The sequence below is a fragment of the Diceros bicornis genome, chromosome 5 (genome assembly GCF_020826845.1).
Source record: "Diceros bicornis minor isolate mBicDic1 chromosome 5, mDicBic1.mat.cur, whole genome shotgun sequence".
NCBI classification, from domain to species: Eukaryota; Metazoa; Chordata; class Mammalia; order Perissodactyla; family Rhinocerotidae; genus Diceros; species Diceros bicornis.
The window spans coordinates 94,506,819-94,649,081 of record NC_080744.1 but is presented as its reverse complement, the minus strand read 5'-3'; the positions used below and the strand labels follow the sequence as shown (position 1 = coordinate 94,649,081).

At 43.9% G+C, this 142,263-nt stretch overlaps 5 protein-coding genes, 2 long non-coding RNA genes and 1 pseudogene across 10 annotated transcripts; 3 read left to right on the top strand and 5 right to left on the bottom strand.

Moving 5' to 3' along the window:
* The first annotated feature begins 15,133 nt into the window (after positions 1 to 15,133).
* On the top strand, positions 15,134 to 61,852 carry SEC11A (SEC11 homolog A, signal peptidase complex subunit). Its single transcript, XM_058542517.1, has 6 exons — positions 15,134 to 15,466; positions 41,130 to 41,239; positions 47,598 to 47,747; positions 54,581 to 54,700; positions 61,052 to 61,109; positions 61,318 to 61,852. Exons 1-6 carry the CDS (start codon positions 15,416 to 15,418, stop codon positions 61,366 to 61,368), a joined length of 540 nt encoding a protein of 179 aa, XP_058398500.1. The 5' UTR covers positions 15,134 to 15,415; the 3' UTR covers positions 61,369 to 61,852.
* A 5,796-nt stretch (positions 61,853 to 67,648) lies between these two features.
* Positions 67,649 to 74,389, top strand: NMB (neuromedin B). Of its 2 annotated transcripts, none has more exons than XM_058542514.1 (3): positions 67,649 to 71,555; positions 72,200 to 72,372; positions 74,114 to 74,389. In XM_058542514.1, exons 1-3 carry the CDS (start codon positions 71,399 to 71,401, stop codon positions 74,276 to 74,278), a joined length of 495 nt encoding a protein of 164 aa, XP_058398497.1. In that variant the 5' UTR covers positions 67,649 to 71,398; the 3' UTR covers positions 74,279 to 74,389. The 2 variants fall into 2 exon arrangements, with proteins under 2 accessions (XP_058398497.1, XP_058398498.1); XM_058542515.1 differs by having other exon boundaries at positions 74,109 to 74,218.
* Positions 74,390 to 75,269: 880 nt separating this feature from the next.
* On the top strand, positions 75,270 to 87,302 carry WDR73 (WD repeat domain 73). 2 transcript variants are annotated; one of them, XM_058542513.1, is made up of 8 exons: positions 75,270 to 75,347; positions 75,872 to 75,939; positions 76,257 to 76,345; positions 77,826 to 77,914; positions 78,521 to 78,585; positions 84,423 to 84,587; positions 84,942 to 85,307; positions 86,382 to 87,302. In XM_058542513.1, the coding sequence occupies exons 1-8, from the start codon at positions 75,307 to 75,309 to the stop codon at positions 86,615 to 86,617; spliced, it is 1,119 nt and encodes a 372-aa protein (XP_058398496.1). In that variant the 5' UTR covers positions 75,270 to 75,306; the 3' UTR covers positions 86,618 to 87,302. The 2 variants fall into 2 exon arrangements, with proteins under 2 accessions (XP_058398496.1, XP_058398495.1); XM_058542512.1 differs by lacking the exon at positions 75,270 to 75,347 and adding an exon at positions 75,354 to 75,760.
* Positions 87,303 to 99,059: 11,757 nt separating this feature from the next.
* Positions 99,060 to 101,669, bottom strand: LOC131406484 (zinc finger protein 239-like; annotated as a pseudogene).
* Positions 101,670 to 102,207: 538 nt separating this feature from the next.
* Positions 102,208 to 103,981, bottom strand: LOC131406485 (zinc finger and SCAN domain-containing protein 20-like; the record flags this gene model as incomplete). Its single annotated transcript, XM_058542511.1, has 1 exon — positions 102,208 to 103,981. A coding segment is annotated over one exon (663 nt), but the record flags the coding sequence as incomplete, so codon positions are not given.
* An 81-nt stretch (positions 103,982 to 104,062) lies between these two features.
* Positions 104,063 to 105,895, bottom strand: LOC131406487 (uncharacterized). Its single transcript, XR_009220148.1, has 2 exons — positions 105,858 to 105,895; positions 104,063 to 105,073 (listed from the first exon to the last, which is right to left on the bottom strand). It is a non-coding gene; the product is annotated as an uncharacterized LOC131406487 (long non-coding RNA).
* LOC131406486 (uncharacterized) lies at positions 105,894 to 109,683 on the bottom strand. The gene is made up of 4 exons (XR_009220147.1): positions 108,359 to 109,683; positions 107,607 to 107,691; positions 106,891 to 106,967; positions 105,894 to 105,965 (listed from the first exon to the last, which is right to left on the bottom strand). It is a non-coding gene; the product is annotated as an uncharacterized LOC131406486 (long non-coding RNA).
* Positions 109,684 to 114,617: 4,934 nt separating this feature from the next.
* ZSCAN2 (zinc finger and SCAN domain containing 2) lies at positions 114,618 to 139,183 on the bottom strand. 2 transcript variants are annotated; one of them, XM_058542509.1, is made up of 4 exons: positions 139,094 to 139,183; positions 136,974 to 137,485; positions 130,610 to 130,690; positions 114,618 to 121,469 (listed from the first exon to the last, which is right to left on the bottom strand). In XM_058542509.1, exons 2-4 carry the CDS (start codon positions 137,377 to 137,379, stop codon positions 120,028 to 120,030), a joined length of 1,929 nt encoding a protein of 642 aa, XP_058398492.1. In that variant the 5' UTR covers positions 137,380 to 137,485; positions 139,094 to 139,183; the 3' UTR covers positions 114,618 to 120,027. The 2 variants fall into 2 exon arrangements, with proteins under 2 accessions (XP_058398492.1, XP_058398493.1); XM_058542510.1 differs by lacking the exon at positions 130,610 to 130,690 and having other exon boundaries at positions 114,619 to 121,469.
* Between the last annotated feature and the right edge of the window lie 3,080 nt (positions 139,184 to 142,263).

The following is a 142,263-nucleotide window of genomic DNA, read 5'->3' as shown; positions in this document are numbered from 1 at the left end:
GAGGAATAGGGCCCCCAAAAGGCAGCAAGGGTATGATGGAAGCATAATACGGTAATAAACAGCTCCTGTGAGCCAGGGGTTTTTTATAATTCTTTGTTGTCCCCAATTTACAGAGGAGGAAACTGAGGCTCAGAGAAGTTAAGTCACTTACCCAAAATCACACTGCTAGAACATGGCAGAGCCGGGATTTAAACCCAGGTCACATGACTCCAAAACACCACTGCTTGCCCACTCTTCTACCACAGACAAACAGGACAATTGACACTGCTGAGGAGGAGCAATACTTCTGTTGGCACTGAGGGGAGGAAAGAAGAGCTGGAAGAGACTTATGTGCTTATGATTTGTGTTTATTTAAAATTATTCTCCTTCCCACTCACGTATATAAGCATATGGACTTTTAAAGTTGGTGTGATTGAGAAAGCCTCACTTTACACAGAAGAAAATTCAGGCCAGAGAACTGAGCTGACCTTTCTGTAGTGACAGAATTAATTGGACATGGCTGAGAAAGTTACAGCTGAAGACTTAGGACAATTGTGTGGCCAATTGGTTCACCCAATCCTCCACCCAAATGATTGCTTCATGGGAGACAATCTTGCTTTAATTCAAAGGAATGGAGGGGGAAACAGTTTGCACATACTGATAAGTTGTTTATTACAAGTATCACCTTGAGGCATTTGTGACGTATATCTCATCTATCAATATTTTCTGATAGATGACTTCCAAATATCTACCTAAAGAACAGATCTCATTTCTTTTTTTTTTTGGTGAGGAAGATTGGCCATGGGCTAACATCTGTTGCGAATCTTCCTGTTTTTCCCTGAGGAAGACTGTCCCTGAGCTAATATCTGTGCCAATCTTCCTCTATTTTTTGTATGTGGGACACCGCCACAGCATGGCTTGATGAGTGGCGTAGGTCTACACCAGGGATCCGAACCCAAGAACCCTGGGCCACCGAAGCAGAGCATGTGAACTTAACCACTATGCTACCGGGCTGGCCCAAAGAATGAAGTTGTTTGGTTTTGGGGTTTTTTTCTGGTGAGGAAGATCCACTCTGAGCTAACATCTGTTACCAATCTTCCTCTTTTTTTGCTTGAGGAAGATTTGCCCTGAGCTAACATCTGTGGCAATATTCCTCTATTTTGTACATGGGTCACCACCACAGCATCGCTTGACAAGTGGGGTAGGTCTGCACCGGGGATCCGAACCTGTGAACTCAGGCCACTGAAGTGGAGCACGCCGGGCTTAACCACTACGCCACGGCCTGGCCCCCAGATCTCATTTCTTTTTGCCAAACTCTCACATGCAATGAACACAGAGAAAACCAAAACCAAACCATAGGCCAAAGGGAACTGTGGAGTGTTATGGTCAGGTCACAGGCTAGGGCCAGAGACACAAACTGAGAGCTGTGGTGAGCCAATTGGGCAAACCAGACCCAAAGTTAGGACACAGGGGACAGACCTGGTTGCCACACCAAAGTCCCAGCCCCAGAGGTCACACCAAAGGCAGTGGAGAAAATGCCAGGGTTCAAGGACATTTAGTAGACCAGGAAAGAACTGAAAAAGCAGATCTCAGCAGAAAGGAGTTAGCCACCTGGCCTGCCTTGCAAATTAACCTCTACAGGCCCACAAATGCAATTTTGAATTATCTAGTAGCCACGACAAAAACAGGGAAAAGAAACGGGGTGAAATTAAATTTAATATAATTTATTTAACTCAATATATCAAAAGTATTCTCGTTTCAACTTATAATCAAAATGACCGATAGTTTACAGTCCTTTCTTCACACTAAGTCTTCAAGGTTTCGGGTGCACTTTATCCCTATAGCACATCTCGATTTGGATTAGCCCCATTGCAAGTGCTCAGTGGCCCATGTGGCTAGTGGCTCTTGTGTCAGACAGCACAGGCTGACAGAAACCATACTTAACATCTTGGCATTAAAGTATTTTGTTTGTATTTTTTTCTCTTTTCTTTCTTTCAAAATGTGTTAAACTGGGTAGGGCTGGATTTTGAAGGAAGTGGGAGAAAATGCTCATATTCTGAGAGTCTCTGGTTTGAAATTTTAGATGTTTCAGGTACAGGTTTCCCGTCTGATTTTCTTTCTATCCCTGAGAGGTGGCTCTTTTTTTTTTTTTTTTTTAGCCCCACAGTGCACAGAATCCCTAGGGAAGATAAAAGGGCAGGACAATGTGATGCAGGTGCCTGCTATCAAACCTTCATTCCTTCTATTCATTCGTTCATTTTTTTTCTCTTAACAGTAGGCACTAACCATCAACTCTGGGTCAGGACTGTGCCTAGGGCTAGCTTTACAGGCATATTCCCAGGCTTGTGAAACCTACAATTTAGCAGAAAAGCCAGACAAACAATTACAATAAAATGTACTGAGTGTTGTGATAGGGGAAATATGAGGGGCTGAGTGGCTACCTAGGAGAATAATTTAACCCATTTTGAGAGATAAGAGAAGGCTTGGGGGTGCAGGAGGGGAAGGCAGATTGTATAAAGAATGGCTAAGCAAAAGGGAGAAGAGAGGGCTGAAAAATGCTCGAGGCAGAAGGAGCAGCTGAAGGGAAGGCCCAGAAGCCTTCTGTGGAACTGAGAGAGGTTCAGTGCGGCTGGGGCCCCCAGGGTGCGAGGCAAGGCTGGGAGCAGGCACCATTCTCTGGGCAGCCTATTTAACAGTGGGAGTTGGAAGGCAGGATGTTGACAAATCTGGAATAGGCAGGCCCGGCACAGGAAGTGCTCCACCCCAAAAGTATTCCTTCACCAGTTCAGTTCAAGTTCACTCGTTGCAGACTCAAATCGTTAACAAGCTGTTTACAAAAGCAAGAAAGTCTCATATAGTAACTATTCTTTTTTCAGATTATGTCAGGCCTTGAAGCTTTATTTTTGATTCAGAAAATTGAACATGATTGAAGTTTCATGTAATAAAGGACATATAAAAGTACATATGAAATACAGGAGTGGAACTAATGAAAGGGTGTGAATTCTGCCCAGGGAAGGCCAGGGCGGGCTTCACACAGCAGATGACACTTAACAGCATCTGGAAGAAGTAGGAGTTTGTCAGGCTTCCAAATGGAAGGACATTCTGATAATAATATTAATTATTATTATTAAAAATACAATAACATTTGTATTATTAAAAATATAAATACAAAATTATTTGTAACATTACTGTCAGGCACTATTCTAGTGGTTCACATTCTTAGCTCATTTTACCTTCACAAAAACCCCTAGATGCCACAATCCCTGTTTATAGACAAAGAAACAGAGGCAGAGAGAGATGAAGTAACTTGTCTAGAGTCACATAGTTTGTAAGGAGTAAAGCGGTTTGGCTCCAGAGCTCCCTTCATGAACCCCTCTGTCACATCCCTGGGCTGTAGGTGTTTGCATATACCTGGATTGTAGGGTGAGAGGTTGGCAGGGAATGTCAGAGATCAGACTGATGAGGGAAGCCATGGCCAAATCATACAGTTTCAGCACCAGCACCTTTGAAGACAGGCTCATAGTAGCCTTTAGGTGAATGTTTCTTGTTTCTTGAGTGCATATATAAATGATTGCTAATGATCATATCTTTGAATGTGGTTGCACTAAGAGAACATTATATTCAAATCCAGATTTACACAGGCCACGTTTCCAGCGGTGATTCACTGCCTCGACAGATTCCCATAGGATCCCTTAAGCTTATCAAGAGGAGCCAATCCCCTGTCACTAGCTGTAGAATGCAAATGCTGAAAAGGCAACTCATCGGAAGACTGAGGAGGAGTAAGCCTGAGTTAGAGAGGTGGGACTAAGGTTGCCCCCACTCTTGGCCCTTCACCTGCAGGACCACTACATTCACAGCAGGGGCTCTCTCCTCTCTAAGACCTTATACAACAAGCAGCAAGGCCCCTTTCTTCTTTTAGTCAAAGCAGAATGGCCAAACAGGAAATGGGTGCTCCCCCCCTCCCCACATATACACACATACCAACCCAGAAGGCTGGCGCTTCCTTCTCCCAACTGCCCCTGCAGCTGTTCAGGACTTTTAAACGAGAGCTCTGCAAAAATCTTCCAGGGAGACTTGAATGACTCGAGCAATCTCTCTGCACAGAAAGCACCTTTGATTTTTGGGAATGAGATTTCTTGCTAACACTCCATGTTATACAGAGCTGCTGCATCTTTTAAAACCAAGGTCTCTGATGTCCATAGCCATTGGGTTGGTAGGCAGAAAGTCCTGTCTCCACAGCCCCTGACCTGACCTGGGGGAGGCTGGGTGGATGGGTCCTCCCAGCAAACCCACATAGATCCTCTTGGGAGATGGCACCAGAGAAGAGCTAGACTTCCAGTGTGGCCTGTGCATTGGCCTGCCCTGATATGCCTGGGCCACTTCCTTTCCCAGCAGGGTCGTAAGGGCACCTTCTCCTTCTACCCACCATTTGCTTCATTAGGAAGGTCAAGGAAAAACTGGGATCACACTTATTTTGAATAGAGCTTTTTTAAATGGAGTCAACTTTGCTTCTGCTGGTAGACACCCTTGATTTGTACAGAGGTGATTAACCAGAGTTCAACTATAATGACAGACTTTCTTAGCCCCGAGCATTTGGGCATCAGTTTGAACCCACTTCTTGTTTTGAATAATTATTCACATTCATTGTCCACTTAACCATTTGTCATCCATTGTGCCGAAAGCTTTATTAACATGTACTATTTTACTTAATCTTCAAATAATGAAAATGATTTTTTATTCCACTTTACACACCAGAAAACTGAGGATAAAAAAAGAGTTAACTAATTGACCCAAGATCAGGCAGCCAGTGAGTGGTTAATTTGTGATTCAAAGCCAAGTGGGTCTGACTTAACCTCTATAATAAGGTGCTTCCTTCAGGTGTGCAAGCAGGCTATCTATGAAGGAAAATACCAGACATGCCATTGTGGTTGATGGGGTCCAAATGACTTATGTGTTGGGAAGATTGGCAGCCCATTTTCCAAACGTGGAAAATTTAATTCCTTAGGCTTTACATCTTTACGTAGTCTGAATCACCTGTCCTAAATATCTGAATTATTTTCACAAGAGGCACTGTGTCTACCCCAGCACTGCAGGGAAACCTCATTAAGCCTTTCCAGATCCTCCCAGTTTACATTAATCTCTCCAGGTGCTATTCCATCCTAATGGATTCTTTTCATTCCAGTTATTTCCTGCTCAGTCTGTCTTTTCCTCAAGACTATAAGCTCCCAGGAAGGAAGCCTGGGTGTTAGCCATCTCCCCACACCTAACCCCATTTCTAATCTGTGCTTGACATTATGCTTCCTCTTTTACAATGCAAAGCTTCCCAGCTTTGTAGCCCAGCTTCCCTCAGAAGTCTCCTTTGACTGAGGCCGAGCCTGAAAGATTCTTTCTCTTCTCTGAGTTTCTATAGCATGTATAGGCTAGCAGTTATACCTTAACTTGTTTCCTTTCATAAAGATACCTTTTTTTCCTGCTGCAAATGATACCAAAAGCTCTTCAAGGACTAGGGCTATATCTTCTGCTTTTTACCTTGATAAATCCTCTTCCAGCCTTGAGCCTTGAGCACACACTGTGGGCTGCCATCCCCATTGATCCCAGCGAAGATAATCCTATCCTTACAGTCTTGCTTGATCCATCTGTCTCTGGGAGTGCTGGGCCTCCTGGGCTTCAAGACCTCCATTCATTCATTTGACAACATTTTTTTTGTGTGTGTGAGGAAGATCAGCCCTGAGATAACATGCATGCCAATCCTCCTCTTTTTGCTGAGGAAGACTGGCCCTGAGCTAATATCCATGCCAATCTTCCTCCACTTTATGTGGGACGCTGCCACAGCATGGCCTGACAAGCGGTGCGTCTGTGCACGCCCAAGATCTGAACCCGGGCTGCCAGCAGCGGAGTGTGCGCACTTAACTGCTATGCCACGGGGCCGGCCCCCATGACAACATTTTTTGAGTGTTTATTTCATGTGAGATGCTGGGGGTAAAAAGATAAGAAGGCCCTTGCCCCAGGAAATTCAGAGTCTGGTAGAGCAACAGATATATAATTAGATGACTAGTATGCAGATAGGTACAGTGAAGGCTTCCCAGAGGAAGTGATGCATGAGCTAAATTTGAAAGGCAAAGAGGAATAAAAAGTGTTGGAGTGAGATGGAGGGAAGGAAGCAGCTTACACAAAGTGAGAGTATGCAGCCTTCAGGGAACTACAGACTCTCAAACATGAAAAGAGTGAGACCAGTCAGAGAGGCAGGCAGGGGCCAGATCACAAAGTTCCTTTGGTAGCAGGCTAAGGAATTTGACCTTATCCTGAAACTCAGGAGGATCTACTGAAAGATTTTATGCAAAGAAGAAATATCATCAAGTTTATAGTTTGAATGGATCACTCTGGCTGCAGTGTGGAGAACAGATTGAAGTGAGGCAAGACTGCAGGCTGAAAGACTGGTTAGGAGTTCATTGCAATAATCAGGATAAATGATAGTAGCATAAACCAAGGTAGTGACAGTGGGGATGGAGAAAGTGGATGAATAAGAGAGATATTAAGAAAGTAGAATAATAAGACTCGATGACTAATTGGATTTGGGAGGTGAGGGAGTGGGAAGAATCAAGGAGGACAATCAGATTTCTTACTTTTGTGGTTGGGTGGTGTCTTTCATGGAGATTTGGAACATAAGAGGAAGAAGAGGTCTTTTACAGGGAATAGTGAGGATGGGGAGATGTGACATTTGGGACATAGTGAGTTTGAGGTGTCTGTTGGACATCCAAGTGGAGATGTCCAGAGGCAGTTTATATAAAGGTGTGACATCCAGGAGGAGATCAGAGCTATAGATATTGGAGGATTGAATGCATAGAGAAAGTAGTTGAAGTCATGAGAACAGATAAGATCACCCAGAGGCAGTGTAGAGTGAGAAGACAGGGCAGGATTTCACCATTTAAGGAGTAGGCTAAACAGTCCATGATGGAGATTGGCAATGACAAGCCAGAGAGGTAGGAGGCAAACTGGAAAATGTCCTAATGGACCCAAAGGATTTCAAGTGGCTATTCTATGACTTTCAGCCATGGGATGGGGGCAGAAACCAGCTTTCAGTGAATTGAGGAAAGACGTAGATGATGGTGAAATGGATATGTATATTTGTTGAAATTCATCAAGCTATATACATATTATGCATTTTACAATATGTAAATTTTACCTCAATAAAGCACTCAGTATAAAAATTTTATAAGAAATACTTGAACATGCTCATATGCTGGGAAAAGAGAAAGTCAAGGGAAGAAATTGAGGGAGAGAGGGAATGATTAAGAGGAAAAGTTTCTGAGGAGGTGGGAGAAATAACCTTCGGGCAGGCAGAAGGATTAGCTTTAGATAGGAGGAGGAATGCCTCTTTCACTGACAGGAAGAAAAAAGGAGGAAGAAATGATTATGGAAGCAGATAAGTTGGGTAGAGAGAAGGTAGAAAGTTAAGTTTCTCTTTAATACTTTCTTTTCCCCATGAAACTGGACTCCAGATGTGGTGGTTTTAAAAATATGTCTATAATATGTCTTTGCTACTCCTCCCTTCAAAAGGTGGAACTTAATTCTCCTCCCTTTGGACTCACTTCTAATGAATAGAATATGGAGGAAATGATGATATGTCACTTCAGAGATTAGGCTATAAAAAAGACTGCAACTTGTAACCAACTACCCTGGTTTACCTGGGACTGAGGGATTTTCTGGGACGCAGAAATTTCAGTGCAAAAACCAGGAAAGTTCTGGGAAAATCAGGATGAGTTGTTCATCCTAGTCTTGGGCTGGTTCTTTCTCTCTTGGATAATTCACGCTGATGGAAGCTAGCTGCCATGTTGAAAGCTGCCATAAAGAGAGGCCCACAAAGCAAGAAACTGAGGAAGACCTGTGGTCAATAGCCAACTAGGAAATGAGGCTTCAATCCAACAGTCTAGGAATAATTGAAACCTACCAACAACCACATGAGTGGGGCTTGGAAGTAGATCCTCCCTCAGTAAAGCCTTCAGATGAGACTGCAGCCCTTCTGGAAAGCTTCACTATAACTTCATGAGAGACCTTGAGCATGAACCACTCAGCTATGCTGGCCCCAAATTTCTGACCCACAGAAACTGTCAGATAATGTTTGTTGTTTTAAGTGGCTACGTTTTGGGGTAATTTGTTATGGAGAAACAGATACCTAACTCATCAGATCAATTAAAATGAGCAGAAAGTGGTGAAATGGGATTTTAGGGCATAGCATGGTTGGATGACTTTCTCTAACAGCTCTAGACAACTCCAGACAATGTGTTCGTCCACTTTGTATGCCATTGATATTATGCAGTGTCCAACAGTATCTTTTTTTTAATGATACCTTTATTATTTTATTTTATTTTTTTTGTGTGAGGAAGATTAGCCCTGAGCTAACATCCAATGCCAATCCTCCTCTTTTTGCTGAGGAAGATTGGCCCTGGGCTAACATCTGTGCCCATCTTCCTCTACTTTATATGGGACCCTGCCACAGCACGGCTTGACAAGCAGTGCATCAGTGCGCACCCAGGATCTGAACCTGCGAACCCCAGGCCACCAAAGCTGAGCGCGTGCACTTAACCGCTACACCACTGGGCCAGCACCTATTTTATTTTTTTTATTATGTTTTTTTTGCTGAGGAAGATTAGCCCTGACCTAACATCTGTGCCAGTCTTCCTCTATTTTGTATGTGGGTTGCCGCCACAGCATGGCTGACGAGTGGTGTAGGTCCGCACTCAGGATCCGAACCTGCGAACCCAGACCCCAAAGCAGAGTACACCAAACTTAACCACTATACCACGGGGCTGGCCCCCTAACAATATCTTTTGATAAAAGAATTTTGCCAAAAGCTTATTTAGCTTTCTTACTGAGCATATCATTAACATGACTGATTTTAAAAGCTTATTGGCAAGAGTGTGACCCGTCAGTGTTTTGGCTACAAAAGTGCAACTTTTAAGCTTGCCTTTATAGAAATCACGAACAAAATGAAAATATAACCCACCCGCTGGGAAGAAATATTTACAAATCATATATCCGACAAGGGGTTAATCTCCAAAATATATAAAGAACACATACAACTCAACAACAAAAAGACAAACAAACCAGTCAAAAAATGGGCAGAGGATATGAACAGACATTTTTCCAAAGAAGATATACAGAAAGCCAACAGGCATATGAAAAGATGTTCAACATCACTAATCATCAGGGAAATGCAAATCAAAACTACAATGAGATATCACCTCACACGTGTGAGAATGACTATAATTAACAAGACGAGAAATAATAAGTGTTGGAGAGGATGTGGAGAAAAGGGAACCCTCATACACTGCTGGTGGGAATGCAAACTGGTGCAGCCACTATGGAAAACAGTATGGAGATTTCTAAAAAAATTAAAAATAGAAATACCACACGATCCAACTATCCCACTACTGGGTATTTACCCAAAGAACATGAAATCAACAATACAAAGAGATCTATGCACCCCTGCGTTCATTGCAGCATTATTCACAATAGCCAAGATGTGGAAGCGACCCACGTGCCCATCAACTGATGAATGGATAAAGAAGATGTGGTATACACACATACCACATTGAATACTACTCAGCCATGAAAGAAGACAAAATCGTCCCATTTGCAACAACATGGATGGAATTTGAGGGTATTAGGTTAAGCAAAATGAGCCAGACAGCGAAAGACAAACACCACATGATTTCACTCACATGTGGAACATAAACAAACACATGGACAAAGAGAATGTATTAGTGGTTACCAGAGGGCAAGGGGGTTGGGGGTGGGCGAAAGGGGTAAAGGGGCACATATATATGGTGATGGATAAAAATTAGACTATTGGTGGTGAGGATGATGCAGTCTATACAGAAACTGATAAATAATAATGTACACCTGAAATTTCACAATGTTATAAACCATTATGACCTCAATAAAATAATTGGAAAATAAAAAAAGGATGCCTTTATAGTTTTGATCAATTCTCTTATCTTTAGGGAGAAATTTTATCAATGTTATATTAGGAAGCATTGTTTTATGGGTTTTTCTTCCTTTAGAAAAAATTTTTTTGATTATCAGATTGGCCACTGAGCTTTAAAAAATGGCACTAGGCCCGGCCCCGTGGCTTAGCGGTTAAGTGCCCGCGCTCCGCTGCTGGCGGCCCGGGTTCGGATCCCGGGCGCGCACCGACGCACCGCTTCTCTGGCCATGCTGGGGCCGTGTCCCACATACGGCAACTAGAAGGATGTGCAGCTATGATATACAACTGTCTACTGAGGCTTTGGGGGAAAAAAAATAAATAAAAATTAAAAAAAATAATAATAAAATAAATAAATAAAAAATGGCACTAAAGCTTCATTGGCTTTATGCCACTATTTGACCAAGTGTCATAACATAATGTACTGAGAACCAGGGGCAAATCGATTACATGTTTAATAAAACATACCTCTTAGAGGCTCAGTGTATTTCTTATTAGCACTTTCTTTCTTTCTTTTTTTTTTTTTGTGAGGAAGGTCAGCCCTGAGCTAACATCTATTGCCAATCCTCCTCCTTTTTTACCCTTTTTCTCCCCAAAGCCCCAGTAGATAGTTGTACTTCATAGTTGCACATCCTTCTAGTCGCTGTATGTGGGACGCCGCCTCAGCATGGCAGGACAAGTGGTGCGTCGGTGGGATCCGAACACGGGCCACCAACAGTGGAGCGCGAGCACTTAACCGCTAAGCCACGGGGCCAGCCCCAGCACTTTTCTTTTTCAGCTGCTCATCATAATTCATCATACTTGTGGATTATCCAGCCCCAGCACAGTCAGATTTATCTTACATATTTATTTGCACTGGATTCCTGGTCAACGTTTCACTTACAATTTTTTTTCTGAGTTTGAAAGTATTCAGCATCCTGATTTAATTAACTCTCAACTAACTAATTTGAATTACTGATCTATTTTTGTGAACTGAAAATAAAACGTAACACAATGAAATTTCAAATTTAACACATAAACAATAACATGTATTATGAAACCATACATTAACTACATCCTATTAACTGAACATTAGCTGCGACAAACTAGAGTCAACACAACCTAAACTTTAAGAGCAAAAAGACTATTGAGAGTGTAACATGATTTCTGAGAAAATCATAATTAATCTGACACAAAATCTGTGAAATGGATGTAAATAAAGCTTCTCATTCCTCTAAAATAACCTATGGACAACTTGATAGATCACTGGTCCGGGGACCATGTGTTGGAAGAACGCTGACAGACTGGGAGAAAATTGCAGAGTTATGTGACTAGTGGACTCATTGAAGTGGAAAAGAGTAAATGGATGAAAGGAGAGCAAAAACTGAAAGGAAATGTATAGTGTGAGCCCATTTATGTAAAAAAGTGAGTGTAAATTTTAAGTACATAGGAAAATAAGCACTAGAAGGAAAAACTGTTAATAGTGGTGATCAGTCTAGAAAGGGGAGAGACTAGGAGACCAAAGAGAGCCTTCATGTTCTACTCTATAAATGGCCTATCTTTTTTATTTTATTTTATTATTATTTTTTATTTATTTATTTATTTTTTCCCCCAAAGTCCCAGTAGATAGTTGTATGTCATAGTTGCACATCCTTCTAGTTGCTGTATGTGGGTCGCAGCCTCACCATGGCCGGAGAAGCGGTGCGTCGGTGCGCTCCCGGGATCCGAACAGGGCGGCCAGCAGCAGAGCGCGCGCACTTAACCGCTAAGCCACGGGGCCGGCCCAATCTTTTTTATTTTAAATTGTGGTCAAATACACATAATATAAAATTCACCATCTTAACTATTTTTAAGTGAAGAGTTCTGTAGTGCTAAGTATATTCACATTGTTGTGCAACCAGTCTCCAGAAATTTTTCATCTTGAAAAATTGAAACTCTATACCCATTAAATACCTCCCCATTTCCTCCTCTCCCTAATCCATAGTAACCACTGTTCTACTTTCTGTCTCTAAGAATTTCACCACTCTAGGTAACTTTTGTACCTGGAATCATACAATATTTGTCCTTTTGTATCTGGCTTACTTCACTTAACATAATGTCTTCAAGGTTTATCCATGTTGTAACATGTATCAGAATTTCATTCCTTTTTAAGGCTGAATAATATTCGATAGTATGTTTATACGACATTTTGTTTATTTATTCACCCATTGATGGACACTTGAGTTGCTTCCACCTTTTGGGTATTGTGAATAATGCTACTATGAAGACGGGTGTACCAATACCTCTTCAATACCCTGCTTTGAATTCTTTGGGGTATATACCCGGAAGTGGAATGGCTGGATTGCCTGTCTTGTTATAATCTTTTATAATGAGAATGTACTCACGGATTATTTCTATAATTTAAAACATACAGAGAAGTGAAAAAGAAGTAACCATCAGAAAGTGGGTTATGGGAGCATAAGGTTTCAGACGCAGAGCAGTAGCTGAATGTGTCCACGAGTGCAAACTGTGTGTATCCAACAAATGACATTTCAGGCTTGCTCGAGTTTCCTCAGCGGCAAGAGAGCACCTGCAGACCCAACTAGCGCAGTTCCTTAAGGTATGGGCAAGGTTGGAAAAGCAAACTGGATGAATCAAATACCTTTCCAGTTTCCTGCCTCTGTATCTTTATTGCTGCTATTCCCTCCACTGGGTATATCCTTTTTGCCTACCAACTTTACCCACATATCAAATAAATTTTACCCATATCTTAAATGTTCTCTCCCTTCTGAGGCTCCTTTTAAGCTCCCCAACTAAATTGACTTTTCCTACATCTGAAGCCCCACAGGACTTTTTGCCTCTCTTAGAGCTCTTTACTTCACAACAACACAAAAGTGGACTGAGGTTGATACCCATTTAAATGGTTGCTGACCCTCACCTTTAGATTTGGATTCAACATTAACAAACACAGGCCAGGGCTCTATTAGCCAGAATTAATTAATTAATTAATTTTTGTGAGAAAGATCGGCCCTGAGCTAACATCTGCCACTCCTCGTTTTGCTGAGGAAGACTGGCCCTGGGCTAACATCCATGCCCCTCTTCCTCCACTTTATATGGGATGCTGCCACAGCACGGCTTGACAAGCAGTGCGTGGGTGCGCGCCCAGGATCCCAACGGGCGAACCCCAGGCTGCCGCAGTGGATCGTGCACACTTAACCGCTGTGCCACCAGGCCGGCCCCATATTAGCCAGAATTTAGATTAGAACTCATATTTAACATTTACTAACAAATACTCATTGAGTCTGGCACTGTTATGAGAGCTGGGGTAGACGAGTGGATAAGACAAGTTCCCTGCCCCCACAGAGTTTGTCTTTTCCTCCACAGGCCTTCCTAATTTGGAGGAATCAGGAATTCATTTTTCAACTCCATAAGTATGGGATGCCTAGGGGCAGCAGTTGGAGATGACACATACACAAACATACTTTAAATTCACAATATTTATTGGGTGCCTAATACGTGCCAGGTTGTGTATTTGCCACCTGGAATTTAACAATGACGTCAGTGGTTCTTTTTTCTTTCTTTCTTTTTTTAATAATTTATTTTTTCCCCCAAAGCCCCAGTAGATAGTTGTATGTCACAGATGCACATCCTTCTAGTTGCTGTACATGGGGCACGGCCTCAGCATGACCGGAGAAGTGGTGCCTCGCTGTGCGCCGGGATCCCAACCCACGCTGCCAGCAGCGGAGCATGCGCACTTAACCGCTAAGCCACGGGGCCGGCCAATGGTTCTTTTTTCTTTCTTTTTCATAACAGCTTTATTGTGTTATAATTCACATACCATACAGTTCACTAATTTAAAGTGTACAATTCAATGGTTTTTAGTATATTCACAAAGTTGTACAATTATCACAATTAATTTTAGAACATTTTCAACACCCCAAAAAGAAAACCCATACCCATTAATCACTCCTCATTTCTCCCAACTCTCCCAGCCCTAGGCAACCACTGCTGTCTGTCTCTATGGATTTGCCTATTCTGGACGTTTTACGTAAATGAAATCATACAATACGTGGTCTTTTGTGATTGGCTTCCTTCGCTAAGCCTAATGTTTTCAAGGTTTATCCCTGTTGTAGTAGTTATTGCCAAATAATACTTCATTGTATGGACATTTTGCTTATCCCTTCATCAATTGATGAACATTTTTATTTGGTTGTTTGCTTAACTTTTTGGTTATTATGAATAATGCTGCCATGAACATTCATGGACAAGTTATTGTGTGGACATATGTTTTCACTTTTCTTGGCTATATACCTAAGAGTGGAATTGCTGATTAATATGGTTAATATAGTAATTCTGTATTTAACCTTTTGAGGAACTGCTGGTCTATTTTCCAAAGTGGCTGCGCCATTTTACATTCCCACCAGCAGTATATGAGGGTTCCATCCTCCCCCAAATTTATTATCTTTTTTATTATAGACATCCTCCAATATATTTAACTTTTTTACTTTGAAGTAATTTTCGATTTAAAGAATTGCAAAGCAAGTAGAAGGTTCCAGTGTATCTTTCACTCTGCTTCCCCTAATGTGAGATAATCAATATACTGAAAAAGACAATAACAAGAGACCAGCTCTGGTCCTTCTTATCAGGAGCTTCGGCCAGTCAAAGCAAAGACCGTTTATACAGAGACAGAAGGCAGCGAGAGGAGGGTCACATCCAGGTGCCCGAGGTAACAAAACCGGGAAGTGCTCAAGGAGACAGCACATGGGTTAGCGAGGTCAAGTTCGGGGAGGAAGGGACTTCTGACAACCTGCACCACTGCTGGTCATCACGGTGTCGCATGGTTTGGTTGTTTTCTAGTCGTAACCGAGTTGTTTTCACTCCAACTAAGAGTTCCTTAAGCTCCTGAGAGGTTCAGGCAGTGCTTTGAAACTCTCTCACATCCTCCACCCTTACGCGAAAAGCCCTTATTGAAACCACCCCCAGCCGCCAGCTTCCTGCAGCGCGGGAGACCCGCCCCAGCAGAGAAGGGGCGGCCCGGCGACACGTCCAGCGCCACACCCAGACTCGCGGCCGGGGCTGAACGCGCCGGCCACTCAGGGGCCGCGTCTGCCCCCAGACGCCGGGGACTCGCTTCCTATTGGCCAGGCGTGCACGAGGGCCCGCCTCCTGAGCCTGCAAGGCGGCCTCCCGACTGAGGGCCGCGGGGCGGAGTGGGGCGAGTGGACTTCGGCTGTTTCTCAGCAGGCGAGGTCAGGAGTAGGAGAGCCGCTGTACAGCAGGGCCAAGCCGGGAGGCCCCTTAGGAGGGTCGCGAGTGCTTTTGTGTGCTCTCCGCCGCGAAGGGGAGGGGCCGCACCGGTTCCCGCCCCGGAAGCGGAAGAGCGGGCGCCGCGGGGTCCTGTCCAGTGTGAGCTCGGCCCGTGCGCTAGCCGTTCCGCTTCTTGGTCAACGCCGCGCCCAGTCTCCTGCCGGCGTTCCCCTCGCTGGCCCCGCCATGCTGTCTCTAGACTTTTTGGACGATGTGCGGCGGATGAACAAGCGGCAGGTGAGGTCGGCCGCCCACTGTTTCCCCAGGTCCCCTTATCCCTTCGACGCTGGCCCTGCGGGGTCGGCCTAGCTCTGGGCCCCTTGCGAGGGCCTGACGAGTCTGACGCCTGGATCATTCCATCTCTTTGTGGAGTCTGTGGCCAGAGGTCGCTTTGTCCGCCCCCTGTTTTAGCCTCTGGCTGATTCGGGGCCTGCTAGGGGCGGAGCAGGGAGCCAGGTCTTCCTGTCCCATTCCTCCCAGTGGGGCGGGGGAGCAAAGGGAAACCCGAGGGCGCTTGGTAAGCGGGAGTTGGGGTTGCTTATTATTTTAGACTTGGTAAGGCGGCAGACTCATGGTTTCTCCAATCGCAGTGACTCCGGGTGGATGCCGGCGACTGGATCTAGCGGTTCCCTGCTACTCTGGCTTCGGGGATGCTCGGGAAGGCAGTTGTAGGCCCCACAAAATCCGTTTTGCTCTTTCAGCCCGTCGCAACCCTTCTAAGATAGCTGGGCCCCAGCGGACTGCACCGGGTTTTCCTTGGACCACCTCTGAGTTCAGAGTCGGAACAGTTTCTGTACTTGCCCTTGAGTCCACTTGGCATGAAGGTGGCAGCCCTCAGAATCCTCGGGTATGCCGCCCAATATTAGTGGCACAGGGATCTTGAAATTTAGATCTCGTTTTGTTTTCAGACCTTGCTTTGTCTTGAACTTCTAGATCGCATGCCAAGTGCTACTGGGAATACTGTTGTAATTATTTCGCTATTGGGAAAGGTTGCTCCTTTTTGTCTTCTGCACCAAGTGTGTCTCTAGAATCTAGTTTTGCTTGCCTCCGGCCTTTTTATAGTATTTAGCTGTTAAGAATTATCCTTATGTCACTGTGAAAGATTTTTCTCTTGGACTTGTAGTTTGCGCTAATTTATAATTACCATTTAGGGAAGTAGATATGCATCCTCCCCTTATCCCCTTCAGACTTTAGGTAGCTCAGTGTCATCTTCTCTTAGACATGTTTCCTAATTCCTTCGTTCATAATTGATCGCTCTTTTCAAGTTGCACAAAATGTTTAGGTCTTTATGATAACACTTCAGATTCTCACTTGTTGTATAGTGTTGTCTTTTTCATCCATATCTGAGTTTCTAGGTGCCATAGACATTTCTCTGAAGAAATACTTATGTTGGGCCTACTATTTATTGTACTCTATGCTACGTACAATGAGAGAAATGCACAGATGAATAAGACAGACTTTACCTTCAAGGAGCATAAATGGGTAGAAAATGACTAAGGCAAAACAGTAACTATTTTGAGCTCTTGCTCTGTGTGAGGTAGGTAATGTTATTCATTTCCTTCATCTGTTATGTACAGATGAAGAAAATGAGCAACCTCCCAGAGGTTGTTAGGAAGGGATGGGAGGGATTGGAAAGCATGGGGATGGGGTGAGGAAAAGTTATGAAATGAGATTTTACCTGTACATAATGTCTGGGAAAAAGAATTGACAGTGACTGTAGTTACTGAGCTAATCAAATGAAAAGAGGGAAATTAGAAGTTTGGTTGTACTCCTCTAAAATTGTGGTCATTTGCATTTTTCCATTTATATCTAATTACATAGCATCAAATGTCTGATTAATTTGTTTGAGTTGTAATTGTTTTTTTTTCTTGTTAGGTTCATAGAGGAATACTTTAACACAATAAACCTCATCCATTTAAACCGTACAGTTTGATAAGTTTCTACAGTTTTAAATACACCTATCACAATCAAGATACAGAACGTTTCTGTCACCCACGAGATCCCTTGTGCTCCTTTGTAGTTCACCTCTCCTCTAGCACCCAACAAACACTGATTTGCTTTTTGTCAGTATAGATGGGTTTGCATTTTATATAAATGGAATTACAGAGTATGTGTTCTTTTGAGCTTTGAGTTTTAATTGATTTTTAACGCCTTACTCAAGACTTTAGTTTATTATATGTAATGGAATTTTTTTTGGTCTACTTTGTAATTTTCAAAAATAAGGTTTTTCACTGCCTTCACTGCATCCTGTACACCCCCTTGCCAGATTAATCTGTTTCTCTGCCCTCAAACCTTCAGTAGTTTCCATTGCCTTGTAGGTTAAAGCCTAAACCCCTTAGAATGGCATTTACAGTAAGTCCTAATCATTTTACAGTCTGCCATTTCTCGCTGTTTCAGTCTTGTCCCAGTTTACTTTTCCTGCCTATTTCATGTCATTGTCTCTATGAACATTGTTCTGTTCAAACCTTGTGTACTTAACTGTCTTCAGAACTCCCCTTGCATTCTTTCTCAGTCTTTGTGGACTGCCCTAGAATATTAGGTGATCTCTAAAGTCCTTTTAGCTGTTATATACTATTTTATTTGTCTTCTCCCCTTTGGAGTGTGGCTCCTTTACTGGAGTATCAGATCACTGTTTTCCTAAGGCTCTTCTTAATCCATGAAGCCCCAATTTGTAGTTTGCCCATTTCTGTGGTGTAAATACTCCCAGCATGACTAATCTCAGGCTACTAACGTGACATCAGTGAATATGGAAGTAGGAGGAGATGTGGTAGCATGCAACTGTAATTTCCACTTTATAGATGAAATAAAAGAAGTAACCTCAAGAACATAGATAATAGTGAAATGTAGTAAAATGATTAGGAACTGATGAGTTTAGAATATTTTTTACTTTAGTCTTTAATGTAATTTAACAGCACCAATTTTTTTTTAAATTGATGTTTTAATAGTTTTTAACATTGTGAAATTTTGGGTTGTACGTTTTTGTTTGTCCATCACCATATATATGTCTCTCTTCACCCCTTGTGCCCACCCCCCACCCCCATTGCCCCTGGTAACCACAATACAGTTTTCTCTGTCCATGTGTTGGTTTATATTCCACATATGAATGAGAGTGTTTGTCTTTCTCTTTCTGGCTTACTTCACTTAACATAATACCCTCCAGGCCCATCCATGTTGTTGCAAATGGGACGATTCTGTCTTTTTTTATGGCTGAGTAGTATTCCATTGTATATATATACCACATTTTCTTGATCCAGTCGTCAGTCGAGGGACACTTAGGTTGCTTCTACTTCTTGGCTGTGGTGAATAATGCTGCAATGAACATAGGGGTGCATAAGTCTCTTTGGATTGTTGATTTCAGGTTCGTTGGATAGATTCCCACTAGTGGGATGGCTGGATCTTAGGGCATCTCTATTTTTAATTCTTTGAGGAATCTCCATACCGTTTTCCATAGAGGCTGCACCAGTTTGCATTCCCATCAGCTGTGTATGAGGGTTTCTGTTTCTCCACACCCTCTCCAACATTTGTTGTTTTTTGTCTTGGTAACAGCACCAAATTTTTTTTTTTCATGAGGAAGATCGGCCCTGAGCTAACATCTGCAATCATCCTCTTTTTTGCTGAGGAAGACTGGCCCTAGGCTAACATCTATGCCCATCTTCCTCCACTTTATATGGGACGCCACCACAGCATGGCCTGACAAGTAGTGCATCAGTGCGCGTTTGGGATCCGAACTGGCAAACCCCGGGCCTCCGCAGCGGAGCGCACACACTTAACTGCTTGTGCCACTGGGCCGGCCCCTGCACCAATTTTTAATAACACTGTGTTTAACAACCAGCTTGCAAAATTTCTGAAAATTTAGAAAGTTGACTCCAGCACACCACTGGTTGTTGGTTCATTTTTTTTTTTTTTTGTGAGGAAGATCAGCCCTGAGCTGACATCCAGGCCAACCTTCCTCTCTTTGCTGAGGAAGACTGGCCCTGAGCTAACATCCGTCCCCATCTTCCTCCACTTTATGTGGGGCGCCGCCACAGCATGGCCTGACAAGCGGCACGTCAGTGCGCGCCCGGGATCCGAACCCGGGCCGCCAGCAGCAGAGCGCACGCACTTAACCACTACACCACGGTGCTGGCCTGTAGGCATTTTTTGCTGCCCGTTGAGATGGCCTGCGTGTACAGAAAAGCCTATTTAGAGTTTTCTTTAATTAAAAAAAATAATATTCAATTTGTAAAAGCTAAAATTTTAAAACTAAGTTCCTAAGCTTTTAGATTCGGTTTATAGATCTTATCCTGTTTAAAATCTAGCAAATGTTAACAGTCAGTTTTAAGGGCCTTTGAATATTTGGGCTACTTTACAAACTTAAACATCTTAAAAACATTACATTTAAATTATAAATTTAAAAAATTTCCTTTTTAAGAATGTCGATAATTCAACAAACATCACTGCATAGTTATATAATTTTTCTAAATCTGAGTCTTCTTAATCTGGGTCTCAAATGTTTCAACACTGTATAAATAGTAAACTCTCTGATTAAATAATAAATCTACAACAATTGATTATATATTTTAAGTTGGAATTACAAATACAAACCTGACCTATTACTTTAATAGGCCAAATTCTCTTAAATTTTACAAATGCTTAAAATACCAAATATGCCCAGAGTCCTTAACATAAAAATATTAACACTATACATAATTTCCTTTAAGCATTTCTGTTCTTAATTATAAATTTTCCTGAGGTCAAAAGATGTTTGCTCACTAAGAAAATAAGTATGTCATCCCATCCCAATTAATTTTTATGTTATTTTCACATGCAATTTTTGGGATTGTCTTTTCTGCTTGCTGAGAATTCTTTTTTTTTTTTTTTTTTGTGAGGAAGATCAGCCCTGAGCTAACATCTGCCAACCCTCCTCTTTTTGCTGAGGAGTACTGGCCCTGGGCTAACATCCATGTCCATCTCCCTCCACTTTATATGGCACGCTGCCACAGCATGGCCTGACAAGCACTTTGGTGCGCGCGCGGGATCCGAACTGGGGCCGCCAGCAGTGGAGCACGCGCGCTTAACCACTACAGCCCCAGCTTGCTGAGAATTCTTAATGACCAGAGGATATTGGCCAGGATGTGACTGGATCCATGTTTGAGCCTTGGTAGGACTAATCTGACTTTCACAGAATTTGCTTATTAGCTCCTCCTTAGGCCGCTTACATTACTTGATTGAATTTTGCATTTCTTTGGATTTTAATTATCTGCATGTCTTCCTGCTCAAATCTAAAGACCTTAGGACTTGGCAGAATCCTTCATTCTTTTTATATCTTCCTATCTCTTAGGATCACTTAACCCTTAATGGCTGTTGTACTGATATCTGATTGAATTCTGGGTATCTTTGGAAACTTTTTTTTTTTTCTTAAGAATTGGCCCTCTAGTGAAGTGCACGGAAACCTACGAGATTTTTCTTAGACTTGGACCTAATCTGAGTAAGTATGCAGCAAATGGGAGGTGTATATAGCACAGAGGACAGATCCATTACTTCTTTTGATTATTAAAAATTAATCTGGTCTCGTTTAGAATCAGGAAAATCTTTATCACTGGCAGGGTGTCAACATTCAGTAATGAATTGTCGAGTTTCAATGTTGAAATACTAACATCAGTCTCCATTACCTACACAAGGAAATCACTGGTAAAATTATGTTATAAATTGCACTTACTATCAGTGGGTGTTTTTTTTTTTTTTTTGTGAGGAAGATCAGCCCTGACCTAAAATCCATGCCAATCCTCCTCTTTTTGCTGAGAAAGACTGGCCCTGAGCTAACATCCGTACCCATCTTCCTCCACTTTATGTGGGACGCCGCCACAGCATGGCCTGACAAGCGGTACGTCGGTGCGTGCCTGGGATCCAAACCTAGGCTGCCAGCAGCGGAGCGCGCACGCTTAACCGCTACACCACGGGGCCGTCCCAGTGGGTATATTCTTGAGCATCCAGAAATCATTCTTTATCCTATGTAACTTTGAGCGAAATCTAGAATACAGGACCATAGTAAGGACTGAAGGCTTTCACTTGCTACAGTTCCTAGATACTTCATGTTTTTTTTTTTTTTCATAATATTCTCTCCATGAACATAAAGACAGGCGTGATTATTCATTCCCACAGCCAGATGGCACAAGCCTACAACAATAAAGATGAGCTCCGCTTAAGCAGAAATTGTGATTATAACTCTTCTTCAAAAGAATTGTCTTTTCTGACTTCAAGGAAAGAGGTGAGCTATAGTATCCAAACACAGAAGATGTCCACAGGGACAGAAAGCTTTGTCTGGAAAACATGGTTTATCGGTCAGGGTTTAGTCTAGGAAGCAGAACCACTGTGAATATTATGGAAGTAAGGGATTTGTTATAGGAATAAGATCTTACACAGTTGTGGGAGAAGCTGGATAAGTAAGAGTCTAAAACTGAGAGATGGAGAATCAGAGAAACGTCACTAACCAGCTCTACTGAAGCACTGTTATGGGTAGGCAAATCCAAACTTGCCGTGGAATTTGGGGCTGGATTCCACGTCTGGCTGATGGAGTGGAGCCACACCAAAGGAGAGGAGGTGAAGTCTGTGGAAGACTGTTGCCTCTGTATCTCGTTTCTGTTAGTCAGCCAGAGGAGCTGGGTGTGGAGCAGGGGAGAGCAAGGACAAACTGAATTCTGCCCAGCCCTTAATGTCTGTCTCGCACTACGTCTAACCACAGTGACCTTCAGCATAATAGCAGCTACTTCCCTTTCACCTTCTAGATCTTGGGCAAGTTTCTCTTCTTGGCCAGCTCTAACCCAGAACCGTATAGAGAAGGGGTTTGGGGAGATCCAATTATAGCTTAGCCAAGTTGGCAAAGTACAAGACTACTATAGTTTACCTTTTTGTCAACTTGGTATCTATACACCCTCTTAATCATATTAAACTTTTCCAATAAAGATAAAAGCAAAATTATGCTTCTGTCTAATATGCACCTATCCTTTGTTTCTGTAGTTGGTCACATGGTCATAGCTATATTCTTTCTTCTGTTAACTGTTGCATATTCCTTCTGCCCTCAGCAAGAACCTGAGATGGTCATAGTGGAGTGACCCAAACCTTCATTACTAAATGGTTAATGTCGTGAGTAGTCCCGCCTGAATTGGATTCTTGTAGTTTTCACTAACTTTTGTCACAGGACATGGGAGTACTAAGAGAGGCCTCAGAGGATTCTCTACATTCTAGTTGTGTTCACTTCCCTCATTGTGTATTAACAGTGCTGTTTTTCTCTGATGGTCAAGATCAGTCATTTTTGCCAATAAATAGCCCCCTGTTTTCTGCATTTTGGTTCACTGGCACGAGGAGCCCAAAGTGGCCAGGAGGCAGTCTTAATTTCCAGTTTAATGGAACCATTGTGTCCCCTGATGGAAGGCTATCTCCTTTGGGAATGAAAACTTCTAAACCAGCAGAACCCAAAGTTGTGAGGATGAGAAGCAAAAATTTCATTAGTGGATTATTAGGGGTAACAGTGAGAGGAGTCACTCCCATTCCTACCCTTTAATTCCAGACTAGTGAATCCTACCTGTAGAAGAAGTAACCCCATATATTGGTTGCTGATTCAGAGCATATACCACATACTGGAGAGCATTAGACATTATTCCAGCCCCACAAATTGTTGCTTGAGCCCACCTGGTGCCATAGCTGTCCTCAAAAGGCCATTTGTATCGCTCAGAACTTAGAAACCACACCAATAGAACTACTAAAATGAGTAAAAGAGGATTCTTAAGGGGTTCAGAAGTAGCATATGCAGAAAATAGCTACTACCCTCTAGGATGAGGGAGAAGGAACAAGGAAAGAACTAAGAAAACACCTTCTTCCAACCCACTTCCCAAGCCTGAGATTCAGACCTCTTTGGAGAGGGTATAGCCACCACAGGAACATGCAACCTGTCATGGTAGTGACATTTGCCAGAGCAGTGAGCTTGTCCATATAAGTGGCCTGCTGGGAGGCTGAGAAATTTACTGGAGTGTGTGTGGGCAGGAGCCAGTCTGTGATGGTCACTGAGGTGAGCACTACCAGACCTCCCGCACACAGATCCATTAACTAGTGTGTGAAATAAAAACACAGAACCAGGAAAAGAAGCCCCTTCCTCCCTCCATCACCTTGCAGTGGCCCTTCAGCACCTTTTATTAATAAAATCTAACATCATTGAGCCAGTGGGAAAAGGGCAATTTGTTTATAGGATTCGGCTCTAGTAACACAAAGAAGGATGGATTTGGAGCTGAGAGACAATAAATTGATAACTGGCCTACTGTTCTTTCAGGCCAGCCATTTCAAAATGATGGGGGACAGAGTAAGACCAGTGAGTTCCATGACCATGTGCCCACTTCTGTGCTTTAATTACCCATAAAGTAAGTTTCCTGATCAGAAGCAATGTTATACGGAATACCATGATGAAGAATAAGGCATTCTGTAAGTCTATGGATGGTTTTTTGACGGAAATACCAAGGGGAAGGAAGACAGATCCATATCTAGAGTCTATTCTAGTAAGAAGAAATTGCTGCCCCTTCCGTGATGGAAGTGATCCGCTATCATTGTTGGTCTTTGCAGTTGGCAGACTAGGCACCTGTCATTGGTTAGAACCATATTGGTTTTGGCGAGTGAAAGATATGTTGCTAACCTTCATCTTAGCTTGACTTTTATCATGGGTCCATTGGGCAAGACAGGGATGACTGGGGAAAGAGGCTGATTGACATCCACAGAACAGGTAATTTTATCCATCCAATTATTAAGATACTCCTCTGCTGAGGTAATTCTTTGGTGACCATTTTTATTTATTTAGTTAGTTAGTTAGTGAGGAGATCAGCCCTGTGCTAACATCTGCCAATCCTCCTCTTTTTTTGCTGAGGAAGACTGGCCCTGGGCTAACATCTTTCTCCACTTTATATAGGACGCCGCCACAGCATGGCTTGCCAGGCAGTGCGTCGGTGCGCACCCGGGATCCGAACTGGCGAACCCTGGGCCGCCGCAGTGGAGCGCGTGCACTTAACCGCTTGCGCCACCGGGCCGGCCCCCTTTGGTGACCATTTTTATGGGACACAAATAATCTTCACATTCTATATACCTACTTGGAGAGCTCTCTATTCATGTACCTCTTCCCCACACCTCTTGTCTCCAACTTTCCAGTGATGTCCCTTCCAAGTCCCTGGCCATCCAGCCAAACTGCTAGTCACTCTTGAATCAGTGTAAATCCACACCTATGGCCCTCTCTCCAGGCAAGAGAAACAACTGTTGTATCACTTAAAGTTCTGCCCGTTAGGAGGATTTCCCTTCATGACAATCCTTAATGGTCAGCCCTGAATGGGGATGTAATGCCTCAGCTGTCTACTTTCAGTTGGTACTAGATGGTTTATGTAGAACTATCTAAAAACCAGGCCTGAAGTCTCCCTTAGTCTGCCGGTCATAGGGAACTCTCATGAGGCGATAGGTGTAAGACGAGAGAGGAAGCAATGTAGCATGAGTAGGAGTCATGAGTATCTGAGTCACTTGTTCATACAACTTACTTGTGTCTTCAGGACCTGCTTGAGCTCAGTCTTGTATATATCACATCCACTTGATGATAGAGTACTGCTGTGAATGCCCAACTTTATGACTTGGTGGATCTGGCAGCATCCGGTTCATGCTAGGGAGTTCAGGTCATATGGTAACTTGGTGACCCATGGTCTAGTGTTTAGTCTTTACTCGAGCTCAGTAGCAAGCTAGAAGCTATTACTCAAGAGGAGAGTAGTTCCCTAAAGGATAGCATAGCTTTGCCCCCAAATCCAAAGGTTTGTGCAGCCATTCACCTATAGAGGACTGCTAGAGGCTCCCCATCTGTCACAAATACTTCAGTCACCATGAGATATTATGGGTCTTATGGCACAAGTGATAGAATAGGTTTCATGTCAGCTTGGACCTGTTGTAGAACCCTACTCAAAACTGGCTCAAAATTGGGCCGGCCCGATGGCTTAGCGGTTAAGTGCGTGCGCTCCGCTGCTGGCGGCCTGGGTTCAGATCCCGGGTGCACACCGATGCACCGCTTCTCTGGCCATGCTGAGGCCGTGTCCCACATACAGCAACTAGAAGGATGTGCAGCTATGACGTACAACTATCTACTGGGGCTTTGGGGGAAAAAATAAATCAATAAATAAAATTATTTAAAAAAAAAACTGGCTCAAAATTGATTTACTAGATAAATAGATTGCAGTAGCACACCCAAATAAAGTATACATTTCTTTCAAAATCCAAAGAGGCTCACTAGGCTTTAAGTTTCTTAGTTGTAGCAGGAATCAGAAGCAGCAACTTATCCTTTGTCTTAGAAGAGATGTTTTAACATGACTAGGACCACTGGACCCCAGGAATTTTCACTGGGATCAGAATTTTTGTGGGATTTATTTTGCACACTCTGGCCATGTATGTGTTTTACCAAGGTGTCTGAGTCACAAGGTTCGACCACCAAGTCCACTCAGCATGATATCATCAATATAGTGAAGAAGTTTACTCTGTGGAATGGAGGGCCAATCAAGATCCCTACCGACTAGATTATGATAGAAAGATCTAGAGGTGATACAACCCTCTTAGTAGGCCCTGCCACCAAAGCATAGTGCTTCTGATGGTCTTATTCCTCTTGCTTCAGGGGTCCTCAGGGAAAGGAAACTCTCAGAAATACGTGGAATGAGCCTCTTTTTTTTTTTTTATAATTTTATTTATTTGTTTTTCCCCCCAAAGCCCCAGTAGATAGTTGTATGTCATAGCTGCACATCCTTCTAGTTGCTGTATGTGGGAAGCGGCCTCAGCATAGCCAGAGAAGCAGTGCGTTGGTGCGCGCGCGGGATCTGAACCTGGGCCGCCAGCAGCGGAGCGTGTGCGCTTAACCACTAAGCCACAGGACCGGCCCATGGAATGAGCCTCTTTTAAGTTGGCATTGCGATAAGCTGATGATTGTCTTACTAAGACAGGGTACCTAACCCTTTATTTTCATCATCCAGACTTATTAAGAATGTGTAACTTTTAGTTCTGATTGGTTATGGATTTTATGTAGTTATTGCTCCATGTAGTAGCATTATTATTATTTTTTTTTTTCTGCTGAGGAAGATTTGCCCTGAGCTAACATCTGTTGCCAGTATTCCTCTTTTTTTGAGGAAGATTACCCCTGAGCTAACCTCTGTGCCAATCCTTTTCTATTTTGTACACGGGTTGCCATGGCTGACAAGTGGTGTAGGTCTGCACCCAGGATCCAAACCCGTAAACCCACACCACCAAAGTGGAGCACGCCGAACTTAACCACTAGGCCACAGGGTCAGCCCCAGTAGCCTTTTTTTTTTTTTTTTTTTTTTTTGGTGAGGAAGATTAGCCCTGAGTTAACATCCATTGCCAATCCTCTTCTTTTTGCTGAGAAAGATTGGCCCTTGGCTAACATCTGTGCCCATCTTCCTCTACTTATATGGGACGCTGCCACAGCATGGCTTGATAAGTGGTGCATTGGTGCACGTCCAGGATCTGAACCTGCTAACCCCAAGCCGCTGAAGCGGAGCACATGAACTTAACCGCTACACCACAGGGCCGGCCCTCCCAGTAGCATTGTTAAGAAACTGTGGTACACTGCATTACAAGCCAAATTATCTCTATGATTATGAGCCTGGAATATCACTTGTAGCAAGACATACGGTTGGAGAGGGCAGCAGGGGCCAGATCGCAGAAGGCCTTGTATACTGAGCAGTTCAGACTTTATCCTATAGGTAGTGAGAAAGAATTTTGAGCAGACAGTACAATAATTTTATTTTCACTTTATAAAAATGATATGTAGGCAGATGAATTAGAGGTTGCAAGTCTAGAGGTAGGACTGTGAGATTATTTAATAGTCTGGGTGAGAGGAGATGAGACCTGAATTAAGGCCATAGCCACAGGAATAAAGCCAATGGGATAGATGTGAGAGATGTTGGGGAGGTAAAATCTAGAGGACTTGGATGGTTGGTGGTGCTAATCACTAAAATAGAGACTGGAAGGAGGAAGAGATTTGAGGAGAAAGATTGAGTTCAGCCTTGGACATGTTGAATTTAAGGTGTCTGTGTAACATCTAGGTAATTTTCAGTATGTAACTGAATATACTTACCAATTGGATATAATTGGTCTAGTATGGAGATAGAGATTTGAGTGTCATCAGCATGTATGTTGCAATTGAAACCACGAATAGACAAGATTGTATGCAGAATGGGAAGAGGAAAGGGCAAAGGTTGGAATCCTAGAACACTTGGGGACGTCAGAGAAGAGGACAGGGTCTGAGGCAGGTGACTAGAAACCAAGTGATGAGAGAGTTATAAGAAACTTAGTCAAGTGCCAAATGCCTCAGAAAGACAAATAATGGTAGTTGAAAATAGGTTTGTGGACTCATTCCTCCTTTTTGATGAAGTTTAAATAGGTAATATATTTACATTGTTCAAAAATAAGAAAATGAAAGTAACTTTATCCTATAGCCAGCATTCCCAGCATTGTGTGTTTTCAGACTTTTAGATTTTTGCCATTCTAATAAGTGAAAAGTGGTATCTCAGGACAGGTTTTACTTTGCATTTCCCTAATTGTAAGTTTGGTTGAGGATATTTTCTTGTGATTTTGGAGTTTTTATTTCGTTTTCCATGAACTAACAGTTTATAATCCTTTGCCTATTTTCCTTTTGGATTGTTATTTCCTTATTGATTTCTAGGAGCTCCTTATAGGAAGATTAGTCTTTTATTATATATATGGTAAATATTTTCTCCCAGTTTATCACTTGTCTTTTGACTTAGCTTATAGTATAATTTGCCATGCACAGTTGTGGGATTTTGGGGTTATTGTTTGCTTTTTTATTTTGTTTTGGTAGTCAAATTTACCCATCTTTTCTTTATGACTTCTGGATTTCAGGTCAGTTAAAAAGACCTCCCTTACTCCAAGGCCTTTCCTACTCTGTTTTCTTGTATTATTTTTGTGTGCATGTGCTTTTTTTTTTTTAAACAGCTTTATTGAGCTATAATTTATAAAATTCACGCATTTTAAGTGTATAATTCATGGTTTTTAGTAAATTTATAGAGTTATGCAACCATCACCACAGTCTGGTTTAGGAACATTTCCATCATCCCAGAAAGATCCTTCGTATTCTTTTACAGTCAATGCCTCTTGCACTTGCAGCCCCAGGCAACTACTAATCTGCTTTGTCTCTGTGATTTACCTTTACTGAATGGTTTATATAAACAGAATCATACAAAATGTAGTCTTTTGCAGCTGGCTGCTTTCGTTTAGCGTAATTTAAAAAAATTGTGGTAAAATACACATAAAATTTACTATCTTAACCATTTTTAAGTGTAGCGTTCAGTAGTGGTAACTACATTTATGTTGTTGTGCAACCAGTCTCCAGGACTCTTCATCTTAGAAAATTAAAACTCTGTATCCATTAAAAACTCCCCATTCTCCCCCGCCCCGCACCAGCCCATGGCAACTACCATTCTATTTGCTGTCTCTATGAATTTGATTTTTGTTGATTTTTTTTCTATTGTTTATCTGTTTTCTGTTTCATTGATTTCTGCTCTAAACTTTATTTCTTTCCGTGGTTGCTTTGTGTTTAGTTTGCTATTTTTCTATTTTCTTAAAGCAGAATCTTGGGTTATTGATTTAAGATCTTTCTTTTCTTTTTTTTTTTTCTTTTTTCTATGGCAGTAACATTGGTTTATAACATTGAAATTTCTTTTTTTTTTTTAATAATTTTATTTATTTATTTTTTTTCCCCCAAAGCCCCAGTAGATAGTTGTATGTCATAGCTGCACATCCTTCTAGTTGCTGTACGTGGGACACGGCCTCAGCATGGCCGGAGAAGTGGTGCGTCGGTGCGTGCCTGGGATCCGAACCCGGGCCGCCAGCAGCGGAGCACGTGCACTTAACCATTGAGCCACGGGGCTGGCCCTGAAATTTCTTTTCTAATATATGTATTTAAAGCTATAAATTGCCCTCTAAGCAGTGCTTTAGCTACATTCTGTAAATTTTGATATGTTGTATTTTTCTCTACACTCAGTTCAAAATATTTTGTAATTTCCCTTGTGATTCCTCTTTGACCTATTGGTTATTTAGAAAAATGTTTAAATCCAAAGATTTGTGGATTTTCCAAATTTCTTTCCAGTGCTGATTTCTAATTTAATTCCACTGTGGATTGGAGAACATAGTTTGTATGATACAGCCTTATGAGACCCTTGTTTGTTTGCCTAGAGCCTATCTCTGGAGAATGTTTCATGTGTGTTTGAAAAGAATGTGTATTCTGCTGTGTTGGGTGGAGTGTTCTATAGATGTTTAGTTGGCTGATAGTGTTCAAGTTTTTTATATCCTTGCTGATTTTCTGATTCGTTCCATCAGCTATTGAGAAGGAGTTATTGAAGTCTCCAACTTTTTATCCTGGGATAAATCCTACTTGGTCATGATATATATATTGTTGGATCTCACTTGCTAAAATGTTGCAAATAATTTTTATATCTATGATACTGTTCAGTAATTTTCTTGTAACATCTTGGTCTGGTTTGGGTATCAGTCATGCTGACCTCATAGAATAAGTTGGGAAGTATTCCCTCTTCTGCAGTTTTCTGGAGGAGGTGGCATAGAATTGTTATGATTTTTTCATTAGATACTTGGTAGAATTCACCAGTGAATGCCATCTGAGCCTGGAATTTTTCTTTGTGGGAAGGTTTTAAACCATAAATTCAATTTCTTTAATAGATATAGGTCTATTCAAGTCATCTATTTCTTTTTCAGTGAGCTTTGGTAGCTTGTGTCTTTTAAGGAATTGGTAATACATTGGTATAAAGGTATTCATAATACTTATCCTTTTAATATTTGTATATTAATACAAATTAATTCGTATTACTCTAGTGATGTCACCTCTCTCATTCCTTCCTGATATTCATAATTCATCTTCTCTCTTTTTTTTTTCCCTGATTAGTCTGGCTAATTGATCTTCTCAAAGAACCCACTTCTGGTTGGATTCATTTTCTTTATTGTTTTCTTGTCTTCTGTTTCATTTATTTCTCCTCTTACTTTTAGTATTTTCTTTCCGTAAGTTACTTTGTGTTTCATTTGCTTTTTCAAGTGTTTCAAGATGGAAGCTTAGGGCCGGCCCCGTGGCTTAGCGGTTAAGTGCACACGCTCCGCTGCTTGTGGCCTGGGTTCAGATCCCGGGTGTGCACCGATGTGGCGCTTCTCCGGCCGTGCTGGGGCCGCGTCCCACATACAGCAGCTGGAAGGTTGTGCAACTATGACGTACAACTATCTACTGGGGCTTTGGGGGGAAAAAAAAGATGGAAGCTTAATTTAGGAAATCTGCAAATATTTGGAAATTAAACAATGCCTTTCTAAATAACCCATGGGTCAAAGGAGACTCACAAGGGAAATTACAAAATATTTTAAACTGAGTGTAAACAAAAATACAACATATAATTTGAGACCTTTCGTTTTTTCTTAATATAGGCCTTTACTGCTATAAAATCCCCTCTACATACTACTTTAGGTGCATACCACAAATTTTGATATGTTGTATTTCATTTTTATTCAATTCAAAATACTTTCTAATTTCTTGTTTGATTTCTTCTTTTACCACAATTATTTAGAAGTGTATTTGATTTCTAAATATTTGGAGGATTTTTCAGGTATCTTTCATTACTAATTTGTATTTTCATTTGATTGTGATTGGAGAATACACTTCGCATAATTCAAATCCTTTTCTATTTATTAAGACTTCTTTTGTGGTCTTGAATATGGTCTATCTTGGTTGACATTCTGTGTGTACTTAAAAGAAGTGTGTAACTACTGTTGTTGGGCAGAATGTTCTGTAAATATCAATTAGGTCAAATTGTTTGGTAATGTTCAAAACTTCTCTATCCTTATTGATTTTCTGTCTTCTTGCTCTCTCAATTATTGAGAGAGGGGTTTTGAAATTTCTGACTATACCTGTGAATTTGTCTATTTCTTTTGCAGTTCTGTCAGTATTTGCTTCCTGTATTTTGAAGCTAACTTGTTGCATAAACGTTTAGGTTTTTGTCCTCATAGTGAACTCGCTTCTTTATCATTATAAAATGACCCTTGGTATCCCTGGTAGTATTATTTGCTGTGAAATCTACTTTGTGTGATATTAATGTAGCTACTCCATTCATCTGTCTGTCTGTCTTCAGTTTTCTTTTGCTTAATGTTAGCAAGATGTGTTTTTCTATCTTTTTACTTTTACCATATTTGTGTCTATATTTAAAGTGCATTTTTTGTAGGCAATGTATAATTGGGCATCTTTTTTTCCAATTGGACAGTATTTACCTTTTAAGTGTAGTATTTAGGTCATTTAAATTTTATGTGATTATTAGTATGGTTGTGTTTAAATCTACCATCTTTGTTTTGTTTTGTTTTTTGGTGAGGAAGATTCGCCCTGAGCTAACATCTGTTACTAATCTTCCTCTTTTTTTTTTTTTTTTGCTTGAGGGAGATTAGCCCTGAGCTAACATCTTTGTCAATCTTCTGTATTTTGGATGTGGGTCACTGCCTCAGCACGGCTGATGAGTCATGTAGGTCCGTTCCTGGGATCCAAACCCGTGAACCTGGGCCACTGAAGCAGAGCGTGCGGAACTTAACTACTATGCCACCGGGCTGGCCCCCTGTCTTTGTTTTTTATTTCTCACATTTGTTTTTTGTTCCCGATTCCTCTTTTCCCATTTTATTTTGGATTAGTTGAGTGTTTTTTTATGTTTCTAGTTTATTTCCTTTGTTAGCTTGTTTGATATACCTTATTTATTTATTTAGATTGCTTTAAGGTTTAATACATGTGTTTTTAACTTACCTTCAAGTTGTTACACAACTTCATGTATACCAAGAGAACATTGCAATAATATATTTCCATTTCCCCTCTCCTGGCCCTTGTGCTGTTGTCATACCTTTTACTTCTACACATGTTACCACAATACTTTGTTGTTATTTTTGCTTTAAGTAGCCAATTATGTTTAATTCTTTTTTCAAAGAAGAAAAAATATATTTTGTACTTGCCAACATATACTGTCTCCAGTGCTCTTTATTTCTTTGTGTGTTTGGTAATTTCCTTTTGCATGGAGGACTTTTTTAGAACTATTTTTACAGTGTAGGTCTGCTCATGGTGAACTATTTTTTTTTTTTTATTTATTTTTTGTTTTTCATACAATTTAATCAAAGCATCTATTAAAATGCATTTAGTGCTTTATAATTGAATAAGAACAAGAAATCATTGCTCAGAGTTGTAAACAGCCTATTATAATCTATTTAAAAATTTAAGAAGTATATTGCAAAAAAGTCACTGTATGGCAGTACAGTAAAGGAAATACCGACTTCTAAAGAGGTTTTAGCAAAATATGCTAATTCTATTGCATTTCTTTTTTTTTTTTTTTAATTTTTTGTTTATTGCAGTAACATTGGTTTATAACATTGTAAAAATTTCAGGTGTACATCATTGTACGTCTATTTCTGCATAGATTACATCATGTTCACTACCAAAATACTAATTACAACCCATCACCACACACATGTACCGAATTATCCCTTTCACCCTCCTCCCTCCCCCCTTCCCCTCTGGTAACCACCAATCCAATCTCTGGCCCTATGTGTTTGTTTATTGTTGTTATTATCTACTACTTAATGAAGGAAATCATACGGTATTTGACCTTCTCCCTCTGACTTATTTCACTTTGCATTATACACTCAATGTCCATCCATGATGTCACAAATGGCTGGATTTCATCGTTTCTTATGGCTGAGTAGTATTCCGTTGTGTATATATACCACATCTTCTTTATCCATTTGTCCCTTGATGGGCACTTAGGTTGCTTCCAAGTCTTGGCTATTGTGAATAACGCTGCAATGAACACATGGGTGCATGTACGGTGAACTATTTTAATTTTTGTGTGTTTGAAAAGGTTTTATTTTGCCTTCACTTTTGAAAAATTTCTCAAGGTATAGAATTTTAGGTTGATAGTTTTAGTACTTTTAAGATGTTGCTTTAGTGTTTTCTGGCTTGTGTTTTCAAAGAGAAGTTTGCTGACATCTTTGTTCCTCTTTACATAATGTCTTTTTTATCTGGCTGCTTTTACAATTCTATTTTTGTCATTGGTTTTAAGCAGTTTGATGATTATATTGTGTTTTGTTGTAGTTTTCTTCAAGTTTCTTCTGCTTGGGGTTTGCTCTGCTTCTTGGATATATGGGTTTACAGTTTTAATCAAATTTGGAAAAATTTTGGCCGTTATTTCTTCAGGTTTTTTTCTCTTCCCCTTCCTCCTGATGAATCCAGTTATGTGTGTGATAAACTGCTTGATGTCGTTCCTCAGCTCCCTGATGCTTCATTCCCTTTTTCAATTTTTTTAATTGCTTTTTCATTGAGAGAGTTTTTATTGCTATGACATCAAATTCACCAGGCTTTTCTTCTGTGTTCTCTAATCTGCTGTTATTCCATTTTGTGTGGTTTTCATTTCAGACATTTTATTTTTCATCTCTAGAGGTTTGATTTAGTCTTGGATTTATTTTCTGTCATCTAAGTCTCTATTTAACATGCTCAATCTTTCCTCTACCTTCTTGAACATAGTTTTTTTTGTTTGTTTGTTTTGTTTTTTTGTGTGTGTGAGGAAGATTAGCCCTGAGCTAACATCTGGTGCCAATCTTTCTCTTTTTGCTGAGGAAGATTGGCCCTGGGCTAACATCCGTGCCCATCTTCCTCTATTTTATATGGGACGCCGCCACAACATGGCTTGATAAGCAGTGCATTGGTGCATGCCTGGGATCCGAACCTGCGAACTCCGGGCCGCCGAAGCGGAGCGCACACCCTTAACTACTACGCCACCAGGCCGGCCCTTGAATGTACTGTTTTAATGTCTTTGTCTACTAATCCTATCATCTCAGTCATTTCTGGGTCTGTTTCTATTTACTGATTTTTCTCTTCATGAGTCGTAGATTCTTGTCTCTTTGCATGCCTGGTAATTTTTTGTTGGTTTCCAGACCTGGTGAATTTTACCTTTTTGGGTGCTAGATATTTCTGTATTTGCATAAGTATTCTTGAGCTTTATTTTGGGGTACAGTCAAGTTACTTGGAAACAGTTTAATCCTTTTGAGGCTCTTTTAAGGCTTTGTTAGGCAGGTCCAGAGCAGCCGTTAGTCCAAGGCTAATTTTGCACCACAGCTGAACAGTGCCTTTCTGAATACTCCATCAAAAGCCCATGTGTTATGAGAATTTCCACTCTTGCTGGTGGAAGGAAGCTGTTCCTGGCCCGTATGAGCTTTGAGAATTGTTCCATCTACTTTTACATGATTCTTTTTCCATTCTTGGTAATTCCCTCACATGCATGCACTGATCATCACTGATTGTTACTCAGCTGAAGACTTGAGGAGAGACCCTCTGCAGATCTTTGTGTACCTCTCATTTCTGTACTTCCTTGCAATCTCTAGCTGCCTTCGCCTCCCCAAAATCCCTGTTCTTTATCTTCAAGTCAAGGAGACTTCCAGGCTCTGTCTGCATTTCCCCTTTGCCCTGTGGTCTGGAAACTCCAGTCTGTATGTTGAGGCAATCCTGGGGTTCACCTTGGTTGTTTTTCCTTTCTGAGTAACCACAGTCCTGTGCTACCTGGACACAGTCACATGTCCAATGTCTGAAAACCTTTGTTTCGTATATTTTGTCCAGTGTTTTAGTCATTTCAGGCAAGAAGGTCAGTTTGGTCCCTGTTAGTCCAGCTTGGCCTGAACAGCTTATTTTTCAGATTCATCTATGTTGTGTGTGTCAGTAGTTCATTCTTTTATGTTCCTGAGTAGTATTCCATTATATGGTAATATTGTGATTTATTTATTCATCTGTTGATGGACATTTGAGTTTTTTCCAATTTGAGGCTATTTTGAGTGAAGCTGCTATGCATACGTTGTGTAGATATGTTTTCATTTGTCACATTTTAAAAAGACTTAACAGAGTTTTGAAAATGAAACTTGTCTTACTGTTATTAATATTATGCCTGTTTAGACTATTCAAGATTTTTTTTGTTATTATTGTTTAAGATCCTCACTGGGACTATCAGTGACTTTATTGGGCCATAGTAACAATGTCTATTCTGAACACGCTTCAGTTTTTCCAATGACATCAGTTTTACTTCTAGCTGCTGTCTATGTATCTGCCTCTAATACCCTAGCTTCTAATTGCTTCTTCTTCTGTGAGTTAGAAAGCAGGGGAATTGTGCTTATGGATTAATGAGTCTCTTAGTTTGGGGTCTTAAGATAAGTGGAATTTAAGGGTTAGGCCAACTGCTATTTTGTAGCTCTAAGACACATTTTTGCTTCCATGGTCACTTCTGTCTTTGCTTGAGATTGCTGGAAGTCTGACTTCTATGAAAATATCTTTTTTTTTTTTTTTTTATTGATGTTTTAATGGTTTCTAACATTGTGAAATTTTGGGTTGTACATTTTTGTTTGTCCATCACCCCATATATGACTCCCTTCACCCCTTGTGCCCACCTCCCACCCCCACTGCCCGGGTAACCACAGTCCAGTTTTCTCTGTCCATGTGTTGGTTTATATTCCACATATGAGTGAGATCATACAGTGTTTGTCTTTCTCTTTCTGGCTTATTTCACTTAACATAATACGCTCCAGGCCCATCCATGTTGTTGCAAATGGGACGATTTTGTCTTTTTTTATGGCTGAGTAGTATTCCATTGTATATATATACCACATTTTCTATGAAAATATCTTTTATGTTGAACTTCAAATATCTCTTACAAGAATAGGAAATATCAGCTTTTATTTTGCTGAATTTTATGTCGTAGGTTTTTCTTAAATTTTTGTTATATATTGCTTACAGTGTATTTTAAATTGTCACAGAACTTTTGGGGGAGGGTTCCACACGTTACTTCCTAAAAGTGCAAAAGAAAAATAGCACACATAAATCCCCATAACATACCTACCAAGAGATATTATGTAATGCTTTGATTGGTTTTAATAACGTTCTTTTCTAGTTTCACCTTGAGCATTGAGGAGCGTATTGTTTCAGTTGCTTCTTAGAAAAAATAATAGGGCTATTTGGGGGGCCGGCCCCGTGGCTTAGCGGTTAAGTGTGCACCCTCCGCTGCTGGCGGCCTGGGTTCGGATCCCGGGCGCGCACGGATGCACCGCTTCTCCAGCCATGCTGAGGCCGCATCCCACATACAGCAACTAGAAGGATGTGTAGCTATGGCATACAACTATCTACTGGGGCTTTGGGGGAAAAAAATAAATAAATAAAATTAAAAAAAAATAATAACAATAGGGCTATTCAATTCTGCAGTTGTTTTTCTACATACGTCACAATGTCTTAGTAGTAGTTAGCTTGCTGTGGCCAAATGGTATGAGAAGCTTTGGTAGCTGCCACCTTATTTCTGCCAATACCAGAAAGAGACAGTACTTTCTCTGATACTGTACATTCATAAGCATTCAGATGTAGTGGTAAAAAAAGCAGGGGCTAGGGAAGCAATATGTTTGTCTTTTTTATTTATTTTTTATTTTTTGTGAGGAAGATCAGCCCAGAGCTAACATCCATGCTAATCCTCCTCTTTTTTTGCTGAGGAAGACCAGCTCTGAGCTAACATCTATTGCCAATCCTGCCTCCTTTTTTTTTCCCCCCAAAGCCCCAGTAGATAGTTGTATGTGATAGTTGCACATCCTTCTAGTTGCTGTATGTGGGACGCGGCCTCAGCGTGGCTGGAGAAGCGGTGCGTCGGTGCGCGCCTGGGATCCAAACCTGGGCTGCCAGTAGCGGAGTGTGCACACTTAACCGCTAAGCCACGGGGCCGGGCCTATGTTTGTTTTTTGAGTAACGGTTATTGGTAGGAAAAAGAGGAGAAAAAAGAAAGGGAGGAGAATATAACATTTTTCAAGTTTTTGCTCGGATAGAATATTTGTTTTAGCCAATAGTGTGCTTCTTTCTAGGTTTTGGCTCAGAGACTGATTTAGCAGTATGCAAATAGGCACCTTTTAAGGAACATACCAGTTATACACGGTGAGGGACTTTTAACCTCTTGCTCTAATAAGAATTATGAGGATGATCTTGACTAGAAAAATTTCACAATAATGACTCTATAGTGAAAGGTAGTGTTACATGTCTGAGGAAAAAGAGAAGGGTAATTGTGGGTAGGATAGTGACCTCCTTGCAGGGACATAGGAAATCATAATTTTTAAGTCTTTCATTTTTCTTTTAAAGAACAGTTATTGGATATGCCCCACCTGTTCTGGCAATCTTTACATCTTTGACCTTCTGAAAATGGCAAGATTTTCCTCAACAAAACAAACTTGAACTGAGTGACATATGGCTGTTTTTAGTTTTTATTTATTTCAGTGTGAATTTTTTGTTTTGCTGCAGAAATATTAATATGCTTGATTATGGGATATTGCCGTAGACCCTGCTAGGGGTGTTATATAATATATGGTACATGCAGGTATTACTTTTTTAAAATTAGCCAATGCTAAATTATGAAACATCTGACCTCCAAGGTTTGTTTTTTTTTTTTTTGTGAGGAGAATCAGCCCTGAGCTAACATCCATGCCAATCCTCCTCTTTTTGCTGAGGAAAACTGGCCCTGTGCTAACATCCATGCTGATCTTCCTCCACTTAATTTGGGACGCTGCCACAGCATGGCTTGACAAGCGGTGCCTCGGTGCGCGCCCGGGATCCGAAGCCGCAAACCCTGGGCCGCCCCAGTGGAGCACTCGCACTTAACCACTACGCCACGGGCCGTCCCCTTCAAGGGTTTTAAATAAGGCATATTTTGTAGTTTTTATGGAATCCCACAACACCTCCCTCGAAGATTCTGGATTGGAGCCCAGAATCTATTGTCCTAATCAGTACTGTAGGTGATTTTTTTAGCATGGAAAGTTTGGAAAATAGAGCCTGGAGCTGAATTCCTGACTGCTTATCCACTGGTTGACCATAATTACTTCTTAGAAGCTAGTTTTCCCACTTCTAGCCTCTCCCACTCCATTTCCTTAATTTTGTCTTCTGAATAAAAAGATCTTTTTTTTTTTTGGTCTTTTAAAAAGCTGCCATCTTGAAGAGGTGGAATTTAGGAGACCTCTAGTACTTACTCTGCGTTGCCAACAGCTGTGCAGCCATGAGTGCATCACCTAGCCTGTCTGCCTCAGTTTCTCACCTGTAAATGGGAGTGTCAGGCTAGATTTCAGATTACACCTGTATGCTCATATTACTCCATTACTCAAAGAATAGCAAATGTTTAGAAAATATCCATGGTTTTTTTCTTCCTTTGTGGATGACATTAATTATATTGATAGAGTATATCATACTTGATTGGAATGCCAGAAAAATAATGTACTGGCCATTAACATGGCCTTAAGAGAATAAACCTAAACAACTTATTTTTGAAAAGGGGATACTTGCACTTAGTAAAAACTTTTGAAAAAGGAAACATATATATTGGAAAGTATTTTCCTTCTACCTTGGCTTCCAGTTCTTCTTCCCAGAGGCAGCCACTGTCCCCAGTTTCTTGTGTATCTTTCCAGAGATTAACTGTGCATATATAAGAATATATAACTTGAAACTTTTTTAAAAAGTATGCAGGAAAAACAGGTAATTGTAGGGGAAAAAACAGAAAATGGTATAAGAGAGCTAAATTCCTCATCATAATAGGTAGTTAATAGATGATGTTCCAAATTTATGAAAACGAGAGAAACAATTAGTTTTTAAAAGCATGAGAGTAAATACTAGAAGAAATAGCTAAGAGAGACAAAAATGATTGCTGGAGGTGGCCTGCCATGGCCAGGATATTGCTGTTTTTTTATTACGTATCTCTTAGCTCTATATGTATATAATATTTCAGTGGAAATAAAAATTAATTTAAAAGGGAAAAACGTGGGCTGGCCCGTGGCTTAGCGGTTAAGTGCACGCGCTCAGCTACTGGCGGCCCAGGTTCGGAACCCTGGGCGCGCACCGCCGCACCGCTTCTCCGGCCATGCTGAGGCCGTATCCCACATACAGCAACTAGAAGGATGTGCCACTATGACATACAACTATCTACTGGGGCTTCAGGGAAAAAAGGAGGAGGATTGGCAATAGATGTTAGCTCAGAGCCGGTCTTCCTCAGTAAAAAGAGGAGGATTGGCATGGATGTTAGCTCAGGGCTGATCTTCCTCACAAAATAAATAAATAAATAAAAGGGAAAAACGTAGAAAATATGGATAAACAAAATTGCCTAGTGTTATAGCCCCAGATGTAACCACTGACATATTTACTTTATTCTCTTCCAGTTTTTCTGTGCTTTTTTTAATTTTTAAGAAAAATTGAAAGATCTCACACACGCAAAAAAGATAAACATGTGAAGTGTTGGATGTGTTAATTCATTGGGGGAATTCTTTCAAAAGGTATACATATATCAAATCATCACATTGTATGTTTTAAATATCTTCCAGTTTTGTCATTTACACCTCACTAAAGCTGGAAAAAAAAAGAAAAATTGAAAGTAGTACAAAAAACACCTGTAAATTACTACATAGATTCACCAATTTTTAACATTTTGCCATGTTTGCTCTATGTGTACTTATGCGTCTGCATATATGTAAATTTTTTTCTGAATCATTTGAAGTGAGTAGCAGATATGACAGTACACCCCTACCTACTACTACTGGCTAACTACTACTAGCACACATCTCCTATTAATAAAGACAGTGTCCTACATAACCACAATACTATTACACACCTAAGAAAATTAACACTAATTTCTTAGCATCATTAATATATGTCATATTTGAGTTTCCCCAGTTGACCCCAAAATGTCTTTTACAGTTGGGATTCTTATATGTGTTTTGTTCTTTTAAACCAAGATTCAGTCATAGTTTATGCATTACATTTGGTTGTTATATCTCTTTAGTCCTTTTTAATCTGGAGCAGTCTCCCACCTTTATTTTCATGGCATTGAATTTTTGAAGACTAGAACAGTTATGTTGTAGAATGTCCACATGCACATATATTTTTTAAAATAACAAGAATGAACTTATTTGTACATATTTTTGAAACTTTTGTCTTTTTCACTTTAGGGTATTTTATGAATGTCTTTTCAGTTCCACGTTTTCAGTCGTACATTCAAGGCTCTCCATAATCTGAGCTTAATATGCTTTTTCAGGTTGCTCCCAGTACTCTCCATCACCATCTTTTCATTCCTTGAACTTTCTGCCGTGGTGTCTAGTCATCCTCTCTCCTTTACCTGTTATCCACCCTTAGTCCAACACAATTAGCTCACATTATTTCCCTCGCCTTTCTGGTATTGTATCTGCTTATTCATGCCATAGAATTTTACAGCTTGTCAAGTAGGGGAAATTTAGTAAGACAGAAAACCGGCCTTCAAGTCCTGACTATGACTGACAAGCTATATGACTTTGGCAGAGTCATTTCCTCTCTCTCAGACTAAATTTCCTCAACTATCAAATGAGGGGTGGAGTTAAATGTCATTGAATAGCCCATGATTGTCAAAGAATAAATATTGTAGAAAAATAAGTACTTGAGGAAGGTACTTCAGAAGCAGAGGTATATTACTGTTGGCTGGTACATATCATGGATGTGATTAAATTTAAGCTGAATGGTTGTACAGCCCAAATAAACTCATGTGAAAAGTTCTGAAAATAATAAGTCGTTATATAAATGTAACATATTTTAACAAACAAAATGGCACAGGATACTTTGTGTGAGACAAGGAGGGCTCTTCTGGGATACTGATGGTGTAATTAATATTTTGGAGAATATCTCAGAGCTTCTACTTGAAAGTACTACTTGAAACTTTTAAATTGATACTACTCTCAGTTGCTTTCCTGGATGGGGATAGTTATGGATCTGATCTCTTCTCTTTTGCTCTTACAGCTCTATTATCAAGTCCTAAATTTTGGAATGATTGTCTCCTCAGCACTAATGATCTGGAAGGGGCTAATGGTCATAACTGGAAGTGAAAGTCCAATTGTAGTGGTGCTCAGGTAACAACTAATTTTTCTTTTCAAGGCATGGAATTGCATGGCATTACTTGGGAGAAAAATTGAGATATTGAATAACCATTGTATCATTCCTTTAGAATCTACTCTTTCCCAGAACAAGGCCTGGAAGAAAATTAGTTACTGTTTCTCAATTGTGAGAAATTCTCAACCTTGTTAGGCACTTTCCATTCAGACCCCAAAGGGCTCATGACTTTTCTATAAAACGTTTACTATGTGAGTTTTATTTTTGGCACATCTCTTAAGAAAGTATTTCAGGGGCCAGCCCGGTGGCACAGTGGTTAAGTGCACGCACTCCACTTCGGCGGCCCGGGGTTTGCAGGCCTGGATCCTGGGAGCACACCGACGCACCACTTGTTGAGCCATGCTGTGGTGGCGTCCCGTATAAAGTAGAGGAAGATGGGCACAGATGTTAGTCCAGGGCCAATCTTCCTCAGCAAAAAGAGGAGGATTGGCATCGAATGTTAGCTCAGGGCTGGTCTTCCTCACAAAAAAAAAGAAAGAAAATGTCTCAGTGTACTTTATTTTCCTGAAATTCTTGTGGCTTCCTACACTCTTCACGTTGATATATCAGGACTGATATTTAGTTGTGTTCATTAGATTATGTCTCATCTCCACGAATTCAGAGTTTTTCTGCAGCATGTTCTCAGTGTCGGTGCAGAAGCATCACTAATTATTTCCATGTTTCCTGCTGACCTTTAAATATCACTTTTTTTGTGTGTGTGTGAGGGAGATCAGCCCTGAGCTAACATCCGTGCTAATCCTCCTCTTTTTGCTGAGGAAGACCGGCTCTGAGCTAACATCTATTGCCAATCCTCCCCCTTTTTTTTCTTTCCCAAAGCCCCAGTAGATAGTTGTATGTCATAGTTGCACATCCTTCTAGTTGCTGTATGTGGGATGCGGCCTCAGGATGGCCAGAGAAGCGGTGCGTCGGCACGCGCCCGGCATCTGAACCCAGGCCGCCAGTAGTGGAGCACTCGCACTTAACCACTAAGCCACTGGGCCGGCCCACTGAGGTCTATTTAGAAGTGATATTTAGGGGAGTCCCACATATAGCACCTAGAAGGATGTGCAACTACAACATACAACTCTCTATTGGGGCTTTGGGGAAGAAAAAAAACGGGGAGGAATGGCAATAGATGTTAGCTCAGAGCCGGTCTTCCTCAGCAAAAAGAGGAGAATTAGCACGGATGTTAGCTCAGGCCTGATCTCCCTCACAAAAAAAAAAAAAAAAAAAAGACTTCAGGAGTGTTGAAAGATATTAATGCCATCTTTTAAAGTGACAAAGAGTGCTGAATTTTTTCTCCACTGTATTTTCTTCCCTAATCTGGTACTCATACTCTTAGTGATTTAAAAACCTAATTCAGTAACTCATTTTTGGATAATTACCACTTGGGTATTTAATTGAATCATTATAGTTCTGTCTTATTTTGGGCTTAATTATGTAAGCTATCTCGAGTCTTTTCTGGAAATAATAGAGTGTATTATCTACATACATTGTAGATAGATATCATATCTACATACATTGTAGATGTATATGTACATACAATGTATGTAGATATAATAAATAAATGATATCATTAACATTTTCTACAGTCTAGATAATAGTACATTACTCTTAACAAGATGAATTTGACTCCTTCATTGTCATACTAGGATATACTTCCAGCAACAACAAGTGGTTGGAGGCACTCGGTCTACATTGTCTTACTTGTACTGTTACTCATACCTTAGTTCTGTCTTTATTAATAATCAAATTCAACTGTAATTTTAGAGATCCAAAGAAATGCGTGGATTTTATTGGCTGGGAAAACATAAATGTACTACACTGGGGATATAGAGACTTGGGTCTCTAGCTCTTTCATTGTCTAACTACAGCCTTGAACAAGTCATGTATTCACTGAACTGTAGTTTCCTAATCTGTAAAATGAAGGCTAGACCTAGATAATGTCAGAAGACCTTTCCAGTTCTAAAATTATCTGGCCCTAAGTTCCTAGACAGTCTTGAGTCAGTGGAGAGCTTCAATCTGTGAAGTGTTTAAACACTAACAGAAGGAGAAGCCACACGAATTGGCACCATGGGGAAAAGGTGTAGAGTGAGGGCCCAGGGAGGCTTCTTTTGGCGATTCTTCTGGGATTATTTCAGATTTGAGTTCCTTTCAGTGGAGATGTTTAAGGACAATCTAATGACCTTTAAACTGGGATGTTGGAGTGAATAGAGGATTAGACTAAGGACCTACTCAACACATTGGTGGTCCTGAAAATAGTCCAATTTGCTACAGCTGGAAAATTTGTAATATCAGTTGGGATTTACAAGTGGTGTTTGGATAAGTTACTTGGTAGCTAGGTTATTTACATACTAAGCTTTGCTGATTGCCAGTGTGGAATAAAGAAAAGAAATTAAGAGAGACCAGGTCATATTAGAAGAGAATTTGGTCAAGACTGGAAGGAACAGTCATTAGAGAAAGGTAATTTATGTGATTGCGTGGCCAAGTAGGTTTTGCCTGGCCAGAGTTTCTTGTAACTTCAAGGAATATAATTTTTACCCGGAACCAAATATGCCTCAGAGGACTCAGGCCAACTGAGAATCCACTTTTAGGACTTTTGTGAAGCCATTGGGGGTAAAGACAAATGCTTTCTTATTATTTATTTTATTAACCGAAGTTTCAGGAAACATTCAAAACTGATTTTTTTCCCCCTTTATAGAGCTGAAGTCTGTTTAAAAATATTTAAATGATTTATATATAACTTCTTATAAAATTTATCATGATTGATGTATTAAATTTAAAAGTATAGTTTAATCAGATAATAATAAGTTTACTAATAGTTTATTTAACATTTAAAAAGCTTCCCCTGGGGCCGGCCCTTTGGCTTAGCAGTTAAGTGCGCGCACTTTGCCACTGGCGGCCCGGGTTCGGACCCAGGCCGCGCACCGACGCACCGCTTCTCTGGCCATGCTGAGGCCATGTCCCACATACAGCAACTAGAAGGATGTGCAGCTATGAGGTACAACTATCTACCGGGGGGCTTTGGGGGGAAAAAAAAAAAGGAGAAGGATTGGCAATGGATGTTAGCTCAGAGCCAGTCTTCCTCAGCAAACAGAGGAGGATTAGCATGGATGTTAGCTCAGGGCTGATCTTCCTCACACACACAAAAAGTAAATAAGTAAAAAATGAAAAACTTTTCCTTGTGGGGGCCAGCCCGGTGGCCTAGTGGTTAAGGTTGGGTGCTCCACTTCGGTGGCCTGGGGTTCATGGGTTCGAATCCCGAGCGCAGACCGATGCACTGCTCATCAAGCCATGCTGTGGCAGCATCCCACGTACAAAGTGGAGGAAGATGGGCACAGATGTTAGCTCAGAGCCAATCTTCCTCAGCAAAAAGAGGAAGATTGGCAACAGGTGTTAGCCCAGAGCCAATCTTCCTCACCAAAAAAAAAATCTCCTGGTTTATTTCTTTAATGGTCCTCCCACTACACTTTGATCTATTTTTAATTGCCATCTATATCTGAATTGTTAAATCTTTTTATTTCTCATCTAACTTTAGTCCCTGAAGTCTAGACTCTTGTTTTCACCCTACACTGGACCTCTCCATCTGGATGTTGATTGGGCACTTGAAACTCCATGTAATAAAAGTGAAATTTATCTCCCTTTCCCACAGACCTGTTCTTCTTCCTCCTATTTCTGTGACTGTCACTACCATCTGCTCAGTTGCCAGTGTTAAAAATCTAGGAGTCCTTCTTGATCCCCTCTTCTGTCGTATCCATTAAATTTATTCTCCCTCTCTAGTCTACCCTTTTATAATTGTCCTCCCTGCTATTCTATTTCAAGCCCTCATCATTTTCTGCCTGGGCTGTTGTAGTGGCCTTTAATAATTTTATTTATTATTTATTTTTCCCCCAAAGCCCCAGTAGATAGTTGTATGTCATAGCTGCACATCCCTCTAGTTGCTGTATGTGGGACGCGGCCTCAGCATGGCCGGAGAAGCAGTGTGTCAGTGCGTGCCTGGGATCCGAACCCAGGCCACCAGCAGCGGAGCACGCGCGCTTAACTGCTAAGCCACGGGGCCGGCCCTGTAGTGACCTTTAAATAAATGCTTTTATAATCAGACAAAAGGTAATATATTTTCATTATATGAAATGTTGAAAACACACAAAAAATCTAGATGAAAATAAGTTACCCATAGCTCTGGGATATAATCACTATTAATATTTTAGTCTTTTTTTGTGTGTGTAGTATTTCTCACATAATTGAAGTAATTCTGTACATGCATCCTTTTCTCTGCTTTTTCCCTTTATCATTCTCCTGTATTCATGTTTTTAATAACACTTTTAATAGTGGCCAAGTATTCAATTATAAGTAATAGCCTGGACAACTGGTCTCCCAATCTACCTTTTCATCTTTTCCAGTTTACTTATTAATTCAATAAATATTTGAATGTCTTCTGTATACTCTATAACTTTTGAAGTGATGTTTCTTTTTTATAATTTTATTTATTTATTTATTTTTTCCCCCAAAGCCCCAGTAGATAGTTGTATGTCATAGCTGCACATCCTTCTAGTTGCTGTATGTGGGACGCGGCCTCAGCATGGCCGGAGAAGCGGTGCGTCGGTGCACACCCAGGATCCGAACCCGGGCCGCCAGCAGCGAAGCGCGAGCGCTTAACCGCTAAGCCACGGGGCCGGCCCATGAACTGATGTTTCTTAAATGCAAATATGATTATGATACTCCCTGCTTAAAGTTCTAGAGTGGCTTGGAGGCAGTTTAGCACAATGAGAATGGATTCTGTTGGACTCCCTTGGTTCAAATCTCACCTTTATCATTTTTTTGGTTTATAACTTTAGGCCTTTCTAAGCCTCAGTTTCCTTATCTATAAAGTGGGGATAATAATAGTACCTACATCATAGAGTTGTTCTGAAGATGGTTAAAAAAAACCCAAAAACTTAGAGTAGCTCTTCGCTTACAATAGTGCTCAATAAAGAAGAGTCATTCAACCAGAGCAACTCAGCTTTTATCTGTATTATTTATATAATTTTCAAGCAAGGTTTTATTTGAACAAAGGATGTTACTGATTTTAATAAGTCAGTCAAAGTAAAAACTTGAAAACTACATGTCTAGAATACCTTCTATAATATTTTCACCAAACATGTCCCATCTTCTGTCTGAACACCTGAAAAAGGGAACTCCTTGCCCCATGAGGAACTTTAACAAAAGTTTTAAGAATAAACATGTACTGAAAATCCATATTCCTAGTGGTTTCCAAATTTTGCATATATTAGAGTCACCTGGGCTCTTTACAAAATACTAGTGCCTGCCTCCCATCCCCAGACATTCTGATTTAAATGGTTTAATATGACCTGTGCATTGGGATTTTTTAAAAGGTCCCCAGGTCATTCTAATGTGCAGCAAAGTTTGGGAACCACTGCTGTATTCCCTTGTGTAGAGGGACCAACGTCTTCAAACAGAAGTCTTTAGACTTTGTCGTTATTCCTGTATTGAATTTTATTCCCTGTCTGTCCATTTTCTTCTTACTAAATCTATTGTAATTGAAAACTGGAGCTTGAGTTTCTGATAATAATACTGATGGGTTACTTCTTCGTAGAAAGAAAAAGTTCATTAAATAGTGCAAATATCTTAGACCTTTGAAGTACTTGATATAAGGTAGAACAGGTGAGAGGTGAGAAGACACTCCAGAAGTTTGTCCTCACCAATTATCATGGAATTGAATCCTTTCCTCATTTCTGAAATTCGTAAGGAAGAATCTCTGCTCTTGCCCTTGGTTTTATTTCTTATTTCTCCTGTTAAATAAATAAATTGATAGCACAGGCATTGTCTCCGTAACTGACTGTTCTTTGACTTGAGGAGCTGTTTTTCCTTCTTATTGGGTTGAAACCATAAGGTCATCTTGGTCTGTATCTTTATAAATGGCAGAAGAAAATGATCCAGTTCTCATTTGAATATTTGAATATGTTTAGCGTTTTCAGATGAAGTGAGAATAAGGGCGGTGATTATAAAGTTCATTCTTTTGTATTCCATTTGTCACTTGAAATTTTAAAAGGTTAAGGAATTAATAACATTGCCCTTTTCAAGATGTAAGCTCCTTTGAATAGTAATGCTTGAAATGGAACTAGTTAGTGAAAGCTAATAACTAAAGAAACCTTTGGTGTAACTCATTAGTCTGAGGAAACCATATTTAGAGAACAATACACGTTTATGTTGATTTATTTGTTAAGGTATCGTATATACTCCAAAGGTGATACTTGTGGTTGTTTTGTTGAATATCTAATTTTGAAAGTAAATTTAATCTCAGACTTTCTTTTTGCTGTTATGTTCTTCTTTCCTTCACAGTGGCAGCATGGAACCTGCATTTCATAGAGGAGATCTTCTCTTTCTAACAAATCGAGTTGAAGATCCCATACGAGTAGGAGAAATTGTTGTTTTTAGGATAGAAGGAAGAGAGATTCCTATAGTTCACCGAGTCTTGAAGATTCATGAAAAGTATGTGCAAACTGTTATCTTCTCTGTTTTAAAATATTTTTATGCTTTAGTTTTTACAGTATTTAATTTTGGTAGCCTAAAGATTAAGAAAGGGTGGGGAATTCCTAGGTCCTTCTTCCAATCCATTTTTATGAATGTCTGAAGGTTTGGTGAACATTTGGAAAACTAAATAGTTATTTATTAATTTATTTATATCCCTGGAGGTTTTCCTTGGTTTCCTATTACTTCGCAACTAAATCAGTAACCCTGTATATAACCCCCAAAAAGATAGGACATAAAGGTTGATCCCAACTAAAAATAGAATCTTCTGGTATAACGGATGAGGTAGCCTTAATCTTTCAGAAGAAAATCTCTAAGGCATTCTAACAGACATTTCAAATAAGAATAATTTATCAACTTTTGTAAATTCCAAAGAAAATTTCTGAAATCTAAGTTATTGTTTTAAATATAGACTCTTGCATTTTAGAATTGGAAAGGACGAATGCAAAACCTTTAGAATCACCTGGGGGTGGAGGTGTGGTGCATAACAATGAGCAAAAAATTTTAGCTCTATGGGATCCTGTTTCCTTATCTGTAATATAAAGATTTCAGGAAGATGAGTTATAAGATCTCTGAGTTCTAAGCCTGTGCTCCCCTGTCTAGCTACATATTGCTCACTCCCTCCCTTCCAAATCTATAGTATTTCTAGTTTTGGAAAACTTTCAGAAGGGAAGGAAAGAAAGAAATGAAGGAAGAGGGAGTCATCCTGGAGGACACACAGAGGAGAGGGCGAGTGAAACAGTGGGGGTGATTTAGGTCCTTGCATATGAGGAAGCCCTAAATAAATATCATCTTATTCTTAACACCCTCTAAAGTAGTTTATTTTCTCCACTTAAAGAAGAGGGAACTGTCAACTGTTGCTTTCTGAAAATCCCTGCAAACATTCTGTTTTAGAAGAGTTCTTTCTTTCTTTTTTTTTTTTTAAGATTTTATTTATTTATTTATTTTCCCCCCAAAGCCAGAGTAGATAGTTGTATGTCATAGCTGCCTTCTAGTTGCTGTATGTGGGACGCGGCCTCAGCATGGCCTGAGAAGCGGGGCGTCGTTGCGCACCCGGGATCCGAACCCGGGCCGCCAGCAGCAGAGCGTGCGCACTTAATCGCTAAGCCACCGGGCCGGCCCCAGAAGCGTTCTTTCTACCTTGATGAAATAAAGATCTGACTGCTCTTTTTTTTTCGGACCTCAGTGTATATTTTGAAAGATTATAATTTTTAAATGACCTTTATTGACTAGGAGGAATAACTTAATTGTTTTAGAAATTTATGTTGAAATTGTGAAGGTTTATTCAGTACAGGTAGTGTTTTCCAGATTCTCGAAATGGATTTGTTTTTGTTCTCAGCACTGCCTCTTATGAACAAGGCAGAACTAACTTTCCCCTGAATTTATCAGAGAAAATCAAATTAAACCCAGGCCTTGCTTTGAGTGGGGCAGAAGTTGTCCATTTTTATGTGAGATCCTTTGAAATTGAGTGAATTTTTATTTTAAAACAGTTCATCTTGTTTCAGGACAGGTTCATTTGCAAATATTCTATCAATTATAGACTGCTTAAATTTTAAAAATAATTTTTTTGAGGAGGAGGATTAGCCCTGAGCTAACATCCGTTGCCAATCCTCCTCTTTTTGCTGAGGAAGATTGGCCCTGGGCTAACATCCTGTGCCCATCTTCCTCTACTTTATATGGGACGCCACCACAGCATGGCTTGACAAGCGGTGCGTCGGTCTGCGCCCAGGATCCGAGCCTGGGAACCCCAGGCTGCTGAAGCAGAGCGCACAAACTTAACCGCTACACCACCGGCCCAGCCCCTAAAAATAATTTTCAACAGAATTCTGAATATTTTAAGGTGTTTGGTGATTTATTTTCAACTCTTGAGATGCCTTCAACTTGCAGGCCTGTTTAAGTAACAGATCCTATTAATATAATGAAGTTTCTAATTTCCTTTTTTCTTTTGGGGAGACTAAAATACCTGATTGTAATAATCATTTGATTTAATAGTATTAACATTGTTCTTAAATAATGGGACCAGAGGACAACCAAAATGAATTAAGTTTTTGTAGTAAATGTGACCTGAACGGTTTCAGGCTGGTTTTTGCACTGTTATTCATTTCTCCTGTCTGAACCTTGTTTTAAGAAAGAAAATCTTGACCTTTAAGAAGAGTAGAGGTAGGAATTGTTCGACTGACCTCTGTCTTCCGTCTTATCCCTCCTTTCCTTCTCCACCTGCTTCTTATGTTATGTACCTTTGTAAATTTGTAAATATCATATAAAGCTCTTTTTTCATATATATATATATATATAGTGTGTGTGTGTGAGGAAGATCCGGAGCTCTGAGCTAACATCCATGCCAACCCTCCTCTTTTTGCTGAGGAAGACTGGCCCTGGGCTAACATCCGTGCCCATCTTCCTCTACTTTATGTGGGACGCCGCCGCAGCATGGCCTGACAAGCGGTGCGTTGGTGCGCGCCTGGGATCCAAACCCGGGCCGGCCCCCTCTTTTTTCATATATTGAATCTCCATTTTGTGAACGTTCTTATTACATGTGTGTTCTTACACATGATGCTGTGTAAAATTGGGAAATACAGAAAACAAAATCACATGTAATCCTAGCACCCAGAGATAATGTTAAATTTTGGGTAATTCTCTTTTTGTTTTATAAACATACATTTTTTCCCCCATATAACACTGGGATCTACTCAGTACTGTTTTGTAACATGATTATCTCAGGAGCATATGGTGGAGTATAGCTGTTATTACCACATATGCAAAGAATCCCTGAACTAAAAGATCAACTTGCCAGATACTGCTTAATATGATGGTAATGGGTCCATGAATTTGAATCTGTTCTTTGTGCCCAGTGTAGTCATTCGCCTAGTCCTACCTCTTCTCCAGATGAGACTAATTATGTGTACTGAACTGTCTGACTAGGTATTGGAAAAGCACACGTAATCCAGGGCTTATCTCTAACACGCTGCTGCGCTCAGGGAAAATTCCCTTGTCAGAAACATGAAGAAACTTCCAGTATTTGGGGACAATGGTAAATGGAGAGAAAATGGTTGGCATTGTTATTTAAAAAGACTCAATCAGGGGCCGGCCCCATGGTGTAGTGCTTAGGTGCACCTGCTCTGCTGCTCGCGGCCCAGGTTCAGATCCCGGGCGCACCGACTCACTGCTTGTCAGGCCATGCTGTCCCACGTAAAGTGGAGGAAGATGGGCACGGATGTTAGCTCAGGGCCAGTCTTCCTCAGCAAAAAGAGGAGGATTGGCATGGATGTTAGCTCAAGGCTGATCTTCCTCACCAAAAAAAAAAAAAAAGACAATCACCTTCTGCACTTATTATAGTTACTATATTTTTAATTAAGTAAAAAAAAGGAGAATTATTATTCCTCACTCCTACATGAGTGATATATGAGATATGAATACAGGCAAGGTTATATGTATTATGGCAAACAACAAAAAATCTCTTCTTTGAATCATTCTCTCCCCTTACCTATTCTCTTCTATTCCATTTTCTTCCAAAATAGATGAATTAGGAAAGAGCTAGGAGATAATGAAGTTTGTTTTTTTAGTTAAGAAGGTGAGATTGCTTTTAAATGTTATCAGTTGACTTAATTCTCTGGAATTAATGTGTTAATTGGATAACTCCTCATATTAGCCTGTTAGTCAGCTGTTCTTAATACTTACATTTTTCCCACATATAAACTCTTTATCTTATTTTTATAGCCTACTCTAATATGTATTTAGTAAGTTCAGCCTGTAGGAGGTGATGATATGGAATAGTGGCATGTGATCAAGTATTTGGAGGGAGAAGTTTCACCATTGGGGTGGCTTAATCCTTAGCTTTACTTTTTCTGTGCAGATAGATACATTATTTGCACCCATTTTTACAAAATGATTATCTCCTCCCTCCTAACATCATAGTATTATGGTAGTTGAATTAAATTGTAAGCACTTTGAGCTCCTTGGAGGTAGATAATATTAAATATTTGGTCTCTGTGCTAGGCAAGGAAAAGTCCTGTATAAATGTGTCATCGGTCAGTATTTTGGGCCTGTGAGTTGTGAAGTGCTGAAGCAGGTCTTAGTAGTAGGTCTGATAGGAGCTGGTTACCATCAGGTCATATTTGTTTTGTGTGTGTGTGTGAGAGGAAGATCAGCCCTGAGCTAACATCTGCCATTCCTCCTCTTTTTGCTGAGGAAGACTGGCCCTGGGCTAAACATCTGTGCCCATCTTCCTCCACTTTATATGGGACGCCGCCACAGCATGGCTTGGTAAGCGGTGCGTTGGTGCGCACCTGGGATCCAGACCGACAAACCCCAGGCAGCCGCAGTGGAGTGCGCGCACTTAACCGCTTGCGCCACTGGGCCAGCCCCCATCAGGTCATATTTGTTATGCTATTAAGTACATGAAGGAGACCTATGTTTTTTCAAACAGCTATAGTAGTCTCTCTCCTGATTACATCCCAGAGGAGGAAATAGGGTCTGTTTGTTGGCAAATCAAGTCATTGGGAATAGCCCAGATCTCCTGTAGCAGCCCTTTCCTTTCTTGGGGGGCGGGAGTGGGTCCCATTTCCCAGCTTTTCTCTCTTTGTATTCAACTTGACTTTTCTGCCTTTTTCGGGTTGCTGTGATTTTGCTGGTTGAATCGACTCTTCCTTCCTGCTTCTGACTGTCACCCTTGCAGCCAGCCCCCCTTGGCACCTGTCCTCTTTTACCCTCCAGGATTTTTCAGACATTCTTTCACTTACTGAGTTGTCAGCTACAGATTATTTTTCTCTGTATATATTTGCATTTTTTCTATTTGAAATCTCATTTTTAAGAGTGACTGTTTGCACTTAACTGTTTTTGGTGTTTGCAACACCTCTCAATTTAGTTTCATCTGCAGATTTAGTGTCTAGTGAGCCAGTTTCTGGCTTAGAATCTAAGTGGATATTAGTCAGTGGGAGTCCAAAGCTAATTTTCTTCTTTTTAGTGTAGTGGTTAACCCAAACTCACTTGAATTAATTTTAAGATAGTCTTTATCAACTGTAAAATGTACTTTGCTTTCAATTAAATTTTAAAATTATTAGAAACCTCATGGTTCTTTAGCAGAAGTAAACCTCATGGTTCTTTAGTAGAATTAAACTAATAATTTTCTGATCAAGTAAGATGCTGTTTCTATAAACCCTGGCCATGTAAAAGCAATGTATGTTGGTTGGAGAAAAAAAATTAGAAGCTAAAGGTAAGCTAAAGAAAGCCATAGATAGCTGCTATTTACACCTTGATCTGTCATTTTAGATCTTATTAATCTTTTATTTTTTTTGCTTTTATTTTATTTTTTTAAATGGAGAATTTCTAATATGCACAAAAGTAGGCAAAACAGTATAAAGGACTCCTATGTACCTGTTACCCAGTCCTAATAGTTATTAATCTATGGCCAGTTCTGCCCCACCAACACTACCACCTCTTCCCACTCTCTTGCCTATGTTATTTTGAATCAATCCTAGATATGTTGTGTCATATGTAAATATTTCAGTAAATATCTATAAAATATAATCAGTCAGCTTTTAAAAAACATAACTACAGGGGCTGGCCCAGTGGCGTAGTAGTTAAGTTCGTGCACTCCACTTTGGCGGCCCGGGGTTCTCGGGTTTGGATCCCAGGCGCGGACCTACTCACCGCTCATCAAGCCATGCTGTGGCGTTGTCCCATATACAAAACAGAGGATGATTGGCATGGATGTTACCTCAGGGACTGTCTTCCTCAGCAAAAAAGAAGAGGATTGGCGAGATGTTAGCTTAGGGCCAATCTTCCTCACCAAAACAAAACAAAAACAAAAACGTAACTACGGGTACATGACACCTAAAAAAAATGAACAATCATTCCTTTGTATCATTGTTTCCAATCTGTTCAAATTCCCAGTTGTGTCATAACTTTTTTTTAACGGTTTATGTGAATCCAGATTCAAGTAAGGTTCTCAGTTGCAATTGGTTGATATGGCTTTATAGTCTCTTGTATTTAATCTCTAAATTCCTTCTCCAACTTTCTTTGTTCCTTGCAACTTATTGGTTGAAGAAACTGGGTCCTTCTGTAGTTTCACATAGGCTTCATTTTGCCAATTATATCCTATGGAGTAGGATTATATCCTTTGCTCTTGTATTTCCAGGAAATTGGTGGTTTGTGTTTATTTTTATTTTTATTTTTATTTATTAATTTTTTTTTTTGAGGAGGACTAGCTCTGAGCTAACATCCGAGGCCAATCCTCCCCTTTTTTCTTAGAGGAAGAGTGGCCCTGAGCTAACATCTGTGCCCATCTTCCTCTACTTTATATGGGGCGCCGCCACAGCCTGGCTTACCAAGTGGTGCATTGGTGCGCACCGGGGATCTGAACCTGCGAACGCCGGGCCGCCGAAGTGGAGTGCGCGCACTTAACCGCTTGTGCCACTGGGCCGGCCCCAGTTTGTGTTTATTTTAATATAAAAAATGAGATTATACTGTACATGCTATTTTATAATCTTTTCTTCACGTAATAAAATTTGTATGATCTTCCAATGTTATTAAATATTCTTCTATAATATTATCCTTAATGCTTTCGTATTATTTCAACTCCTGAATGTTAGACTTTTTAGCTTGTTTCCAGTTTTTCCCATTATAAACAACATAGCTATGAACATCCTTTTAGCTAAATAAATAATTATTTTGATATTAGGAATGATGATAAAATACCACAGTTCCACAGGAATTTTTGGTTAACAAGAGAAAATTTTGTGCTTTCAAATGGCATGAAGGTATTTAATGACTTGAGTTTCCTTTGCTCTTTGAAGGCAAAATGGACATATCAAGTTTTTGACCAAAGGAGATAATAATGCAGTTGATGACCGAGGCCTCTATAAACAAGGACAACATTGGCTAGAGAAAAAAGATGTTGTGGGGAGAGCGAGGGGGTAAGTATAAAGGGGAGCATTTACTGAGCTTTTCATGTCACTTGAAACATGGCCCTCTCAATCATTTAGTCTGGTCATACACAATTGAATATAATGGTTTGGTCCTGGTTCTACCAAATCACGTTGTGTCCTGTGAAAAAATATGCATCTTAAAATGCATCTGAAACTCCAGAAGGGAGGATATGGGGTGCAATAAAAGAATAGAATATTGATGATGAGATGATGAATTGGAATTACAATTTAAAAAATTCATTTGTTTAATTCATTCAAGAAATGTTACTGGGCACCTTCTGTGTACTCTAATGTGTATACTGTGCTAGGCTCTGGGGATCCAGAGCAGTATTAATCCTGTTTCATGAAACTTAAATTTCTTAGGTATCTACTAAGTCAGCAACTTAAAGTGTTCATCTAAATTAATTTTATCGTATTAATTTATTCCATACTGTTTTATTTCTAGTCTTGCAATCATTGAGGTCAAATTAAATTAAAAAGTTATATTAAGCCTGTTTATTTCAGATTTTATCAGGAGAACAGATCAGTGGAGGACAGGAATTGTAAGTTATTGGTATGAGGAAGTATGGGATTATTACTACCTTCATGTTATTAATAGTATTAACAATAACTCACATTTATTAGGGCTTACTATGTGCCAGAGACTCATTCTAAGTACTTTACAAGTATTACCTCATTTTAACCTCAGAACAACCCTAATATTTCCATTCTACAGATGAGGAAACAGACAAATTAGGTTGCTTATTTAAGGTCACACTAATGATAAGTGGCTGGCTGACTCTAGAGCCCACCCTCTTAACCATCACACCAGAATTATAGGCATAACACTTCTGAAATGAGTAGCTGCTGATTCTTGCTATTTAGATACCACCTGGTACTCTTACCACTGTCAGAACATCTGCTCCTTCTGATCTAGAAGAGACACTGTGGATTCAGAGTGATTGCACTAGCACACAGGCCACCACAGTGAGGCTCTCTGTCCTCAATGCGAGTTATTAAGTGAAAGCTGCCTCAGTTACAGCATGAGAGATGCTCAGTTTGGGGCCAGAGAGATGGGCTCAGAACAAGCACCAGTGTGTTTTGTCTCCTGCAGAGCTAGTTTTCTATGCATGCCTGCAGTTCAAGGTAACTTCATTTCCTATGGTGGAGCTAAACATACTTTTATAACCCAAAGTAGATCATCAGTGCCTCGGAGAAATTATAGTCTCCATCTCCCTTCAGTTCCCAAGGTGCTGCTAATATGGTTATTCAAAGTTATCAACTTCTTTGAGTCTGTATTTTTCCTTTAATTGTAGATGTACAGATTCACATAGAAACATAAGAAAATAGCAGTCATCAAAAAAACAGCATCACTTCTCCTCTCCTCCCTCTCCATAAGTGTTTAACTTTTTGGTTTATGTTCTTTTAGCCTTTATGTATAAAGATGCAGATAGTAATATATATATGCATATACATACATAAACACCTTTTGTGTATGGAGAGGGAACGGTTACATTGTTTATAACTTTTTTTCATCCCTCAAAGTTATTAGTATCTTTACAAATCAAAAGATTTATCTCCATATCATCGTTTTCAAAGCTGTATGCTATTCCACTTTGTGGATAGACCATATTGTTAGTTAGCCAATCTCCTGTAGTTGGACGTTCTCATTGTTTCCATTTTTTTTTTTTTATTGTGAACAGTGTTATGATAAGCATCCTTGTTACGTATAGCTCAGTGCCTCTGCCCAATCATTTCTTCACAGTAAATTCTTAGAAGTGGAATTAGTGGGTGAAACACATGCATATTTTAAGGCTTTTGACAAATTTTGCCATACTGTTTTATTTATCCTCCTACCAATATAACAGAGTGTCCCTTTATCTGAATCTTGATTCTTAGGTGTTTAGTGCAGCTCTGCTCACTCTGGCCCCCTGTCTGGGTGAAACATGCATCATCCCACGAAAGGGTTAGAGGAGCCAGGCTTTCACGCAAGTAATTTGTCTTTCTGAAGAATTTTTGAAAAATCCCAAACTATATACAATGTTATTTCTAAAATCTCAACATTAAAAATATAGACCTTTGTGTAGCTTTTAATAAAAAAATGTAATAGCCTGGCACTCTCTGAATTAAGTAACTTTCCATGAAGTATAAACATCTGGGACATGAACAGCAAGAACACAGAATCTTAGCTATACCAATTCACTTTCCATTGATTATACCACCACTTACCTTGATGCATGATGGGGCATATCACCTCCTTTTGTGGAAATTGTGTTTATCAAACACTAAACTAATATTTCAAAGTCAGACTGTACCCAAACCTTGAGAATAGAGCTTTTCTGCAGACCAGTCTGTGACTGTGGTACAAATATCTTTATGCACATTAAAAAAAATTTTTTTTCAAACAGCTGCACACTAAAAAACTTTACACTGAAGCCTAAGGCCCTAAATAAAAACAAGTTTTAAATTTTTATTAAGATGTTATTCACATATATTGGGATGTAAAATTCACCATTTTAAAGTGTACAATTCATTGGGTTTTATTATATTCACAAGGTTGTGCAGCCATCACCACTATATAATTCCAGAACATTTCCACACCCTAAGAAGAAAACTGTGTACTCATTTGCAGTCATTCCCCATCACCTTTTTCCTACAGCCTCTAGCAACCACTAATCTGCTTTCTGTCTCTATGGATTGCTTGTTCTGGGCATTTTATATAAACAGAATCTTACAATATGTGTTCTTATGTGTCTGGCTTCTTTCACTTAGCATAGTGTTTTCCACATTTATTCATGTTGTAGCATGTAATAAAAACAATTTTGGAAAATCAAACTAATACTGAACCAACCAAGTATTTAATAGGGGTGATTCTTTCTAAATTTAGGAAGTTGAAGAACACAAGAGGACCTATTAGTCAAAGAAGAGTAGAGAGCAACAGGGGAAAAGGATGAAAGACTGACAGATCAGGGAATAGAGAAATATTGACAATGAAAATAGGAATAAAAATGTAAGGAAGGAGCAGAGTAATTGAGCTCTCTGTTGACTGAAATCAGTTTTATGGATGAGGCTTTTAATATGTACTTTTTCTTAACTTGAAACAGGTCATTGTTGGATAGAAACAGTGATTTCTACTGGGGTCCAGACTTCCCAGAAGACCCCTTTTGACATCTGACAAAATTATTTTCTCCCAAAACATCAGCGGATAGTTCTTCCCTTTTGAGGCTCCTTCCTGAGCAGCACCTTTGACCCCAAGAACTCCCAGGGACAAATATTTATCTATACTCTACCTTCTAGATGTTAACTTGGCACAGGCTGTTATTGGAGTTGGCTTTGTGGGTGACACATTTGTTTTACTTATTTTAAACCTTCTGCTGATTATCAACTCTGCTTTAGCAGAGTTTGTGTGAGCAGAGTAGGAAAAAAGTGCAGCTGATTTGAATTTAAAATAACTGGTGATAGCAGTATTATGCACTTGATTAGCAGCTCTTTGCTGTCTCTGTCCATGCAGGGAGACAGTGCTACAGATAATTAAATCTTTTGTTTGACTTTGGACTGCCTGTCATATGCTTCCATTTCGTTTATGGTGGGCAAGGAAAAACCTTAGGGAAAAATCTTAGGGAAAAAATTGTTTCCATGGATAAGTCATAAGCAGACTGTGTGATCATTGGGAGCCAAAGGTTGTGCTTCTTTGAGCATAGATATCACTTCGTGGAGATAACAGCACAAGTCTCTACCCACTGATTGATTGATCATCAGAGCAGAATTAGCAGCTTGATATTGTTTTAATAGAAATCACAGATGCTTTTATAGCTTTTTACTGTGAGGCATTTGCCTTTACTTTTTTTTTTTTTTTTTTTTGGTGAGGAAGATCAGCCCTGAGCTAACATCTATTGCCAATCCTCCTTTTTTATCCCTTTTTCTTCCCAAAGCCCCAGTAGATAGTTGTACGTCATAGTTGCACATCCCTCTAGTTGCTGTATGTGGGACACCACCTCAGCATGGCCGGACAGGTGGTACGTCGGTGCGCGCCCAGGATCCGAACCCAGGCTGCCAGTAGCGGAGCACGTGCACACAACCACTAAGCCACGGGGCTGGCCCCTGCCTTTACGTTTTTAAGTTAGATAATCTACCTTCATGGAAAGCTATTGCTTTTATGAAGGTGTTATCAGTGACACAAAAGAAATAACAGAGTTATTGCATTAAAAAGAAAAAATGTGTAAAAATATAGAAAACCATGGGCTGGCCCCGTGGCTTAGCGGTTAAGTGTGTGCGCTCCGCTGCTGGCGGCCCGGGTTTGGATTCCAGGCACACACCAACGCACCGCTTCTCCGACCATGCTGAGGCCGCGTCCCACGTATGGCAACTAGAAGGATGTGCAACCATGACATACAACTATCTACTGGGGCTTTGGGGAAAAAAAGGAGGAGGATTGGCAATAGATGTTAGCTCAGAGCTGATCTTCCTCACAAACAAAAAATATATGTATATATGTAGAAAACCTCTACCCATTCTCCCAGAGCTTAGCTATGCCATTCTGTAGTGACTTACTTTTCAGCTCTTAGATGTTCCCGGGGTGAAATTAAAGCATGAGCCCTAAGAGGGGATATTATGTGTCACCACACGCCTGTTCCATGCTTCTCAATTGCTAGAAGTGTGCCTCTTGTACTTTAGTGTGCAGAAGCGTCATTTGGGCCCTGCCTTCCAGAAATGCTCTGACTCAGTAAATCTGGGGAAGATACAGCAATTTGCTTTTTGACGGGCTATCCAAGTGATTCTGACAAAGGAGGTCTAGGTTTTAAGAAACGTCAACTTATGGAATGGGAGTTTGGGGATGGCGAGAGAGAGAGATGGGTCTGAGTAATGCTGCCAGGAGGGAGAGTGGCAGGATGGGGTGAGGACAGGAAACAGGAAATAAGAGGAGTTCTTTAGAGGAAATGAAATGCATTAAAGTCAAAATTTCTGTTTTTCAAGTTTACCTAAGGCTTTCTTTGATAGTGGAGGTGTGATGTGGGCGGTAATTTGTTTGTGCACCTTTGGTGTGGTACAGAGGTTGTGGATGCCCTGAATGAAAGTGTCTGGGCTATTTTTAAGTACGCAAAGGTCAATCTCCACTTCAGCCCAACCTCCATTCTCTAGGACAGTATCACGCTGTCCACTCTGGAGTCCAGCACTAAAAGAGGGGGAAAAGGAAGAAAGTGGTACATTTGCTGACTGCCATTTATCACGTTGATGGTACCCTGCCAACTTTTTCTTTCTCCCGGGAATTCTTATAATGTTGAGGAATCTTTTTCATTGAGGGGAGAATTGAAGTCCTGGGAGAAAATGAGATCCCCAAGGGAAAGAGAAAAGAAGAGTCCTGGACATTCACACATTCAATCAGGCAGTATTTAATGGCTGCCTGCTATGTGCAAGGTGTTATGTTTGGCCTTGAGGATACAGTGGAGAACAAGATTGGCATTGTTGTTGCCCTTATAGAGCTTTGAGTCTAGTAGGGGAGACAGACACTATACAGCTGGTTATACAACTAATTATGTAATTAAAATTGTGATGAAGACTTCAAAGAAAATATATAAGGTGCTATGAGATTATTTAAGAGATGGTTTTACCTAGTTTGAGGGGACAGACTTTAGGGGCAAGAGGAAAGTAAGAGATAGTGGGAAAAAAACAAAGGTGTAGCAGTCAAGAGGTAGACGGAGAAATAGATTTGTGATGTTAGAGAAACCAAGGAGAAAGGGGTTTTCAAGGGCAAGTTTGTGGTCATCAAAGTCAAATGCTGCAGAGATGTAAAGGAAGATGAGAACTGAGACTGGTCTGCTGCATACAGTGATTAAAGTTGTTCTAGAAAAAGTTTCAGGATTAAGAGAGCCAAAGCCAGATTACAGGTGGTTAAAAAATGAGAGGGTTGTAAAATCTTAAGTACCTTAATGGAGCTCTTACACTCACTTTTTGGACACTTAACGTGAAGTACCTTGTAATGTTCTGGTTGGGTTTGCCTCGTCTCCCAGCTAGATTGACAGCTTCCTGAAGGTTATGATGACAAACCCAGCCCCTGGCACTGAATCAAACATGCAATGCATTCGAGTCGCCAACTAGAGGTCTAAGACCTAGGATCCGTACTGGTTCTACCATGCAGAAGCTACATACCTTGGGCATGAGCATGTTTCCTCATCTATAAAATGGTGATATTCCTAACTTCCCTATCACATAGGCTGTTGAAAGAATCTACTAGGACAGTATATACAAGTGGACTTTGTGAACTGAAAATTAGTATTCTATGGAAGATATTGAGAACGTTCAGTAAATGATAACAGCTACTTAGGACGCTCTGTGATTATCAATTTTTTTTTGTTTGTTTAGATTTGTTCCTTATATTGGGATTGTGACAATCCTCATGAATGACTATCCTAAATTTAAGGTAAGATCTTGTATTATATGTTTCATTAAAAATGTGATCTTTTCCTTAATTTTGGAAACTATTAAGTGGATTACAATTAAAAGATGAAAAAGTAATTGGATACTTTAGTGATTTATCGTGGTCGCAAAGGCCAGTTTATTAATTAACTCTAAGGACTTGTGAACTTTTAAAAGCTTCTCTGACTTGTGGTTCTGTATTTATTTTCTAGTATGCAGTACTCTTTTTGCTGGGTTTATTTGTGCTGGTCCATCGTGAGTAAGAAGTCTGCCTTGCTGTGTTCCTGGAAGCTGCCGTCCTTTTTGTTACTGAATGTTTGGAGTAGATATTGGTCTGTGATTGGTGGAATGGAGAACACACATGTTGGCGCTTCTTGGTAGCACTGGTTTGCATTAGTTTATGTTTCCACACTAGAGCCTGTGTGGGCTGGTGCATGTGCACCATGGCGGGCACTCAAGGGGACTTTCAATCACAGGATTTCATATGTTGTCATTGTCACACTTTCACATTTTTGTACATCAGTGAATTTTTTATATTAAAAGGTTGAGCCAAAGCCCCTAGTGTTTGTATTTTGAAGCCAAGCTTCACTTCTAAAGTGCCTACAGAGTTCTGTAAATGAAAATGCAGCTCTGCATGAGTTTGAAACTGTCATTCCTCCTTATAATGGGAATGACATCTACTGAGGTGGTCAGAAGTCTTAACTTTTCAAAATTTTAAATAAAAGACTTTGCATATTGAACCCCTTATCCCTGACTTGTGTTTGTCGGGAAAGCTTCTGAAAGTTGCCTTCCTTTGCTGGTTCTTAGCACCCCTTGGGGAGATAAAGGCTTTGATGTGAACAGTCCTTTGGCTAAGAAGGTTGTCCTAATACTAACAACTGTTTTTCTGTTTGTTTTGGTTTTGGTTTTTGTGAAGCAAAAGTAGCCGTTGACGTTCATAGGAAGTCTCTTAGTCATAAAATTGATTCTTCACTAAGGTGTGACTCAGATGTGTAAACCCAGCTAGTGTTGCTGAGAGGTTCAGAACATCTCACTTGGCTCTAAAGACTCATAACCTCTTCTACACTTGAGACATTCTCAGCCCTGTCTACACCATGGCAGTGTGATTTAGCATCTGGAGGGGGCACGAGGAAGGTGCCGGAGGGCAGGCATGCTGCTTGTTTTCTTTAAACTCAGATTTGCCTGAACTTGTTCTCTTCAGTGCCTGGCTTTGCTTTTCTCTGTGGTCTTCAAGAAGGCAAGGTTTGAAGTAGTGAATGCAGAGCCCAGTTGTGTTTTTCTCCTGTTAATATTGAGGCAGTTAAGGAAATAGGGTGTGTAGGGGAAGCCAATGTATTTTAAGCACGAAATACTCTTGTTTCTCTTCTCTTCTTGTATTAATGTGAAATCTCGAAGTAAGCAAGTTATCTGTGTTGGGCTAAAGGAACGGTTCCTATTATTTGTTCAACTGAGGTGGATATGAGACCATACTTTTATGCTAATAGAATGAGAATAGGGACAATTCATCTTCTAAAGCCCTCTCCTGTAGAGAAGAGTGCCATCCTAAGTCCATTAACCAGGCTTTAGCCTTCAAACTTTGGATATCGGCTCTTAATGATCTCAACAGAGTATGAAACTTGGCAGATCACTGCTAACAGGTGCTTCTTTGAACCTGTCTGTGAGGCTTATATGGTACTTACATTTCTCTTGAGCCAGGGAGAGTGCTGCAATAGCCCCCTGGGGGAGGAATGGCAGAAAATTGCTACTTGCTCCATTTTTTCCCTCCTGATCACCTGCAGAGGAGAGGGTTTACTGCTGGTCCTAGTCAGTGCCCTGGCTCTGTTTTTGTACCCACCTTTCTGGGACAGCTTTGGGGGAAAAGTAGTCTGCCTTGCTCGCCAAGGCTGGGATTCAGGGTTCTTTGTGAGCCTATCCTACCTGAGTGTAAACACTTGTACTTGTATCCTCAGCTATCCAGATTTCTCCTCCTTATACACTTACTGGGAGGAAAACATTAATATTTTCCTCACTTGTATATTTTCGCACCCAATTTTGTGAAATTATTGTTTTTCCTCCTTTGCTAGATGCTCTAATTGGAAGTACAGCTCAATTTCTCTGAAAGTTAATCTGAAAGGTAATCAAATCATTTAAAAATACTTGAATCACTATTAGCCAAAAATAGATAATTTGTGGAGAGAGGTATTATGTTCCCAGTTTTTATATTGTCTAGTTTAGTGCTGAAACCTAAGACTTAAAACTAGGAGATTTTGTTAGTAAATATAATGTATTTTAAAAGCTCTTTGAAAATGTAAGAAATGCTAGAGATGTTTGATTTGGTGTTTAAATGGAATAATAAGCTGTTTGAGATTTGGCAGGGCAAGTGGGAAGTTGGGAGGGCTTAAACATTGTGAGTGAAGGGAGTTGTTGAAGAGTATGAGAATTGATAAAACTGCAAATGAGAATTTGATAATGGAATTACCTCTCTGCTGTTACTCATCCACTCCCATTACTCCAGATGTTAAGTCTCTACAAGTTATTTCCAAATGCCTGTCCTCGGTTCTAGTCCCATGTCTCTGTTCCCACTGGACGCTTCCACTTGATTATCCCATCTTTAAACTTAAGCTCATAGCAATTCCTGCAGACTTCTCCTCCAAGTTTCACTCTTTGTTGAAGGGAGTATTCACCGAGATTTTTCATTTTCCCACCATATTTAGTCACTTGTAAGTCCTACTTTTACTCCTATCATTCCATTCTCATTGTCATCCCCTGAATCCAGAAACATAGTCAACCACTCACTGTTGCTTGGCTGACTATATGTCCCAGGTTCCCTGCAATGTGCCAATCTGTGCCTGTTTTAGATCACTTCCACCTGTTAGTTAATTTTAGTACCCCTTTTACTTTAAGAAGTGTCTCTTTTTGGACCATAAGTTTTTTGTTTACCCTACATATCACTTACATTAGAAGTTCAAACTTTGAATTCAACTAACATTAAGCATCCTTATGCTATACTGCTGTGTTTTCACTTACAATATCTCATACTCTCATTTCTGCTTATCTGAGTCTCACTTTCTTCACAAAGTAATTGTTCTTCCTCTGTCACTCAGTGTTTGCAGCCTTATGCTATTTGTGTGAGTTTGTGGATATGGCCTCAAGTTCCCCCAGCAGACTCTAAGCTCCTCCAGTGCAGGAGCCCCATTTTACAGACACTGCACTCTGTTTTCCTAGCATCTAGCAACATATACTAAATGTTTCGTATAACCATGCATTGGAACCAGTGGCAGTAACTTATGGGAGCGTTATTGTTGAGCTATTATTCTGGGGCAAAGCATATGAATCATTAAAGTGATTTGTACTTTCCTGTTATTTAGTAAGTACGTTATCTTGGTCTTGCCAAATTTGAATCTGAAAACTTTATCTCCCATGGTTCCATTTAAACAGCATGTTCCCTTTCTAGAATTTTTGATATTAATCCTGTTTTCTTTTTTTGTGTGTGTGTCCTTGGACTCTTCCTGTGCTCTCTTTTTTGATGGGAGAAGTATTGGCATTTGTCACTTTTCTTAGGGAGTCATAGCCTTCTCAGAGAACCTATGCTTAGAATAAAGGCTCTGTTACCCTTGAGTGCATTTCTTGGTCATTTGCATAAGTGTGTTACCAAGTCCAGATTACCGCTCCAAAGATGGTGTCGGGGCTATCTCAGCCTCTGAGGGCACCCTTCTTATGACATTTATCACTCTCTTGAGCTTCAGAAATGATCCAGCTGATTCTGGCTGGCTAAATGGATTGTCCACCTTTCTCAAGATGCTCCTCCAGTCAGTACTGCCTATTCAGGCTGTTTTCTGACCAGGTATATCTCTGTCACTATTCTCCCTTACTAGAACTGAAGGTTATACCAGATAGGTTTTTGGAAATAAAACAACAAATATGACCTTTCACACACAACTATGGTGAGTCTGGGTGTAGAAAGAATTCTGTGTAAGCACTAAGTGTTAAAGACTAGAATATGCAGAAGTTATCAAGAAGTAGTGAGGACATTGCCTTCCAAGTGTCATATAGCATTCTAGGCCCTCAGGATTTTTTCTAGCCTCAGCTCTCAGCGGATGCCACATTCTTATACCCTTGACATTGGTCTCACTGGACAGACATCCTGTCTTTGCTTGTGCTACTGGACAGACATCCTGTCTTTGCTTGTGCTAGTCGCTCTGCCTGGGGTGTCTGCTCACTTCTTTACCTACTAAAAGCTTTCTCATTCAGCAGACATTGATTGAGCATCTACTCAGCGCCAGATTTTGGGCTAGGCCCTGGGAATACAAAGATGAGTTATGGCAAGGTCCCTCCTGTGCCAGGAACTCAGAGCCTTAACAGGGGCAATGTGTAAACAAAATGTTCCACATAGGATCATAAATGCAACAATAGAGAGATGCACAGGGAGCTCAAAGGGGAGTGTTTTGAATTCTTGACTAAGCTCTTGAGTGTATGCTTGGTGCTGCCCAGGACTTTGTTCATGTTCCTCTTTAACCTTGTCCTTAGAGTGGTTTGTCTTGATGTGTGTCCTGCTCCCCAACCAGCTCCTTGAAGGTATTGAGACAAGGCCAGCATCTGACTCATTCTTGTAAATCCCCTAGTCCCTAGCACATTTTAGATTTATTTATACCCTGCTTTGTTCCAAAAAGGATTTGGAGCATAAAAATACATCTAGTACTATGAGATAAGACAGAAAATAATTGAAGAAATTGGGGTTGAAATAAGTGTGGGAGGAGAAAAGGATGAAATCAGAAATGAGGTTAATACCTACAAGACACATCAAAAGATTCTGTTGTCTGCTAGAGGAGATGCATAGTGTTGGTTCTCAGCTCCTTAGGGGCTGTTGTGAAGAGGGAATCATTATTTCTATGCTTTATGGAATGGGCAATAAAATGGAATTTAAAAAAAAATTCATAATGATACCCAAGGACCAAGAAATTTCTCTTCTGGAACCTCACTGCAAAGGCACTGTGTGATATTATGCAATAATCCCTATATTAATTAGCCTAATGATTTTCATAGAGCTCTTTCAGAGAATGTTCCTTTAGCGTAGGTAGTTTGGCAACTTCTGCAGAGAGCCCCCTCACAGAAGACCAGCTACCTATCTAATCAGCCAGGTACCTTCTAGCTTTCCTGTAGAACAGTGTTCCTTAATCTTTTAAAACTCATAGCCTCTTTTAAGAAACATAAAAATCTCAAACCTCTTCTCCATTCTGATAACCACCCCCACAGGTCTGTTATATCCAACCTCTTATCCTCACCAGCCAAGAATATTTGATCTTGCTTTTTGTTGAGTGTGTATTATAAAAATAATAGTTACTCCTCGCTTGTATACAGATATATTATTATACTGAATATGACTTTCAAACTGTAGATCCTTGTTCTGGAATGCCACCTACTCTTGATTAAGAATCATTTCTCTTGGGCCGGCCCCGTGGCTTGGTGGTTAAGTGCGCGCGCTCCGATGCTGGTGGCCCGGGTTCGGATTCTCCGTCCATCCTGGGGCCGAGTCCCACATGCAGCAACTAGAAGGATGTGCAGCTATGACATGCAACTATCTACTGGGGCTTTGGGGGGAAAAAAATAAATAAAATAAAATCTTTAAAAAAAAAAAAAAAGAATCATTTCTCTAGAACTCTTACTTTAATTGGCCAGTTTATTTAGATTGATAAGCAGGATTCCAGCTTTAATTGAAGGAGTCTAGTTGGAAGAATTTGTACTCAGGACTTATGTCAGGCAAGTAAGTAAATCAACTAGCATGAAGCTTTGATAAAAGCTGTCGGCCTATTTAAGCAAAACAAGAAGGAATGCTGTATAGAACTCATTTCTTGGAATTGGTCAAAAGTTGAGGTATTTTAGTTTATCAAACATCTCACGATGTAATAGGCATTTTGCCAAGACGTTTTCTTGACTGTTGTGTCTACACCATGGCCTTAGCTGCTATCCAGGGAAACTTTTTCCCACTATAATGGGCTTCGGAATTAAGCAGGCTTTGCTTTTCCCAGGATCCATCTAATAATATTGAGTACTTAGAATTTGCCATGTGCTCTGCTAAGTGCTTTTGAGTTTATAACAAATTTTTATTTTCTCTCATTTAGTCCTCAAACTCCATTTTACAAAAGAGAGAAACCAGAAGCTAAGAGATTTGCCCAGGATCTTCTGGTCCATGGATGGCAGAGCCAGAACTCAAAGTTTATTGCTTTTATCTATGTCCCAATGCTGGGTTCATAACCCAGTCTTTCTACCTTTATAAAGTCTAATGATACTCTTTTTTTTTTTATAATTTTATTTATTTTTTCCCCCAAAGCCCCAGTAGATAGTTGTATGTCATAGCTGTACTTCCTTCTAGTTGCTGTATGTGGGATGTGGCCTCAGCATGGCCGGAGAAGCAGTGCGTTGGTGCACACCCGGGATCCGAACCCAGGCCGCCAGCAGTGGAGCGCGCGCACTTAACCACTAAGCCACGGGGCCGGCCCTAATGATACTCTTTGATTTGGGGTAAATCCCTCAATTGCAAGGCCCTTGGGAATTCTTTTTTTTTTTTTTTTTTTTTTTGGTGAGGAAGATTCGCCCTGAGCTAACGTCTGTGGCCAATCTTCTTTTTTGCTTGAGGAAAATTGTCCCTGAGCTAACATCAGTGCCAGTCTTCCTCTATTTTGTGTGTGGGTCACCCTCACAGCGTCGCTGGTGAGTGATGTAGGTCCGCGCCAGGGATCCAAACACGCAAACTTGGGTTGCTGAAGCAGAGCATGCCAGACTTAACCACTACGCTGCCTTGCCAGCCCCAGGAATTCTTCTTTAGAGGCTAAATTTAGGTTGTTCTTCCGTGAATTTGCTCAGATTAGTAAATCTCCCAGAAATAATGAGATTATCAGATTCCCAAGCATTTAAATCTCTTTGGAGTTTAAAGAGTATTTATTTCAGTTACTGAAATATCCCCTGAAATACATGGCTATTATACCCAAATAATTATGAATGCCAGGCCTGGGGCTTCTCACTTTCTTAGATTTTCATAACTTCCCTGAGCCTCTGTGCCGTTTAGCTGAGCAGCAGCTGCTTAGCTTTCTTAGCCACTGTTGGGGTGGTCATCATTTTCTCATTAGACGTAGGTATTTTCTCTCTTTTTGAATATTGCCCTTAAAAATAAATCATTTTGTATTTTGGCAATTTCAGTTTCTGAAATATTTCCTCATTAATAGTTAATGTTCTGATTTTCCAGCTAATCGCTATGTGTTCCCTGTGACTTTCGGAAATGGTGTCAAATCTCCCTGAATCTCCCTTCCACCTTTCTTAAAGATTCTGCTGTTATCCTGATTCTACAGCCCTTTCCCCATTCTGAAACTAAAGAGCAGGACCTTAGATATCCCAGGAGCTCATCTCCCCAGCTCAAGTTTTACCGGGAAAGTGATTCTACACTATCCTAGTCTGAGCAGCTCTACATTTGTCATCATTCCTTTTCACTGGACTCATTTACGTCTGATTTAAATTTCTGCTTTTCACTTTCTCTCTTGTCCTCTGTGCCTTTCATGGGTTGAAGTCCACACTCTGGTTTACTCCATTTGGTTCGTTAGTTTCCCCACAACTAACTTGCTTTGTACTTAAGTTATTAACTCATCTATAAAATGGGCATAATACTAATCTTTACTACATCAAAATAGTGTTGGTAATCAAAAGAGCATGGATGTAAGTGCTTTTGGAAAACAAAAAAGATTCAGTTGTGAAAAGGTGTCACTTGTAATTGATTCCAATTTAATGAAAACATAGCAAATAGTAATATATATGTCCTTTATTTCAAGCAATCTTTGATTAAAAACCATGGTGCAGTTTAAATCTTTTGTTGGTGTTGGTTATAACAGGATTTGCCATGTGTCTTTCACCCCTTAATCATCTTTTGGATTGTCCTATGAATCTTCTCTACATTTTCCGTGGATATCCTTGAATGTTGTAGAAACATGGGAATGGTCAAGAGTGAGCTCTGAAGAGCTTCTCCATGCACCTCCATGTTTCACTGTCAGTCTTCCCAGTGGGATGGAGGCTTTTGGACTTCCCTTGCCATCACAGTGGACTTGGGTAACAGACGGTCGGCAGTTGAGGTTCTCGTTGTAAGCTCAGAGCCTGGCACTCTGTGGGAGATCCCACTTGGAAGTGCTGTCTTGGACAAGCCACCCTCTCTGCCGTGCCTAATGCTTCTCATTCCTGGGACAGTGTGTTATAGCTGGCGGTGGAGCCACTGCCCCGCTTCTTTCTGCAGGGTCCTCAGAGGCCCCTTTTTTCTTGTGCTAGGCTGACAGATGAAATGATTCAGGGACATCTGGGCTCAGTGCAGGAGCTGTGGTTGGAGTGGTGAACCCAGGCTGTGTCAGAGAAGGCTTGGCTTAAGTATAAATGAACCTGTCAGAGCAGAACCCAAGATCCTAGGATCACCTGCAGAAGAAAGGTGAAACTAAATTCAGTGCCTGCTCCCTCTCCCTCCTGAGAAATCTAAACCAATTTGATGTGTAAACTTGGAATGGTAAAGCAGGGGTGGGTGTGTTTTAGGGAAAGCAGCATTTGCCCTGTGTGACTGTGGGGGCCTGACACAGTGGTCCAAACAGACCCGAAGTCTGATTCCAGTGTGACATGTGGGCAAGTGACTCAACCTTGGAGCCTGTTTCCAGCTATAAAATGAGGAAAGATAAACCTACCAAATCAAGTTTCTTCAAGCATTTAATTGAGGCAGTACTCAATACAAGCTCCTATGTTTTCCCACTAATTTCTCTATCCATGGACCAGAGAAGATAGGATAGTGTATGATTGATGCAGAGGAGAGGGAGGGGGTCACAGAGGGAATGATTATTATGGGAAGGTGGTAAGAGCTATATCTGCACACCATGGCTAAGCAGTGACAAGAATGCAGAGAGGTGTAAATGCCAGGGTAGGGGATGAGAAGCAAGGAGATTGGGAAGAAAGCCAGGGCCAGAAATGGAGTGTTCCTGTCCTGTGTGTCATGCTGCTGGGAGCTCAGCATGACAGTCAGCTTCTCATGTGTGCTTCCCCTTTTAGGATGGTGATCCATAGAGCTAGCAGGGCTTCTGTGCTAGATATGTGCAAGAGTAATGATAGCAAGTACCATTATTGAGCCAGACTGGGGAGTGGGTTCTGTCACAGCCACACTGTGCAGTGTTTCAGGGAAGAGTCCAGAGTCCAGGGGTTGGTCTGTACCCCGCTCCTTCATCATTCCCTTTTTTGTGTATTCTGTCTCTCCAGTAATATGGTAAACTCCCTTGAGAGCAGGGAAGTTTTTGTCTCCCCTCCTCCTGTGCCTGGCAGAGTGCTCTGAACATTGGTGTTTAGTAAACATTTAAGCAAAAGTAAACATTATTCTGGAGCACTGCATCTTCCCCTACAGTGATGCCACTGACCCAAAAGTTGTTTCCAAGACAAGTCTGGACAGGGTCTTGGGAGGAGGAGAGTGCTGATTGTGAGAGAACAGTCCTAGAGGACTGCTGCTTCCTGCCACAGAATAATTGTGCTAAAACACGTAAAATTATTAAAAATAGGGCAATGTGGTTATTCCCATTTTACAGTTGAAGAAAGTGAGGTTCAACGAGGTCACACTTGTATATGGATTCCTGGTCTAGTGCTCTTTCCACTCTGACCTAGAGATCTGCCTGCTGCCCGACTGATAGGCCAGGCTCTTCCAAGCAGGGCGCCCACTCCTGATGGGGGTGGGGCACCTTATCCACCATCCATCATTCTGCATTCCCATCCCGAACACTGCTCTGATTTCCCTATCACCTGGTAAGTGCTGGCAGTGAGAGGGCAGAGAAGGGTGAACACGGGTCAGATCCCCAAAGAGGGGCCGACAGGCATTTTATGGAGCTTCTCTGGTTCCTGGCCCTTTGCTGGGCACTGTAACGCCAGTTTCACCCTTTTGCTCAGGGGTGAAGGAACCACTGGCGGCCGAATGCTGGTGGGAGGGAGGGTCGAGGGAACCGGCTTCTTCCCGGGGCCAGGTTCTTAGCCTGAAGGTGGCAGGCTTGGGCCAGAGGCCCCGAGGGAGCGGTGCCCACGCGGGGACAGGAGCGCGCGGGTCCGAGTTCTGGAGAGGACTGCTGACGGAGACTCCTGCCCAAGGGCTCTGGGCCGCGTGTCGGGTGAGGGCGGGGCGGGGCGCCGCGAGCGAGGGGCGTGCTCCTGGGGCAGGCTCCGCCCCCGGGGGGGCCCGGGTTTGTGTTTAAAAGGAGGGAAGGCGGGCGCCGCAGACTCGCGGCTGTGAGGCACGCTGGAGCAGGGGCGCGGCCGGGCACAGCCATGACCCTGCGGTCGGGGGGCGCGCGGCGGCTCGGCGGCCTCCTGCTCTTGGCTCTGTTCGCGGCCAGCACCACCCCGCTCGGCTGGGATCTCCCGGAGCCCCGCAGCCGGGTCAGCAAGATCCGAGGGCGCCCGCGGGGCAACCTCTGGGCCACCGGTAAGTCTTCGGGACCCCGGCAAGCTCCCCTCATCCTGCTCTGACCCCGTGTTCCTTCTCTGGCCGCTCCTCAGCCTTGGACACTAGTATGGGTGGGGGGAACTCTGGAACTCATCTAATTTAGTAGATGGGGAACTTGAGACCCAGATAGGTCAGTGACTTGGCTAAGATCACTCAGCCAGTGATCTTAAAGGAGACCTGGGGCTGGATCCTAGATCTGCTTGCCGGCTGATGCCCCTTCTCTTAGGCAAGACTCTACTGAATCATCTTCTAACGTGTGCTGTGTCTTCTCTCTGCACCTCCACTTTCCATACACCTCTTCATTCTCCACTTCCTTCCCTGCCCTTTCTCGTCCCTCTTCTAAGCAGGCAGCACAACTGGCAGAGTGTCTCCTTGGCCCTGGGCCATCCCACCCTCTTTCTAGCTGTGCCATCCTCTCCACCCTCTCTACCTGTTCAGGAAAAGCCAAGGTACAGGCCTTACCACCCCCAGGGTTCTTTGTAGTTCCTTGGTGAGGAGAAGGAGGAGGAAGGTTGTGTATCTTCCTGCCATGAGAACTAAAAGGTGGGAGAGATGGGGAACTTTCCCACTGGGATCAGATCCTCACTCCCTGACTTCTTTGTGCCTCGGCACCTCCTTTCTAGGTCACTTCATGGGCAAGAAGAGTCTGGAGCCCCCCAGCCCATCCCCATTGGGGACAGCTCCCCACATCTCACTGAGGGACCAGAGGCTGCAGCTGAGTCATGATCTGCTCAGGATCCTCCTGCTAAAGAAAGCTCTAGGCCTGAGCCTTGGCAGCCCAGGACCTCGCACCCAGGTGAGCCAAGCCCCTACCTCGGGCCCTGGACAGGTTCAGCCAGGGCTGGCCCTGGATCCAGCATTGGGCTTACTAGGGTGTGACTGCCTGGCCAGGGCATGATGGGCCCCAGAAAGTCAGGGATTCCTGGCTCTCCCTGTGATCCAGAGCTCAAAGGGAGAGGACTCCAAAGAAAGGAAGCTGACCCTCGCAGGAAACCCCATGGAGCAAGAAGTAGGGGAAGAAGCTTCCCCTCACCTATGGCCCAGTCTAAAGTCACAGCCTAGGATTATCCAGCCTCTGGCAGCAGGACTTTCCCCCGCTAGTCCACACAGACTTGCCTCACCCCAGCTGTCCACCTTTGCTGTGCCCTTTATGTGCTTGTGGTCAGAGTTGGCACCCTGAGGCCCAGAGAGGGGAGGAGAAGAGTCAGTGAGCAGCCAAGACCGAGTCTGGACCTTGTTCGCCTTGACCAGTGCTCTTCCCAGTCTCTCGTCTGCCTTGGTGACCTATGGCAGGGTCTCTCAACGTCAGCACTCGTGACATTCTGAGCTGGATAATTGTTGTGGGGGCTACCTGTGCATTGTAGGACGTTTAGCAGAATCCCTGGTATCTCTCCACTAGAGCATCTTCCCTCTCCCCTGCCCAGTTTTGACAACCAAAAACGCATCCAGACGTTGCCAGAGGTCCTCTGGTGAGGGGATGGGGGAGGGAGCCATTATCATCCTTGGTTGTAAACCACTGACCTACAGGGTTCAAGGCCCCAAAGCTGGAGCCAAGCCAGCCTTAGGCTCTAGCCTGGTAGAGGACAGCTCCTCCATTCCCTGCTCCTGGTGCTGTCCCCATCCCACATCACCTTCCCTGGTACTTTGTTGATGTGTGCAAAAGGCAGTGTGCTGTGGTAGAATGTGGGTTCTGGCAATAGTGTGCTAGGTTCATAACCTAGCGACTTAGTAGCTGTGTGACCTTAGAAATATCACTTAACCTCTCTAAGCTTCATCTTCCTCATCCATCAAATGGAGATGATAGTGCCCGTCTCCCATTAAATGAGACCATTTATGTCACATGCTTAGCATGATGCCTGGCGCACAGAAAGCACTTAGTAAACAGGAGCTGTTAGCAGTCTGTGAGCTCCTTGGCAGCACCTGTTGCTGACTCACCTTTGTATCCCCCACTGTGCCTAGAATATAGTGCATACATTTTGAAAGAAGGGAGGGGCATTCCCTAGAAAAGGTCTAATCTCAGCCCCAGTCAACCTCCCTGACCCTCCTGATGCACAGAACCACCAGCCCCTGGGGACCTCAGATGTAAGGGCCAGGAGCTTGGGCTGGCCGAGTCTGAAGGGAGATAATGTCACCTCTGGGGCCATTGGTCTTAAAGGCCTGAAACATGCAGACCAACTAGGAAACAGTACCTAGCCCTTGGGGATGGGGCTTTAGAAGTGAGGTCTGGGGCAGAGCTAGGGGCGGGGGAGTGAAAACTGACTCTGGCCCAGGACCAGGCACTGTACTTGGACTTCACTTCCAGGATCTCCTTTGACTGTCATGACTACTCTGAGGCTGGGGCTGTAGTTCTAAGAAAACCATTGCCCGGACCCCTCCCAGGCCCTTCTTTAAGGAGAAAGGTGCTGGGGGGCCTGCCTCAGCTGAGAGCCTGCCCCTGCCTACCACTGTGGATGCCTAGCACTTAGGAATGGCAGGATGCCCCTATCATTTGCCCCCTCTGCCCAGGTCACTTCCTCTGTGTGTTCCCCTCAGTACAGGAGGCTGCCAGTGCAAATGCTGCAGAAGTGATGCCATTAATGAGGAAGACACGACGACATGGCTTAGATTGTGTCCACCCGGGGAAGGTGTTGAATGGGACCCTGGCAGTGGCCCCATCTGGATGTAAATCCTGGGCTCAAATCTCTGTTACTCCATTACTGTGATTTCTGGTTGGGTCACCAGGAATATTGCCAGTGCAGACACAAATTATGTTCCCGCTGTATTTCTTGCTTCCCTGTTGAAGTTGTGAATAAAACCCTGCTCTTTACATAGAATGTCTGGTCCTCTCCTTCCAGCCACGTTTGAGGGAATGGGAGGGAAAGGGGACTGGAGGATGTGGTGTTCATTCAGTGAGATAGGGGTGGCTCCAAAAAGCCCAGACACTCCACAGTACCAGGCTGACCCTGACTCAGGACTTCTCTTTCGCTCATTCCAAAAGCAAGTTACTCCATGCCTGCTGTATGCCAGGTCCTGTGCCAGGTGCTGGGTTCTACTCTTGCTCTGCCACCTACTGGCACAGGCAAGCCTCATGTTTCCTCGCCTGTGAAGGGAGCTGCCTACACTCCACAGCGGGGCTTCGCTTACCCCATCTCATTTCTTCCTCACGCGCAGCTTTGAGGAGAGTGCCCAGCGTGTACAAGGGAGAGAGCCGGGCTGGGCTCCAGACCCCGCTGTCCGCTTCCTCTCTCCTCTGGCCTTGGGTGAGGTTGGCAGAGTTAGCAAGTAAAAATACAGGACACCCAGTTAAATTCGAATTTCAGAAAAACAATGAATAATTTTTTCGTACGAGATGCCCTAAATATTGCATGGACGTAACATATACGAAAAAATTATTCGTTTATCTAAAATTCGAATTTAACGGGGCGTCCTACTGGCCTTGGCCCCCTGATCTGCAAATACCCGGTCGTAAAATGGGCAGGTATGTGGTCCCTCAGGCCCTCTTGGAGCTGACATCCTGGGAATCCCTGATTTTACGTCATTTTTCCTGGAGCTCCTACCCGGAGAACCCCATACCCCGCCCGGCGAGGGCAGAGCGCGTCTGCTGCCGCGATCAAGTACCTCTCTGCCCCGCCCCCTGGCGGGAGACCACGCCCTTCGTGTCAGAGCAGGCCGCGCCCACTTCTCGCGAGAGGGCTGCGCCTGTTCAGGAGGATTCAGAGGCGGAAGTGGGGTACCGGAAGCGACCGTTGCCATGGAGTCCGCGGAGGACTGGCTGGTGGAATCCTTGCGCTTGTAAATTGTGTGGGCCTGGAATGTGGGATCCAGGCCTGGAGCCGGCCTGGTGGGCGGACGGGTGCGGGGTGGAGCGCGTGTGGAATCCTGGTGTGGGTTGGACCGGCGCTGGCCGCGGGGCGGGCCCTCGGCTCCCGCGTCTGGGCAATGGCACCTTCCTGTGTGCGCAAGTCGTGTGAGGTTCTAGTAAGAGCAGTGCTTGTGAAAGATAATAACAACATAAGGGACCAGTTCTTTTGCGCAAGCGTCTGAGTTCAACCCTGAACACAGATTATCTCGTTGATTCCTCGCATCACCCTTGGGAAGTCTGAGTACCCTGAGAGTTCTATTTTACAGATGAGGATCGAGGCTCCGGGAAATTGTGCCTGGCCTGTCACACAGGGGATAAAATGTGTAACAAGACTTGATTCCAGGTCTGACTGACTCCAGACCCCGGGCCCCCAACCACCAAACCCTGCTGCCATCTCGGTTCTTTAGCAGCTGTAAAGTGCCGTGCACCGTGTGACTGTGTTCCTGTCATGTAGGTACCAGGATTTCCATGCATTCGACCTTTCAGAAGCCACTCGGGTCCTTGAATGGATTGGTGACAAAGGTAATATGCCCTTCCTGGCCCTGAAGGAGGTGGAATCCCACTCCGGGGCTGGGACTCAGGAGCTCAGCCCACAGGGACTCAACCCATTCTTCTGGGAGCCTGAGGGCCTCTTAGTCACTGGTACCAATTTCGTGTCCAGGCAGCACTTACATTCCTCTTTTAAGATCTAGATTTCTTCCATCCCCCAATACAAGGCCGCATACCAACGGCAAAGGAATTTATCTTTGCTTTGGAGGATTTGACGGAGTTTCTAGATCCAGCCATGATCCAGCATCTTTTTAGCAGTTTGTCACAGCTACTTCTGCTTCTTTTTCCAGGAGTCTTTGTTGCTGGCTATGAAAGCCAGAAAAAAAATGAGATTCTTCATCTGATATTACCTCTCAGACTTTCTGTAAAAGAAAACCAGGTAACTGGAAATACAAATGCTGAGTGTATGTATCTACTTTTACTCATGTGTTAAACCTTTATGGAGCCCCTATTGTCTACTGGATATTGTCCTGGATACTAGAAAGAGTGACAAGCACTGGGCCTGCCCTTTAGTCTAATAGAGGGAGGCAGACATGCACAGAGGTAAGTGCTACAAAATGTCCCGTGATTTACAGAGGGCTGCTGGAGGAAGAGGTCAATTTTATTTTATTAAAAATAGATTTAGGGAACCATTAGGGTATAGACAGTTGTTGAAGCCCTTAGAATGGTTAAGATGAATGTATAGTGTGTAAGGAATAAGAGGAGAAATGGCTAAAGACAGAACCTCAGGGAATACACTTAAAGAATGGGTAGAGGAAGATGAGCCCACAAGGAATGCTAAGAAGAAATAGTCTTTGAAGTAGGAGTCTCAGAAAAGGTTAGTGTTTCTGAAGCCAAGAGAAGAGATCGTGTCAAGAAGAAAAGAGTTCTCTCTCTCTCTACCTGAGACCTTGATATGTGGCCCCAGGTGTGCTGTGTAATTTCCAGGTCTTATAAGTAATAAACCTTTATATTTTCCCCCAAAAAAGAGGAAAAGAGTTGATAGCTGCCTAATGTTGCTATAGAATCATTCAGACTCATCTGCTAGGGCAGCCTGGCACATTTCCTACCTAGTGCCCTTGATCCTCCCATCCCCACTGCTCCATCTTGAGCCAGGAGCTTGCCCAGACTGAGCCTTGATGAGAGATGGGGACCACTGGCTTTTCCTCTTTTCTCTTATGGCCACCTCCTTTTCCCTGCCTGTGGTTCCTCACGTGGAGATAGTAGTCTAGTGGCTAAGAGCATGGACTGTAGCTACACAGACTTGGGTTTAGATCTGCAACATAATTCCTGTGTGACCTTAGAAAAGTTGTTTAAGCTCCCTGTGCCTTAGTTTTGTCATTTTAGAATAGAGGTAATTATAGTACCTACATCACAGGGTGGTTGTAAGAATCTAGCGTGATAAAGTCAATAAAGCACTAAACACAGTGCCTGACACAGTGAACACTGGGTAATTGGTAGTTGTTATATTTTTATTGCTGGAAGAACCCATCTGACTTCTAGTGGGCGGTGGGGGGAGGAATGGGGATGTGTTAGTTGGCTGATACATTCCAGCTTTGTTTGATGAGGCTGTTAAGCCTCTGTGAGTCCTCTCAGAAGGCCTGGAGTATCCCACTTGTGCTCTAGTGAAAGGGGCTGGGGATGGGTTAGGAAAAGGGTTTGAAAGTGCAGGGAAGAAAGGAAGCCGTCTATGTAGGCAGCTGAGATCAGTGTTTACAAATAGCAGCACACTGAGGCCTGCAGGGAGAAGCGTCTGTTGCCAGCTGAGAGGCTTCCAGGGCTTCCTGCCTGGCCGGGATCTAGCTCCTTACCTAGAGCGCGGCTGGAATGTTCCTTTAGAGAGCAGGCTCTACCTGATTGGCCCCCTCTTTGTCTTTTAGGGCTTATTCCCAGAAAGAGATTTTAAGGTACGCCATGGAGGATTTTCAGACAGGTCTGTCTTTGATCTGAAGCACGTGCCAGACACCAGGTATGGTCAGGTCTGGACCCAGACCTTCTGCTCAGGGTGGAGTGGCTGGAAATGACAGAGGTATCCTGCCTCTTTATCACCACCCCTACCCCCCTAGCACATGAGCATACGTGAGCACACACGCACACAGAGAGATCTGGAACACAAGGACACCATCGCTCAGTGGCTTTGTGGTCTCATAGACCTTTCGACTAATGTAACCCGTGGATTGGTGGAGTTGCTCTGGGGAATAGATATAGAGAAGAAGGTTGCTCTTGGTTTCCCGGAGACTGATGGTGGGGCTAATAGCTCAATTGGCAGAGGCTGAGAGTCACTGGGTCGGGGTTGTGTGTTCAGGCTCCGTGCTGGTGTCCTCTCTAGGACACGTCATGCCACGTGGAAGCCTGGGCTCCGTCCCGTGACTCACCAGGAGCGGTGGGCCTGTCCCCAAAGAGGAGTGAGCCTGCCCCTCATCCATTAGATGAGGGTGACTAGTCTTGATCCCTTCCTGCTCTGAGCTTTCCTGATACGGAGAATCCCAAGCTGAGAGCTGAAGAGGGGAAAGGCTGAGGGGGTGGGGTGAGCTCCCCACTGTCTGGACTGAGATCTCCTATCCATCCTGAATAGGTTGCTGGTGACCAGTGGCCTTCCAGGTTGTTACCTGCAGGTGTGGCAGGTCGCAGAGGACAGTGGTGAGTGAATTTGACTTGATGGGGGTTGGAGTTGTAGGAAAGCCTGATTCACACCCCTACCCCCTAATCTGAGCCAGTTAAGAAGTTGACTCAGCCAGGTGGGAATTAAAATGCAGTATCTACTTGAATGCAGGCAAAGATGGATTAGCAACCACAGCGTGGCGCACAAGCCCCAAGTGGAGCTTCCTGTAACTTGTTTCAGGAGTTTTGTTTTTTTGTGTGTGAGGAAGATCAGCCCTGAGCTAACATCCATGCCAATCCTCTTTTTGCTGAAGAAGACTGGCCCTGAGCTAACATCCGTGCCGATCTTCCTCTACTTTATATGGGATGCCGCCACAGCATGGCCTGACAAGCGGTGTGTCGGTGCATGTCTGGGATCAGAACCCGGGCCGCCAGCAGTGGAGCACGTGCACTTAACCGCTACGCCACAGGGCCGGCCCCCTTGTTTCAGGAGTTGAGTTTACCAACCCAGTCATAGGCAGAACACCTTGTGAACAACGGGCCTCTCCCCCAGGCAGGGGCAGAGATGAGGGCAGAGCTAGGGCTCCTCAGGTGAGCTCACTTCTTGGAGGAGGAGGCACCTGTCTTTGTAGGCATGCTAGTTTCAGGGAAGGAAATAGTGAGCAAGAGGCTGGGCTGCCCAGTCTCCCACTCAGAAGTCGCTCTGCTCCCCAGCAGGGGAGCAGGGGAAAGGAGCAGGAAGTGTTAGTCCTGTTCCCTCTGGGACTGCAGGGGAGTTCCCTCGTGGGGAACAGTGTTCCCTCCAGCAGTGGATTTACAGTTTCCCCATCAAACAGGCACAGAGCATGCAGCCCTGCCCCAGCCCCTTGCATCCCTCCATCAGTTAGAGCATTGTTGGCCAGCGTGGACGTGTGCCTCAGAGGCACCGGCCTCCGCTCTGGGAACTGCCCCCTTCCTTGTGTGATCCTCTGCCCCAGTCACCACACCACCTCAGTTAGGTCCTTCCCAGAAACTGGCCGGCGGCTGTTGGCGTCTCCCCAAGCTTTCCTGCTGCAGAAAGACCAGGTTTATGCTCATTTGCCTTGTGAGGTCACTGACCCTGTGGGCTTTCCTTTGTTGTTGCTTCCCATTTTAAGTGTACAGTTCAGTGGTTTTTAGTAAATTTAGCAAGTTGTGTAACCATCACTATAAGTCACTTTTAGAACATTTTCATAACCCCAGTAAGATCCACCATGCCATTTACTGTTAATCCCCATGCCCACACCCTGCCCCAGGCAACCACTAATCTACTTTCTGTCTCTAATAGATTTGCCTTTTCTAGACATTTCATATCAATGGAATCATAGAATATGTGGCCTCTTGTATCTGGCTTCTTTCACTTAGCATAATGCTTTTGAGGTCTGCCATGGCATAGCACATATCAGTAGTTGTTTCCTTTTTATAACTGAATAGTATTTCACTGTTTAGAAGTACCACATTTGTCTATCCATTTACCAGTTGAGGGATCTGATTTTTGGCTGTTATGAATAAGGCCACTAAGAACATTCATGTACAAGTCTGTGTGTGGACATATGTTTTCATTTCTCTTGGATAGACACTTAAGAAACTTCCAAACTGTTTTTCAAAATGGCTTCATCATTTGCATTCCCACCTGCAGTGTATGAGGGTTCCTATTTCTCTGTGTCCTCACCAACACTTGTTGTTGTCTGTCTGTTTTATTAAAGCCATCCTAATGGGTGTGAAATTGTATATCATTGTGGCTATCATTTGCACTTCCCCAATGACTAATAATGTTGAGCATCTTTTCATGTGCCTATTAGCCATTGACCTATCTTCTTTGGTGAAATGCCTATTCAAATCATCATGAGGGAGTTTTGTTGTTGTTTTTTCCCTCCAGCAGGCTGAGGCAGCATGCTGTCACAGGCCCTTTGATATTCTGATTTCACTGTATATTTTAATAGATACTTGTTCAGATCAACCAACAATCTGTAAGATGTGACAGTAATATTAATGAGTGCATGTTATATTCCAGGCCGTGTACTAAGCACTTTGTGTGCATGAGCTCATTAAATTCTCATGAGTCTGAGAGCAGACTCTCCCAGAGAGGCAAACTTGTTCAGAGTCACTAAGATAATAGCAGAAGCAAGACTTAGGTCTAGTTTGACTTCAGAGTCTGCTCATAGCCATGCCTGGTGGTAACTATGGTTAGATAATAATAATTGATCTCAGCATAGATGTAGGGGCTCTGAAAAAAGGTGGTAGGGTGTTTACTGACCAGCAACGTGGTCTTTGCCACCATTTTGCTTAGAGCTGGTTCCTGAAGGTAGATCTATCAACGAGATCTTTTTATAATCTTTTTATAATTTATAATAATATTATTATTACTGTTATTTGTAGCAGTAGCTAACATCTCATCATTCAGTCAACAAATATTCATTGTGTGCTTCCAATGTGTCAAGCATTGGGCAAGGTTCCAGGGTTACAGCAGCAAGCAAAAACATAGATGTTCTGTGCTTTCTTGGTGCTTATATTTTATCAAACATTTTGCCCATTTTTTGATTGACTTTTTTGTCTTTATTGAGTTGTAAGAGTTCTTTGCACATTCTGGATACAAGTTATTTTTCAGATATGTGTTTTGCTAATATTTTCCCCCAGTCTGTTACTTGTCTTTTCATTTTCTTAACACTGTCCTTTGAAGCATAAAAGCTTTAAATTTTGATAGGTCCAGTTTATCAATGTTTTCTCTTATGGAGTGTACTTTTGGTGTCATATCTAAGAAATCTTTAATCCATAGATTTTCCCCTATGTTTTTTTCCCCAAAAGGTTTATTGTTTTAGGGCCCGCCCCGTGGCTTAGCAGTTAAGTGCGCGCCCTTCGCTGCTGGCGGCCTGGGTTCGGATCCCGGGCACGCACCGACGCACCGCTTGTCCGGCCATGCTGAGGCTGCGTCCCACATACAGCAACTAGAAGGATGTGCAGCTATGACATACAACTGTCTACTGGGGCTTTGGGGGAAAATAATAAAATCAATAAAATTAAAAAAAAACAATTAAAAAAAAAAGATTTATTTTAGCTCCAACATTTAAGTCTATGAGCTCTTTAGAGTAACTTTTGTGTATGAGATAAGGGTGTAAGTTCGTCTTTTTGCATGTGAATATCCAGTTGTCCCAGCACTTCTGTCAAAAAGCCTTACCTTTCTCCATTGATTTGCCTTGGTGCCTTCGCTGAAAATCAATTGACCATAAATATAAAGATTTATTTCTGGACTCTCAGTTCTGTTCCATTGATCTATAGCTGTCCTTATGCCAGTACCTTGTAATTGTTTTTTATCTTTACCTAAGAATAGGCTGTCTGGGACAGCAGTGGTTTAAAGATGAGGGGGAGGGGAGTCTTACTCACCACTTGGTTAGTAGGCGCCTTGGAGCTTCCTTTTGTCCTGACAGTGCCTGGGGTGCCGGGTGCTTTAAAGAACCTGTAGCCCCAGGCATAGGGCAGCTAATGGCCTGGGGGGCTTGCTCTGACACTCATATGGGAGTAGGAAATCTTATGATAGAGTTATCTTCCCCTAGATATTAGTGCAGAATATTCCAGAGCCTGGGGAAGGCTGGCCAGCTGTTTCCCTAGAAGCCTAAAAGCATAGCATATCTTGGTGAATTTTCTGAGCTCCAGGTTTTAACCCACAGCTTTGGTGTCTCAGAAACCTGATTTTGTCAGCACATCCAGAACAAATCTAATCTGTTTATAGAGGCTGACACACTCCCCAGACTCATAGGACTGTTGTATAAATCAGAATGCATTTTATTAGTTTATAATGAAAAAATAAGTATCTGTAAAGGTAGAATATTCCAGGTCCTTAATCTTTGCCTATAGAAGACCTGACCTTATCAAAGGCTGCGTGATAAACGTAAGCAAAACAAGAGGAATTAGCTCAGAGGTTTCCAAATCATGTTGTGTAGGCTCTCTTAGGCAGAAAGGATGAACCTTGTGAAGGCATTGCTGCCTGGACCGTGTTGCTGTCCAAGCCCCTGGGGCAGTGCCTGAGGCCTCTGCTCTCAGCTCCAGGGCTGTGGAAACCACTGAGTTGGATGAATACATATCTAAAGGGCTCAGTTGAAGGTCACCAGCTGCTTCCACTTTGAAGTTAAATATTTAGTCTGGTGTGGCTCCGTCTGCCCTGGAGGGGCTCCAACGTTTTCTCTGCCTCCATGGTTGAACAGCCCCGTCTTGTGGACACCACTTTCCTTCAGACGTGTTCGTACATTTGCTCGGTGTCACAGGTCTCGGAGCCATTCTGACTCCTTACGGAGTGTACCTACCTCTACTCTGACCCTTTCTGTGTTGGTTTAATCTTCAGACACAACCTTCTTTCTTTTATTGCCCTTGGAGTTGTTGGAGGTGCCTCGCTGTGTCTTTTGCTTTGATTTCGTAGTAGTTTCTCTTTTCAGTTTGGGGCTGGTTTGGTAAATATGGTGTGGATTTCCTAGAGGAGGGCATTTTACCCCTGACTAGAGAGAGGAGGAGTAGGAAACCTGCATTCCTTTCCTGTTGTAATTATAGAGCAGCTCTCCAGTCAGGCCCTGGAGCCTGAGTTTTCCACAGCCTCTTTGAAATAGGTCCTTGCAGGCTTTCCTTTGGCCGCCTCCTTCCCCCTATCTGGGGACATCTGAGAACCATCCCCTGGCTCAGAGCAGCAGGTCCTGGGGAATCCATTCCAGGCTCCTCAAGAGTCTGTGGAAAGGGAGGAGGGAGCCACTTGAGTGTGGCCCAGGAGAGTCAGGCAGGCTCTGCCGAGCGAGTTTGAGTCACAGCCTCATTAGCACTCCCCAGAGACCAGCTCTGCTGCCCCTGTGGTAGGAGCAGTTAAGTTCAGCAAGTCTGGATGACGTGCAAGGAGAGTCTTTGGGCTTTGGGAGCAGGACTCAAGGGTCCTCGGCCTTCTTGCCCAGCCCAGACACATCCCTCTGTGCACTCCTCGTGTGTGAGCTCTCTTGAGGGACCATGCTGCTGCATGCTCGCTTGATAAGCTGTGTTAGTGTTCCTTCTCTCATCCATTCCTTCCTCCTTCTGACTTTTACCTATCCTTGAGAATTAAAAAAAATATAGATTTCCATTTTCTTTAGAGAATGTGTAAACCAAATAATGAGCCCCCTCTCGGAGCAAGAAAATATAAAATGGAAAATATGCATCTCCCTTTGAGTAGTTTGCACAGCAGACTACTTGTTCTGAACTATGTTATAAATGGCTTCTATTAAGAGAAGCCTCAAATGTAGAATGCAGAGACGAGAACTGCCTGCTAAGCACGCAGGCCGAGGCGAACAAAGAAAAGTCAAGTTTGATTCAACTTGAGGTCAAATACGTCTTTCTTCCGCTCAGTGTAAAAGAGACGGGGACCTTCTTGCCCAGTACACGATTGAAGACAACAGCCTTTCCCTGCTGGGCTTCAGCACATTGTCTGAGGTTGTGGAACATGTTTTTGAAGAAATAATAGTAGTTTATGAACTCTGTGCCTGTTATTTTCACCTAAGGTGTAAATGACATCATCAGCGTGTTCTTTCCTTTTCCTTTATTGCTTCTCCACAACACTATAAAAAGCCAGAACTGCTTTTGGCGTTTTGAGATGGCTGCTGTGATTCATTATCTCTCATTTGCAAAACAGTTTATAAGACAAGTTATAAAGAAATTAAAGCACTTCTGACAGTTTCAAAATGTGAACATAATGCAGAGTGTTTATGTCTCCACATCCACTCCTGCCAACTCTCAGCTCCCTTTCTTCTTGACCTCCTAAATGTACAGGGGAAGGCTGGCTGGCCTTCACCATGTCATGTTTCAAACCGTCGTTAACATCCTGGATTTTAGCCTCTTCCACTCTCGCTCAGATGTTATCAAGGCTGTCGGCACCATTGCTGTGCACGAGAAAGAGGGGCACCTCTGGCCTAGAGTGGCCATCTTCTCGTCAGTGGCACCTGGAGTCCTCCATGGGGCGAGGCTCAGCAGTCTGAAGGTTGTGGATCTGGAATCCCAGAAGACCACATACACCTCAGGTACTGCAGCAGTTCACCCCTTGCTGGCTCCTCTGGCCACCATCCGCCTCCCAGCCCTACTCAGTCATGTTTGAAACTGAATTCAACCCTGTGTGCCAGACGCTGGGGAAACAAGAGGAATGAGAAGCGAGCCCTGACCTCAAGGGCCTCCTGTTCTGGGGTTGCAGGAGGCAGTCCTTGGGCCCAGCACCCACCAGCTAGTAATATGGAGAGATGAGTGGGAGAGGAGAGGTGTGGTTCATTCTTCTTGGGGCTGGGTGGGAAGCTTCCTAGAGGAAGGGACTTGTGACCGGCCAGCCCCACCAAATCGCCAGACCCATCTGACAGCTTTTCTCTTTTGCTGTCATCTTCCAGGTGTCAGTGACAGTGACGAGCTAAGTAGCCTGCAGGTCCTGGATGCAGACACCTTTGCCTTCTGCTGTGCCTCGGGCCGGTTGGGGCTCGTCGACACCCGCCAGAAGTGGGCTCCGTCAGAGAGTCTCAGCTCCTGCCCTGGGTCTGGTGGAGGGAGGTGGTGTGCAGAAGTTGGGGGCAGGGGCCAGGGCCATGGATGCAGCATTGCCAGCCTCGGCTCAGATGGGCAGCTCTGTCTTCTTGACCACCGAGATCTCTCCCATCCTGTAAGCTCAGTCCAGTGCCCAGTGTCCACGCCTAGCCCTGACCCAGAGCTGCTGCGAGTGACTTGGGCTCCAGGCTTGGACAACTGCCTGGCCATTTCAGGTACTGCTGAGCAGGATTTTGTGTCTGTTATTTAATCTCTGTCTTCCAGGTGACTATAGGGTGCTCAAGAAGAAGGCTGTATAGCCCCGTTATAAATCTGGCCCCAGAAGTTAAAGTTGCTCACAGAGAAGCTCCAGATTAGTTCTCCAGGTTCTTCAGTAGCAGGCCCTTCCCCATTCTGGCTACTGAACTTCCACACATTGGTGGCAGGCCTTTCCTATCCCAGCAGGAATTGTGCTGAGATTAGTAGAGAGGGCTGCAGATGGTAAGACACTAGGACAGCCATGGGGCCGCACTGGAAAGAGGTGATAGATCTCAAGAGTGTGTCTCAGTCCACATGGTTTTCCAATTACAGCAAGCCAGCTAGGTCAGCAGGCTCCTGGGTCTGGCCTGGCAGTATCCATTTGAATGAGGGTATTTAATGAGGGTATCTAAAAGCCCATGGGAAAGTTCCATTGAGGGGGGAGAGGTTGAGAGAATAGTTGAGAGAGGAAGAAAGGATCATTGATAATGGCAGAATCGAGAAAGAGCAGAAGAGAAGAACCAAGCCTGGGTGGAGGGGTTGGCTCTTTGGTCACAGGAAGACAGCAGGATGGAGTGAATGTGGGTCTAGCTAGGTCGTGGGGGGACATGAGAGTGTTCCTCTCTAAAGGATTCTGTTTCCCCCATCAAGTAGGAGACAAGGCCATCCGCTGAGAGGAACCCAGATGTGGAGGGATTAGAATTTGGGGCAAGTGGAAAAGGTTTGAAAAAGTCTCTTAAGCCTTGGTTTTGTGGGGAAGATAGTAATACCTACTTCATACAGTCGTGAGGATTAAAAGAGAGAATGCGTGTCCAGGGTTAGCCTCAGGCCTGGCACGTGAGAGATGCACAGCGGATACCCATCGTTGCGTGCCTCACAGAGTCTTCAGCTGCGCACACTGAAGGCGATGTCACGTGCTCTTCAGTTGGCCTTCAAATGTCTTGTTACTGTTTGATTCCTCATCCTATGGCTTGTTTTGGTACCATAGAACAAATTATGAAAATTATTTTAGCGATTCAGTGTCAATCTTGTCTTGTCTTCTTCTTCCTCAGGTTTTGATGGGACAGTCCAGGTCTACAATGTCACGTCTTGGGATGGAATGGGGGGCCAAGTAGAACCTCTCTTCACTCACAGAGGTCATGTCTTCCTAGATGGCAATGGGATAGACACTGCTCCACTGGTCACTACCCATACCTGGCACCCGCAAAAGCCAAGGACTTTGTTATCGGCAGCAAGTGATGCCTCTCTGCACGTGTGGGACTGGGTGGACCTCTGTGCCTCTGGCTGACACCAGTGTCTTTTTGCCCCGGCCTCTAGGAAGAGGAGGAGCTGCTGCATAGCAAAGGTTCTGATTTAGGACTCAAGTGACCACAGGTCCCTGTTACCAGCTGTACGGCCTTGGGCAAGTTAACCAGCTTCTCTTAGTCCCAGTTTCTTTATTTGCAAAATGAGACTAGTAATACCTCGCAGGGTTGTTGGGAAAATTAGAAGTAATATATTAAAAAATAACTGGTAGGATGCATGGCACAATAAATATTTGGTAGGTCCTGTTAGATCTGGGAACCTCATTTCTCCTAAGTGTAAAATATTAGTGTTTTATCCCTGTCTGTAATCACAATATCAGTGAGAATCGGATGAGGTAACAAATGTAAACATGTTTTGTGAACTTTTTTACAGAACTGAAAATGGATAAGCGACAATTAACATGAAAAGTCAACCCTAGTAGCAATGAAGGAAATAGCAATTAAAGCAAGATTATGCCATTTTTGCCTACCAGATTGCCAAATTTTAAAACGTTATTGCTTTGTACAGCTGACAGAGGTTGCATGATCCATAGTTCAGAAGGTACAAAGGAGCACCGTGGTTCTCTCTCCCAGTTGTACAATGTGCCATTGTTCAGTTGAACCATAGTTTATGTATCCAATCACCTGTTAAATGACAATTAAAATTTTCTAATCTTTTGCTATTACAAATAGTGTGAAACAACTTTTGTACCCATGAACAGTGTGTCTATAGGGTAAATTTCTTTCTTTCTTTCTTTTTTTTGTGAGGAAGATCAGCCCTGAGCTAACATCCGATACCAATCCTCCTCTTTTTCCCTGAGGACGATTGGCCCTGAGCTAACATCCTACCCATCTTCCTCTACTTCATATGGGATGCCACCACAGCATGGCTTGACAAGTGATGCGTTGGTGTGCACCCAGGATCCGAATCTGCGAACCCTGGGCCACTGAAGCGGAGCGCGTGCACTTAACTGCTATGCCACCGGGCTGGCCCATGTAGGGTAAATTTCTAAGGCGGAGGGTATGTGCGTTTTTAGGTTTTATAAATACTGCCAAAGTGCCCTCGTGGAGATTGTGCCATTTTATGATGCCAACAGTCATGGGTCTGTCTCTCCTGCCCACCAACAAAGTCACCTAGTGGTTTTTTGACCTTTGCCAGTCTGATAAATTAAAAATCATTACTTGTAGATTTAGTCTGCATTTCTCTTAGGTGTGAAGTTGAGGCTCTTCATACATTTAAAAGTTTGGGGGCAAATATTTGGTAAAGATCATAATAGCCAGGGTGGAGAAATAGGCATTCTCACCCATGCCACCTGGAGCACTGGGACTCAGGCAGAGCCTGGACCTCCCTCCTCGTGGTGGTCCTCACTGGAACACGGCCTTTGCTGGGGGTTGCTTTCCCACAGCTGTCCCCTTGGGGGAGTAGGCCCAAGGGACATTTCTTTTTGGTGGCCCATAGCAAATATTAAAGTATACCTGCATTCCTATTACGTATCATTTCTTACTGTCAAATTTGTTAAAGGATTTTCAGCAATTTTGCTTTTAAAATTATTTGATTACTAGTCACAGTTTGGCCTTTGATTTTTTTGTTTTGTTTTTGTTTTGAGGAAGATTGGCCCTGTGCTAACATCTGTTGCCAATCTTCCTCTTTTTCTTTTTTCTCCCCAAAGCCCCAGTAAATTGTTGTCTATCATAGTTGTAGAGTCGTAGCTCTTCTATGTGGGATGCCACCTCAGCATGGCTTGATGAGCGATGAGTAGGTCTGCGCCCAGGATCCGAACCAGCGAACCCCTGGGCTGCCAAAGCAGAGCACACGAATTTAACCGCTATACCACCAGGCCGGCCCCAGGGCTCTGATTTTTTAAAAAGTATCTTTATTGAGATATAATTCACACACTGTACATATAATGCACACACCACACAATTCACCCACTTAAGGTTTACAGTTAAATGGTTTTTGGTATATTATTAATTTTTAAAGGTTGTAAAATTTATATAACAATTTTCCATTTTTAAGTGTACAATTCAGTGGCATTAATTGTATTCACAATGTTGCACAACCTTCACCACTATCTATTGCCAAAACTTTTTCTTCATCACCCCAAACAAACTCTATGACCGTTATGAGCTCTGGTTTTTTGGCTATCAATTGAGCATACTTGGTGTATTCGTCCACTTGGGCTGCCATAACAAACTACCACAGGCTAGGAGGCTTAAACAACAGAAATTTCTCTCTCACAATTCTGGAGGCTGGGAAGTCCAAGATCAAGGTGCTGGCTAGATAGGTTTCATTCTGAGGTGTCTTCTCTTGGCTTGTAGGTGGCCGCCATCTCGCTTCGTGCCCTTTTTGTGCCCTTGCAGAGAGAGAGCTTTTATAAGGACACCAATCCTTTCAGATTATGGCACCACCTTTATGACCTTATTTAACTGTAATTACCTCTTAAAGGCTCTGTCTCCAAATACAGTCACATTAGGGGTTGGGGCTTCAACGTAGGACTTTGTGGGGGACACAATTCAGTCCATAGCACTTAGGATGTATTTTTGTGTGCGTGAGGAAGATCAGCCCTGAGCTAACATCTGTTACCAATCCTCCTCTTTTTGCTGAGGAAGACTGGCCCTGGGCTAACATCCATGCCCGTCTACTTCCTCTACTTTATATGGGACACCTGCCACAGTGTGTCTTGATAAGTGGTGCGTCAGTCCGCACCTGGCATCCGAACTTGCGAACCCCGGGCCGCTGAAGTGGAGTGCACGAACCCAACCACTACACCACTGGGCCAGCCCCTAAAATGAATTTTTTTTTTTTTTTGTGAGGAAGATCAGCACTGAGCTAACATCTGATGCCAATCCTCCTCTTTTTGCTGAGGAAGATTGGCCCTGAGCTAACATCCGTGCCCATCTTCCTCTACTTTATATGGGACGCCGCCACAGCATGGCTCTACAAGCAGTGCATCGGTGGGTGCCCAGGATCCGAACTGGCGAACCCCGGGCCGCCGCAGCGGAGTGCGTGCACTTAACAGCTTGCGCCACCAGGCCGGACCCTAAAATGAATTTTTTTATTACTTAATTTAACAGTGAAGTTGAGGGAACATTACATTTTGGAAAAGTTTAGAATTTTCAGTTTCAAGATGTGATCATTCTTACCATTTTCTGTAATCTTTCCAGTGATTTTCTCTCCCTGCCCAGTACCCCCTTGAGAGCTGATTCTATAGCTCTCTTCCCCACTCTTCAGTGATGTCATATTGATGGTTTGAAATCGGTGATGATGGAATAATTTACACCACAGAAATTGGCAAACACTACAAATCAGGGCTTTTTTTTTTAAGACAGCTGGCTTACCGGAATACCACTGGCTAAACTATATTATTTCACAAGTAAAGACAGAAATGAATAATTTAGAAAATAGAATTGATGCATGAATTCAAAAGCTGCTTTGCTGAAATATATTGATAAAACATGTCAGTCATGGTCCAGGCAGGAAGACTGAACCCACACCAGGTAATTCAGTTGAGGGAATTTGGTTACGTGGTATCTGAAAGAGGATCCAAGGGAAGGTGAGGCACTCAGAGATGAGCAACAGCAGGAAGTTACACAGAGAGACAAAAGGAGGTGATGGGTGGGTATGACCAGAGCCCATGAGTGGGGCTTCCTGGTGGGAACTGTGGCCACAGTAATCCTGCCTGGCTGGGGCTGGGACTGTGGAGCAGGGCCTGACTAGCAGGTGCTGGGACTGCAGAGGAGACAGCTGAAGACTGCAGGAAGTACAGAGAAATGCGAAGTCCCCTGGCTTCTCTCCTTCCACCCTCCACTATCCTGCCTGGGCCATGGACCAAACCTGACAGGAGCTTGTCAGCAAGGGAGCCTGGGAGATGCAGTGAGCAGGAGTCCGCACCCTGTGATACAAAGCAGAGAGGGGATGGACCCGAGATGGAGCTGAGGACAAACAGGCAAATGACTGGCACCACATCCAAATCCATACAAATCAAGGAAAAGGAAAGAAAGAAAATAGAACAAGGATATCACAACAGGACTAGAGAACAAGAATTAGAATAGTGCGCACAATTATGTTAATTGAAAATCTCAAGATGATACAGTTAATTTTCTTGAAAATATATACATTGATTTTTTTTTTAATTTTTATTTATTTATTTTTTTCTCCCAAAGCCCCAGTAGATAGTTGTACGCCATAGTTGCACATCCTTCTAGTTGCTGTATGTGGGACGCGGCCTCAGCATGGCCGGAGAAGCGGTGCGTCGGTGTGCGCCCGAGATCCGAACCCGGGCCGCCAGCAGCGGAGCGCGCGCACTTAACCGCTAAGCCACGGGGCCGGACCTACATTGATTTTTATAAACTATTTAGTAGAAAATCTGAATGATCCAATGCTCAAGAAAGAAAAACTGTTCCAAGAGTAACACCAAAAAGAATATAGGGTGTGGGACAATTTTGTGGATAAACTTTTTCAAACTTTTAAAAAAACAGCAAATTCCCCTGCTATAGAGACCATTTCATTAAAAAAAAAAAATCTGGAAAACTAACCAACTCGTTTTATGAAGGTACTATTATCATAATCCCAAAACTTGGTCAAGAAACTGTGTGCTCACATACACACGCTCACTCAGACTCAATTATTAACCCTAGACAGTGGCCCTCAACACTATCAACCCCAACAGTCCTTTTATAACCAATATTTTGAAGACCCCTTTACTATCCTGAAATAAAATTTTATAGGGAATATTGATTGTTTACAAACATAATTTCAAAATCACTATAAAATACAAGGGAATAAAACAATATTTCAATATATAAATGTTCATACTTTTACATGGCGATGTAATCAGATGCTGCACGGTGTGTAAAATCCTCAAGAACAGGACAGCTGCAATTACAGACAGGTGTGCTGCGTTTGCTTCACACACCAGAGAGCCAATGACATGATTTTTCTGAACTGGTGAACAACTCTTTGGGAAGTTCTGAACAAAAGAATGTACTATTTTCCCTAGTTTTATGCAGCAGTTGTGTTTCTGGGAAATTTGGGTGTATTAAAACTGTGCAAAACTTTCCTTGTGTATATGTGAAAAATTAGGTTTTAGGCCCCTACTTCAGTGGTTCTCAAACTTGACCATGCGTGAGAATCACCTCGAGGCCTGGTTAAAACACAGATTGCTGGGCTCCACTCCCAGAGTTTCTGACCAGTAGGAGTATTAGGGTTTAATGAGAGAAGGAGACCAGTAGGAGCTATTTCTCACACACACACACACACACCTGATGCTCCATATTGTGGGAGCTGCTCCAGCAGTCTCTCTAAGGCTCTTGTCTTTATGTCTGCTGCCTGAGCGTGGGGCTCACAGGGCAGGCCTCTGGGAAGGAAGATAGGTGTACAGTGGGGAGAGCAAGGACCAGCTGGAGCCTGTCTATTCCCGTTGTCTCCAGTCTTGGTGATGTGGGTCTCCTGCAGGAGGAGCTGGTGCCCTTCATCATGGAGCTAAACACACCCTTGGCCTAGGAGTGAGAGAAGCTGAAGGAGGATGATGGGAAGGTGGACCTGCTGCAAGCGATAAGCGACAAAGTGCGTGAGCTACAAACTCACCTGCCCCATGGCCCAGGCATAAAAACGCTTCACTACCATCCTCCAAATCTCACTCAAAAATGTCTCCTGTGCCCCATGCTACCTGGAAACATACAGGGAAGTGAATTTTGGGGACTGTGGTTCCACCTAGCCAAGTCATCACATTATAAAGCCACCTCAAGTTTGAGGGTGGAGCTCGAGAATTTGCATTTCGAATAAGTTCCCAGGTGATGCTCATGCTGCAAGTCTGTGGCCCACACTGAGAATCATCGCCCTCCATGCATCTCCAGCAGGATAGTTGTGCAGAACTGTCTCAATAGTCGCATTACATCTATGTGGCCCCTGCTGCCATGTGCCAGTTGTAACCCCAATTTTTGTGACAACCGCAAATCCTTGCCTGCAATTTCCAAAATGCTTCTTTGAGAACTTAGGCATTCCAGGGGCCGGCCCAGTGGTGCAAGCGGTTAAGTGCGCGCGCTCCGCTGCGGCGGCCCGGGGTTCACCAGTTCAGATCCCCAGGCACGCACCAACGCACGGCTTGTCAAGCCATGCTGTGGTGGCGTCCCATATAAAGTGGAGGAAGATGGGCATGGATGTTAGCCCAGGGCCAGTCTTCCTCAGCAAAAAGAGGAGGATTGGCAGATGTTAGCTCAGAACCAGTCTTTCTCACAAAAAAAAAAAAAAAACTTACGCATTCCACAGGAAGGAACTCCTGGGGTTCTCTCAAGCAATTCTAGGAAGATGCCCCAGAGAATACCTAAAGGGACCAAAAGAAAATCAGCTATTCACATTAACATCAGCACAGGATCCACTCCGGTTCAGCTGTGGGCAGGGAGAGAGGAGACTCAGCAGCATGGAAGGGAGAGAAAGTTCAGGAACTGTTTTGGCATCACAAAAATTCAAGATATGAGGAAAGACTAAGCCGCAATTTGGAGAGGATGAAAGAGGAGGAAGCAAGAAATCCAGCAAATAGCAATGTAGAGAAGGTGAGTAATTCAATTTGGGGAAGTACTTGTACATGTGTGTGCTCAGAAGGGTGTATTCCAGAATAGGATGTGTCAAGGTAAAGAAAGATGTCACCAGACCAGGGGAAGAAGCCCCTTCTTTGGAACTGCCTCCCACTCATACAGATCTTCGAAAAGGGTGAGTTAGCCAGCTCTACCTGACCACAGCTGGTTGGACCAGGGATGAACCTGTGACCCAGGGGCCCAAATCCGTTCACTGGGATGAGCCAATCTGATCTCCCATGAGAATTTGAACTACACAACACAGAACTACAGTCCAACAGGGAGAGCCGAATCAGTGCCCAGGTCAGCTCCACATGTGTGAGGCTGGGTTTCTGGGGAGCAGGAACAAGTGTCTGGGGAAGGAGCCACGCCACAGAGACTGGAGCACATGTGGAGAGAATAGCAGAGCCTGAGACAGAGGGACCAAGAGGATAAAGAACAGGGAGACAGAGAGAGAGCACGATAACGCGTGAATGAATCAAGGAAACGGGAACAGTCCCTCCCATATGTGATCACTGTGACTGGTTATTATGAACGGGTCCAGTCATTGGAGGTTAGGGAGGGAAGCAGGTGTCCCCACAGCTGTGGGAAAAGGAGGTGATGTATTGGTTCTGATGCTCTCAACCAGCATTTACTGAGTGTTGCTGTGTGCCAAGCACCATGCTGGATGCCAGGATACAAGACACAGAGATGTATAAATATGACCCCACTAGTGGGGGAGTTGGGAGGAGCACTCAGAGGGAAGGGGTCGTGTGTTCTGGGAGCACAGAGGGCTGAGTATCCACCTCGCTTGGTTAGAGACCAGGTGTGATCAGGGAATGTGATACTTGAGTTGTATCCTTCCTTCAGGCCAAGGGGCAGGGGATGGGTTCCAGCCGCAGGGAACAGCATAGGAAAAGACAGAGGTGAGAAAAGGCCTGGGGAACAGAGGAAGTTGGAAATGCAACTGAGAAAATGGGCTGTAGCCGATCAGTAATGGCCCTGTAAGCTGTGCCAAGGGTTGAGCCTGGGAGTCCCTGAAGGATTCGAAGTGATAGGGCAGTGTGAGCAGATGAGGGAGGCGGCTATTGCGGCTGTGGATGAGGGCATGTAGGCCTCCCCTAGGCAGGAAGAGCAAGGATATGTGATCAGATGCTCAGATCTGTGGTCGTCATCTTTACATGCTCTTTTGCTGTTTTGGACACATTTCACATATGAAGTGTAACGAGTCAGTGAAGTGGTTCAGATCTTCTCTACCCTTAGACTTGGGCAGAATGGATGCCGGGAAGTAAGCCAGACACAAAAGGACAAATGTACGATTCCACTTAAATGAGGTACGTAAAATAGGCAATTCATAGAGACGGAAAATGGAGTGGTGGTTGCCAGGGACTGAGGGGAGGGGGAATGGAGGGTTATTGTTTGATAGGTACAGAGTTTCAGCTTGGGATGATAAAAAAGTTCTGGAGTTGGATAGTAGTGATAGTTGCACAAAAATGTGAATGTACTTAATGCCACTGAATTGTACACTTAAAAATGGTTAAAATGGTCAATTTTAAGTTACGTATATTTTGCCACAATTTTTAAAAAATGGATGCCAGGGCCCTGTGCTTTAGAGAGCCAGGCCACACTTCAGCCCTCCTCTAGCTGTGCTCTTCTCCATGGGGCGAGAAGTCCACAAGGCTATGTGCCCACAAATCTTACACTCCTCTTCCAGATCATCTTCCAGGAACTCAGGACCCAGAATTCCCCGTCCAAATGCAGAGCCTGCCTCCAGGGCCTGCACAGCCTCTTTTCCAGCCCCCTCCTCTCAAGGGCAGACTGTGCAGTCAGAGTGTACACTCTAGGCCTGAGAGGTGGCCCAAGTGGCTGTTTACGGAGAGTGTGGACAGGGCTTGCACATACAGACCAGGGTATCCACACACTTGCAGGTGAGGCCTCTCACAGGTCAGAGCCGAGGATGGGAAGAGAGCAGGGGAGGGCACACCACCATGTTCCATCATGGAACTTGCAGGAGTCCAAAATTCTAAATTCAAAACCTGTCTTCATCACTTCACACCGTCTAGGATGGCTGTAATAAAAAAGACAGACTATAACGAGTTTGGGGAGGCTGTGGAGAAATCAGAACCCTCATACACTGCTGGTGGAAATGCAAAATGGTGCAGCCTCTTTGGAAAATAAGTCTGACAGTTCCTCAAAAGGTTCAACATCGGGTTACCATATGACCCAGCAATTCCACTCCTAGGTATTTATCCAAGAAAATTGAAGACATATGTTCACACAAAGACTTGTAAAAACTTGTACATGAATGTTCATAGCAGCATTATTCACAATAGCCAAAAAGTGAAACAAGCCAATGTCCACCAACTGATGAATGGATTAACAAAATGTGGTATATCCATATAATGGAATATTATTAGGCCAGAAAGAGGAATGAAGTACTGATACGTGCTGCAACGTGGATGAACCTTGAAAACATGAAGCTAAGTGAAAGAAGCCAGTCACCAAAGGCCACTTACTGTGATTCCATTTATATGAAATGTTCAGAACAGGCAAATCCATGCAGACAGAAAGTAGATTAGTGGTTGCCAGGGAATGGGGGGCGGTAGGGAATGCGGAGTGACTGCTAATGGGTATAGGGTTTTCTGGAGTGATGAAAATGTTATAAAATTAGATAGTGGTGACAGTTGCACAATTTTATAAATATACTAAAAACAACTGAATTTTAAACTTAAGAAAACACACAAAATCTGGCCTTCCACATCATAGTGAAGTACAGTTGTCAAGGTGGGAGGACAATTTAACATTCTGTTAGCTGGATTTATAATTCTTAGTATTTAGATACGTGTTGTAGCGTGTCACCCTCCATTTGCACTCTTTGCCCAGGGTCTCACAGTGTTAGGGTCAGGCCCTGGGTCTGTAGCAGGGTTAAACGTTCTGAATGATGGTGATGTGTTTGGAGAATCAGACCTCGGAATCAGGAGTGACAGCTCAACCACTTCCTTGTTTTGCAGATAAAAATGCAGAGCACAGAGAGGTGATGTAGCCTGGACAGGGAGGGCATCCCCTTGGTATTTAACCATTTAGGACCAGCTAGCCATTCCACCCAGGGGCGCATGGCCCAGAGCAGCTGTGGGAGATAGGGTCCTGCTGCTTCCAGTAGGTTTTGATCCCACGGGCTTTCAGCAGGTAAGCATCTCTCTGCTTCAGCAGGCCTCTGAGAGAGATGCTGTCCTTACCTAATGGTCTATGGAAGGGATTCTCAAGAGTAATTTTGACCGTACACAATCATTTCTTATGTGCTGACCTCACAGCCCACCCCCCACATAAGCTGTGGCTCCCAACAGTTTGCCCAGTCGAGAGGCTGATATATCACAGTGATTAACACCCTGCATTGGAGTAAGACCAATCAGGGCCCGAGTCCCAGCTCTGCGTTCAGTTTCCCCTCCTGCAAAAGGGCATAATCATAGTACTACCTCAGGGAGTGGCTGAGACACTTACATGAGACCCTGCAGTGAAGTGCTTAGTGCAGGGCCTGACACACAGGAACAGTCAGTAAATGTAGCTGTTCTCTCTCTGTGTTGTTTTTTTTTTTGTATATGTGTGAGGAAGACTAGCCCTGAGCTAACATCCATGCCCATCCTCCTCTTTTGTTGAGGAAGACCGGCCCTGGGCTAACATCTGTGCCCATCTTCCTCTACTTTATATAGGATGCCGCCACATCATGGCTTGACAAGCAGTGTATCAGTGCGCGCCTGGGATCCGAACCCGTGAACGCCGGGCCGCCAAAGCAGAGTGCGCACACTTAACCGCTGCACCACCAGGCCAGCCCCTCTCTCTGCATTCTTGACTAGAGGACTGATACAGCCGCGTTGAAGGACCGTAAAGCTGGAGTCCTGGGGAGAAGTAAAAGGAGAAGGTCATGTTCTCTGGGGGTGAAGCAAAGCTATGAAAGCAGGTGAGTGGGAGCCCCGTTCTGGGCTGAGTCAGCTAGGAGGCCTGGGTCAGCTCACCAGACAGTGGCATTTGTAAGTCCCATGTGGCCTGCTATATTCTTTGCAGACATCAGTCGGACACAGGTCTCTGCCCTGGGTCTTAAAGTCTAATGACAAATTTGATAAAAATGTCTCTCCCTTTGACCATCCACTCACAGAATTCACTTGGAATTCATTTATTTAATGGGTTAATATACTTGTGTCAGCTTTGGCTAGCAGGATTAGTGCCCTGAAACCCAGCTCCTGTGTTTCTTGCTATCCGTAAATGAGAATAAGAACCAGTATTTTTGCAGTTTTTTCAATAAAAATTTTTCAAGACGTAATTTGATTGTGTCATCTATTGCAACTTTTATAATAATATAAGTGAATTTCATGCATTCCCAGTCGTAACTTTCATTATTATTTTTATCTTGAGGGACTTCCAAGTAAACGGCCTCCAGAAGCCACCCTGATCATCTGGGTCACACACTTTGAAGCTGTGACTGTGAGTGTGACTTGAGTTAAAAATAAGAGACTCCAGAACTTTGCTCATGCCGAGTACAGTGGCAGACAAAAATAAATCAAAATACTTATGAGCAAGATAATGGATGACTGCAGTTTCAAATAAAAATTAGGACCCTGTACATGCTGTGGCGGCGTCCCATATAAAGTGGAGGAAGATAGGCACAGATGTTAGCCCAGGGCCGTCTTCCTCAGCAAAAAAAGAGGAGGATTGGCGGATGTTAGCTCAGGGCTGATCTCCTCACAAAAAAAAAAAAAAAAAAAAAAAAAAATTAGGACCCTGTAAAAATCATCCTATTACATTTGGTTCACTGGGAAACATCTCCATGTGATTTAACTACAGTCTAGGGGCCGGCCCCGTGGCATAGTGGTTAAGTGTGCACACTCCGCTGCTAGCGGCCCGGGTTCGGGTCCCGGGCGCGCACTGACACACTGCTTGTCAGGCCATGCTGTGGCAGCGTCCCATATCAAGTGGAGGAAGATGGACACAGATGTTAGCCCAGGGCCAGTCTTCCTCAGCAAAAAAAGAGGAGGATTGGCATGGATGTTAGCTCAGGGCTGATCTTCCTCACACACACACACACACAAAACTACAGTCTAACTCCCTGTTTGTGGTAAGTGTTCCATTTAGGAGTTCTAACAGCAAACACTGCTTAAAGCAATTGTCTATCATGTCATATTGCTCTAAGGATTGTAAAATATGCATAAAATATCTACAATCTCCAGCTCAGTTTTCCCATTATTTTGTTCCATTCCAAAGAAGTACGATGGCAAAAGTTTCCAAAAGGGAATCTGGTTATTTACAGTCTTTTTATAATGCAGAGCTACATTACGTTTTAGTATGATGAATTTCCACCTAAGTAAAGACTATCTCATTGAAAAGAGTGAAATAATTTAAAATAATCCATATCAGATTTATTTCCTGGCCATACAAAAAATTCTAAACTCAAATTTCTGGGATACTTCTTTGGAAATCATCTCCAAAAACAGGCTCTTTGAAAAGTCTCCTCAATGACAGCAAACTGACATCCTTGGAAGGGATTCTATTTTTGGAAAGGAGATATTGGGCAGAGCCAAGTCTCACGGATAAGAGATGATCAGGCTAGATAATAAACAAGATGGTCATTCTGTCTGCATTTATTAAGCCCACCCATGGGCAAGACACTACTCTACGTGCTGGAAATACATGGATGTGAGGCTTCTTTAGGTCATTTGAAGACAATTCTTAAAGGAAAACTCAAAACATGTCTTCAATAATGGCAACAACATATCAAGTCCACAGCCCAGCAAAATGACTACTTTTGACAGACAACACTTGGATAAGTTCTTTAAAAAAAAAAAAAAGATATTATTTAATAATCATATTTTATAAATCTAATCAGATAAAAATTATATGTGTAGATTGTGCTTTGTTTTATAATTGATGGGTTTCTGGAAAGTTATGGGAAAGTATTTTAAAAGCAAACACACAAAGCAAACTATTTTAAGAGGGAGAAACTGTGTTCCATTTATTTCCGAACACCACTTGCTCTGTATGTCAGAGTCCCTCCAGGGACTCTGCTCTGCTCTTGCAGAGAGGCCCAAATCTCTGGGCACCTGTTGACCTGTCCATAGCCTTCCTGGTAGAGCTTGAGCACCAAGGGGAACTGGTGGATTTGTCAGAGGCAGGTGATACAGAGGTAAAGCCTTCAACCAGGAGTCTTCTTAATCAACGCTACAGTTCTTAGTTATTGCTCTGGACATGTTTACAAACAGAAAAGGCTTTGCCCACTTCATTATCCTGGTTCACAATCTTCTAGACCCTGTCTCACATTTTTGGGATACAGTATGAGCTGTAAGGCTCTACAGCAGCCCTGCTGGCAATTTGGAGTAATTCTACCATGCAAAAATTCTATTTAGGTTGAATCATGAAATTGCTGGGTTTGTAGATCAAAAATAGCAGTCTCTTATGGTTCAACCTACTATGTTGAGAGGAAGAGTAGGTTGTTGTTTAGAAAGCCAACCTCTAGCATTGACCTTTTCTTCTTTTCCCTCCTCCAAATAATATAATAGAGCATGTTCCTCTCAAGTAACTCCATGTAAATCCTATGAAAAGGAATGTGGGGAAATGTCGACAGTTCCTGGTCCCCAATCTTCCCATAGGGAGAACAGTGGAAGACCTTTAAAAATGTATTTAGTTAATAAATCCTTGTCTAGCTGCCCAGTGCTGAGAAGAAACAGCTCAGCCATTGCTGGCTCTATAGCTGACTCATTAACACCATCATTAACACCATCATTAACACCATCAGCGCAGGAGGGCAGAGCCTCCCCAATGGTTGAAGGAGGGTCTCGGGGACAAGAATCTCACCTTAATATTACCAGCTGTGAAAATTAAGGCACAGAATCACAATGAAGACACACTGAGATGGTGATACAGTCAAATTCAGAACTAGTCTCTGAATTCTCTGGAAATTAGCTTCCATTTCAACAGCATGGATAAGAAAGCCCTGAGTAGTATTTCATAAGCCAAGTGAGTATTTAGTGAGAGAAACAAAATAAGGTCTGCTGGACTGGGATCTAAATTCTCTCTCTCCATCTCCTGTGGGTGTTGTGGTACAGAATCAAGGGCAATACAAACCCTTTTTGGGGATGGATTCAGTGGTGTTTTCAGACTTGATGCTTTAAAGACATTTCTCCTACAGTTAGAATCTTTCTCTCACATGGGTTCTCTGACGTGCGCTGAAATGTGAACTACTGTTGAATCGCCTCCCACATTCAACGCATTCATAGGGTTTTTCTCCTGTGTGGATTCTCTGGTGTATAATAAGACTTGAGCTCTGATTGAAGCTTTTCCCACATTCCCCACATTTATAGGGTCTCTCTCCAGTGTGAGTACGCCAGTGGGTAATGAGGTTTGAGTGGTCACTGAAACTTTTCCCACATTCGAGACACTCATAGGGTTTCTCTCCTGTGTGGATCCTCTGATGGCTGGTGAGAGTGGAACTCTTACTGAACTTTTTCCCACACTCAGGGCACTGGTAGGGTTTTTCGCCAGTGTGCGTTCACCAGTGAGCACTAAAATGAGAGCTATTGGTGAAACTTTTTCCACACTCACTACACTTATGGGGTTTCTCTCCTGTGTGGATTCTCTGATGCATCAGAAGGCTTGAGCTCTGGTTGAAGCTTTTCCAGCACTCTCCACATTTATAGGGCTTCTCTCCTGTGTGGATTCTCTGGTGTGCTGCGAGGTTAGAGTGATCGCTGAAGCCTTTCCCCCATTCGGGGCATGTGCAGGGCTTCTCCCCAGTGTGGATTCTCTGGTGGCAAACCAGATGTGAGCTTCAGCCAAAGCTTTTCTCACAGTGGCCACATTTATAAGGTTTCTCTTCTCCGATGTAGGCTAATCTGTGGATAGCTAAGTGGGAGCTCTGGCTGAAATTCTTTCAACATTCACAGCATATATTGGACTTTTCTCCTATATAGGCTCCCTGAGGACCTATGAATTTACCTAAGTCTCTTTCTAGAGGAGAGAGTGACTCTTGTCCATCTACTTAGGATATTTCCCATTGCTTTTCTGCCCCATATTTACTTTCACAGTCTTTCTTCCAATTAAAGTATTGGGAAACGTCCATTTGGGATCTTTCTAATAATGCCCCAGGTAGTTCTACTTCCTCTGAAATGTCCTGGCTTGAATTTTCCTCATTCTCTGTCCTTGTTTCAAGATCTGACAGAATGAAATGAAATGCAAATGCCATCTGTTTTCTGAATTCAGAAGAATGGAAACAATGTAAATGACGTCCTTACTAGACACTTAAAAACAAGTTATTGATGGTGACAGATAGAGCATTGTCAACTTTCCATCAACCGGGAAAAAATAAACTGGAGAATGGCTGAACCATGGTTAAAACGAGCAGATTTCCAGGTTCACTCACTCCCCCGTTTCTAAACAAGGTCATGTGGAGAAAGGCTGAGATAAAAGGAGGTAGGCAGCCTCCAGGCCCATTCCTTCCTCTTTAGTCAGAGCACCTCCCCACTCCTCAGAGGCTCTGTCTCCAAGCATGGCTCCTCCTCTCCTCCCACCCTCCTATGGACTGGCAATCAGTACTAAAAAACTCCCTTTCTCTTCTTGATACTGCCTTCTAGGTAGAGGGACATGCCTTAAATAATTCTCCCGCCTTTCTCCATCCCCTTCCTTACAAGTGGGAGGAAGGACTTCTTTGATTAACAAGGAGCTGGGTGTAGGTAGCTCAGAAGATCCACAGTGAAGGCTCTATCTCTGCAGGGCGAGGCTGTGGTTGTCTAGAGCTGCCTGTGGCTCGATGCTGGGGTTCAATATTAGGAAACCCACTGTGGCCACACATCTAAGCCACATTCTCCCACAGCTCCACGAGTTAGAAAGTTGCCATTCTCATTTCAGTGTCTTACTCTTTGAATGTCTACAACTTCCAGTTGGTCTGGAATCTGGGTAGGGGAAGAACAGTACTATTTATCGGATCCCTTAAAATTCCAACAAAACAACTGAGCCCCACCAAGGAGGGGGGCTCATCTTAAGCATGAGAAATTCACCCCTCCAGTAATCAAGGTAGACCATAGTTTTAATTTGGTGTCATCCATGCTCACTTCTTCTATTAACCTGGTTAAGTGACAGTTCACTATAGTTAAAATTCAGATAGGAATTTAAGAGGGAAATCATAAACACTAATAATTTGTTTATATCTATATTAGGTAACTAAGGGGAAGAGGCTTTCCTGGGCGCCACCTGCTTCTCTGTTCTTCTCCCAACTCCTGTGGTTTCAGCCCCACAGAACAATAAACTGGGAAGGCCAAGTGCCTGGCTTGCCCAGTGCTGGCTTGTCCATGTTCAGAATTCCAGGTCTGACTTCTTTGTTGGTGGAATACTAGATTTCACTTGCTTTCACTCATTTCTCACCTGCACAGGAAGTTTTCTGAATTTCCTTGAAGTCCCAGGGATTGTCACTCCAAAGCTCTTCACTTCTCTCCAGCCTTGAGACCCCATCTGGCTGGGGAACTAGAAGTCCTGCTCAAGGAAAGGCAAGCAGGGACATGGAGTTCTTATGTAATTTGCTTTCGTTCTCATATCTGGAAGTGGTAGGTGAAATGAGAATGGAAGCACTTCCCAGAAAGGTCTAGTTTTCAGAAGAAAAAGTTCAGTTAATGACTCAGGAAATTTGCCCCCTAAGTGAGGAGACAGGGCAATGTGCTTATCTATTTTAACAATAATTATAATGATGATGATAACGAAAACTAACATTTGCTGAGTGCTAACAATGTGCCAGGATCCTCCTAACGGCCCAGTGAGGTAGATACTACCACTATGTCCATTTTACAGATGGGAAAATGGAGGATTGGGGTGTTAACCAACTTGCCCACTTGCCCAAGAACAGACAAGTCTTCAAGCGGAAGACTGTTATATATAATATATGCAGAGTTCACATCTAAGGGGTAGTTTAGATGGAAACAAACAACTAAAACTTTAATGCCAACCTCTCTCTCCTCTGTTTCGATAATATTGTTACTAAAAGCAGGCAGGGAAATCCTTTTGCTAGAGAGAACGAAACCCTCAAAATGGTCTTGGTGAGTCACCCTAGACTACTGGTCCAGTGGAGGGTTGACTCTAGCAATATTTGAGGATAGGCAGTAAACAGTGTTCCTCTAAAGAAATCAGTAATTTTTCTCCTGACGAGGCCATTCCAGACACAGATTAGTGACAGCAGAGTGACAGACAACAATAAGCATGTCTCCTGATTCACACCTAATGCTTCCCACAGGCCTTCGTCTTTCCCACCATCCTGAGGTGCACTGTGAGGAGGAGAGCTTACCATTAGGACTCCCCCTCAAAGCCTGGGCGCCAAGGCTCCGGGGCTCCTCTTCCACTTCATTACCATCCCCTGTCACACCTTCCAGCATTGCCTTCTGGTTCTCCTTGGAGTCCCCTCTATTCTGCAGAAGGCCTCCTGCCACCTCTAAGGCATCAAAGGTGTTGGCAAGGGCCCAGGGACTCATCAGGGCATCCATCTTGTCGTAGAAGGGGCAGGTGACCAGAGTGTGGCTGCTTCTGGCTTTGTGGTAGTTGGTCTGGAGGTTTTTGAACCGGTAGCGACACTGCTCCAGGGTCCGTAAGAAACCACATTCCCGCAGCCGCTCAGCCACAATCCGGTACACCTGGCGGTTCCGATGGCAGGTACGGAGTTTCTCGTGAATGTAGGGCTCACCAAGAATTCCCAGGAAAATTTTAGTTTCTTCATACCCCCAGTGCACACCTGGGAGAAAGGTATAGAGGTAAGCTAAGACAAGGCTGCTGGTTTGAAATGAAGATAGCAAAAGACTCCCCACTCCCTACCACAGCATTTTAGTGATTTTCTGAGAAATAATCAAAGGGGTTTTTCCCTCTGTGACACAACTTGATCCAACATTAAGCACATATTTATTTTTATACTTATAAACATTATTCTTATATAATAGTTCTTCCTTTTTCTCAATTACATACGTGAATAAAGGCTCTCTCATTTGTATATAAAAAGTCTTTCCTTGCCCTTTTCGAGCTATTATAATATGCCCTAACTCCACACGGCACCTCTGAAATAACTGGTTGCGATGAGGTTCTTTCCAAACCCTGCTAACAACCACGGCCCTCCCATCTTGCTCATAACAAGGGCTTTACCAGTAGGACTCCCGAAACAGGGCTGGGATACCAAGGCTTTCAGACACTTCCTCAAGGCCCAGTTCTTCCTCCTCAGAATCCTCTGTCACGGCTCCTGAATGCCCTTCTAAAGATGCTGCCCTACGGCCCAGGTTCCGCCCCCACCTCTCTGCCCCTCCTTCTAGCACAGCCTCAGCCGGCATTGCCTCCTCCTGTTCCCAGCAACCACTCTGCGGTTCTTCGAGCTCCACGTCATGGTCCCTCTGCCCAAGCAGACTCCCTGCCACCTCTGGAACGGGGGTGGTAGCCTGTGGGCATATCAGGGCATCCATCTTGTCATAGAAGGGGCAGGTGCCTGGAGTGTGGCTGCTCCTGGATTTGCGGTAGTTGGTCTGGAGGTTTTTGAACCGGTAGTGACACTGCTCCAGGGTCCGTAGGAAGCCACGCTCTCACAGCCGCTCAGCCACAATCTGGTAAACTTGGCGGTTCTGATGGCATGTACAGAGTTTTTCATGGATCCAGGACTCACTGAGAATGTCCAGAAAAATCTTCATTTCCTCATGGCCCCAGTGCACCTCTGCCACCTTCTCATCCTCCAGGCCCTGCCACTCCAGCTCTTGGCTTTTCTCAAGACAGGCACCTGGCCAGGCTTGACTCTCCCCCGGCCCCTGGGGAGTCTCCCACGCTCTGCCCTCTGGAGCACTGAAGACCTGGGCTCTGCGGTTCTCTCTGCTGCTCCACGTGGGAGCTCACTCTGGGTCTGGGGGTTGGAAAATCTGTTTGCAGGGAGATAAATAGAAGACATAATGGTTTGGTGAGACTAATCTCAACTACTTTATATGCCAGAGTGGAGAGATATTATTATTATTTTTTTTGTGTGAGGAAGATCAGCCCTGAGCTAACATCCATGCCAATCCTCCTCTTTTTGCTGAGGAAGACCGGCCCTGAGCTAACATCTATTTCCAATCCTCCCCCTTTTTCTCCCCAAAGCCCCAGTAGATAGTTGTATGTCATTGTTGCACATCCTTCTAGTTGCTGTATGTGGGACGTCGCCTCAGCATGGCCGGACAAGCGCTGGGTCGGTGCGCGCCCGGGATCCAAACGCGGGCTGCCAGTAGCAGAGCGCGCACACTTAACCGCTAAGCCACAGGGCCGGCCCCAGGAGGTATTAATTTAAAAAAAAAAACGTCTAAGGGGATTCTTGGGAAGCCTCAGTGAAAGTAATATTAAGGACTGTGAGGGAACAATAAGAAAAAATTCAGGTCCAAATCTATAACTGTACATCCATATTCATCCATCCTGTAACAAATAAAATTCAGGCACCTGCCAAAGGCTTTCCTGACCTTCTCCCTAAGATGAACTTCAATCCTGTATCCTGTCTAGACTCAAGAAAGTCATCCTAGACGGCACTGACTATGATAACAGATATATATGTCTCTTTCGAAGCAGGATTGAAGGAAGGAATGGATTTGAAAAATTCAACCCAAAAATGTCTGGAGTAGTGAATACTATAGAAACCCCACAGCTAACTTTGACTCTGCAGGAGAAACGTGGTCTTACCTAGCAGGGCTCCATTTATGGAATTCTCCCAAGTTACTGTCCAGGTTCTGGCTGCCTCTGTGCCTCCTGGGAGACATGCACAGCCATATCACCAAATGTCACCAACTCCTGAGAAAACATGACACCCCCACTCAAAACACACCGCCTTAGGACAGCCCGGTGCAGGTTGGAGGGCAGGCGACAAAACAGACTCAGAAGAAACTAAAAAGTGAGTTCCTGTGGCTTTTAAATGCAATGAGAGAAGCCAAGGGAGGGAGCAGGCCGAGAGAAAGAAAAGGAAGAAATAAGCTAACATTCACTGAACACCTGTACCATGTGCCAGAAACTCTTCATACTCGTTCCAAGTTATACAGTGAGCATGTGCCAGAGCTGCAATTTGAACTCAGGGCTGTCTGCCTCTCAAGCTTTTGTTTCTTCTCCCACTACACAATCTCGCAGGCCATATGGGCAAGATCCAGATACGGAAAGAAGGAAGTAACCATTACCTTTAAGGCAAATAAGCAAATCAGTATAATCTGACAATCTCAGGGTCAAAGAAAAGAATGACTTTATTTATTTATTTTGTGAGGAGATCAGCCCTGAGCTAACATCTGCCAATCCTCCTCTGTTTTTTTGCTGAGGAAGACTGGCCGTGGGCTAACATCCGTGCCCATCTTCCTCCACTTTATAGGGGATGCCGCCACAGCATGGCTTGACAAGTGGTGCGTCGGTGCGCGCCCGGGATCCGAACTGGCGAACCCTGGGCCGCCTCAGCAGAGCACGTGCACTCAACCGCTTGCGCCACCGGGCCGGCCCCAAAAATGACTTTAATATGATCCCTCACTACCTCGGCTGTGGTGCTGTCTTATATAAGGAATGAGATCTAGGCAATATTTTGCAGGCTGATGAAATTTTAGAGCCTTATCTCTAAAGTTACTGGGCCTCCCTCCTGGGTCAAATTCCTTTGAAATTGCTGATAGGTGAGAGGGTTGGGTGCAGAGGGTCCCACTCAAGTAGTACAAGGGAACTTGAGCTAGACAAAAGTCTGGCTCACCTGGGAGCTGTGCATCGTCCTCTGGTCACCACTGCTCTCTTCCACAGAAAGACCCAGAGCCCGAGGATCAGGCAGGGCTAGGAGAAGAAAAAGGGGCTGTTAGAGGAGAATGGTTCTCAACTCCTCCTGGCCCAAATGAGTTCAGAAACAGAAGAGTCTTCCTCCTTCTCTTAGTGTCTACTTTGTCCCATCAAAGGAGGTTGGCAAAAAACCAAAATGACACATTTCTAAGAGGAGAGTTCCAGATTTTTCCCTTCCATATCCACCCATGTTACTGACTGTCAGAGTTTTATGATTTTGTTCTTCAGTTCTGGTAACACACTTGAATCATGTGGATTGGTTTGGGGACACACATACCTGTTGTGAGAATTGCTGCACTTGAGTTTAACCCTACTGTGTGCCTTTCCCACTAATCAGACCTAAAATCTGTACCCAAACCTAACCTACCGGTACCAGCAATCTCTCAGTCACATAAGGAGAGGTGCAACAGGCCCCACTATGTAGTTTTACATAACACGCCAACCAAGGTCCTTCTTCCCGGTGGAGGTGCCTACTGAGGATCCCACATATTCATGTGGTCAGCCTCAGTTCACATGCCACATCCTCTAAGTGGAAAGGAGCTGTACCCTTTACCCCACTTGCTGCATTCAGAGGGGGGCCTTCACACCTTCCCCACAGAAGGGCTACCCCCTCCTCCCCACACTGCTGCTGCTTACCACTCTTGTGGAAAGATCAGAGTTCTACTCTGGGGTTGTGGCTCAATTGTTCTTCTGGTTCTGGCTGTGAGTTCTTCACCATTGCCTGGAACAGACACATGGATTCTGTCTGTGCTTGCTTCAGATGGATATTTAGGGAACTAGTACTGATCCTGAGGGTCCCTTCTTCTCTGAGAGCATCTCCTGTCCCTGTTCAAGGACTAGAAGTGGTCAAAATTCTGTAGGCACTAAAACTTAATTATCCCAAGACACAAGGAAGCAAAGGGGGAAATCAGTCTTACACCAATCACTGCAGGGGCAGTAAGGAGTGTGGATGTGTGGAAGGCTTCACAGAAATAAGGTCTGGAACTCAAGCCCACTGCAACCTGCCCACCCAGCTCTCCTATGGCTGCTCCTGTCAACCTCTAGGCAAAACACAGAGAGCCAACCAACAATATAGCTATTTTGAAACAGGACCCAAACGTTCAATAAGGTCAATAAAGACCAGTGAAGCCCCTTGCTTCAGGCTAGCTGCTGCTGAATGACAGCTGTTCTCCAAAAAGAAAACAGCTCTTATGTGCTCCTCCTTGATCAGAGTGGTGGTCAAGCTATTTAAAGCAATTCTCTTACTTAATGGCAGGGACCAACCCTCATGGCAACCAACATTGTGCATTCTCTAAAGAGTCGGTCTGAACTTGGAAGGAAAGTTGCAGCTACCAGGCCCAGGGAATAAGGAAATTTGACTTTGACACAAATAGCAAAGTACTACATACTACCCACACTGCCAGCAACCCAAGGTGGCTCTGTCTCTCACATTCCTCTATTTTACCCACTCAGAAGTAGGTTCCCGTATCTCATCTATAGCTCCCGTCTTCCAGGTTCTTTCTGCAAGTCTTCCACCAGGGCCACTGCCTCCTCTCCACTTTCCGGATGCTTTTGTCTAACCCAGACCTGGACCTCCTGGGGAAGGATAGTCAGGAACTGTTCCAGAACTAGCAACTCCAAGATCTGCTCTTTCGTACACTTCTCTGGTCTCAGCCACTGACGGCAGAGCATCTGGAGTTGGATAAGGGCCTCCCGGGGTCCAGATGCCTCTTGATAGCGGAAATGCCAAAAGCGATGGCAGGAGGTCTCTGGTCCGAGGTTACTCCCTTGAAGGGAAATTTCCTGCTCCCAGTGGGAATCTTCTTCCAGCTTCACTATTCGAAGCTCTTCTTGTACTCGAGGAGCCTGGATTTGTTGGTCCACAGATACAGCCATTGTTCAGCTCAGAGAAGAACCTTGCAACTGTGCTTTGAAGCTCAAACCTCTTCCTTTGCTTCACTGGGAAGCCACGTTCAGATAGGAGTCACTAAGTAGAACTTGAAATTCTAGAGCCAGAGACACACATTACAGAGTGAACTGCAGTGAAAGTCACAAGTGTTAGCCCAGTAAGATTGAGATGAAGAAAAGAGCCTTCCTGTTCTCCTCTCCTCATGTCCTGGTGCCCATGGAGTCTAGCCCTCTGTCACTAGGGAGGCAGCTCCAAAAGTTTGATAGGAGGGGTCAAGGGCTGGTGATCTGCTTGGAAAGTAGAGGAGCTTGAAGCTGTGTTTGCATAGCAATTTACTGAAGGCTGAGAAAATGTCAATTATCCATACTGAAGAATGAGGATGGGCTGCTGGAGAGAATAGGGACAATAAACTGCCCACTTGATAGGTTCCCTCCTCTGGGAATCCCGGGCGACCTCAGGAACCAGGGGCAGAGGCAGGGACTCAATAAGCGCCTCGTGGGCCACGAGGGGATCTACCTACCAAGCTAGGAGGAGCTTACCGGTGGAGACTCAAAAAGAGTTTGAAATTAGAGTCTGGACTCAGGTAGTATGGTGCAACCCAGTCAGCAGCCCCAGCAGGGGGAGGGAGAGCTGGAGGACCGAGGAGCAGTTGACGTCACTCAAGGTCAACTCCAGGAGTCTGCCTCCTCAAGCCTAGAGCCTGAGCCTCGGTGTGCTCGGATGGATATTTATTGAGTACAGAAGCTTTCCGGGAGGGAGGGGGAGGAAGGAGTAGGGGAGGGGTCCAAGCAGCAGTGTGAAGTTTTTTCTTCTGTGGTCAGCTAGGTGTTAAGTCTTCTTCTGCGGTCAGCTAGGTGTTAAGTCTTCTTTGCTCTAATATGTGCTCTAGCAAAGCAAGCAATATAATGTCCACAAAGTCAGGTTTCTCTGGGTCAAAAAGGGCAAGGAGAATGTCCAAGACCCCTCTCACTCGATCCCGGAGCTCCAGTTCCACATCCGGTGGTCCTTGATTCTCGGGCCGTCCACTCATGATGCCTTTACACCCACTCTCCCAAGCCACTGGTTTTCCAAGTGTTGCAAAGTGTCTGTGCAGGACCAGTACGAGACTGCGCACAAGGGAGCAGCACCTTGGAGAGCAGCACCTGGGAGGAGCTGGCTCGAAGCTTCAGCGATTCAAACTCTTCAAATGCTCCAACCGCTAAACTGCTCTCGCCCCTGGCTGGGTTCTCAGCTTTGGGCGCCCTGTGCAGGATTCCTCAGTCCTGGCATCATAACTCTCTCCGCAACAGGGATATTTACCCTGGGTAAGGCTACAAGCTCTAAGAGCAAGGATAATAAAAATACAGACTCACAGGATGTTAGAGTTGGAAGGAAAGTTAAGAGACACTCAGGCTTCAACTTCCTCAAAGCGGAGACAATCACGGCTCAGAGGCCCCAAGGGACTTGCCCAAGGTCACATAGTTGGTTTATGGCAGGAAATGGACAGTGGCTCAGCCTCTTGACCGTGGACTGGGTGACTAGCCCGGAGAGCGTGACTTACACTGGAAGGCTACTCTGCTCCACGAGCGACCTTCTCTGGAAGCTTTATGGAGTAAACGGGGGCCCGAGGGACGGGGTCGCCTCGGCGGCTACAGGGCGAGAGTCGTCCCCGCTGGGCCCGGTGGGCGGCGAGAAGGCGGGCACCGCCAGCACGAGGGGCGCATCCTGCCCCGGGGTCCGCTCGCGGGGACGCGCGGCCTGGGCCGGAGGTGGCCGGATCCCGGGACTCGGCCCGGCCACGCCCACCCGGCGAAGGCAGCCCAGGCCCGAGGTGAGAGCCGCTCCCGCGCGCCGAGACCCTGCGACTACGGGCGGCCTGACCCCGCAGCACCTTCTCCGTGGCCAGGCAAGGTCCCCACAGGCCGCTCGAACCCCGAGTCCAGACACCTGCATTCGGCAGTCCCGGCATTTGGACGTCCACCAAACGCCGGAAGCGGAAACGCGAGCCCCAGACGGAGTCGGTCCTGTGCCCGCAGACTGACAGCAGCATTAACCAATAAAATATGGCGATGGTTTAGGAGCCTATTTGTTTCAAAGGAACCATTGATGATGGGTAGGACTTTACTACACGCTGGGTTTGGGGGTCCCAAGCCACGACTAGAACTGACCCAGCTGAAGAGGGTGGAGTCCTACCTCGTTTTCCCCACGCCCGCGGGAATTAGGGGAGGTGGCGGCCTCTCGCGCTCCGCCACCCGGGGGGGGAGCACTGAGAGAGAGAGCCCTTTCCAAAGCCTTGTCCCTTACAGCAGAAACGGGCGTTTATCCCTGTTAATCCCTATTTATCCCTATGATACAGGTGTATAAACCGAGGCGGCTTGGGCCTGAGGTCTCTCAGTGTGGAGATGAGACTCCAATTCAGATTTTTTGCCAGTTAAGAAAGTACCTTTCGGCCAGCCCCGTGGTATAGCGGTTAAGTGCGCGCGCTCTGCTGCGGCGGCCCAGGGTTCGCCAGTTCGGATCCCGGGGGCACACAGAAGCACGGCTTGTCAAGCCATGCTGTGGCGGCCTCCCATATAAAGTGGAGGAAGATGGGCACGGATGTTAGCCCAGGGCCAGTCTTCCTCAGCAAAAAAAGAGGAAGATTGGCAGATGTTAGCTCAGGGCTGATCTTCCTCACAAAAAGAAAGAAAGTACTTTTCTGGCATGGTTGTCCACTGTAGTAATGCTTCACCACCACCATCCTCCCCCTCGCCCCACACACACACACACACACACACACACTTCCTCATTTCCTGCGTGCACACTCCTGGGAGATTCAAGATGAATACCACTGATGAGTATTCATTCATCAATTGTGGAGCATCTACTCTGGGCCAAGCAAAACACTCCCCCCTCTTAAGGAGAGCAGTCCAACAGAGGATGCATTTTCTAAAAAGTTGCCGTAAACAACCCAAGTAACTCCAGTACAGTGTGATAAGTGCTAAATGGAGGTGCGTTCAAAGTAAATGGCTGGAAAGAAATACTGGAGAGCAGCTGAGAAAGCCCAGGAGAGCAGAAGGTGCAGCCTCAGGGAAAAGGGGCAGGAAAATATATTTTATTGAGCACCTACGTTGCATATTTTATCTGGTTTGAATGAATCCTCCAAAGTAGGTCTCACTCCCTAATTAAAAGATGAAAGGTCGAAAATTCAGCCGAAGGTGGGTGAAGCTGTGATTCCCCTCACAGGAGCAGCAGCCTGTGGTGGGGCGAGGGAAGGACAGGATGACAAGAGGGGCTCTCCAGAGAGTCCTAGATCCAGTTGCGAGTGTGGGCCATGGAGATTTCTTCTATCCTCTGATCTTAGGAACAGGTGTTCGGAGAGGGCTGGTGTGGAAACTCAGGCCAGCACTTGCATGCACACACATCTACCTTTCAAAACATTCCCTGGGCCAGCCCGGAAGTTCCACAGGGCTGCCTCAGGGACCCGCTAGGTGGGGCAAAAGCCCAGTCCAAAAGAGGGCTTTGGGTTCCCACCATGAAATCATCAGAGCAGCTCTGCTTTTACAAGTGTTGTATTACTGGAGGATTTCACTTGAAAAGAGGTTCCGCTGTTAAAAAAAAAAATTGAAAATTACTAATCCAAGTCCATGCCCCATTCCCTTAACTCAGGGATCTCCTGAGCAAATGGAACTTTCACTGAGGCAAAATCAAGCATGGAAAGGGTAGTCCCAAACACAACTCATATCACCTACACCACCAACACCACAGCCAGTACTTCAAGGGAGAAGACATGCATACGTGTCCTCGAGCTGTGAGCCACACTCCCCAAAGAATGGGACTAAAGGACCCCCCATAGTCTACGTAGATGAGATGCTTTCCCACTGGCAGCTTCCTGCTCCCTCAGAGGACACTTGGTCTCAGAAACCTAGACAGGTCCATTCTTTGGTGAAAGCAGGCCCCATCTAGGTCAGAGTTGTCAATATTACCACAGAGAATAGGACTTCAATGGTCACTGCTATACAGAGTGACTTACCTCTTCCCAGCAGCCTTCTGGAATGGGAAGAGAAATTTTGTCATGAATTTTGCAGATGAGGAAAAGGAGGCCTCCAGAAGTGATTTGCTCTGGTCACACCGCTAGCTAGTGGCACAAGTGAGTCTAGAACCAGGTCTGTCAGGTCTTTGGCTTCCAATACTCTATTCGCTACACCACAAATTTCACGACAGGAGCAGGCGGAAGACAAATAGGAACTAATAACTCTGAAAGGCAGCACCACATGGCATGATTGAGAGAGGCAAATGTCAATAGATCAGTTTCAGCAAGAGTTCGGTTTCTAGATCATTGATACGTTTAGAAAAACATTGCACAGAGGTGTTGCTAAGCAGTGCATAAGGAGACAAGGATTTTGAGATGAAGCAAATAAGCTTATCCTCTAAGAATTCAACTAATTATAGCCACACATAATGAGTGGAGACTAACGTCTCCTAGGCCCATGGATCATCCACTTAACTCCGACTTAACAAGTGATACTAACCTATCTGCAGAGGGGGGACGGCCTGTTCAGCAGGGACACCTGGAGGGAAGCGTTAACAAGGCAGTCTTGAGCACTGAGCAGACAGCACTGTGGGGCAGGGGAGAGAAGTGGGACTTTGAAGCGTAGCATTCATCACCTGAGGGGGTTCATGGCTGGGTCTGCTGTCCCTCACATGACTACTTTCTTTCACTCTATGTTGATCAACCACTGTCTGATCACAAAGCCACCATTTCAGTCACTTGAGACTGGGAACAAGGGGTGCTCTGAAGGAGGCTTGGGATAGGAGAGCTCCCACTGTAAATTAATAATAATTGGGTTTCTAGATTCTATTGGTCTCTTGGAAATTTGGTTCACAAGAGCCTACCACCCAGGGTCTGGTCACCTCTGAGTGTACTGAGGAAATCCAGTCTCTGCTCCAGAAAGGCTGGGGACCAGAACCCGGCTGTGGTAAATGTGCCAAGATGTGCCACTCCCTGAGGCCTCCTGGCAGGCACCTCTGCCCTCAGACACCAACAGCGTAACAAACAGCAGAGATGCTGTGCCTGACAGGGCCTGTGAGCAATGAGGGGCCCAGGCAAAGTGTTTCCTTGGAGCCAGACCCTCCTCCTCCCAGGAGCAGCTCTACAGCTCTGTCTGGCCTGTGAATGGATAAAAAATTCTCAGTCAGGACCCTGAGAACAGTGAGTAGGAGAGAGGGAGCCAGACGCAGGTAGGCCCTGGTGCCACAGCCTCTGCTGATGCCAGAGACACCAGCTCAGCTGCACCAACGACTGGGTGGAAAGCCAACAGGAATTAACCACCAGCCCTTACTCTCCACCAGGCTCTGAAATCTTGTCTCGAAATCTCACCATCGCCCATGCAATTCTGTTTTCACTTCCTCTGTGGACTTGGGCTATCAAGTTAGGAGGGTGAATAAAAGGAAAGACTCTAACATTCTGTCCAGAGATGTGAAATAGCTTAACAGGGCCAGGCAGCAGGGAGGTTAAAACAGCCCTGCATTTGAAAAACTCCAGGGCTGGGGCCGGCCCAGTGGCGCAAGGGGTTAAGTGCGTGTGCTCCACTGAGGCCGCCCGGGGTTTGCGGATTTGGATCCCGGGCGCGCACCGACGCACCGCTTGTCAAGCCATGCTGTGGCGGTGTCCCATATAAAGTGGAGGAAGATGGGCATGGATGTTAGCCCAGGGCCAGTCTTCCTCAGCCAAAAAGAGGAGTGGCAGATGTTAGCTCAGGGCCGATCTTCCTCACACACAAAAAATAAAGACATTAAAAAAAAAAAAAAGAAAAACTCCAGGGCTGTCTGAGAGACTGAGGGGGCAGCAGGCCCAGCATACTGGGCCCCTGAACTCCCTGGTTATGAGACAGGACCTCCATCGGGAATGAAGGGCTGGAAGAGTGACGGCCGGTCACATGCAAGGAAGGGCCAGTTACAGTTGTGGACCATCTTGATACTAGCCAGGGAGAAGACTAACACTAGTAGCCAATATATCGTTTTTATTTTAATGTTTTGTTGTTTTCTCCATTTGTTCTTTAGGAGTTTCCCACGGCTTTAACAATGCAGTGGAGTGAACTGACTTCAGGAGTGAAGGGGTTAAGCCACAGGTGCCGGCAAGGTACTTACTGAACCTCTCTTCTGATCTCCCACCTCCTCAGCTGTGACGTGGGGACACTCCCCTACCTCACAGGATTGTCAAGATTGAGATCCACATGTAGAGAGCTTGGCATAGTGCCTGTGCATAGTAACTGCTCCGTACACTGTGTTACTATAAGCCATTATGGCTCATTGTAAACTATAAATACAATCCAAAGGGAAGGAAAATGCAGGAAAAAAAGAGGAAGTAACATTATGACCTGCCTCAAATTGTAAAATCTCTAATAAAAGTGAGGGTGTGTAGTTGGTGGCACAAGTCTGTCTAGAACCAGGTCTGTCCTGCTCCCAACACTCCATCCACTCCATCCCAAACTTCAGAACAGGGCCAGGAGGAGACAAAGTACTGACTGGGGGGGGTTCTGGGGGGAACGTCTGGGGGTTGCTAAGTTGATTCTTGATCTGGATGCCAGTTACACAGGTGCGTTCAGTTTGTAAAAATTCAAGTACACTTTGGTGCACTGATGTGTTATATTTCAATAAAAAGGTTAAAACAAGGGGAACCGTCTCAGGATTTAGTTATATGAATACCCTGGGATTAAAGAGTAAGAGTAAGACAAAGTCTCCCAAGTTTCACCGCTTGCCCAGACAGAAGAGAAGCAGATTGTGGACGACAGACTCAGCTACATTAAAGAAGGTGCCTGGTTTTTCACTGTGACATTTCAAAAATATAAGTTGTTTCATTAGGATACTGGTTGGTTGGTTTTTATAAACGTCTTCCACTTTGTCTCCATTGGGATTGTCACCAATACCAATAAATGGTAACTTGAGAGAATACTGAAGTTAAAACTAACTTACATTTATCATCTTACCAAAGGAAAGTGTAGGAGACCTAATCCATTTTCCAGGTCAGAATTCTGGGTTCCATCTGCCTCTTGCATTTATATATACCTCCACGAAGAGACCCAATGGGCAAATATATTTACTGAGTTCCCATCATGTGCCAGGACCTGAGTTGGGTACTGGAGATAGAGTCTGGAGCCTCAGTATGGGTGTGAACATGAAAAATAGAAGAGGAAGGGGGCAGAATCCGCAGGGGAGACAGATGTGTAACAGGCCAATGCAATGAGAGTGACAGGCACTGAGGCCGGAGAGTACAGGGGTGCGGCAGCAGGGTCAAGTCTGCCACAGAAGTGCAGGGAAGGCCTCATGGAGGAGGTGGTACCCAGGCTGAGTCTTGAAAGACGTGCAGTGTGCCCTAGGCAGAAAGGGAAGCCCAGCATTCCCGAAAGGGAGCAGAGTGAGCAGGGGGATGAGGAGAGGCCCCGCGGGGCACATTCAGGGGGAGCTGCCAGGGGGCAAGGATGGGCAGGAGCACAGAGGTGTGGTGACCAGGTTCCACAGAGGCCCTATTTGGAAGGCCTCATCTGCCCTCCAAGGAGCACGGCCTTTCTGTAGATGATGGGGAGCCCCAAGGGGTTTAAGCTGGGTGGTGACAGGCTCAGCTGTGTGTCTTGGAATGCTCACTCTGGTGACAGCATGGAGGATGGAGCAGCAGGAGGCAGGGCTGGAGAGGGCTGCGGTCCCAGTAAGGGGGCTATCGAGGTGGTCAGGCAAGGGTTTGAACTACGCCAAACCATTCCCGAATGGCTCTGAGGCATGCGAAGAAGGACGGAATCTTGGATGACTCCAGGTTTCTGGGTTGTGTGAACCCCAGTGGACGGCAGTGCTCCTCACAACGAGGAGGCACAAGGAAATACAGCTGTGTGACCAGCATCCCGGTCAAGGGAGGCAGGTGGCATAGCTGAGTTCTGGACATGCCAAGGTTGAGGCTGCAGGAACTCCAGCTTGTGAGTAGGCTGCAGGAAGAAGCCGGTAGAGAGGGACAGCCTGGAGATCAAGAGAGGAAACAGCTGGTGGAGCAAGGTCCTGACCCTGGAGTGAAGCGGAGGCTCAACTCCAGGTAGCGACACATCAGTTAGATGGAAAGCACATCTCTAGGCTGAGCCCGAGGCGAGGAAGTGAGGGGGCACAATCTAGAGAAGTTTATAGGCCTGGGGGAGGCTACACCTGACAGGTTAAAGGTTCTCAGAGGTGAGCCGAGCCTGGGAGTTGGCATGGGTCTGAGGAGAGGGGCCAAAGGGTACACAGCAGCCATTGTGGGAACTGGGAAAGGGAAGTGACCAACTCACATAAAAGACTTGCTGAGGAGGCTTGGGGGCCAAGTGAGGGTAAAGCAATTGCTTTTTTCTTTTTACCATTTATTGTAGGTTTTTAATTGTCCCAAGGCTGTTCCTATGAACTTAGAAACAAATTGGTAGCAAAAACTCAGTCCCTAAGTCCATGTTCATTTAAGGGGAAATAATCTTTGTTACAGAGGCACAGGCATAACTGAGGTGCCAGTAAAGATGTGGCAGAAGTAGATCTGCTGAGGGGACTGGGACTTCTTGATGTTTTTAGGGTAAGAAGGCCACGTCCTTCCATCCAACACAGAGCCATGTGACGGTCACTGTATACTGACCCCTCTTGTCTCTGCAGACCCACACTAAGGGCAAAGCAGGACAGGAAGTGATGGACTCTCAGCCTTTCTAGAACCACATCTGTCATTCTCCCAACCTGGTTCCAGGCTAATTCTGCAATTCCAGCTAATCTTGTTTCCTGTTTTCCAGGATATTTTGTGCTTCTACTAAGTAGGGAGGAGTAAAAAAAGAAAGTTAAGTTTCAAAAGCTTAATATCAACTCTTTTCTCAAGTTGAGACTTAAAGAGAAGACAGATCCAATATCTTCTACAATTCAAATTCCAGAACTTAATGTCACCTGAGAAACCACCCTATCCGCTCTCCCTTACAGGTAGGAAAGCTCTTCTATCTTCCCAGACAGATGGGAATCTTTCTCCTAGGAAAACTTCATGAAGACAGGTAATGGACTTCTTGTCACAACCTTTCCCTGGCACCTAGCACAGTGATGGGACAGAAGTCCTCAATAAATGTTTGCCAAATAAGTGAAGAAATGGGATTAATGATGAGGATTTCACAGCCTACATGGTTTGGCTTAAGAACCGTCACTGGGGGCCGGCCTCGTGGCTTAGCGGTTAAGCGTGCGCGCTCCGCTGCTGGCGGCCCGGGTTCGGATCCCGGGTGCGCACCGACGCACGGCTTCTCCAGCCATGCTGAGGCCGCATCCCACATACAGCAACTAGAAGGCTGTGCAACTATGACATACAACTATCTACTGGGACTTTGGGGAGAAAAGGGGAAAAAAAGGAGGAGGATTGGCAATAGATGCTAGCTCAGAGCCGGTCTTCCTCAGCAAAAAAGAGGAGGATTAGCACGGATGTTAGCTCACAGCTGATCTTCTTCACACACACACAAAAAGAACCGTCACCACCTAGGCTGGAAACCTCCTCCTCGTGTCGAATTTAGTTGATTCTGGATAGAGGTGATTCCCAATGGCCTCCACGGGAGGCCACCTGGCTCCTTACCCAAAGCTGCTGCTCCAAGTCTTGGGTGACAGACTGGATGCAGAGTTGGCACAAGACAATGGAAAGGTGTGTGCACTGATCAAGCACACAGGTCTAGGATCACCTAGAAGGTGTGTTCCTTGAAGCAACTGATTTTTACTCCCTGAAGGTCTTGGACCACTTTCAGCCTGGGGCAAGATGTTGGGGGGTGGGGAGGGGAAGTGAGGTGTGGGTTTGCTTACAGCCAAGTTCAGGTTTTTAACACGTTAAAAGACAGACTCAGGAAAACAATGGGACTCTACTTTATTAGGCAATATTGAGCATCCATCCTATAAGAACCAAGGTCCATTCTGAGGACAGGCTCCATGCGTAGGAGGTGGTGGTTTCACATTTCTCACATCTATAAAAATACATAAAAATTATCTACTCTCCTCTTCCCTCATAACAAACCCCTTCACCTGCTGTCATCCCCCTGCCTTTACTGTTTCAAGGCCCAAGGACCCAAGAACAAAGCCCTGGTAGCATCTCAAGATCAAGGGTGAGACCTGTAGGGCAATTCCTGATTCAAGCCCAAATCTCTCCAGGGGACAGATGTGTCCTAAAATCAACGCTTCCTTAAAAACCATGTCCTTAGTATACAAAAGCTACCAGACAGAATTCCAGCTCTGCATATATAAAATAAAAAATATAAGAACAGGGGAATGACAAGTGCATAGAGTGATGATTATGGGGCTGTGTATCTGTGGGCTAAGGACACAAGCCCACCCTGCAGAGTGCAGGACCATTTCACCCTTGATAAGACAGAAGGGGTATGCAGCTGGTGGTCTCTGCCTTCTCTTCACACTCAAAACATGAAACCCCACAAGAACTGTGTTCCCCTGGCAGCCAACTTACCACAGGATAGTAAGCAGAGACAAAGGCAAATACGTGAATTTCCTCACTTTATACCTTTTCTGGCAGGCCCTGTTTCAATTCCCATCAATTGGAAAGGTTACTGGGACACTGGTTCCATGCCACACTCCCTCGTGTTTCGGTGTTCCTGACAATTTCTAGAAATAGAAAAGGGCTTTACCTTCACGTGGATGACTGACAATTGGAGAAGCCCCTCCACCCTGACCTGAAATCAAAGCCCAGGACACAAAGCCAGGAAGAGCCGGTTCTGACATGGGCAGGGGGCTTGGAATGCTAGCAGCGCAGGGTGACGGCACCTCAGCCCAACAGGTGGCAGCAAAACCAACAGATCAACCAATAGATTCCCTGTATTTCTCTGAGGACTCAGCCCAGGGTATGGGCATGCTGTCTTCTGTTCCACATGGAGAACACTTCCCCCTTGTTCTACCAAAGAGGAAACTGAGGCACAGAGGATCAGAAGAGAAGGAGCCAATCAAGTTGTGACATTAACAGAAAAAGACCCAACTTTCCAACCTTCCATTCCTACACTCTGTTCTTGGGGTTTGACTCCAACCACTAAGATGATGGTATCCTAGAAATGAGGATGAGCAGGGGTAAGATTCTGGCAAAAATCCCCAAAGAGCATTTAGGAAGAACAGCTCTTCTAAAGAGACGTTCCTGTTTGGGGCAGTGTGACAATTCCCTCTCCTGGGCCAGTCCCCTCACTTTGGCTCTCTGCCATGTCAATAAAGTTTCTCTTTCATGTGAGTTCTCTGATGTGTAATAAAATTGGAGCTATTGCTAAAGCCTTTGCCACACTCGGGGCATTTGTAGGGCTTCTCCCCTGTGTGGATTCGCTGATGTATAATAAGAACTGAATTCCAGCTAAAGCCTTTCCCACATTCGGGACACCTGTAGGGCTTGTCTCCCAAGTGGGCTCGCTGGTGCATGACCAGAATGGAGCCCCGGCTGAAGCTTTTACCGCACATGAGGCATTTATAGGGCTTCTCGCCCGTGTGGGTCCTCTGGTGCACCACCAGCTGGGAGCGCTGGCTGAAGCATTTCCCACATTCGCCGCATTTGTAGGGTTTCTCTCCCGTGTGGATCCTCTGGTGCTTGATGAGGTTGGAGCTCCAGCTGAAGCTCTCCCCACACGTCAGGCACTCGTAGGGTTTCTCGCCCGTGTGCATGCCCTGGTGTGCAATCAGGCTGGAGCTCTGGCTGAAGCTCTTTCCACACTCCCCACATTTGTAGGGCTTCTCCACCATGTGGGTTCTGCGGTGTGTGGCCAGGTTGGAGCTGCGACTGAAGCTCTTCCCGCACTCGCTGCACTGATAAGGCTTCTCTCCCGTGTGAGTTCTCCGGTGGGTGATGAGGGCTGAGCTCTGACTGAACCTCTGCCCACAGTCCGGACACTTGTATGGTTTCTCTCCGGTGTGGATTCTCTGGTGCCTGATTAGGTTGGAGTTGTAACTAAAGCTTTCGCCACATTCTTTACATTCGTAGGGCTTTTCTCCAGTGTGTATTCCCTGATGTGTATTAAGGCTGGACCGGTTGCCGAAGCTCTTTCCACACTCAGGGCACGAGTACGGTTTCTCTCCTGTGTGGGTTCGCTGATGAGCGATGAGATTAGGGCTCCTGCTGAAACTCTTGCCACACTCGGCACATTGAAAGGGTTTCTCTCCCGTGTGGATTCTCTGGTGGGTTATGAGGTTTGCACTCCGGCTAAAGCTTTTCCCACAATCCCTGCATTTATAAGGTTTCTCCCCGGTGTGAGTAGTTTGGTGTCTACTAAAGTTTGAACCATCACTAAAGCTTTTTCCACATTCTTCACATTTGTAGTACTTCTCTCCCGTGTGGGTCCGCTCATGTGTGATTAGGTGGGATTTCCGGCTGAAGGTTTTCCCACACTGGGGACATTCATAGGGCTTCTCACCCAGGTAGGTTCCCTGAAGGCCTATGAGCTGTCCGACTTCCCTGCCCTGCTGTGGCGCCTCCCCATGGTCCTCACCTGGGGCCTCTCCCTGGGGCCCCCTGGAGCCACAGTCTCTCTCAAAGTCACTTTCCCAGTCAGACTGCTGAATGCCCTCCCCTTCAGGCATTTCTGAGAAGATCTCATGTGATTCCACATCCTCAAATATGCCGTGGTTAGAGTTCTCTCCATTTTCACTCTGGATCTCGAAATCTGAAATAATGAACAAAAATGTACAATTTATACTCAATTCCCTGTAATGATGAGAAAAGGAAAAATTTTTTAAAAATTAAGGTTCTAGCGAAAATAAAGAGGCTAGAGAACCTTCAAAACTTTTAAAAACCAGGTTTATTTCCTTCTAACTGGTTGTCTCGTTGCCAGGCCTCAGACCTTTGTGGTAATCACCCAGAATTTCTTTTTTTTTTTGTGAGGAAGCTCAGCCCTGAGCAAACATCCATGCCAATCCTCCTCTTTTTGCTGAGCAAGACCGGCTCTGAGCTAACACCTATTGCCAATCCTCCTCCTTTTTTTCCCCAAAGCCCCAGTAGATAGCTGTATGTCATAGCTGCACACCCTGCTAGTTGCTGTATGTGGGACGCGGCCTCAGCATGGCCAGAGAAGCAGTGGGTCGCTGCGCGCCCGGGATCCAAACCCAGGCCGCCAGCAGCGGAGCGCGTGCACTCAAATGCTAAGCCACGGGGCCAGCCCCAATCACCCAGAATTTCTAGGTCTTAAAGATGTGGGTTCTATGTCTCCACCAACTTCTCCACTGGGAAATGAGGTCAGGTGGGAATCTGAAAATCCTAACAGAGGAAAGCAACAGGGTACACAATGACCCCCAACACTCCCCATGGTGCCTGATGCTTAGTAGGCACTCAGTTAAATCTGATGAATGAATGAATGAGTTTTTTATTGGTATCACAGAAATTTCCCTAAAACTGAGTCTCCTTTCAAAGGAGTTCAATCTTGTGCATTGAAATGTATCTGGTGTTTATAATTTTCTCAGTTGCCATTTAAGTAAGACACAGGGAATATGACAGCACCCCTGCAACAAGGACTCCAGGTGTCTATACAGATGACTGGAAACAAGTAAGAGGACAGTTAAAAGAGCCCTCAAACTTATCTGCTGTGGGAGTCTACAGATAACTCTCCCAATGGCAATATAAAATATCTACCTTCCAGAACCTTGTCAAACTTTCTACTGCCCAAAACTTATCAAACATCTGGGCAAAAGATATCATTAGGGAGGATGGTTGGAAGAATATGTATCCCCTCCTTAGAAGAGAGACTCTAACATCTGCCCTAGGATTCAGTCAGAACAGCAGGGAACTGTGAGCCTGGATCACACTGTTCTGGCTCCAGCAGAACTATTTCCACTGAATGGTGTTGGTTTGATGGCTCTGGCTGACAATGAGAACATTCTAAGAAGTGTCATTAGAAATTAACGGCTGTCAAGAACATTAACGCTGCCAGGAAGTTATTGACGACATTGTTTATACCACACAATGTCCTTCTGATGAGCCAGAAGAGGAAACTTCCCTCTGACCGAAATACCAGAAAGAGCCAGTCTTCTGAGCGATTTGTGTCTGCCTCATGCCGGATTGTGGCTCCCTCTTTGCCTTGCCTGCTTGGAAGCTCAGAGCCAAAAGCTCAGAGCAAAAACAAAGGATGTTTTTACAGCATGCAATTTGTGTTCTTTCGTTTCATTTTTTTCCTTCTTTCTTTTTTAAGATAATTTCTTTTTTTGTGTGTGTGAGGAAGATGAGCCATGAGCTAACACCCAATGCCAATCCTCCTCTTTTTGCTGAGGAAGATTGGTCCTGGGCTAACATCCGTGCCCATCTTCCTCTACTTTATATGGGGCGCCACCACAGCACGGCTTGACAAGCGGTGTGTCGGTCCGCACCCGGGATCTGAACCCGTGAACCCCGGGCCACCGCAGCAGAGCGCGCGCACTTAACCGCTTGTGCCACCAGGCTGGCCCCTACTATAATTTCTTTATGCTCTATTTCTGTAAGGTGTCTTCAATACTTTTTTGGAATTCTGTATATAGAAATCAATGCTTTTATTGATAAAGATGATGACCTGATTATTCCCAAGACCTAACATCAGACCCCCTGAGAAAGCAGTTTTATCTACAGCCTATGAGCAAAATAATTACACAGAGTCCTAGTGACATTTCCATTATTAATGCTAATAAACTGCTTAAGGTTATATGCCCAATCTATTGATTATTAGTTTCTATAAGTTAATGTAAATTTCCATATGTGCACATGATAAAATTTGGCATGCATCTCTCAAGTACAACCTGGGTTCCACTCACGCCTTTAGTCAGTACAAGATCGTATTTAAACCTACAAATAGGTATATAATTACATTTCGTGCTCACACTAACATATATGCTGCTGGTAATCTGTGGACTCATATAACTGCCCTCTGGCCTCCCTCTCCCAGATCTCCAGGGGTGGGATGTAGGCATGACGGGCACAACGCAAGCTCCCTCTTGACTAGGACCAGGAATTCTGTGCTTCCTCTACTTCCTGCAAGACGGTTTTTTGTAAGTTTCTAGCACAGAGCTTGGCTATCATATCTCTTCTATAAGGACCTCTGGGCTGAGGCCCTGATTTATTTTCCTCAAGCTAACATGACCAAAAACATTTCTTTGACGATTTTAGTAATTGTTCTCTTCTGAACAGGGATATTAGCTAATAAGGTTTTTCACTGCCTTCAAATGAGAAGAAGTGATACTTTCTGGTATGAGCTCAGAAGCAACAGGGAAAAGGAACAAAAACTCAAACTTCATTTTCAGTGAGATCAGGAGGAAGATTAATTTGCAGATACCAAACTACACGTCAGGGCTTCCAAAAGCAGCAGAGACTGCGCAGAAGCCGATGAAGGATGAAGTGAAGAGAGCAAGCATGGAAAGTAGTGTGTGGGGGGTGTTCCTCAGGGGCAGATCTCAAAAAGCTCAGGCAGAAGATCACTTCCTGAAGGTCAGGGACTCACCCTTAAGCGCAACAGAGCACCTGGGGGCGGGGGTGATGGGGGCTGGCTTCTGTGGTTCAGAGAAGCAGAGGAGGAGCGACTACAAGCAGAATCGCAAAGACGAGCCACGTGTGCAGGAGGCTCTCTGTTTCTGTAAAGCAGAGGAGGGAGCCTTTGACCCTCAAACATTCATCATGGGAATTATTGTTATTGAGAAAAGTGACCATTTTTCATCCATAAAAAAGGTTAAATGAAGCAACTGCCTATATGAAGGAAGACCACAAAGTAGAACTTGAGGAAGAGACGGTGAGACAACAGGAGGTGATGCATGGGAGCCAGCAGGACTCAGGAAAGGAGGGAAAAGTCCAGAGAAATGAAGACAAAACGGGAAGGAACACAAACAAAAACAGGCACCTTGGAAAGCATAGAAAGGGAGGAGGACTGAAATTAGAAAAGGAAATGAAATGGAAACAAAGAAAGAGGTTAAAATGATTAAAGAGAATGAAAGATGGGGCTGGCCCAGTGGCACAAGCGGGTAAGTGCACACACTCCGCTGCGGCGGCCTGGGGTTCACAGGTTCGGATCCCAAGCGCGCACCGACGCACCACTTGTCAAGCCATGCTGTGGTGGCGTCCCATATAAAGTAGAGGAAGATGGGCACGGATGTTAGCCCAGGGCCAATCTTCCTCACACACAAAAAAATAAATAAATAAGGAGAATGAAAGAAACAGAAGGTAGACAAAAGCAGAATCAACAAACATATAACTGGAGTTCTCAAAAAAGGAAACTAAACCAGAGGAAAAGAACAAATACTTCAAGTATAATCTATAAAGACATCAGAACCCTTGAAACGTACACTGTGTGCTAAGGAAAACTAACCCAGGGTGGTTAATAACAAGACAGGTGACAACAAGGCAAAAAGATCAAATCACTTATGTCGGGGAAGAAAATCAACTGGTCTCAGATTTCTCTACAGTAACGTTCAACATCGGCAGACAGGGCAGCAACAGCTACAGGACAGGCAAGAAAAGAAGACGTATGCCAAGGATTTTATGTCCAACAAAACTGTCCTTCAAGTATAAAGTTTACAGGCAAACAGCTCTGAATACACACAAATTCACGGAATACTGTTCCTATGAGACCCTCTTGAGGAAACTATTAGGACGTGAATTCAGTCAACCAAGAGATAAAGGGAATTCTAAAACAAAGGGATTGGGGATGAACACTTGATACATTTAACTTTAGAACAAGACTAAAACTACCATGGCGATTAGGGTGATAAAAGAGAATGTAAATGTTGTACAGTGATGTAGAAATGACACTCTAATCAAAATTGGGGTTGGAAGAAGGTGGGATATAGGATATGTTTGTTGATTGCTTCATCTGTAATACCTGAGAGTTCAAAGGATATCATTTAAAATTGGCAAATCATGTAGTCACTGAAGCGTAAGTGTCTTTAATAGTACAAAAATAAACATTAAGATAAGATTATTACAAGCAATAACAAGTGCTGGTAAGGATGTGGAGAAAAGGGAACGCTTGTCCACTGCTGGTGGGAAATTGGTGCAGCCACTATGGAAAACAGTATGGAGATTCCTCAAAAAATTAAAAATAGAACTACCATATGATCCAGCAAGTCCACTTCTGGGTATACATCCTAAGGAAACAACATCACTGCCTTGAAGATATATCTGTACCCCCATGTTCACTGCAGCATTATTTACAATAGCCAAGACATGGAAATAATCTAAGTGTCCATCAATGGATGAATGGATAAAGAAGATGTGGTGTGTATACATACATATATATATGTGTCTGTGTGTGTGTGTGTGTATGTAATATTTTTCAGCCATAAAAAAGAAGGAAATCCTGCCATTTGCAACAACATGGATGGACCTTGAGGGCATTATGCTAAGTGAAATACGTCAGACAGAGAAAGACAAATACTATATCATCTTACTTATATGTGAAATGTAAAAAAAACAAACTCATAGAAACAGAGAACAGATTGGTGGTTACCAGAGGCAGGGGGTGGGGAGTGGGTGAAATGGAGGAATGTGGTCAAAAGGTACAAACTTCCAGTTATAAAACTAGTAAATTCTGGGGATATAATGTACAGCATGGTGACTATAGTTAACAATACTGTATTGTATATTTGAAAGTTGCTAAGAGAGCAGATCTCATCACAAGAAAAAAACATTTGTAACTATGGAAGGTGATGGATGTTAACTAAACTTATTGTGGTGATCATTTCACAATACATACATATATCAAACCATTATGCTGTATACCTTAAACTAATACAATATTATATGTCAATTATATCTCAATAAAACTGGGGAGGACATAAGATTATTGACTGAAATCAGAGGGGCGGGGAGAAGAACTATCTCTGTCAGATGTTAAAACATATTATAAAATCTCAATAATTAAAACATTAATAGACAATCAAACCAATGAAACAAAAACTCCAGAAAAAGACTTAATGGACATGTGAATTCAGAATTTAATATAGGTGGCACACGAACAGACAGACCAGTGGAACAGAAAAAAAAACACATAATGACTATGGGGATTTAACATATGATAATGGTAACTTCTCAAATCCATGGAGAAAAGATACAATATTCAATAAATGATGCTGGAACAACTATTAGGCCAAATGGAAAAATTCGAGTTGGACCCATACTAGGACAAATCCCAAATAGATCAAAGATTTAAACATAAAAAAATTAGTATTGTGGGCTGGCCCTGTGGTGTAGCGGTTAAGTGCGCACGCTCCGCTGCTGGTGGCCCAGGTTCGGATCCCGGGCGTGCAGTGACGCACTGTTTGTCAGGCCATGCTGTGGCGGCGTCCCATATAAAGTGGAGGAAGATTGGCATGGATGTTAGCTCAGGGCCAGTCTTCCTCAGCAAAAAGAGGAGGATTGGCGTGGATGTTAGCTCAGGGCTGATCTTCCTCACGCACACACAAAAGAATGAGTAAAATATTAAAAAAAAATAAATTAGTATTGAACTATCAGACAAAAATATGACAGAATTCCCTCATAATCTGGAAACCTTTAAATGTGATACTTAATTTGTGTGATTATTTTCTATGACCTCATTACAGAGGCCCTTCTGAGCAGAATCCAGACCCAATAACCCCCTCACTGCCTGCTGCTGTTTTGCTGCTGTTTAAGGACCAATCCCATCTTCCTCCACATAGACAAAGATGCAAGACTGTGATATTCCAGGCAAGGCCACAGGAAGGTTCAGAGTTCTTTAAAAGTTGACCTCTGATAACGGGGAGGCACAGGAGCCATGCTAAAGGACAGAAAAGAGTGGCCCTTCAGGTGATCTGCCTTCACACAAGCGCCTCCAAATGGGGAAAAATCACTGAGCTGGGGTGATGAGGGATCCTGGCCCCTTCCAAACTTCTCCTCAAGAAAGGCCGGCCCTGGTAAAATCAAGAGTACAAAGAAGAGTACGTTCCACTGCAGGCAACTGTCTTCTTTATTTATTGGTGGCCAATCAGAAAGTGAGAACTCAGAAACTGGTTTGGTCAAATATAAGGGGAATAGCTTCACCAACATGTTATGAATGCAGATGGGATGATGAGAGAGTAGGAGCCGGGATTTTCTTAAAAAAGGAACCTCACCAGTAGAAACAGTGTTTGCTATTTCAACACGTCAAGATGAGCATATTTTGTGGATGTGACTGGATATGGGAGGCCGGCTTCTGAGGAAGCAAGCACGTGAGCAAGTAGTTGGAAGGTCCAGATCTCCAGTAGAGAAAACTCAGAGATAGGTCAGGCATTAAGGAAAAAGGAAAGAAAGCCCTCATTTTCTAAATGTTTTGATCTTCCCAAAACTACTCAAGTAGAGAAGGAGTTCCCTTACCTATGCAGACACTTTAAAACAAGGGTTTTGTGCTGTGCAGTTTAAAAGTTAATGAATCTCACATAACATATACTCTTTATTCAGATTACATTGTCTATTTTCAGATAGTGTAAGTATTGTGACAAAAATAAAACAGGGTGATTTGAAGCAAACAACTGGAGGGCCCCCTGAGAAAGCGACTTTTGGCCAAGATGGGAATGCTGTTCTAACTCACCTTAATAGTAATCTATACAATACTGATCTATTTTATTTACTCATATGCTTCATTGTAAATAAATTAACAAGCTTGTTCTTCTTGGATATAGCAATTACCCACTTACTCACAGGCAGAGCCATATATATTTGTCTGTGATTAACTTCAGGTTTTGGAAAGTATAAACAGATTGTCAAAAATCTGGCCCTGAAACAGACTTAAAAGAATATATGGTTCTCCCCTTGTGCATTACTAGTGGAAATGTAAAATGGTGCAGCCACTGTGGAAAACAGTAGAGGGGTTCCTCAAAAAATTAAACACGGGGGCCAGCCTGGTGGCTCCTAGTGGCTAAGTTTGTGTACTCCACTTTGGCGGCCTGGGGTTTGCAGGTTCGGATCCTGGGTGCAGACCTACACACCGCGCATCAAGCCATGCTGTGGCGGCCCCACATATAAAACAGAGGAAGATGGGCACAGGTGTTAGCTCAGGGACAATCTTCCTCAAGCAAAGAGAGGAAGACTGGTGACAGATATTATCTCAGGGCCAATCTTCCTCACACACACACACACAAAAACATGAAAACATTTTAGAAAATAAAATTAAACATAGAATTACTATATGATCCCACAATTCCACTTCTGGCTATATATCCGAAAGAACTGAAAGCAGGGACACAAACAGGTATTTCTGCTTTCATGTTCATGCGTTACTCACAACAGCCAAAAGGTGGAAACAACCCAAATGTCCATCAACAGACGAATGGATCAACAAAATGTGGTGCATACATACAATGGAATATTATTCAGCCTTAAAAAGGAATGGAATTCTGACACATGCTTCAATATAGATGAACCTTGAGGACATTATGCTAAGTGAGAGAAGCCAGACACTGAAGGACAAATATTGTATGATTCCTCTTACATAAGGTATCTCAAGCAAATTCATAGAGATGGAAAGCAGATGGTGGTTGCCAGGGGTTGAAGGAGGAGGAATGAGGAGTTAGTGTTTAATGGGGACAGAGTTTCGGTTTGCAAAAATGAAAAAATTCTGGACTTGGATGGTAGTGATGGCTGCACAACAATGTGAATGTACTTAATGCAACTGAACTGTACAGCTAGAAATGGTTAAAATGGCAAATTTTATGTTATATATATTTTACCACAACAAAAAAAGAATTTATTGCTCTTAGATATAATTTTACATATTCTATCAAATTTAAAATAGGTGATACAGGGGCCGGCCCGGTGGCGCGAGCGGTTAAGTGCGTGCGCTCTGCTGCGCCGGCCCGGGGTTTGCCGGTTCAGATCCTGGGCGCACACCGACACACCGCTTGTTAAGCCGTGCTGTGGCGGCATCCCACATAAAGTAGAGGAAGATGGGCACGGATGTTAGCCCAGGGCCAGTCTTCCTCAGCAAAAAAGAGGAGGATTGGCATTGGATGTTAGCACAGGGCTGGTCCTCCTCACACACAAAAAAATAAATAAATTAAATAAAATAGGTGATACATCACCTACTAGAAAAATTCTGAAATTAATTTTAAAAGATTAAATAAATAAATGCTCAAAAGGCATAGAATTCTTAGAAACACTATTAAATTTCTCATGGTCTAAAGGGCAAAAGAAACTATTCTATCTCACTTTAATGGGTATTTCTCTGATAATCTGTAAGGTTGAACATCTTTTCATACAGTTATAATTTGTATTTCTTCATTTCTAAATTGCCTGTTCATATCTTTTACCTTTTATTCCACTGGGTTGACTTTTCCCATGAACTGTAGAAGCCCTCATAGATCAAGGATTTTGACTCTTATCTGCTACACTGCAGATTTTGTTGCAAATATTTCCTCCCAGTCTGTGCATTCTTTTAACTTTGTTCATAGTTTCTTTTTTATATAAAGGACTTTTCTTCTGTTTTCATGAGTCCAAACTAGGTTTGAAGGTTTCTGTCTTGCTTAAGAAGTCCTAAGCAAGATTACAAAAGTAATCCTCCCCAAGATTACAAAAATATCCTCCTATGTGTCATTCCAGATCTTAATCATGCCATGATCAATAATCCATTCGGAATTTATTTTTGTGTAACTTCTGAAGCAGAGATCTATTTCCGTGTAAGTAGGGATTCAATTTTAGTTTTTTCAAAATGGTTAGACCACTCTCCAAATACCATTCACTGATTGATTCCTGAATTGCCAGAGGAACTCTTCCCTCATCGGTTAGTAAACAAAAGCTGCAGTCGTGGCCTGGTCTAAACCAATGGTTCTTGTGTTCTCCCACCCTCACCACACACTGCAGACTCACGTGCACAGCAGATCCCATGGCTGTTCACGGGGCCGTGTGCGACCCCTTGCCTGGCCAGAAGCCTCCTCTGTCTCTCCCATGCTGGAAAGAATATCAGAACGAGTGTGAGGAAAATTGATGTCAATATGGGGATAAAACTGAATTTACTGTAATTTATTTATAACAATGAAATTGGTCACAAACTTTGGTGCTTTAGTGTAGGTTAGGCTCAAAATTCTCATAAAGCCCCTCCTGCCTGATTGTGACATACCGATGTGTCTCAACACCACGGTCAGAGCCACTGGTCTAAAATACAGAAGTGATTCTGGTACAGCTTAAGCCCAAGTCGGGCTCTCCCATCAGAGGGCTGCTGTGTGAAGCCCGGCGGGAACCTGCTCCTACCTGAGTGACTGGGAACGTTGTTCCACCTGAACTCTGGCCGCTTGAAAGACTAACCGCTGAGAAAACAGCAATGAGCTCTGTTATCAGTTTAAATGAACGGTTGCTAAACATTTTAGTTATAACGTCACATCTCTTTAAGAGTTCTCAACAACCCAAAGAGGCCTATGCACCCCTGTGTTCATTACAGCATTATTCACCATAGCCAAGAAGTGGAAGCAACCCAAGTGTCCTCAACTGATGACTGGATAACAAAGATGTGGTATATATATACCATGGAATACTACTCAGCCATAAAGAAAGACAAAATCGTCCCATTTGCAACAACATGGATAGACCTGGAGGGTATCCTGTTAAGCGAAATAAGCCAGAAAGTGAAAGACAAACACTGCATGATTTCACTCATATGTGGAAGATAAACTAACGGACAGAGAGAACAGTTTGGTGGTTACCAGGAGGAAGGGGGGTGAGGGGTGGGCACAACAGGTGCAGGGATGCATTTATATGGTGACTGAAAAACAATAATGTACAACTAAAATTTCACAATGTTATAAACTATTATGAGATCAATAATAAAAAAAAAAGTCCCTTGTCTGGGCCACACCCCATTGTCAACTAAATCAGAAAATCAGAATCCCTGGGAGTGGGCTCAGGACCCCAAGTGATTCCGATGTGTGGCCAAGTTTTAGAACCAGAGGTCTAGTGCAGTGGTTCTCAAACTGGACTGAATCAGGATCACTTGGAGGGCTTGTCAAACCCGAGTACTGAGCCCCACCCCCAAAGTTTCTGGTTCCATAGGTCTGGGGTGGGGCCCAGGAATTTCACTGTTAACACATTTCCAGATGATGCTGATAGCGCTGGTCCAGGGACCACACACTGCACTAATGGTCAGAGGATTTATATGTCAGGAATTTATCAATTTTGAGCCCAATGACTTCCCATCTGCTCCCCTCTGATGTCAGCAGTTTCTTTTTTGGGTGATGGGGCTTCTATGAGATGAAATGTATCTGTCAAGAGAGGAGCATTTCCCCTTTCACTCTGTTGTTGCAATCACACTGGTCTGGGGTTATCGGGGGCAGGCCACCGTGGCATGAGTTCACTGGTCTCGGACTCTTAAGGTATTTTTCTGCTTACCTCATACAGAAAGTAGGATGAACCTGGTAGGGCAATTAGAGAACAGTTCGGGGACAAGCTGTCTCAATTCTATAGTGACTCTACTTTCTGAACCAAAAATTGAGCCATACAACTTGAGAAATGACTTCTGGCCCCAGGTCCCAGGCTGCTTACAGATATGAGACAGTCTGAGAGGTATGGTTTGGCTGCCAACTATTGGAATTTGAGACATCTTGATGATTTACAAGGACAAATATTGTATATTCAAGATTGTCCTGGAAAATCTGGGTTGTCATTCCCCAAATCACTAGAAAGAAAAAAATGGAAGTGCTCTGGTTTTTACATTGGTAATTTATGACAAGTAACAGAGGTAAGTAATGCATTTCATAAACAATCTTTCAATGGGCCTGTGAAACACAGCCTGAAAACACAGCTGCCAGGCATGAACTGTGTGGGGCAATCTCATTTAAACCAAAAGACCCCATCATTGGAGAGATGGTCTCCACAGGACTAGTAATACCCTACCGAGGCGTCCAAGTCCAGCCCTCAACAGTTTCCTTTTCTCCGTCATTTATTCACTGATGTACATGTGCATGACCAGCTCCCTAGCTCGACAGGCTTTCAGGTAAATGTCTTCCCTGGGAGTATGGATTCGCCATATCCTAGGTTTACAAACTCAAAGCTTGTCCTGTGCAAGTAAATGCTGTCAGTTCTACACACTGTTCCTGCAGTCTGCCTGGACAGTACCAGGTGAAAAAGGCCACCTACTAGCTGATACCAGGCCAGGTAGTGAGGATGTCCAGGAGCCTTTGATATTTGAGAAAGGGGAATGGCATACACCTCCATATTCAGAAACATGTTCCCTATTTTTAAAAATATTTTTATTAACAGCACAAATATGATAGTATTCACTGGATTTGCTGAATATAAAGAAAGGATTAACATGGAGCTTCTAAGGACAGAAACCCCACAGGCTAAGTGCTCTGTGCTGGACTAAGCAGCCTGAGCACCTCCCAGGTATAAGCTGAGTCGCATGCATCATCCCTCTCCAGATTCACAGGTATCCTGGCCATGCTCTCCCAAATTTGGGCTGGACCCCATTTTGTTTTAAAAACAAAAGCTTAGCAAGGCTTTCTCAATGAAAGGCAGATGAGCCTGAAATGAAGAAGCTTGCTGTCTGCCTCCTGCAGACCGAGCAGATGAGCCTCCGATCCCTGCAGGAAGGCGGGAAGGATTCATTTACTCATCCCAACAACACTCATTGAGTTCCCATTATGTACAGCACACTGTGCTGGGTACTAAGTGAATTAAAAAAGAAGAAAGAATGAAAAAGAAAAAAGACAGGTTCTTTGCCTTCTGGGACTTTATAGGTTCCTAGAAGAAATAAGACAAGTATTCATATAAACAAAAAACAAGATGGAATATGATAAAAAGTCAAAAGAGAAGAATCCAAATGTTCTGGGGGAGATGACTTCTAGCAGAGGTTATCAAGACGCTCCCAGGTGGCTGAAACTGAGGACAGGGAAGAGGGAGCAGAAGTAAGGACGGCTTTATGGAGTGGGTCTCTAAGGTCGTACACTCAAAGGATGACCAGGATATCATCACAGCGATGGGACAAAGCCACTCCAAGTCAAAATTTAGGAGCACAGGTGAATGCTAGAAAGCACAGGCCACGTTCAAGAAACGGCAAGATCTGGTCTGAATGGAGCGAGGGCTGCAGCAACATGACCAGGGGACGGGCTGCAGGGCCGTGTGGGCCAGGTCACGCAGGGCCACGAGGTCCAAGCAGAACAAGAAGGGCACGCTTGATTTGGAGACACTGGGGAACTCACGAAGATTTTTAAGCAGGCAAGTGCCCAATCAGGTGGGAGTGGAGCAGCTGCAATGAAGGGGAAAGAGGCTGAAGACAGGTTCCTCTTGGAGGCTGCTACAGAGTTCAGGTGAGAAATACAAGAGCCAGAATTAGGGCTGGGTAGGGGGATTAAAACGTCCTTGGGAAACACTCACAAAGCTTTACCACTTCAACTATTAATACAGATCCAATCTTAACCAGAATTATAAGAGACTTTACATGTGAGCACCTAGAGGTGCCTGCTAGCCAAATATTAAACAACCACTGTCTAAGCAGGCCTCGAAATGTCCTGTGCTGGGTAAATGTGTCCAAAGGTCCCAAGCTGGACAAACAGAATAGAGGTCAAGTGGTCTTATGTTGAGTAAATGTTTGAGAAGGGATGAAGATGATTGCAGAGGTTCCTCGGAGCAATCTTAGGAAGGCCAGGAGCATTTATTAAACAAATGAAGACCAACAGAGAGGCTCTCACAGGACTGAGATGGCTCGGCTGTGCGGGGAAGGACGAAAGGCATGAAGCCCCTGCAGCGAGCCAGGTGGGGAGGGGTGTCGCAGCGGGTGCCTGTAATCACCCCAGAGATACCCTCTGAAAGCTGGCCCTCTGCTCTGTGACCTCCCCAACTACAGGACAACCCCAGAGGCCTCTCCTCTGCCCTCAACCCCTCCTGCCCCTCCCTAGTTTCCGACTTAAGGTCCTAAAGTTCATTACAAACTTGTCACATCCATCAGGAGGCAAGTAAGCAAAGTTTGAAAGCAGGATGAGAGGTTTTCGTTTTTTTAAAGAGAAAGAGTAAAATTAAAAGTTACTTTTCAGGGCCGGCCCCGTGGCTTAGCGGTCAAGTGCGCGCGCTCCACTACTGGCGGCCTGGGTTCGGATCCTGGGTGCACACCGACGCACCGCTTCTCCGGCCATGATGGGGCCGCGTCCCACATACAGCAACTAGAAGGCTGTGCAACTATGACATACAACTATCTACTGGGGCTTTGGGGGGAAAAAAAAAAAAGGAGGAGGATTGGCAATAGATGTTAACTCAGAGCCAGTCTTCCTCAGCAAAGAAAAAAAACAAAAAACAGGAGGATTAGCACGGATGTTAGCTCAGGGCTGATCTTCCTCACAAAAAAAAAGTTACTTTTCAGGGCCGAAGAAAATCAGGTACCTTGCTTCAGATAAAACCTAGGATCCACCAAGCACATGTGGAAGCAAACACTTTGAATCCTGGAGTTTGAATTGTGGCCCCACCACTTACCAGCTGTGCAACCTCAAGTAAGGGCTTGACCTTGTTGAACTGCCATTTCCCCATCTGTAAAAGGATGGTCCCACCCACCTCACAGGACTATTAGTGAGATGGGCTGGGCTCACAGGAGGCCCTCAGTGTCAGTCTTTCTCCAAAGGACAGCTCTACTTGTATCCCCAAGTCCCTGGGGCTGTCACAACCTCTGCCCCCAAAACACCTTCCCTTTCCTTCTCTTCTCTTCCCAGCCTTCCGAATCCTCCAGACAAGATGCTTCTGAGTTAGTCACCTTTGTCTTAGTCCTCATCTGCATCCCCTCTTTCCTACACCCACTGGGAACTACCACTTTGCATCACGGATGTAATGAAATGCTTAGGAACGCAGGCCATGTCCTCAGACCCATGAGTTCAAATCCTGGTTCAGCCTGGCACTAGCTGAAATCTTGAGGGAGTCACTTAATTTCTCTGTGATAAGAATCTCACTTATCTCCCGAGGTGGTGAAGTTTCCATGAGTTTTGCATATTAGACGCTAGGCACGCTGCCTGGCCCAAAGAAAGGGACTGATAAATGCTTGCTATTGTGACTGTTAGTTCTTTCTCACATTTCTCCAGTCTCCCCCCTTCCCCTGATGTCCCCACCTCAGCCCGGCCCCTATCACTGCACACCCGTGTCTAGGCAGCTTCCTGGCTGCTCTCCTGACTCTCACCTCTCCCTACTCTAATCAAACCTACATCCTGTTGCCATACTCAGCTTCCTCCCATGCCCCTTGGGCCCTCGTTCAAGAACCTGCTAAGGCCAATGACACTGAGTCCAGGCTTCCACCCACCCTTCCCCCAAACACTACTTCCTACCACTTCCTAAAAACACACTCCACTCCAATTAGCCTGCCTTCCTTACTGTCACCTGTACAAAGGAGCTACGCTGGGCACCCCCCTCCGAGCCTTGGCTGCCTCACCCTCCTCCTGCCCTGCACCTTTCCAAATTCTCCTCCGGCCTTCACCTCCTGCTCAAGTTTCAGATCCTCCGTGCGGATCTGACCAATCCTCTCCTCTCCCCATCCCTTTCTCTGAACTGCTGCACTTCTCATCAGCACAAAGGCAGCCATTTCCCATGGGTTCTGAAGCAGTCCTAGGGGCACAGGTAGACCTGAAGTAAATGTTTGGTAATCAACTAAAGCCCGGAATGGAGACAGGGTAGTAAAATGGCATGGCTGGATCTCACAACACACTAATAACCCAGGAGAAAAATATATTAACTGTTGCAAAGAGCTCAAATTTAAAATTACTCTTTTAAGAACCCAGGATGACTTTATACCACAGGAAGTCCCTAGTTAGCTGGTTCACTCACCATTTATCTTGGTTTCATAAAAATAATCACTTTTTAAAAATATGACTTGGTTTTTCTAATTGCTAGAACTCCTCAAATATTTGGATGTTTATTGCACGACCAAGTAAAGGTTCTAAGGGGTAGTTTATAGGGTCTTCAGCCTCTCCCCCATAACCTCCATCAGCTTCCCAGAGACTCCAAATAAACAGAAGTAAAAACTATGCTAACTCTGCAAATGTAGCTCCAAGAATAGTCCTCTCAGCCCTTCTCATGCTGAAATTCTGGAACTGTAACTGCACACAACAAGGGCATTAAAAAGGGTGACGATGTGCTGATTGCCTGCAGAGTAGAGACATGGGGCTGTCCCCAGCGCTGTCCTGGACACCACCTTCTCCTCCTCTACAAACACCCTCCTCCACTGCTGAGGGATGCTCCCACCCTCTCCCTAGGAGGTTCAGCATCTCACCACTGTCCCGAAGGGTCTGGGTCAAGTCTTCCACCAGGGCCACTGCCTCCTCGCTGCTTTCGGGCCGATGTTCTTGCAGCCAGGCCTGAATTTCCCTTGGCAGCAAGGTCAGCATCTGCTCCTTGGTGTGCACCTCCGGCCTCAGCCAGCGCCGACAGAGCTCTCGAAGGCGGCCGAGTGCACCCTGTGGTCCTCCAGCCACCTCCTCGCGTGGGCTGCCCTTGCCAGTACTCTGGGGAAAGGGCTCGGACTCAGGGCCATCTTCCTGCAGCACAGCTTCCTGCACCCAGGAGTCGTCCTCCAGGATCATGGTGGTGACCTCCTCCTCCTGGTCATCTTCCTCTTGAGGCACCTGGACCAAAGGGCTCAGCGGAGTGGTTACTCTCGGCACCTCTGCAGCCATCATCCAGTTCTTCGGCCAATCACTCAGGCTTCTAGCCTTGAACTTCAGTCTCCTCCAGCCAGGCTCTCTGAGAAGACACCTCCCTTCTCAAATTTCAACAAGTAATGTGCTGAGAAATGAGAAAGAGAACGAGAATCAACAAGGAGACTGTCCTAAACAATCTAACCCACAGCAGCCCAGGTCAGGCCACCAAGTGGTTCCTGCATCCACAAATCAACACAAGCTTCCTGTCCCTCTTAAAGGAAAAATGGCTTATTCTGAAAACGTATCTCTTTATGGTAAGAGAAGTTAAGAAGAATCACAAGCACAAAAAATACAGCATTTTCTTTTCAAAAGACACAGGACTGAGTTATCCTGCCCTAAGTCTGCAGAGTGAGTGACCTGACCTAACACACAACTCGGTCACTCAACCTCACTGACCATCTAGTAGATATAATAACAACATCCTTCTTATCTTATGGGGACATCTTAAGGATTAGCAATGGATCAGATGTCAAGGCACTTTGAGCCTCACTGGAAGGAAGGCATTATCTCAACTGCATTATTACCATATTTAAATGATGAAGTTTTAAAATGTTCATACTCTTCAATCCAGCCATGGTCCTTCAGGAATTTATCTTTAAAAATAACCATCTTTGCAAAGAGAAATTTATTTGCAAGGACACACAACCATAGCATTGTTTCTAATTGCAAAAAAGTTGATACCTTAAAAACCCAGCAGCAGGGAAATGGTTAATAAATTATGGCACATCCATACAGTAAAATGTATTAAAAACTACGCTGATGTAATAATGGCTATCTTTGGGGGGTACTGACTGAGAAGGGGCTCAAAGGAGCCTTTTGGGACGCCGGAATTGTTTTATATCTTGATTTGACAATGGTTACACAAGAGCATACATACGAAATTTAAGATTTGTGCACTCTGCGGTATGTATTTCTAAAATATTTTTAAAACTTATGCTGACAAAGATTATTAATCATTAATGATTTAAGATAATCCTCATCACATGAAAATTATGGATAAAAACAAAACCAGCAAGGCAGAAAAACCATAGACACAATACGACCCCAATTCTCTTTAAAAATGAACACATACACAAGGAAATAAAAAAACCTGGACATAAATTCTACAAAATGTTGAAAGCAGTGAAATTACAAACTATTTAAAATAAAGATTATAAAAGCAAGGAAAAATTATTTTATAAACTCACTGCTACATTTTATAAAGACTCAAGTAACAACCTCCCTCCCCCCAAAAAAGGGAAAAAAGGAAAAAAGGGAAGGAAAAACTTTAAAAAAAAAGAACAAAAAAGCAAAACAGATACAACAGAACTCTTATTTGGGAGCCCGGGAAAACTGTTCCTAGTCAGCTAATTCGCCGTCTAACCCGGGGCCAGACACGCCCCCTCTGAAGCTCAGTTTCCCCATCTGGAAAATAAGGAGCTGCGCGGGATGTTGTCCAACGTGCCTTCCAGCGCAAACCCTGCGCCCCTGGGCAGATGCGCAAGGAGCTCAACGCTCGGGAGAAGAGTCCGGGTCCGTTCGCTGAGCGGACCGGTCGCGCAGACCCCGGCCGCCCGGGCCCGCGGGAAGCGCACAGCGCCCCCGACGCCCCTCCCCCAGTACGGCTGCCCGCACTGGCTCCAGGCCCGTTATTCCCTCGCCTCGGGCTACCCGCCTGGCCCGCGCGGCTGCAGGCCCGTCTCTCTGGGCTCACCTCTCAGGAGACCAGGCCTGCTCCCGTGGCCGCTCCGCGTGCAAAAGCGCCCCCGGGCACAGCCCGGCCCCTCCGGATTCACTGCGGCTCCAGCCCGAGGCGCACCGAGAACAATGGACGGGAGAGGCCCGCCCCCCGCCGCGCTCATTGGCCGCAGTGAACTGCCCCGGGAAACTCTGCTTTCTTACTGGCCGATACAGCCCCCAGCCAGGCGGCGGAGGGAGGCTGGGCCGGAGGCATTGTGGGAAATGTAGTCCACCGAGAAGATCCGGACCAGCGGCCAGGGAGCGGAGTTTTGGGTTGATAGCCCGTGCAGTGTTGAGCCCCAGAGGCAGGGAAGTCCGCGGACAGGCCGTCAGGTCCCCAGTGTTGGCCAGAGCTGTGACCTGGGACAGGTTATTTCACTTATTTAAGGCCTCTGTATATTTATCTATAAAAAGTGAAAGTTGGATGGAGGGACTTGAAGGTCTTTTTCAGCTGTGAACGGTGTGACAAGTAATATTGTTAGGCCCCTCGACATCCGAAAGCAGTCCCTGAACTGGAAAGGAATCCGCACAAGAAAAGCCCCTCATCGCCCAGGCAGCCCCCTCCCCCAGCTTGCAGGTATACCCGCGCACCTGGCCTTCCCACAGCCCTTTGTTTTCGCACGTGGTGTTCCTGCGGCTGGAGGAAAGCCCTGTCCCGCCCCTTCTGCTGCGGAGCTCCCCTTCTCTGTCTATCTCCTCTTCTATGGAGCCTGCCCCATCATCACCTGCCTAGGCGGAGACACCGCGCCGAGCACACCTGGTAGACGTCTCCATTTTAGTACTTGTCACAGTATTGCTTCTTGTCAATCTCAGCACTGGGAGGTGAGAGGGGAAGATCGGCCTCAGTAATGGTGTTCCCATGGTTAGTGCTCTTGAAGAAACGGTTCCTCGACACTGTATGACAGCAGGTGAGAAACCGCCTGGAAACCCAAGAGGGAAATACAGGAGTGGAGAGAAAGACACTCTCAGTGGTCTGTGATAGAACAATTGTGTATGTTTGTACAGAGCAATTATTGGAGGCACACACAAACGGCTACATTTTGTTGTTTTAATTTTCATTTAAAGTTCATTTCATTTTCATTAAAATTTAATTTTCATTTCATGAGTAAGAAATGTTTCATATTTATTGGTGTTTTTAATCTCGTTTCTATGACCTGATTGTTCATATCTTCTTCCCATTTTTAAATTGAATTTATTTGTAAGAGCTCCTTGTATATTAAGAAAATTATTCGTTTGTCACAGAAGTTGCTACTATTTTTCTCAGTTTGCTGTTCATTTTTTTGCTGTTTTTTTAATATAGAAATTTGACATTTTTGTGCCATCAAATTTGTCAATCTTGTCTTTTTATAGCTTCTGAGTTTTGTGTCATTCTTAGAAAGTTCTCTACACCACTCCAAAGATTATTTGAATTTCACCCTTTTTTCACTAATTAACTCCTTTAATTAATCCAAGTATAAAGATGCAAATTGAAATTCAGGTCTTGAGTGCTACATCCCTGGTAGCATCTTAATTTGTTAGCCCAAACTGACCACATGCAAACAGCACCGTCTCGAGGCCAGCCTGGCAAGTCTGTACCAAGTGCCAGGATGCAGCATTCCAGGCCACCACCCCTCCAGTGCCCAGTATTCCTAGAGAGTGACATCTGCAAAATGATTTAGGGTGATGATTCTTGGGGATGATCTTGCATTAAAAAAGATTTGTTTCTCCACATTTCCATCCTCACTAGGAATAGAAATTTACACAAAAGGGAAAAGATTTGTTTGGTTGCCGGGGCACTGTTGAAACTTTCTAGCAGCCTAAGAGTTCATTTACCTCTGCTTGTATCCCAAGCCAACCCTCGACCACAAGAAACTGGCACTATCTTGTCACAGGAGAATCCTGGAGCCAGCCATCTCTGCCCTGTGCCTGATTCTCTGGGAAGCTGGTCCTGGCCAATGTCAACTGTCCCACTTTGAGACAGAGAGTAAGTCACATTTAAGACCAATTCATGGCATAATAGTTCTGGTAGCCAAGCCAGTGCCCTAAGACCAGCCTGGGACAGCAGGCAAGCCTAGAAACACAGCCCAGTTCAGTGAGTAGGGCTACTCCTCTAAGTGATTCCTTTCTCCATCAGCCAAACCACAGGGGTGACAGAGGCTCTGTTCTACCAGTAAGCATTCTTGGTTAAAAGCTTCAGAGAACTACTCTGGCTAACTTAAGTGTAAGGGACTTATTAAAAGAGTATCAGGGAACTCACAGAGTAAGTGGGAGATGAAGGATCAGGCTTGAAAACAGTTGGGAACAAAGAAAGAGAGGATAAGGCCACCAAAACCACAGCAACAATCTTAGTAGAAACGGTCTGGCCTGCCCACTCTGTGAGCCCTGGTGATACTGCAGTCACCCTTGTTTGCCTGCCTTCCCCTCAAGGTTCCAAGACCAACGGAAGAGCATTTGGTTGGCTGAGTCTAAATCAAAGGCCCATGGGCCGGCCCGGTGGCTTAGCGGTTAAGTGCGTGCGCTCCGCTGCTGGCGGCCCGGGTTCGGATCCCGGGCGTGCACCGACGCACCGCTTCTCCGGCCATGCTGAGGCCGCGTCCCACATACAACAACTAGAAGGATGTGCAGCTATGACATACAACTATCTGCTGGGGCTTTGGGGGAAAAAATAAATAAATAAAATCTTTAAATCAAAGGCCCAGCCCTTGACTCACCAGTGTGAAGGGGGGTTGGATCTGGCTCCTAGCTTTCCTTACTAATAACCCACACAAAGGCAGCGTCTCCACTCCGGAGACTGAAGGACTATTAGGAAAAACTGGACAGACAGAAACCATGTGTCACTATTTGTCTTTAGATGCTGAGCAAGAACAGACCTGGCCCCAAGGAATGCTCAGCCTAAGGCATCCGCGAAGCTCCCAGGTCATCTAGAGTTGATGAGATGATAAGGATGGGGATGGGCAGAACCTGCTTTTCATAATACCTGGTCCCCATCGGGGTCAATGACCCTTGAGCAGATAAGGCCCAGGCATCGAGGCAGAGGGGCCTTTGGGCACTGAGGATGCAGGAAGTAACTCTCCCGACCCATCACCCCCACCATTGCTTGATCCAACCTACTTCCTTGATGTCAGAGTAAGAAGGGAGTCTTTTCTGGTTGTACAAAGCTTGTGT

What these genes read in the sequence shown, in the direction of transcription:
- SEC11A (XM_058542517.1), top strand. Translation starts at nt 15,416, where the DNA reads ATGCTGTCTCTAGACTTTTTGGACGATGTGCGGCGGATGAACAAGCGG. An exon ending in CCAATTGTAGTGGTGCTCAG is followed by an intron (nt 41,240 to 47,597) that starts GTAACAACTAAT and finishes TTTCCTTCACAG; the next exon opens with TGGCAGCATGGAACCTGCAT. An exon ending in GTCTTGAAGATTCATGAAAA is followed by an intron (nt 47,748 to 54,580) that starts GTATGTGCAAAC and finishes TGCTCTTTGAAG; the next exon opens with GCAAAATGGACATATCAAGT.
- NMB (XM_058542514.1), top strand. Translation starts at nt 71,399, where the DNA reads ATGACCCTGCGGTCGGGGGGCGCGCGGCGGCTCGGCGGCCTCCTGCTC. An exon ending in GGGCAACCTCTGGGCCACCG is followed by an intron (nt 71,556 to 72,199) that starts GTAAGTCTTCGG and finishes CCTCCTTTCTAG; the next exon opens with GTCACTTCATGGGCAAGAAG. An exon ending in GCCCAGGACCTCGCACCCAG is followed by an intron (nt 72,373 to 74,113) that starts GTGAGCCAAGCC and finishes CCCTCAGTACAG; the next exon opens with GAGGCTGCCAGTGCAAATGC.
- WDR73 (XM_058542512.1), top strand. Translation starts at nt 75,684, where the DNA reads ATGAGGATCGAGGCTCCGGGAAATTGTGCCTGGCCTGTCACACAGGGG. An exon ending in GAAGACCACATACACCTCAG is followed by an intron (nt 84,588 to 84,941) that starts GTACTGCAGCAG and finishes GTCATCTTCCAG; the next exon opens with GTGTCAGTGACAGTGACGAG. An exon ending in CAACTGCCTGGCCATTTCAG is followed by an intron (nt 85,308 to 86,381) that starts GTACTGCTGAGC and finishes CTTCTTCCTCAG; the next exon opens with GTTTTGATGGGACAGTCCAG.
- ZSCAN2 (XM_058542509.1), bottom strand. Translation starts at nt 137,379, where the DNA reads ATGATGGCTGCAGAGGTGCCGAGAGTAACCACTCCGCTGAGCCCTTTG. An exon ending in CCAGACCCTTCGGGACAGTG is followed by an intron (nt 130,691 to 136,973) that starts GTGAGATGCTGA and finishes TATTCTTTCCAG; the next exon opens with CATGGGAGAGACAGAGGAGG. An exon ending in CCATGGGATCTGCTGTGCAC is followed by an intron (nt 121,470 to 130,609) that starts GTGAGTCTGCAG and finishes TCATTATTTCAG; the next exon opens with ATTTCGAGATCCAGAGTGAA.